This window comes from Triticum dicoccoides, chromosome 3B (genome assembly GCF_002162155.2).
Source record: "Triticum dicoccoides isolate Atlit2015 ecotype Zavitan chromosome 3B, WEW_v2.0, whole genome shotgun sequence".
Classification (NCBI taxonomy): Eukaryota; Viridiplantae; Streptophyta; class Magnoliopsida; order Poales; family Poaceae; genus Triticum; species Triticum dicoccoides.
Genome location: NC_041385.1, coordinates 589323681 through 589467859, shown reverse-complemented (window position 1 = coordinate 589467859; position 144179 = coordinate 589323681). Strand labels below are relative to the sequence as shown.

At 46.1% G+C, this 144179-nt stretch overlaps 1 pseudogene; it reads right to left on the bottom strand.

Moving 5' to 3' along the window:
- Positions 1-78517: 78517 nt before the first annotated feature.
- On the bottom strand, positions 78518-139030 carry LOC119281615 (annotated as a pseudogene).
- Positions 139031-144179: the final 5149 nt, after the last annotated feature.

Here is a 144179-nt window from a genome sequence, read left to right as displayed (position 1 = left end):
CAACACATAGAGAGGAAACTTGATATTATTGCAATTCCTACAAGCATATATTCCTCCCTCATAATAATTTTCAGTAGCATCATGAATGAATTCAACAATATAACCATCACATAAAGCATTATTTTCATGATGCACAAGCATATAAATTTTATTACTCTCCACATAAGCAAATTTCTTCTTATTCAGAATAGTGGGAGTATCATAAGAAACTCGAATACTATAAATCGTTTCCACATTAAAAGAGTAATGTTCAGAAAAAGGGTAATCATAATCATGACAAGTTTTATAAATATAATCATCACTACCTTTTATAGCATAAGTATCATCACAATAATCATCATAAGTAGCAACTTTGTTCTCATCATAATCAATTGAAACCTCTTCCAAAATGGTGGATTCATCAATAAATAAAGTCATGACCTCTCCAAATCCACTTTCATAATTATCACAATAAGATTCAACACCCTCCAAAATAGTGGGATCACTAATTCCTAAAGTTGACACTCTTCCAAACCCACTTTCATCAACATAATCATCATAGGTAGGAGGCATGCTATCATCATAATAAATTTGCATATCAAAACTTGGGAGACTAAAAATATCATCTTCATTAAACATAGCATCCCCAAGCTTGGGACGAACATTAATTGCAGCAAATAAATTCTCAAACATGTCATTCTCATAAAACATAGCATCCCCAAGCTTGGGCCTTTGCATATCATAAGCATAATCACTCTCATCATCAATAGTATGGATAGCACCAATACTATAGCAATTATCATCATCACAATGAGTAAAAGGAGCAACATCATATGGGAGGGATACCTTTTTACCTTTGCTTCTCCGTCTTTTCTTTTTCTTCTTCACATCATGTGTGGGTTTAATCCTCTTTCTGGAGCTCCTTATTAATGAGATTGGTTGGATAGAAAGCTCTTTCTCATTACCTGATTCATCATAAGAGAGAATAGGAGGATATTGGGAAATCTCTTCCCTTTCATTAGAATTCTCTTCATCTTCTATTTGTTTTCTTGTCTTTATGTAATTGGCAATACAAGGATTTTCAATGCAATTCACCGCACAATACATATAAATTTCCTCTAGATCAATATCAAGGAATTTCTCAAGCTTGTATTCTTGAATATCCTTAGTTATACGTTTCATTTCTCCACAACCCAAAAGCAAACTAAGTTCATTATGATGTGCAAGGGAAATCAAGTCATCACAATTTTTTGACACGATTTGATCATGACACAATTTGCATTGGGGATTTAAATGGCCACGTTCAATGCAAAGTTCACAAGTATGCCAAAGAAATTTTAAATTTTCAGCACAAACAGCTAGCCTCTCTTGCAGCCATTTAGTTTCTAAATACTTATGCCTCTTGCAAAATCTATCTTCCCTATTTGGTGTGTGTTTGCAAGCTCTATGCACTCCACAAAAATTGACATGCTTATAAGAGACATTTTTATCATTACTAGTGCAATCATCATTAGTACTATGGATATTCAAAGAGTTCATACTAACAACATTGCAATCATGCTCATCATGCAAAGATTTTATGCCAAACATTTTATTGCATTCTTCCTCAGCAATTGAGCACAATTATCAGAATCCTTATTTTCACGAAAGACATTAAAAAGATGAAGCATATGAGGCACCCTCAATTCCATTTTTTGTATTTTTCTTTTATATACTAAACTAGTAATAAAAAAAGAAACTAAAAGACTCGATTACAAGATCTTAAGATATACCTTCAAGCACTCACCTCCCCGGCAACGGCACCAGAACTTAGCTTGATGTCTACTACGCAACCTTCTTCTTGTAGACGTTGTTGGGCCTCCAGGTGCAAAGGTTTGTAGGACAGTAGTAAATTCCCCTCAAGTGGATGACCTAAGGTTTATCAATCCGTGGGAGGCGTAGGATGAAGATGGTCTCTCTCAAGCAACCCTGCAACCAAATAACAAAGAGTCTCTTGTGTCCCCAACACACCCAATACAATGGTAAATTGTATACGTGCACTAGTTCGGCAAAGAGATGGTGATACAAGTGCAATATGGATGGTAGATATAGGTTTTTGTAATCTGAAAATATAAAAACAGCAAGGTAGCAAGTGGTGAAATTGAGCGTAAACGGCATTGCAATTCTAGGAAACAAGGCCTAAGATTCATACTTTCACCAGTGCAAGTTCTCTCAGCAACAATAACATAACTGGATCATATAACAATCCATCAACATGCAACAAAGAGTCACTCCGAAGTCACTAATAGCGGAGAACAAACGAAGAGATTATTGTAGGGTACGAAACCACCTCAAAGTTATCCTTTCTGATCGATCTATTCAAGAGTCCGTAGTAAAATAACACGAAGCTATTCTTTCCGTTCGATCTATCCTAGAGTTCTTACTAGAATAACACCTTAAGACACAAATCAACCAAACTCCTAATGTCCCCTAGATACTCCAATGTCACCGCAAGTATCGTGGGTATGATTATACGATATGTATCACACAATCTCAGATTCATCTATTCAACCAACACAAGGAACTTGAAAGAGTGCCCCAAAGTTTCTACCGGAGAGTCAAGACGAAAACGTGTGCCAACCCCTATGCATAAGTTCACAAGGTCACTGAACCCGCAAGTTGATCACCAAAACATACATCAAGTAGATCGCGTGAATATCCCATTGTCACCACAGATAAGCACATGCAAGACATACATCAAGTGTTCTCAAATCCTTAAAGACTCAATCCGATAAGATAACTTCAAAGGGAAAACTCAATCCACTACAAGAGAGTAGAGGGGGAGAAACATCATAAGATCCAACTATAATAGCAAAGCTCGCGATACATCAAGATCGTGCCAAATCAAGAACACGAGAGAGAGAGAGAGAGAGAGATAAAACACATAGCTACTGGTACATACCCTCAGCCCCGAGGGTGAACTACTACCTCCTCGTCATGGAGAGCGTCGGGGTGATGAAGATGGCTGCCGGTGAGGGATCCCCGCTCCGGCAGGGTGCCGGAACAGGGTCCCGATTGGTTTTTGGTGGCTACAGAGGTTTGTGGCGGCGCAACTCTTGCTGTAGGTTATTTTCTGGAGGTTTCTGTATTTATAAGAATTTTTGGCGTAGGTCTCACGTCAGGGGGGGTCTCCAAGCAGTCCATGAGATAGGGGGGCGTGCCCAGGTGGGCACGCCCCCCACCCCCGTGGGCAGCCCGGGACTCTTCTGGCCCAACTCTTTTACTCTGGGGGCTTCTTTTGGTCCATAAAAAAACATCAAAAATTCACACGTTAATTGGACTCCGTTTGGTATTCCTTTTCTGTAAAACTCAAAAACAAGGAAAAAACATAAACTCGCACTGGGCTCTAGGTTAATATGTTAGTCCCAAAAATCATATAAAATAGCATATAAATGCATATAAAACATCCTAGATGGATAATATAATACTATGGAACAATAAAAAATTATAGATACGTTGGAGACGTATCATACCTCTCCGATGCACGGAGTGACAAATCCTAATCTCGATCCATGCCAACTCAACAGACACCTTCAGAGATACCCGTAGAGTATCTTTATGATCACCCAGTTACATTGTGACGTTTGATAGCACACAAGGTATTCCTCTGGTATCTGGGAGCTGCATGATCTCATAGTCGAAAGAATATGTATCTGACATTAAGAAAGCAATAGCAATAAACTGAACGATCATATGCTAAGCTAACGGATGGGTCTTGTCCATCACATCATTCTCCTAATGCTATGATCCCGTTATCAAATGACAACACATGTCCATGGTTAGGAAACCTTAACCATCTTTATGTATTCACACATGTATTTTAGTTTCCAATCAATACAATTCTAGCATGAATAATAAACCTTTACCATGAATAAGGAAATATAAAATAACAACTTTATTATTTCCTCTAGGGCATATTTCCTTCAGGGGACGACCCACATAGGAATCTCCTACGTGTAACCTCCGGCCCAAGCCTTCAGGCCATGGGCCTTCGCTCCGCTCATCTGAAGTTAGCTTTTATATACACCATGGATCATAACATAACACGTGAGATATGTCATGAGAACAACATAAAAAATGAATAACAAATACACATAGAATTAATACAAAACACCCTAAATATGGATGTGAAAACTTACAACAATCATATGAGCATGCATGCCGCTCTACCATGCTCGTCGTTGCCAAGCCACCCAAAACGAACTCCCTGTGTGGCCAAAGCCAACGTTCGAGAGTACGTTCATGAGCTCATGGGGGCATCATGCACATGTTGCAAAGGAGAAATTTCCCAATAAAAATTAAGACAAATACCCGGGCAGCGACCGTATTGGCGAGAAGGTAACCCAAAAAGTTACAAAGACCAGCCTCGCACCATATCGCATATGGTAAACCGATATTCGCGAGAAGGTAACCGATATTTTTGTTTCTACTTTTCATTCGCTCAATTTTGACGTATGTTTCCATAATTTAACCCTATCTCCACTTGTTTGGGAATAAATGGAATGTTTGCTCTATTTTCATCCCTACCACTTACGATAGCAAATCCCTAAGTTGTGCAAAGGATTCTCTTGACCACCAGTAAGCAACACTCTTTTAGGAGTGGCTTGAAATCTTACACAAATATACACACCTAGCATGATATGGTGCCTAGAAGCACAAAGATGAACCGAAGATCCAATCATAGAGTGGTATCGTGGCTTTACCTTCTCTGTCAAGGTTGAAGTGCCCATTGGTAGGCATGGGAGTCTTGATCCAAATCAGCAATATCTCAAACTTCCTACTCGATCGATCATTAAATTCTTTGTTAAAAGTTTTGTAGTAGTACTAAATATGATATCATCAACATAGGTTTGGCATACAAGCAAATCACCTTAAACACTTTTGATGAAAATAGTGATATTGACTTTCCCAACCACAAACGCATTGGTAACTAGAAAACCTCTAAGGCACTCAAACCATGTTCTTTGTGCTTGTTTAAATCCATATAGTGCCTTATTGGTTTTATAGACACGACGAAGGTATTTAGAATCCTAAAACCCAACAGTTGTGCAATGTGCAATGTATGTCAGTTTAGTAGCCGGTCCATTAGGAAGTGCACTTCCACATCCATTTGATACAATGATTAGCAAATGCAACAACATGTGAATGTCCTCTCTATGGACAATGAAATTTTAGCTTTCACTAAACTCCATTCATTCAACTAGTCGTGAAGTCTTGTGCTACCAACCTTGCCTTAATTATAGTGACTTGTCCATGCTCGTCTCGATTGATCTTGAAATTCGACTTTGTACCCATGACATTATAGTGCATACCATCATGTCTCTCTACACGTGACCAACCCCTTGGTGTGGGTGAAGTTGTTGAACTCTCTGTGCATTACATCCACCAATTAGGTATCTTCCAAAGCCTCATATGCCTTAAGAGATCCAACAAAAGAAACAAAGCGTGATGCTCCCAAAAATTTACTAGTCTTGAGTGAGTATACTCCATTTGATAAGCTTCCGATGGTGTTTTTTAAGGTGACATTCCTTGGTTTTGCACATAAACTGATGAGGAGATTGACAATCCTCATTACTTGACACTTGAGATCCACATTGAGCTTGTCAGTGATCTTGATTATGAACTTGTCTTAATATTGGGGCGCGGTGGAGTGCATGACTTCACTTGCCTTGAACTTGATGCATATACTTTCTCCCCCATAGGATTACTTGATATAAGGATATCCCCAAATGACTCGCCCTTGACGCCCTGAGAATGATTATTGTCAATTAGATCATTTAGATGAACTGTCTCTACCTAGGAGCCATTAGATGCATCAAACTTCACATTGCTAGACTCCACAATGGATATGTTGGATTTGTTGTAGAATATATATGAGTGTGAGTTTGTACCATACTCAACTACTAAGTTGTCAATAGTCTGTGAACCAACCTTTGGTTGGATGGTTAGGTGGACTCTTGTATCACCAGCCAACCAGGGTTCAAATCGTGGTGCTCGCATTTATCCTGGATTTATTTCAGGATTTCCAGCGATACACGTTCAGTGGGAGAAGATGTTCCCATCGACTATGAGGCGCCTATGGTGACTTCGTAAAATCTCAAGATGATATGTCGGTTCAGTCTCTCGGAGGTGATCGTAGGGGTAGGGTGTGCATGTGTACGTTCACGGGTGAGTGTATGCGTGTATATATGAGTGCTTCCGTCTGTACTGTGTTCAAAAGTTGTCAATAGTCTCAGGAGAAAACTTGATAGGCTTGCGACCAAAGACCACTACAAGGGAAACAAGCAAGTTTACGTTCATAATGGAAGATGTGTGTGTATCTTGTTCATTGCTTGTATGTCTATTTCTGGTTCATCTAGACCTCTGAAAAAAATAAAACATTCTCCTCATTTTAATTATTCACAAAATTCATATTTTAGTTTGCAAACTTGGTACTGATAATGATGTTCTTGAGTTTCACATGCATGGTTTATTTGTTAAGGACCAAGCCACAAAAACAACCGGCACCAATGACCGTGTAAGGGTGGTGTCGTGGAATTGTCACGCCAGATGTCCTAGTGTGAGGACTTAGTCGTGGAGCCATCGCAACGAGATTAGCTTAAAGGGGTTAAGCCGAACATAGGACACGGGGAGTTTATACTGGTTCGGCCCCTTGCGGTGAAGGTAAAAGCCTACGATCCAGTTGTGGTGGAATTGATGGGGTTTCGATGACCAGGGAGCGAATCCGCTTTGCCTGGCTCTCGAATTGTTGTTTCTTGTCCTCGAACCGCCGCCGGGTCGTCCCTTTATATACACAGGTTGACGCCCGACGGTTTACAGAATCCCGGCCGGCTCAAACACATGTCCGGCTCGGTTTCTACCCTTACCTACCTTACAACACAAGTTACACAGTATATGGCGGTTTATGTCTACGGGCCCAAACCCGCCCTAGGCCCTGGGCCTTTAAGTCTCTATAGTAAACCGCCATACTCCTTGTCTTCATGGGCTCAAATATGGATAACTCATTACGGTTATAACCCGGCCCCACCTAGGCAGTTTATACTCAGCAGTTATATCCCCAACATTAGGCCCCAGATTGATTTGAACCTGTTCATGTCAATCTTCAACACTTAGGAAAATTCCTTCTTCAACACCTTCGCATAGACCTTGTAATCCGCCATGACGTCATCTTCCAAGATTATAGTAAATCGCCATGACATCACCTGCTTATTAAAAAACCATACATACCTCCCCTTTGTTAATGAGCCTCCGAAAATCGAGGCGACAGCTCTGTCACATATCGTTTTTTGGGCTCCTCGATTCTCGTGCATGTCGCTTATCCCTTCGTCTTATAAATAAAGTCAAGGGTCATTTTTACCTTTCCCCCTCGTGCCTCTTTACTTCTTCTTCCTCCTCGCATCGACCTAGCGTTCAAGCTCAGCCGCCGCCGCCAATTCTTCGTCCTCGAGCTGAACTCCGGCCACTGCATCACCCTGAGCTTACTAGAGAATCGTGGTGCCTCTCCGCCGCTCCCGTGACACCGGTAAGTCTTCTTTCCTTCCACCCTAGATCTGTCATTAGGGTTTCTGTATCCATCCGTGTTCATCAGTGTTCATCATTATTCGTTTCTGCGCTACAGTTCTTGATTTAGACCTTGATATTTATCTTGTATAAAGATAGCCATGATTCTTCCTTTCCATTAGTGCATCTCATTTAAGTAGAAAAACCCCATCTAGATCCTTCAACTGTTCCGATGTCAGAACATTTAACCCTGAATATTTTTCCATTTTCTAACACATGGTAGATCCAGATTTGTAATGTCAATTTGTGAACCCTATTTTTTCATCACTTAGTTATTTCAGATCTATACCTCCATACCAATGTAGGCGGTTCAACTTTTAGAAAACTATAACCTGCCAGGTACCATTAGCCCTCTCTTAAGCCGTCGATTCGTCATTTCTATAAGCCTGCCAATGTCAGAATCCGGTTTAATATGTATATATGCCTCAACATCTTCTCCCTATGACCTTGCAACGCATTATACTTGTCAGTCATGAATCTTAAACCAGCATTGATCTTTTTCCAGCTTTTCATTCAAATGGACAAACAATTTTATGCTTGCAACTGGGTTCCTTCCCGGGTTACGGAAGAGCAGCTAAACGGATGTGTTTCAACCGGTGCTTTAGCGAGTAAGGAAATCATCCACTGGAGGGTCCCCGGTCTAGAAAATCCTCCTGAACCCAAGGATGGAGAAGTGATTGTATTTACTGATCATCTGGGTCGAGGGTTTAGCCCTCCCGGATCAAAATTCTTCCGTGACGTGCTTCCTAGCTACCAAATCCGCCCTCAAGATATTGGACTGAACTCCATGTCCAATATTTGCAATTTTCAAGTGTTTTGCGAGGATTATCTGCAAGAAGAACCTACCGTTGAGTTATTCAGAGACTTCTTCTACTTAAATCGTCATACTGAATTTACGAATGGGCCCAATACTGAACTTGGCGTAGTTTCAATTTAGAAAAGGAAAGATGTCAGTTTCCCTCATGCCAAGCATCATAGCCACCCCAAAGACTGGAATCAAACTTGGTTTTATTGTCAAAACACAACTCCAGCTGACGAAAATCCTCTACCGGGTTACCGTGCTCACTGGCTTACCAATACACACCCATTTCCCCAATGACTCACTGCAAAGGAACGAGCTAAGTATGCACCACATCTTTGAAAGCTCCGAGCCTTTATGGCGAATGGTTTAACTGGCATCGACTTTGTTCGTTGTTGGGTCTCTTGGAGTATCTTGCCCTTAAGCCGTCGCCTCGGTTTAATGTGCGGGTACATAGGGGATGTCAAAGACCCTCAACGGCACATTGATATTCAGCTAACTGACGACGAGATTACTAAATCTATCAAGAAGATGTTGGATGAACCGGTATCTGAATGCAGCAAGACAGGGCTTAGTCCCTTCTGTGTTTCCAATAAACCGCCAGTTGTAAGAATTGCATCATTCTTATCTTAATCCACCCCCTTTTACATATTTACTTATAACTTTTTGTCCATATTTGCAGGGTGATGATCCGTTCTGGAAGAAGAAGCCGTAGGATAAACTGCGAAACAACAGGACAAACTGGTGAAAGCGCCTTGCCTTAAGAATAAAGCTACAAAGAAACCTGCGAAGAAGAAAACTGTCAAATCCCCTGACCCGACCAATGATGAAGACCTTGATAATCCGGAGTCAGAGGTAGAACTTGATTCTCTTGGTTCTTTTTTCATACACCTCATTGACAATGATCATTATCAGGATGATGCGGAGGCTAGCCGTGCTAGTGATGAAGAGGTAATTATTCTTTCTTCCGACTCAGGTCCTCTACCAACACCGAAAACCCGTCAAGTAGTCCGGAAAGTAAGATTTTCACACCCTCTAGATTATTTGGATCCGCACTTTCTTTTGAAGACATAGCAGCATGAAGCTCGCCGCACAACTCGGCATAGCGGCCAAGTGGTTACTTCCTCCGGTTTACCGAACACTCCGGTTCGTAAACGCCGCCAAGAGGTCTCTTGTACTTCTGATACACCTTGTCCCAGGGCGGGTTATTTCCGATATCCTCTTAATCCGTCTGACTCGAATTACCAGGGAACCTCCCATTCATCTTCTGGTGAATCAACAGGGACGAAGCTTCTAGACCTTAAAACGGTTCCTGCGTGAGCAGATTTTGCTAATCCGTCATACCTTTATACTTTTGATCCTTGCACTGTTCTGATGCATACTTATTACTTTCCAGGGCCAAAGCCAGAGCCAGCAAGAAGGCCAAGCTGAACAAACTGGCTGAAGACCCCAATCGGGATGAAATGGAAAAAACTCCTGAACCGTCACATCCAGATGTTGACAATATTCCTGATGGCCCGTCGTTGCCGGATCAAGCAACTGAAGCTGTGCACATGGATATTGATCCATAGGCTAATGCTGATGGTCCGGCAAGCCCGGCTAAAGGTGTTGATGATGATGTTGTCATTACTGGTATTGGTTACACCTCCCCTTGCAATCCTATCGCTTTATCAAAGCATAGTGCCAAGGAAGAACTTTCTGCTACAGATAAGTGCAAGTGGAAAACAGATTTATCAAGCTATGCCCACCTCAACGCCCAAGACATTCATTCTGGATTCTTAAACTGCCTGTACACATGCCGCGACTATGAAGCCGGTTTAGTGGGCCTGATGAAGGAGCGGTATGAGGTAAATATCACTCACTCTGCATAACTTGTCTTTCGTTATCACCGGCTTAGACTATCAATTCCAGTAGCCCCCAAGGGTCGGTTCATAATATTAATGTGAACCGGGACTTGTAGTATAACAATATTTAATTTTGCTTGCGTAGCCCCTAGGGACCAGTTTATACCTTTAGGATGAACCGGTACCTTTCTGTCATGAAGCATCCAAAATTCTTGATAATCATCTTTGTAATCTGATTGAGGAGGAAAAAACCATAACCTTGACTTGAGCAAATATGCATTAGCCCCCAAGTGCCAAGTGTATAACTTGTTATGTGCTTGGGACTTAACATGACAGTTGATAAGAAGCAATATGCATTAGCCACCAAGTGCCAAGTGTATAACTTGCTATGTGCTTGGGACTTCAAATATGCACTACCAACTTATTAAATATCTCTTCCAGGCTGATCTGAGCAAAAAGGAATCTCAAATCGCCTACCTTCAAGAAAATATCAAATCCCAGCAAGCAGAAACTTCCAAGGCTAAAGAAGAGCTGACTAGCGCTTTAACAGCCATGGAACAATTGAAGGACAACTTTAAAAGCAAACGGCCTCAGGATGGGATGCTGAAAAAACAACCCTGCTAAAGCGGGCGGAGGACGCTGAGGCAGCCCTTAATCCGGTAGTAGAAGAACTGACTGGCTTTAAATGGCAAATCAATGCTATGACCAATGCTGTCTTCGGTAAATATCCTCTTCATAAGCTTTAAATAAGCAACATCCATGAAACTACCGGTTTACTAATATTTTAACCATTGCAGGAAGCCGCGTTACTCATCTTCGCTTAGATATGCGCAAAAAACTGAAGGCTGCTTATACACTGATAGAGCAATTATATACCGGAGTTCAATGGGTCATCTGCACAGCTTCACATAATAAAACGCCCCCAACTTTAATCAAGGAAACATTGGAAAAATTATCTATGATGCCTGCCGGGCTTGAGGAATTGAAGAAATCAGCTGCTAGGGCCGGTGCTCTTACTGCATTGACTCGGGCCAAGGCATGGATATCTGACCTTGATATGGAAGATATTGGAAACGGCTATCCAGAGCAAAAAGAGGACGGGTCAGATTTTGATAATGACGACCTCAGGGCCCGGACAAGGCAAATGCGTCCACTGGCAAGCAAACTGGCTGAAGACACTGATTTGTCATTTACCAGACGATTTATGATGCCAACAACAAACGGGTTAACGCACCGACTTATGATGTGCGAAACCTTATCATGCCAATCTGTAAGCATACCTACGCCCCTGATGTTGAACCGTCCACCCTTATAAGTGATGAAGTTGTCTTCCAAGCCTTAACTGGGATTGACTGGGCAACCATTGACTTCCAGCCACTTGGTGGAGAGGAGGTGGATGAACCCACGCAGGATGATCCACAGCCTTCAAGTCATCCTGGTGAAGAATCATGATCCGGAGGCCGGTTTAGCTTCTACACACTACAATCCGTGTGATAAACAATTATCCTTTTGGGGCATCAAAGCGCCTTGTAATAGGCTAGTTTAAACACTTGGTCTGCTATGCCATCCATGCATATTCACTTTGCATAATAATGTTAATCCGTCATGATTATGCTATGTCTGCTTATTATCCTTAGCAGCTTTATTCAATCCTGTTTCTGCATGCAACAAGTTTAAAGTGTCCTGGTGGTTTATCGCCGGACGGGTCATAACACCCAACATGAAACCAGGGTATATAACCAAGGTTGTACTTTTAAGAAAATATGAAATATATCATACCTGTGACAATGAATCACATCGTTTGTTTACCAATTTATTGTAGTAAGGGTGATAACCCAAATTTTGAGTACTGATAACTCCCCCCATGTTTGCCGGTTTATAATGAAACCGTGTCGGGTTGTAATAAACACCAGATTATCCGTATATCATCATGGCGACTTGTAGTCGAAGCCACACCGGGTCAGCAAACACCGGATTATAACTGATCGTGCCCTTATAGTTGAAAGTCAAGCCGGGTCAATTGACACCGGTCATCTTGTAATTTTGTACTTGGCAACTCAAAAACCAGACCGGGTCAGTAAACACCAGTTTGAACATAAACCTTATCAAAATACACTGCTAAAAGAAAGATTTGAGAAGAAAACATGCAAAAAGGTGAGGCTTTTCATGGGCTGCCAGGCCACTGAGTTAAACCATTTTACAAAGCCTTATAAGATGGACCTCCATTAACCAATCGTCATTTTAACTATGACAAGTTCAGGGTCTTTATAAGATTGACTTGTCAAACGTTCGACGGGTCTTACCAGGATTACCTGGGAGGAGTGACTTACTTAAAAAGGCAGGATAACCCGGGGTTTTAGGTGAATACACCTGGCTTCCAAGCCTGGCTTTTATAGCCTATTACAAGGTTATAGACTCTTTGTTCTTGTAGAAGCAAAGAGCCCCCGAGCAATATTTTAAGCTGTGCTCAGTGGGCGCCTATGTTTGGGTTGTGCTTTGCAACAAACTCGCTTTGGCTCCTTATGATTTTGGGTATGAAGCCCCCAAGCTTTTTTGTGGTTTATAAGCCGGATTAATAGACAATCAGAACTCTGCTTTATAAACAGAAGCCCCCATGTAACCAAAAAACTTTTAAGGAAGAACGGCAGAGGCCCCGCTTTAGCAGGGATGCCGGTTTATTATATTGATCATAAAATAGACATTGTCAAGAATATGTACATAATATGAGCCTATGGATCAGGTGTAGTAAGGCCAAAGATGAGCAATATTCCACGGTCGGCGGGTCTCCTCCTCCGATTTGTGTGAGTCTTTGTGCTCTCGAACATCGATAAGGTAGTATGACCCATTGTTCAGATTCTTGCTGACCACAAAGGGTCCTTCCCAAGGTGGGGATAACTTGTGCATATCGGTCTGATCCTGGATAAGCCGAAGCACTAAGTCGCCTTCTTGAAAAGCTCTGGTTTTAACCCTGTGGATGTGATAACGCCGCAGATCTTGCTGATAAATCGCCGAACAAGCTGCCGCTATGTCCTGTTTTTCATCTAACGGGTCCAATGTGTCTTGGCGTGCTTGTTCATTGTCCTCTTCAACATAAGCTGCCACCCGAGGCGAGTCATGGCGAATGTCACTGGGGAGAGCTGCTTCTGCTCCGTAAACCATGAAGAAAGGTGTATAACCCGTAGATCTATTGGGGTGGTATTAATGCTCCACAATATGAAAGGCAACTCTTCCACCCAACAACCCGACGTCCTATGCAAAGGAACCATAAGATGGGGCTTGATGCCTTTCAGAATTTCTTGATTAGCTCTCTCAGCTTAACCATTAGACTGGGGGTGAACCACTGATGACACATCAAGCCGGATGTGCTCACATTGACAAAAGTATTCCATAGCACCCTTGGAGAGGTTCGTGCCATTATCTGTTATGATGCTGTGTAGAAAACCAAAACAGAAAATCACCTTCTTCATGAATTGAACTGTCATGGCTGCATCACACTTGCTGACTGGCTCCGCCTCTACCCACTTAGTGAACTTATAAACCGCCACCAGAAGGTGGGTCTTCTTATCCTTGGACCTCTTAAAGGGCCCAACCATATCCAGCCCCCAAGTTGCAAACGGCCAAGTGATTGGAATCATCCTCAATTCTTGAGCCGAAACATGAGCTCGGCGTGAGAACTTCTGACAGCCATCACACTCTTTCACCAAGTCTTTAGCATCAGCATGAGCCGTCAGCCAATAGAAGCCGTGACAAAAAGCTTTAGCTACCAAGGATTTTGAACCGGCGTGGTGACCACAATCTCCTTCATGGATCTCACGCAAAATCTCACGGCCTTCTTCAGGAGATACGCAACGCTGAAATGCCCCTGTTACACTACAATGATGCAATTCTCCATTGACGATGGTCATTGACTTGGATCGCCAGATTATCTGCCTGGCAAAAGTTTCATCCTCCGGTAACTCTCCCCAGTTCATATACGCCAAATATGGGACCGTACAATGTAGGATAATATGAAGAGCCGCCACCAACTGAGCCTCCGGATCAGGAACAGCCAAATCCTCCTCTGTAGGTAGCTTTACCGACGGGTTATGCAAGACATCCAAAAAACGTTGGGCGGAACCGGTTTACGTTGGGAACCCAACCGTCTTAAAGTGTCCACCGCTTTGTTCTTTCGCCAGTCCACATGGTCAACCTGATAACCCTTGAAGTGACCAGCGACAATATCTACTTCCCGATGATACGCTGCCATGAGTGGGTCCTTGGAATCCCAAGTACCAGACACTTGTTGAGCCACCAGGTCCAAGTCACCGAAATACTTAACCCGGCTTAAATTCATCTCCTTAGCCATTCAAAGACCATGGGGTAAAGCCTCATATTCAGCTGCATTGTTAGTGAAAGGGAACATTAAACGGAGAACATAACAAAACTTATCACCTCGTGGGGAAGTTAACACGACTCCAGTCCCCGAGCCCTCCAATTTCCTGGATCCATCGAAATGAATAGTCCAATAAGTATGATCCGGCTTTTCCTCCGGCGCCTGCAACTCTGTCCAGTCATTGATGAAATCCACAAGCGCTTGGGACTTGATTGCTGCTCGAGGCACATATTTTAACCCGTGAGGCCAAAGCTCAATGGCCCACTTGACAACCCGGCCAGTTGCTTCCCTGCTTTGAATTATATCTCCCAAAGGGGCAGAACTGACCACAGTGATGGGATGAACCTGAAAATACTGCTTAAGCTTTCGGCTGGCCATGAAAACTCCATACACCAGTTTCTGCCAATGTGGGTACCTCTGTTTGGACTCAATAAGCACCTCACTGATATAATAAACTGGCCGTTGAACCGGATACTCCTTCCCAGCCTCCTTGCGCTCTACCACAATGGCCACACTGACAGCCCGGGCATTGGCAGCCACATATAACAACATCGGCTCTTTATCAACCGGAGCAGCAAGGACAGGTGGCTCGGCTAACTGCTTCTTCAAATCCTCAAACGCCGCATTAGCAGCATTACTCTAGACAAAGTTGTCTGTCTTTTTCATCATCTGATATAGAGGGATAGCCTTCTCTCCCAACCGGCTGATAAACCGGCTTAGTGCTGCAATACGACCCGCCAGACGTTGAACATCATTGATACCCGCCGATTTAGCCAGAGACGTAATAGCTTTGATCTTTTCCGGATTAGCTTCAATGCCCCTGTTAGACACCAGAAAACCCAAGAGCTTGCCTGCCGGTACACCAAAAACACACTTGGCCGGATTAAGCATCATCTTATAAACCCAGAGATTATCAAAAGTTTCCTTCAAATCATCTATTAACGTCTCCTCTTTTCTGTACTTCACCATGATATCATCCACATAAGCATGAACATTGCACCCAATCTGATTATGAAGACAATTCTGCACACATCGCTGATAAGTCGCCTGGGCACTCTTGAGCCCAAAAGGCATAGATATGTAGCAGAAGGCTCCAAAGGGAGTTATAAAAGTTGTCTTCTCCTGGTCCTTAACTGCCATTTTGATCTGATGATAACCAAAATAAGCATCCAGAAATCTCAAACGCTCACAACCCGTTGTAGCATCAATAATTTGATCAATACGAGGGAGAGCAAAGGGATCAGCTGGACAAGCCTTGTTCAAATCTGTGTAATCCACACACATACGCCAAGTGACGTTCTTCTTAAGTACTAGTGCTGGGTTAGCTAACCACTCAGGGTGAAAAACCTCCACAATAAACCCTGCCGCCAAGAGCCGGGCTACCTCCTCACTGATGGCCTTGCGTCTTTCTTCATTGAAGCAGTGGAGAAACTGCTTGATCAGTTTAAACTTGGGATTGATATTAAGAGTGTGCTCAGCAAGTTCCCTCGATACACATGGCATGTGAGAAGGTTTCCATGCAAAGATGTCCCGGTTCTCATGGATGAACTCGATGAGCGCGCTTTCCTATTTTGGATCCAAGTTAGCACTGATGCTAAACTGCTTGGATGAATCGCCATGAACAAAATCAACCAGCTTAGTCTCATCAGCCGATTTAAACTTCAAGGCTGGATCATGCTCTGTAGTTGGTTTTTTCAAAGAAGTCATATCCGCCGGATCAACATTGTCCTTGTAGAACTTCAACTCCTCTGTTGCACAAACCAACTCAGCATAGGCCGCATCACCTTCTTCACATTCCAAAGCGATCTTACGACTCCCATGTACCTTGATGGTCCCCTTATGACCCGACATCTTGAGCTGCATATAAACATAACAGGGCCTTGCCATGAACTTAGCATAAACCGGTCGCCCAAACAGGGCATGGTATGGGCTCTTGATTTTCACCACCTCAAAAGCCAATGTCTCTGATCTTGAATCATGATCATCTCCAAAAGCAACCTCCAGAGCTATCTTGCCAATTGGATACGCTGATTTACCACGCACCACACCATGGAAAACGGTGTTTGACGGTTTGAGATTTTTATCTGTCTATCCCATGCGACGGAAGGTTTCATAATACAAGATGTTGATACTGCTCCCTCCATCCATGAGCACCTTGGTGAACTTATACCCTCCAACCTGAGGCGCCGCCACCAACGCCAGATGACCTGGATTATTAACCCAGGGCGGATGATCCTCTTGACTCCACACAATAGGCTATTCAGACCAGCGCAAGTAGCGGGGCACCGCCAGTTCAACGGAGTTCACTGCCCTTTTATGAAGCTTCTGATCGCGCTTGCACATGCTAGTGGTGAAGACATGATACTACCCACTATTCAACTGCTTCGGGTTGCTCTGGTAACCTGACTGTTGCTGCTGCTGACTCCCCTGATGATTATAACCACCCTGGTTGCCCTGACTACCTTGATTGCCATGTCTGCTTTGATTACCTTGAAATCCTGAGCCAGAACTGCCTCCACCATAACCCGGCCCATGAGACCCGGGTCCTAAACCGTCGGATGGTCCCTGATCATATCGGAAAAGATCCAAGTTTTTGAAATCCCGCATAATAAAGCAATCCTTCCAGAGGTGTGTAGCTGGCCTTTCTCGCATCCCGTGCCTTGGGCAAGGCTGGTTTAACAGGCGCTCAAGATTGACACCTGATCCTCCACTCCGCGGGGACGGTTTACCCTTACGACACAAACCATTATCCTGCGCGTTGGTGTTAGCCACAAAATCTAAATTATTATCCGCTTTATGCTTAACATTGTTTCCATGGCCCGCCGGGCTATGCTGCTGCCCTTTGGTGTTGCTGCTCTTCTTTCCCTTCCCCGGCTTTTCATCGTCAGACTCGGGATCCTTGGTACTATCAGAGTCGGCATACTTAACCAGAGCTGCCATAAGCGTTCCCATGTCATTGCAGTGACGCTTGAGCCGTCCCAACTTCAGCTTCAGAGGCTTGAACCGGCAATTGCCCTCCAACATCAAGACTGCTGAATCGGCATTCATGCGGTCCAATGAATGCAAGATTTCCGAAACCCAACGCACCCAATGGTTTTTCGATTCACCTTCTTCTTGGACACAGGCGGCTAGATCCACAATTGACATGGGCTTCTTGCACGTGTCCTTGAAATTCAGGATAAACCGGGCCTTTAACTCGGACCATGACCATATGGAGTTAGTTGGCAAACTTTTCAGCCAAGTGCGAGCTGTTCCTTCCAACATCATGGTGAAGTATTTAGCACATGCCGCATCATCCACATCCAGCATCTCCATCGCCATCTCTTAGCTTTCAACCCATGACTCAGGGGGTAAATCAGCAGTGTAATTGGGCACTTTACGAGGACCCTTGAAGATCTTGGGCAGCCGCACATTGCGTAGAGCCTGGGTGAGACACGGCACCCCCCCCCCCCAAGAACTGAAAGCAACACCTGGTTCCACTTAAGTTGTTGGACGAACCGGAGTAAGCTGACGGTCCACATACTGTGCTGCTAACTCGGCTTCTCGACGTGCTCTACCATGATCCACCACGTCCTGAGCATTGGCACCACCGCCCGCCGGGTTAGGCCCTCGAGGGGGGTTACGTTCCGGGCACTGCTTGACACAGCCAGTTCATCAATATGCATGTTGTAACTCCGGCTCGGGCGAGGGGTTGAATGAACCATGTCTCGACTATACGAATAAACCTGCTGCTGAACCAGAGCCGTTTGAAGGAGATCTCTGGCCCACCGCGTCTCAACCGCTGCTAGGGATTCGCCTTCAATTGGAATAGCTGCCAATCGTGACGCCGCAGCGATCATGTTATCCAAAGGGTAGAAAAGTGACCCGATGGTGTTGGCACGTATTGAGGCGGGTCATGGTTCTGTTGAGGCGGGTCCATCGTCCATGGCTGACCCGGCGCTCTTGTCACAGGCGCTTCAACCCGGTTCACCGCTACCGGGTTACTGGTTCCTACTCCTGGTGTGTTAAAGAGATTCATTGGTTCATAAACCGGTGGTAGACGAGACCGATGTCTCCTCCTCATCACGTCGTTTGAAGCGTTTTGATCCAGCATGAGCCGGTAATTTTGTGCCCGAATCTGCTGTGCCTGAGCATCCAAAGTGGCCTTCTCCTCAGCCATCCTGGTTTCCTCAGCCGCCAAGTCCTCCTTGGCCTAAGCTATCTGATCTCGCAACTTCGTGACCTCCGTGTTATGCTGATCTCGATTATCCGGGTTAACCTTTGTGGTCAACAATGTTGTCCAGGCCTCCAATAAACCGGACAGGACTTGAGCCGGGGGGCACGCAGGGCCTCCTGCCCCGGCTGCCATTGCCGCTCCCGATCCGGAAATTATTGCTGCCGCAATTCAGGAGTGTTGCGCGGGCTGCGTACCGGCCATGAAGATCGCAACCCGGTTTGTCGGCTCAAGGGGGTCTGGAATACTGTCGCCATCGCAACAACCCCCAAACTGGCCATCTTGCAGTTGGTACAGTGACTCGGTCTCACCGGTGGATGATTCGCCATCTGAATAGACAAACGTCTCACCGTCGGATACCGGTTCAGATTCCGCACCATTGATGAATCCTATGAATGCACGCTTCATGGCGGGCTGAACCCAGGCGGGGCTTGCACGCTGAGCCGTCTGGATGAGGTTGGCGCAGATGTCCAGCTCAGGGCCCGGTTCACCGATCTTGCCAATAAAGACATGAATTCCTCCGAAGAGGACCCGGTACCCATACTCGATTGAGCCAGCGTCGGGGCCCCGGCCTGCATCGTCGATGTAGAGCTTGCCGCGACGACTCTTGGTCATCTGGCCCACTGCGTATCCCTTTAGTCCTTCAAAATTGCCCTCTAAGAACTTGAAACCATCGTGCGATAGCCCCATGGTGGGCGCCAACTATCGTGGAATTGTCACGTCGGATGTCCTAGTGTGAGGACTTAGTCGTGGAGCCATCGCAATGATATTAGCTCAAAGGGGTTAACCCGGACAGAGGACACGAGGAGTTTATATTGGTTCGGCCCCTTGCGGTGAAGGTAAAAGCCTACGATCCAGTTGTGGTGGAATTGATGGGGTTTCGATGACCAGGGAGTGAATCCGCTTTGCCTGGCTCTCGAGTTGTTGTTTCTTGTCCTTGAACCGCCATCGGGTCATCCCTTTATATACACAGGTTGACGCCCGGCGGTTTACAGAATCCCGTCCGGCTCATACATGTGTCCGGCTCGGTTTCGACCCTTTCCTGCCTTACAAGACAAGTTACACAGTATATGGTGGTTTATGTCTACGGGCCCAAACCCGCCTTTGGGCCATGGGCCTTTAAATCTCTATAGTAAAGCATCATACTCCTTGTCTTCATGGGCTTCAATATGGATAACTCGTTACGGGTATGACCCGGCCCCACCTGGGAGGTTTATACTCAGCAGTTATATCCCCAACAGGTGGCCTTTTCCCCCTCTTCAATTCAACACTTATTGCTTTTCAACTTCTAGAGTTGACCAAGATCCATGGCACCGTAGGCTCGATCATCCTAGCATCTCTTAAAAATATTACTTTTAATAAAGGAAAAACATGTATTGATGCATGCCACCAAGAAGATCTCATAGATTGCCATATTAAGTGCTAGAGTTTCAACTTGACCTATGAGTAGAATAGTGGGGAATGTTGCATAGAAAATCAAAAAATTCTACGCACAAGCAAGATCTATTCATGGAGATGCATAACTACGAGAGGGGGAGATCATCTTCATACCCTTGAAGATCGCTATGCGGAAGCGTTTATCAACGCGGTTGATGTAGTCGTACACCTTCACGATTCGTCCCGAACTCCCGATCAAGTACCGAACATATGACACCTCCATGTTCAGCACACGTTCAGCTCGATGACGTCCTCGTGTTCTTGATCCAGCAAGAGTGGTGAATAGTAGATGAGTTCCGTCAGCACGATGATCTGGTGACGGTGGTGGTGAAGAACAATCTCCGCAGGGCTTCACCAAGCACAGCGAAAACTATGACAGAGGGTAAACTAGAGGGGACGGGGTTGCCAGCACACGGCCTGGTGAATCTTGATGTGTTCTGGGTGCTAGCCTTTCCCCTCTATTTATATGTTGAGCCATGGGGTCGTAACTTGGAGAAAGAGCCTCTTCGGAGTCGGTTTTACCAGCAAGGCAAGAATCCTTCTCAGACTCGAGGACCAGACGCCAGGGTCCCTAGCGTCTGGCCCTGGCCTTCGCAAAACTATCTTTTGCACCTTCCTAAAGCCTCGTGGGCTTTACCCCTTGGCCCAAATAAAGTTTTCTTGTGCCTGAACATTTCGGGATATCCGAAACTCCTTCTGGTTAATTTCGGAACCCTTCCCAAGACCAAATACTATTATCCCATATATCAACCTTTACCTTCAGACTACTTCAGAGCTCCTCGTCATGTCCGTGATCTCATCTGGGACTCCGAACAACATTCGGTCACCAACATGCATAACTCATATAATACTATATATCATCAACGAACGTTAAGCGTGGGGACCGTACAGGTTCAAGAATGATGTAGACATGACCAAGACGCTTCTATGATCAATAACCAATAGCGGCACCTGGATGTCCATATTGGTTCCTACATATTCCATGAAGATCTTTATCGGTCAAACCTTTATGACAACATACATAGATCCCTTTGTCTATCGGTATGTTACTTGGCCGAGATTTGGTCGTCGATATCTCCATACCTAGTTCAATCTCGTTACCGGAAAGTCTTTTTACTCGTTCTGTAATACATCATCCCGTAACTAACTCCTTACTCACTTTGCTTGCAAGCTTATTGTGATGTTGTATTACCGAGAGGGCCCAGAGATACCTCTATGTCATACGAGTGACAAATCCCAGTCTCGATCGATGCCAACTCAACAGACACCTACGGAGATATATGTAGAGCACCTTTATGATCACCCAGTTATGTTGTGACGTTTTATGGAACACAAGGCATTCCTCCAGAGTCCGGGAGTTGCATGATATCATGGCCCAAGGAACATGTATTTGACATTAAGAAAGCAGTAGCAATAAAATGAACGATCATATGCTATGCTAACGGTTGGGTCTTGTCCATCACATCATTGTCCTAATGATGTGATCCTACTATTAAATGACAATGCATGTCTATGGTTAGGAAACCTTAACCATCTTTTGATCAATGAGCTAGTCTAGTAGAGGCTCACTAGGGACACGGTATTTGTTTATGTATCCACACATGTATTTAAGTTTCCGATGAATATAATTCTAGCATGAATAATAAACCTTTATCATGAATAAGGAAATATAATAATAACAACTTTATTATTTCCTCTAGGGCATATTTCCATCAGTCTCCCACTTGCACTAGAGTCAATAATCTAGATTACATTGTAATGAATCTAACACCCATGGAGTCTTGGTGTTGATCATGTTTGGCTAGTGGAAGAGGATTAGTCAATGGCTCTGCTACATTCAGATCCATATGCACTTTACAAATTTCTATGTCTCCATCCTCCACATATTCACGAATGGAGTTGAAGCGTCGCTTGATGTGTTTTGTTCTCTTGTGAAACCTGGATTCTTTCGCTAAGGCAAATGCTCCAGTGTTGTCACAAAAGATTGTCATTGGACCCGATACACTAGGTATTACCCCTAGATCGGATATGAACTCCTTCATCCAGACTCCTTCATGCGTTGCTTCCAAAGTAGCTATGTACTCTGCTTCACATGTAGATCCCGCCACGATGCTCTGCTTAGAACTGTACCAACTGACAGCTCCACCATTTAATATAAACATGTATCCAGTTTGCGACTTAGAGTCATTCGGATCTGTGTCAAAGCTAGCATCGATGTAACCCTTTACGACGAGCTCTTCGCCACCTCCATAAATGAGAAACATATCCTTGGTCCTTTTCAGGTACTTTAGAATATTATTGAGCATTGTCAAGTGATCCACTACTGGATTACTATGGTACCTCCCTGCCATACTTATGGCAAGGCACACATCAGGTCCGGTACACAGCATGGCATACATTATAGAACGTACGGTTGAGGCATAGTGAATGTATTTCATTCTCTCTCTATCTTCTGCCGTGATCGAGCTTTCAGTCTTATTCAAATTCACACCTTGCAAAATAGGCAAGAACCCCTTCTTGGATAGATCCATTTTGAACTTCTTCAAAATCTTATCAAGGTATGTGCTTTGTGAAAGTCCTATTAAGCGTCTTGATCTAGCCCTATAGATCTTGATGCCCAATATATAAGCAGCTTCATCGAGGTCTTTCATTGAAAAATTCTTATTCAAGTATCCCTTTATGCTATCCAGGAATTCTATATCATTTCCAATCAACAATATGTCATCCACAAATAATATAAGAAATGCTAGAGAGCTCCCACTCACTTTCTTGTAAATGCAGGCTCACCATCAGTTTGTATAAAACCAAATGCTTTGATCACCTCATCAAAGCGTTTATTCCAACTCCGAGATGCTTGCACCAGTCCATAGATGGATCGCAGAAGCTTGCACACTTTGTTAGCACCTTTAGGATCGACAAAACCTTCCGGTTGCATCATATACAACTCTTCCATAAGAAACCCATTAAGTAATGCAGTTTTGACGTCCATTTGCCAGATTTCATAATCATAAAATGCGGCAATTGCTAACATGATTCAGACAGACTTAAGCATCGCTACGGGTGAGAAAGTCTCATCAAAGCAACTCGTTGAACTTGTCAAAAACCTTTTACAACAAGTAGAGCTTTGTAGGTAGCACTACAAAAAAAGACACATCCGTGACATTTTGGGCCGAACGAAATTTTTTTCTGTCATACATATGACACTTCTATGACGATAATTGTGACAAAACCCGGTATCATCATAGATGTGATGGGCTCCTACTTCTATGACAAAAAATCATGACAGAAAATGGGCTTTTCATCCTAGGCAGGCCAGAGACGCGGCTGCATGACATTCTTTGGGCCGTCCATGACGGAAAAAACCGTGGTAGAAGCGAGGGCAAGGAAAATTTCGGGAAGTTCCCGGTTACGGTGGGTGGTCGGGGGCCGAGCGATGCGTGTTTCTCTCGTACACGTACGCGCATGTGTGAGAGGTGTTGGCTCTAACTGAACCCGAGCGAGGCGTTGGGCTCTAACTGAACCCGAGTGATTGCAATGCAGGCTACGCGTTACTGAACCTGAGCGATCAATCGGTGGCTGTTAACTGAACCCGATCGAGCGATTCCTTCACTACTGCTGCTAACTGAAGCCGATCGATGCTGCCTCTCTGGATGAACACTGAGCATTGTGGGGGGGGTTGGATGAACAGTGAGCGGTGGGAGTGGATGAACAGGACCCGTGGCGTTGCCTCTGGATGAACAGGACCCTCATCGATCGAGCCGGTTGGGGCTGGATGAATAGGACCCCGTGGAGGGCTGGATGAACAGGACGACCCCGTGGAGGCCAGGATGAACAATAGATGGTGGAGGGGTGGATGAACAGTAGCCCGTGGAGGGGTGGTTGAACAGGAGCCCGTGGAGAGGGGTGGTTGAACAGTAGCCGATGGAGTAGCGCGCGGTGGAGGCTGGATGAACAGGAGCCCGTCGATGAACAGTCGCAGGTGGAGGCTGGAGGAGGTCGACGGTGGATGAATAGTAGCCCATGGAGACTGGAGGAGGTCGACGGTGGAGATGAACAGTATCCCGTAGAATCCCGCTTTGCAGTACGCCACACCCCTCCCGATGAACAGGACCCTCGTTTCGACCGTAGTGCTCCAACACAAGTCCATTTCGTCCGTTTTGCGGTACGCCACACCCCTCCCGATCAACAGGACCCCCGTTTCGACCGTAGGAGGTCCGTTTCGTCCGTTTTGCCATACGCCACACCCCTCTTGATCAACAGGACCCCCGTTTTGACCGTAGGAGGTCCGTTTCATCCGTTTTGCGGTACGCCAGACCCCTCCTGATGAACAGGATCCCGTTTCGAACGTGGCCGGTCGAACACAAGGCCGTTTCCTCCGTTCTACGGTACGCCAGGCCTCGTTTCCATCGCCTGTTCCGTCCATGCCCTCCCGATGAACACGACGACGCATTTCGTTCCGACCCAGCCAGTTGGCTCCCCATGAACACGACGACGACGTTGTTTCTCCATTCTGACCCAGCCATGTACACGAGCCCTGGCTGTACGTATGCACGAGTAGGCATTCGACACCCCGCCCGTATGTACACATACGTGCTCATATTTTCTTTCTTGCACCCTGGCCGTTGTACGTACGTGTACATGCTACGTGCGCGCCTCTACTACGACACGTGCGCGCCTCTACATCCACCAGTATGTACTCGCAACCAGAATGACAACGCTACGTACGCTTCGACCAGGTGGGTCCCGACTGTCAGGCACTTCCTTGCGTGCTAAGATGTAGCTGGTGGGTCCCAGCAGTCAGGGGGCGAATCGTTTTTTTTTCCTGCGTGCGAAGATGTAGCTGGTGGGTCCCAGCAGTCAGGGGGAAATGTTTTTTTCGTGAAATATGGTGTCCCGTCCGGTGGGTCCCCGCTGTCAGGTGGAGGAATAATTATTTTGCGCGTAATAAGGAGGCACTTCCTTGTTGCGGCCGTGGACCCAGTTGTCAGCCTCTCCATGTATAGTCCACGTCCGATGGAAGCCGTTCCTTGACCACGTTGACCACGCCGCGCTGAGAGCACCAGGGAAGTGGACGACAGCGAGGCCTAGGAAGGGGACGATGCGGAGCCGGGGAAGACGCGGCAGTGGACGCCCACGCATAGAGGAGTACGAGGGTTCACTGGTTCGGCTGCGGTGTGAGGCTGCCGTCGCTGCAGGGCCTGGCCAGCGGTGGGAATAGTAGGGGGCGGTGAGGCCTCCGCGGCAGCACAGCCGGCCACGGGAGGCAGGAGCATGCGGCACGACCGGCACTGCTTTGGGCGGCTGGAGCAAGAAGACTAGAGGTTGAAGAAGCACTACGGCCGTTGGATGGACATCGTACAGTCGCTGGAGCTAGAATCGTTCATATTGACTAAAGTTGACAAAGGCCCCCGTCCCAGTCAACTTAGTAGGCCCACAAGTCAGCCTCCCACCATGGTGGGTCCCAGCTAGCAGGGGGAGTATTCATTTTTTGTGCGTAATAAGGAGGCACTTCCGGTGGGTCCGAGCTGACAGCGGGGGAAACGTTTTTTTCACAAAATACGGTGGCCCGTCCGGTGGGTCCCAGCAGTCAGGGGGGAAACGTTTTTTTCACGAAATAAGGTGGCCCGCCCGGTGGGTCCCTGCTGTCAGGTGGAGGAATAATTATTTTGCGCGTAATAAGGAGGCACTTCCGCGGCCGCCTGGACCCAGCTGTCAGCCTCTCCACGTACATTACTCTTTCGATGGAAGTCGGTCGTTAACCATGTTGACCACGCCACATCGAGAGCACCAGGACGGTGGACGACGGCGAGGCCTAGGAAGGGGACGACGCGGAGCCGGGGAAGACGCAGCAGTGGAAGCCCGCGCGGAGAGGAGTATGAGGGTTCACTGGTTCGGCTGCGGTGTGAGGCTGTCGTCGTCGCAGGGCCTGGCCAGCGGTGGGAGTAGTACGGGGCGGTGAGGCCTCCGCGGCATTATAGCCGGCCACGAGAGGCAGGAGCACACGACACGACCGGCGCTGCTTTGGGCGGCTGGAGCAAGAAGACCAGAGGTTGAAGAAGCACTACGGCCGTTGGATGGACATCGTACGATCACTGCAGCTAGAATCATTTATATTGACTAAGTTGGCAAAGCCCTTGGTATGCGTCAACTTAGTAGGCCCACAGCTCGGATTTGGCAGAGAACATATAGCCCATTTGCGATTTGTAAGAATGTACAACCCAATTTTTAATTCTAATGGAATTTACTACAGCCCATTTACAGTTTGTTAAAAGTACAGCCCAACTTCTAGCTAGGACAACGATTAATAATTTCAAACAACCGCTCAAAACAGAATTCAAAAAAAATTCCCACATTTTGATGGGATCCGAAATATTTTTATCCGAAATTTCGAGTCAGGTTAAATATAATTTCAAAATAAAGTTGTATTACGTTAAAATCCAACAAAATATTGCGCGCGCAACAAGTAATGAAATTAAAATTTTCAAATTCCAAAAATAATATATTTTTTAAACTAATTACATGTTTGGTGCATAGTTACTGCCCAGTTATTATAATTACATCCCATTTATTATTTCTTAAAGTCCATTTTCTTGTTAAGACTAATGCATACCTCCTAGGAAAGTTTGTAGCCCAACGGGGCAGAGAATAACAAGTTGACCCGGATACTATGTACAATTGTCGGCCCAGTTGCATTGCTGATGTTGAAAAAAAAGGCATGTGTAGTACAGCACAACCTAACATGGTTACTCAGCCCACATTCAACGACGCCGCAAAGACCCAAACAAGGCTTCTGTACAACTTTTTGAGGTCACTAAGCTCAATTAATAACTTAAGAAAAAAGTTAGATTACAGTGGAACCTAATTAAAAGTTGTCACGAGCAAATAAATAATTCAACGGGTCCCACTTGTGTGTGTTCATGTGTGTGTGTGTGCGTGTGTGTGTGTGTGTGTGCGAGAGAGAGAGAGAGAGAGAGAGAGAGATAGAGAGAGAGAGAGACCCATTGGTCGATGCTCGTAAATACATCTTTCAGCCATATGCATTGCTGATGCTCAGTAAAAACTTATATAGTTGACACAATCATATAGAACATCATAGCACACTGAACTTGCATACAAAAATTTCACGCAGGCGGCACAATCAGGATGGAAGCAGTGGATCGCTACGGGAAGGGCTATGTTGAAACCAACGAAGTCGTACATAACGGTTCATCGTCTTTATCAATGACGGGGAAATATCTTGAATGTTGTGCAAAGAAAACAGATAGACAACACAATAAGTTCTGCTAGCACATTAAGTTAACGTACAGCCCTTTCTAAAAAAAGTTCAGGTACAAAATTAGAACAGGTCACAATCAAATGTACTGGCATATAAGTGCTTCACACCCATAGCTCGGATTTAACTAGTATCTGACAAGATTCAGTTGTTACCTCAAATTAGAGCACATCCAGGCAGCAGTGGCCTCCGCCACGCGATGGAGTAGGCCCTGTGCCATCCATCGTTCCGAGCAACATGGGGAAAGTCTGACGTTGACTCCTGTAATGGACGCCATCGACGGACCCTGGCACCAGTGGCGGCGGCAGGACTTTGATTGATGGATTGACCACTTCTTTGACATGCACGAACACTCGATACAGGTACATCCCTAATGTGGTCCGCGGCAGCCTTGGTGGCAACGAATAGTACAACCCCGGTTCCTCCATCGGTATCTCAACACCAATCACCTTTGGTATGGTGGACGGCTTCTTCATCCATGCCATAACCGTCAGAGCCCAGCTGTCTGGAGGAACAAACATACTTACGAGCTCACCTCCAAGGTCGTTGATAAGCTCGTTCATGGACTCGCTGTTCCAGGAACGTCGAGGCATGTCGTGGAAGGTAAGCTTTGTTAAAAACTCAAGCTCCGAGGGCACCGTGCCCCATCCTGGGTGCCACCGATCAAAGCTCACCAGCGCGCCATCGCAGAACAAACGCCGGGAAGATTCGAACACACGACTGCAGTCGAAAGTTGTCCGGAACCTGATGAAGAAATCAGCCGGTGGCGGACAGACTTCGACGAGCAAGTCACTTATTTGGATGTCATGCGTAATGCCAAGAGCTTTGACAAGGTCATCCGGCGAGACGGGAGGCCGGTCGCCGTTGATGGTTACCATTAGCACTTTGTCGACAAACTGGTCGTCAAACGCCGCCATGCCACTGTTGAGCGACAACACGCAGCGACCGAAAGCAGGACGGACCTCAGGATTTCCAGCTCAGAGATCCGCGTTGACCGGCGACATGATAGTGCGCTTGAGTACAGGGAGTACAGGAGGGGGATTTGGGGGAACCGGAGCAGGAATCTAGATTCCAGAGGTGGGGGAGGGGCAGGAGACTGGGGATGAAAAGGTAGTATGAATTTCGAGCACGCACCAATATGCTCTCGGCGTGCAAGCACATGAAAACACCGGTGGCGCCCACATGTCGGCTTAAGAGTCCTTATTCTTTATTTTTTGGAGAGCCTGGCCTTTTTTTCAGGATCCTTTGAGAGCCCAGCCTGAGAGTCATAATTGACCTGTTTGGCATTGCGTTACTACTCGGCCCATATTCAACGACACCTCACTGGCTCAAACAAGTGTACATCATTGAAAAGACACTGAGCTCAAATTATATAACTTGCAAAAGGAGATATACTCTGAACACTGGAGAATGGTGATGCCCTCATTTAGCCCACCAGTAGTTTGAGACAATAAACAGTTCGAAACAACGATATATACAACATTCAAACACTGACTAGTGACTACTACTGACATAAACAACAAGACATGATAGTTCATAAGAAGTCTTGCTACACCACCAAAACGCACCCATCTGCAGCGCTCAGACTCTCGTGATCCAGACGAGAATGACATTATAAACAGAAGCAACTATTACATAGTAAGAGTGACATAGACGAGGATGACCAAATGACAAGGAACATGCATAACAAAAGAAAGAACTACCCATCCAGAACCAGCAGCAAAGACAACAGTCATTCGAAGAGATGATCCAACACCATCATAATTTGCAGCCCCGCTTCAGTGACCAGTGATCCGGAGACACCAGTACTCCACCCTTTCGATGCAACGGCCCAATTACCTATCAACCTGAAGGCTTGAACCACATCACTGCCTGTCGTAATTGAGACATCCAAGGATCAAAGTTAATCCGGATGCATTTGTCATTCTCACCTTCTTTTGGCTGCAGGCTGTATCGTTGACAATCAGGGGAGTTTGCTCCCGAACTCCTAGGGCTCACCGTGTAGACACAGTTTTCCATAGCAAACAGAGCATATCTTCCATCAAGGTCCTTGACAACGGTGATCTCCTGGTTAATCGGATAATTGAGTCCGAGAAACAGAGAGTGTGAACCAAGGTTGTTTACCCGCCTCCAACTAAAAAATCCTAAAGGCCCCAACAAGTTGGTATCCTGCTCATAGACGTAACAGCCACTGTCCGGATACTCACGTATTACAAGGTGCTTGTATACAGTGGGGTTTTTGCAATATAACTTTTTCGGCTCATGTGTCCGAATGATCATCAGTCTTTTGTCGTCGTCTGATCGAGCGAGGAACCAGTTGTGCTTCCCTGTTTTTGGCAAAGGTGGTGTGATTACAAAGGGCAGTAATTGTAGGGACACTACATCATATCAAAAATGACAGGCATTGTTAATGTAAGATCAGCATTGTTCAGAGTATGAGTAGGACAATGCAAGAAACAGCATTGATATGTCCCTGTTGGAACTGGGAGGAAAATACAGGGAAATGTATACTAGGTTTGAAAATATAGAAGTGCCATGCATGGTGATACTCATGTTATCTCGCAATCGATTCTTCACACGAAACTACCATGTCATGCATGTTATGTAATCATGTTCTGTCCTCACAAACAGATTCTTCAAGGTAACTAACAGACCATGCATTGTTATATACTCGTGTTCTGTGGGCAAAAAATTTGTGAGGATATTATTCTAGCCATTGATTGCTAAAGGGCGAATATAGGTATGTACACATGGTAAACATTGCAGGATTTCACTACTTCCAAATATAGAGTTCTCCATATGCACATTTACTTCCCTAATGTATGGTTAGTTGAAACCAACAGTGTGGTGCATGTTTCTACATCATGAAAATGAGGAAACTAACATGGCCATTGATACACACTCATATTTAGTAGTAGTATATAGATTACTGTAAAATAAGGATAATATCTATATATTGCTAACCGTTTGATTATTCAGGGTACAAATTGGCTGTAATGACATGGTCACAATTGCATGAATAAACTCATTCCAAATATAGCTGATTTACGGCGTCTCTAATACATTGTCGTAGTTCTACTCCAACTCTGCTCAAACAGGAATATGCCAATCATCACAAAAAGTTCAAACAGTGTCATGGCGTCATCATTAACATGAGATGGAAACAACTTACATGCACCGTCCCAGCAATACGTGGTGCCATCTTCTTTGTCAATCGCGTAGATGATGCCACTGTGTTCAATAGCATCACAGAAGTGTGTATCAGCTTTGACGATGATCCACTGCGAGCTGGGTTCTCTCCAGCTAAAGAAGGCACCGACGTAAAGATAGGCGAGTGCACGGTCGAACAAGGCAATTAGCTTGAAGTCTGCATAATTTGCATGTCGTGTGGGCACTTGGCAGATTACAACCTTCTGCAAAACAAGGTCCATCCAACTGACGTGGTAATCTAGATGACTTGGACCGCGATGGTAATACTCTATATAATCCAACGGAGGAAGGATAATCTCATGGGAGGTCTGGAAGTTCACGAGCACCAACTTTTTACTGTCTTCTCTGAAGGCAGCCATCCAGTGGGAGTTCATGCCGACCCAGTACATACCTGCCAAGAAGTTTCGGGCGATGGTGATCGGATCGATGCCGAGGGAAATGATGTACGGCGACCCACTACATACCTACAAAGAAGTTTCGGCTAATGGAGATCGGATTGAAGTCGAGGGGCATCATGTACGCCTCTGTATCAAGGTGAGCCAATCTCGCAAGACCAGATAGCAGCAAGCAGGGTGTCTTGAAAAGCTTAGGCCTCGCTTCGACGATGGCCGTGTGCATGTCCCTCGAGCATGCAGCCAGCCGCAGGGCGCTCAAGATATCCATACACGAACAACAGAGGTCGAGGATGTCACTGGGGACATTGCTCCAATCACGGCTCATATGGATGCTACGCGGTTCGCGTTCGGCCATGGTGGAGTTTGGAAGGTGGGGGTTTTGGGGGGCTTGATTTACGGGGGAGAAGGATGTCGGTGCTGGAGCGGCTAGCGAGGGAATAGTGGTACTGGGGGAGGCGAGTGAGGCGACAGTGCACGGGGGCACAGTGAGATGGAGACGGAGACAGAGAAGGAGATGGAGATGGAGTGGTGCTATGGGAGCAGAGAGGGAGACGAGGCGAGGCGCTAATGTGCTGTACAGCGGCGGTGATAGACTGCATAGTGCATAGGGTGAGGCTGGCTTTGGTAACCCGAACACGCCGCCTGGACTAGTGTCAGGCGCAAGGTGTTGTCACTTCACTGTGAGGACCGGATGAATAGTATTTTGACCATCAAGTGTACCACAGTTGTACTACTACTACTAGTAGTAGGAACATGAGTACTCCAGTATTGTATAGCGGAAATAGGTCTCCCATGCTAGCATGCATGTTCAGTTCATCGTTCAGGTATCATCCATATTGCGAGCAGAACCAAATTCTCGTGCATGCCCAATCAACGCCATGCCGTGATACATGTAGTGGTCGTTTTGGTGCATCAAGGATGGCATGCAGATCATTCCACACTTGAGAAGAGGAAAAATGGAAAGGTAGAACGTGGCAGCAGAGGAAGAGAACGCTGGCTAACGAGGCTGGGAGGGGATCGAGCAGGAAGTTAATGCTCCACGCCTAAAGGTTTTGGGAAAGCCTGATTTTCATAAGGTGACTTATACTCACCTAAACGGAGGGAGTATTCCTTAACCAGAGAATGTTGTGTCTCCCACTCACGCGCTCAAAAAAAAGAAGCTACGACACATTTTCTTATCTGTTTGCATAGGCCCACCTATCAGGAAGGATGGGCACATACACGAACAGGTACGACTCATCAGTCTACCCGCATAGCCTTTTCGTTTAGTCTACCTAGTCGTCTAATCAACTGCCTGCATGCCACTTCTCCCATTTACTTCTCCATCGGGAACCGATTCTCCTCGGCTTCTTCACCTCCCCTTCGTCTTCATTTGCATCGAAACCCCACTGCATTCACATTGTTTTAACCTCTTTAAATAATCATCTACTACTTTAGTTAGACTAGCCATCTAATCCTAATTCTCCAAACCATAGCCCTCCGTTCTAGCGGTTCCAAATGGCGAAAGAGATCGAGATGCAGGTTTTTAGCGTCCAACATGTCCTTGTCGAAGGCTCGATGCGCATAGTTGCCACCGTCACCATCCACCCAAGGGTTGTTCGGCAGTGGATCAACAATGTATCCAACTCCCTTGAAAAGGTAGAGACGAGTGTCATCGTTCTCGACGCAGAGTACACAGAGCGTGCCCCTGGGAAGATCCAGCGCACCGCCGTCCTTCAGTTGTGCCTCGAAGATGATGTTTTGGTGTACCACATCATACACTCGCCCTCCATACCAGGTGAGCTTCATGATTTCTTATCTTGGGTGGACGTATACTTTTGTGGGGCATCCATCGAAGGGGACAAACAGAAGCTGGAGCCGTACAACCTTGATTTGAAAAGCATTGCTGACCTACAAACCAGAATCAAAATTCCTGTAGAAGATTGTGATAAACAGACACCATCCCTATTCGACGTAGCAAAATTTGTGCTCGGTACAAATATTTAGAAGGGTGACGAGACGGGGGCATTAAGGTCGTCTAGATGGGAGAATTATCCCTTGACGTACGAGCGGATAAAATACGCTGCCCTTGATGCCCATGTGAGTTTCGAGATAGCTGCAAGGTCCAAAGAGCTTGTTGCGAAGCCGTCTCCCACGGAGAATGAGAAGAAGAAGAAGAAGAAGAAGAAGAAGAAGAAGAAGAAGAAGAAGAAGAAGAAGAAGAAGAAGAAGAAGAAGAAGAAGAAGAAGAAGAAGAAGAAGAAGAAGAAGAAGAAAAGGCTGCACCAGCAGGAGGGCATTATGGATGGATGAACTATTTCCTCTCTTGTAAAAAAAATTATTCCCTCTCGGTGTATATTGATATAGATGGACTATTTCGATGGTGTCCATGTCTTTGGAATAGAGTAGTAGCATGGGTCCACTTGACTATAAGGAACTATTTATCCGCATATATAGCTTTCTCTGCTACTCCTTAGTGATCAGTATGCAGTGCATGTGTCCGTAGACATGACAGCTTGTCCATGGAAGTTCAACTATGGCGACCATCACGTTTCATCTCGCGATTCCCATGACGCCTCTCCAACCCACGACACCACGCCCCCCGACGTGCGCCTCACCCCTCTCGGCCACACCGCCTCTCTGCCTTTGTGTGCATGACATGTGGGCCACCTAAAATGCGGCGAGCATCAAGTTTCTACCACAGCCACACGTGATTCCCACGACGCCGCTCGAACCCATGACACCACACGTCCCCAGACCTGCGGCTCACCCCTCTTGGCCCCACTGCCCCTCTTCCTCCGGGAGCATTACATGTGGACCAGTCACCTATCGGGTCCACATGTTATTGACTCAAAGGCGTTGAAGCTCAGTCCCGACGGCCCTGAGAGGGAAATGTAACTCCTGCGCCAGGGCTTGTGGTGCTCCCGCAGCACGAACTCGTGCCAAACTCGAGATTTGTTTCTTTACTATACATGCACGCAACGATTTAATGGACATTGTAATCTCAACATGTGATGGGGAGCTCTAAATTTGAATTTGAAACTTATAAAACGAAAAGATTCAAAACAAATAAACTAGGAGAGAGGGAATATGTCGTAGGATGTGTCCCATGCAAAATAAGTCCCCTGGTTTGTCACCGTGAAGATGCGGTTAGAAAGGAGCACAGGGTCTTCCTACTCGTACGGCAACAAATCGGCCGCAGACAGCATGATCTGCCTTTGACCGCCATGTGCAAGGTTTGTGCTATCTTATTCAATCTCACAGTGGTTCCATCGTACCAATTCATGCGGTGGCCCGTTGCATGGCTGATCCCAATGCTGGACAAAGGTTCTACGGGAATGGTGTAACCGTTGTAAATGTTGTGCAAATTGATGTTGGTACCCTCCCGTACATATGCAAGCCAATCTCCACTTGCACCGAGCCTAACCTGTGAAACAGTGGGCAGGGGGCGAATTTGGAAATGGACACAGAAGTAGTCTTTAGAATGCATTTACTACATGATCAAACGCATCTTACCTGCTCATCGGAGGAAATCCGAGTGCCCCTCAACGTCGGCATCTCAAGGGGCGTCAACTTGCAACTACGGCCACGCCACGCTGGAGAGACCCCCAAGGAAACATCCTCGTGCGTTCCATGGAATATCAAGATGCATTTGTATGAGTAGTTTATCTTGTGAGAGAAAAGGATGAATGAGGGAAGGCCTCTAGAGATAGAGATGGACACTACTACTACCAATGTGCTGGCCCGTGCGTTGCTATGGATCCAAAGTAGTAGAATGATACTTGTTCACGTGCTTGAAATATAAACACTCTAGTTTTGATATACATGTGTCAGCAGACATGACAGCTTGTCCATGGAAGTTGAACCATGGGGACCATCACGCTGGAGTACTTATGTACTACAGGTAGTACCCACCGGTGTGGCCATCTACGCCTCGTAACGCCCCAACACCTAGCTGTGGCACCCTCGCCACGGCCATGCCACCACCGGCTGGTTCATCTCGAACAAGTGAGTCGCGAACCACGCCACCACCATGAGAATGACATGTGGGCCAGCCGCATTTAAGGTCCGCATGTCATTGACTCATAGGTCGGGCACTAAGCCACTGAAGTTCGGTCCCGTGGGCCCCGAGAGGGTAATGTAACTCCTGCGGCAGGCCTTGTGGTGCTCCTGCAGTATGAGCTCGTGCCAAAACTGGAATTTGTTTCTTACTACTACCAACTAGTACTAGTAAGGTACACGTGCATTGCACGCATGAGATTCTGGTGGTTTGTGCATTATGCTTCTACATGTGGAGTTTTTTGGATTCTAACATGTGGCAAAATCTGGTGGAATGTAAGGTTAGGCAAGTTTGATTAACTTAGGTGAGTGTTTGATTCAGGACACACCTTAGGCAAGCCACACTAAGGCCCCACATGACATACACACACAAAATGTGGCAAGATTCCCTTAGGCTTGCCAACTTGTGGCTCTCATTTTGAAGAACTAATAACTTTGCCTAAGCTTAGTTGTGGCAAAGTTAGTCATGAATTAAGGGACTATTTGGTACCTAGCCACACCTTGCCACACTTTGCCACACCTAACCTTAGGCAAGTTTGACCAAGTTAGGTAGGTGTTTGGTTCTAGCCACACCTAAGGCAAGGATTTTTTTTATGAGCAGTGAGCCCCACATGTCATAGACATAAAAAGTGTGGCAAGATTCCCTTAGGCAAGCCAAAGTGTGGCTAACAATTTGAGCAACTCAACTAAGGCAAGTGTGGCAATATATGGCAAAGATAGTCACAATCCAAACAACCCCTAAGTTCAACCATGGAGTCTTCTAGATTATACATGTGGCAGAATCTGGTGGATGATATCCAACGGCCAGTAGTGCTCGGATTTTCCATCTTTGTACCATCGGATTGGCTTCATCCAACGACCAACTTTCAAAGTTTTCCACACACTATATAGGGGGTATAAACATAGATGTGCCGATCCGTTGCAATGGATCCAAAGTATATCTATTTAGTGGAGTGCACTCTAAACACATTACCTATTTATTTTTCTCTAACCTTTTGTAGCCATGCAACCAAGCCACATAAGCTTCATGGGTTCCCCCCCCCCCACATCATATTATTCATACTACGTTGATTGAAAAAAGATAAATCACCCAAAACAAGATCTTCCCATTTTTTGTTCCTACGATGTTGTGTCGTGCACGTACCTACTAGTTGTAGAGTGGTAGTACTAGTAATACAGTTAGGAGTACAAACTTGGTACTAGTAGGAGTAGTACTAGTACGGAATGCTCCTACTCTATCAACGAGCCCCCTCTGACACCAAATTTCTTGGCTTCCGTGCTACAGCTAGATCTTCCCCTCGTTTCTGTTTTCCAACCCTGTGGCGGGCGGGGTGTCGGTTTGCTCAACGGCAGTCCCACATGCAAGTGAAAATGCTAGGCAACACGCCTTCCCTAAGCTATGTGTCGTGCCGGACGGGCCGTGGAGTACTCCCGATTCCCGGGGGTGTGGGAGTGCGACGCGAACGCGGTAGGCCTTTTCCTTTTACTAGCAATGTGCCCGTGCGTTGCGACGGATCCAAAGTAGTAGAATAGTAGTATTTGTTCACAAACTTTAAAGAAATCACTATTGTTTTGATATACTCCTAATATATTACTCCCTTTGTGCCTAAATATTTGTCTTTTTTGAGATTTCAAATGGACTATCACATACGGATTATATAGACATATTCTAGTGTTTCTAGCAAGATGCCCGCGCGTTGCACGAAGTTTATGGAAAAGGTAAGCACAACTTATAAATTAACGGATGGAGTACTAGTTACAGTGATGCATATAATTAAGCAAAGGGATCGCACATGTCGGTATTGACTAGAACGAGAATGCAACAGCACAATAAGAATTAAGGCCACGATGATGCGATCGCAGTGGTGGTTACAGAAGGCAAGAAGAAAGATGGATCCATGAACGTACGACCTACTCCTCCTCAAATTAGTGCGTCGGGCCACCGACCGGCGGCTAAGGAGCGGCGGCTTTTGTGGCGAGGTCGAGGTGCTTCTCAGCAAAGGCATCCAAGGCTTCCAGCCAGTTGAGGAAGGCCAACGTCATAGCGTCCTCACTGGCCTTGTAGATACCTATGTACACGATTTGCTCGTACACGTGGATGTGTAGGTCGATGAATTCTTGCAGGGCAAGGTGCCTCGCGGCGAGTGTGACCTCCAGGTGGACATTCTTCGTGGCGTCGGCGGGCAGTCGCAGGGCCACCAGTGCTTGAAAGAGGTTCTGTCCATGGAGGCTGGTTAGGGTGGTAGGCAATGAGGAGCCTGGGCGCGTGGGCTGGAGGAGTACGGCGATGTCGTCCGCGAGCTTCTTGAGGACGGTGAACTTGTTGCTGGTGGCAACGATCATCTGGTCCAACTGAGAGTCATAGTTGGCGTCGACGGCGGCCATCCACCAGCCGGTCTCCAACACCGTCTGGAGACGATCCTCGGCGCCATGCCGCAGGCCTGCGTTGTGGACCATCTGGCCTCTCACGCGCATCGCCGCCATGGGTCTGGAGTGAGCTCTTTTGCGCTTAGTGTAGGTGCCTAGGCAAATGTTGAGGTGCGTACGATGTGGTAGATGCATTGGAATGGAGGGGCGCCTTTATATGAGGGCAATGAGGGCAAACTGCATTGCATTCACATCGTGCAGCCTCTTTTCCCGGACCTTCTCCCATTACTTCCCTCATGCATTAATTGAAGGAGGATGCATTGGCCGTTCAACATATCGGGAACCGCTACTCCCTCCCTCGTCTGCATTAAAGTCGTATCGAGAACTGCGTCGCCCACTGTCAAATCGAATACTCCCTCCGTCTAGGTGAGTATTAAGTCATCTTACAAAAACCAAATAGTAAACACATAGGCGTGGTGCATTAACTCTCATGTTGTTTCTTATTTTTTGACATAAATAGAGGAATCAACCAATAAGAGATGTGGGGCTTGTATGCTTTTAATGACTTGAGACTATCAAACATGACATGCAGTGGTCAGTTCGTTGCACAAGAACAAATACAACCCACGTCAACACACACGCATCTTATAGCATCACATCCAATGGCTATAAAAGATTAATGAGACCAAATTGTATCTCATCTAGATGAGTTCTAGCAAAACTGTATTAATAATACTTAGTACTCCTGCGCCATGTATCATATATTAGTATCATGTAGTACTTTATTTATTGCCATGTATGACACATAGTACTCAACTCTCTCTCTTTCTTCATTTAATTCTATGACACCTCATCAAAATTGCTAAGGCTAGTACCATTAGAACCAGCCTTAGCAAATACTCCCTAAACATTAAGTTCTCTCATTTTCCTCTCCACCTTGGTTACCTAGACGGAGGGAGTATACTGCGCGGGCTTTTCCTGCGCGGTAGGCGGGGCAGTTCCACCTAGTCGGTTCGACAAAGACGCGAGAAGACGAGGGAGTAGGCTGCTGCAAACGTAGGGCTGTGTGATTTGACATCGAGTTACTGCTGGATAGGTTGGGCCCCGTGATTTGACTTGCCATTATCATTTTAACTGTGGCACTACGACCGGCGTGAGTCTCCTGATTCCTGACCACCTCCATACAGGTGCCTCTCCCAATGCTCCACCATGTAGTAGAGGCTGGCTCTTGCATGAGAGCCCACTTCTCAACTTTTTCCTTGCCTCTCTTTCCTCCACATATGCAAAAATGCCATGTAAAGTGCACTATTGTACTTAGGTTGGTCGTAATGGAGAGTATCATATACTAGTATCATGCATATGATACTTTTGTAAGATACTACATCCGTAATGCATAGTATCATGTGTTGGTATCATAGGATAGTTTATTTATTGTCATGCATGACACATAGTAGCACATCATTTAATATGATACTACAGTATCATATTATGATACTCAACTCTCTCTTTTTTTCATTTAATTCGACGTCACCTCATCAAGATTGCATAGTTGGCATGCATGATACTACTCCCATTACAAGCAGCCTTACTTGCTCCTACGGGTGCTAAGCCTGCCACATAGGCATAAAGTCGGATGTGGCAAGTTAATCAAGAAGAGAGAGACTAGTTTGGTGACCCAAGGAAGAAATGGTGACAAGCGCGTGTACCTAGGTGAAAAGACAATTTTGAGTCTATAGCTAATTAAATGAAGCAAACTTAGCAACACCATTTCATTGGAAGAGGTCACTCCTTGGCAAATGCAATAAATACTAGTACTCCCTTTGTCGCATAATATAAGAATGTTTTTGGCACTACACTAGTGTCAAAAACGTTCTTATATTATGGGACGGAGGGAGTACGAAGAAAGAGATAGAGAGGAGTAAAAAAATACACTTATAGCCAACCTTATAGCTAACCTTGTTGTAGTATGAGTGACTAAGTGATGACTATGTATGACATGCCAACATCGGATATCCTAACGCACCTTGTTAAATCTCCAAGGGCGTGATCGTGCGAGCGACGCGACGGTCATGGTAGGCGCGGCCATGATACGGGCTGCTGGCAGCCCTTGAATCTGAGATCAAACAGTCGCATGCTAAGTTGCTGAAAATTTGCAGAATAACCCTCTAGGATAGGATATTCACCCATAGGTCTAGAATCACGCCATGCAACCGTTCGATCTCAGATCCAAGGGCTCTCGGAATCCCGTATCATGGGAGAATGGAAAGCCACTACCCTGCCGTTCGCATGCTGGTAGTTCGCTCCTAGTCATCCCCGCACGTCCTTCAATACTACGGCGGTTTGCTCCTAATCGTCCCGTCCATTCACATTACAGCAGTTCCACTAATCCTAACCCTCCTCCCAAATCCATGGCGTCCCAAATCTCCACGATGGGCGGTGAGTACAAGGTTAGAACCATCACCGGCGATGAGTTCGACGTCATCTACACCCGTTCTTCTGCGACGGTGAAAGGATGCCTTTCTCGCTCAGACGCATGTTCGAAGACTCAGATGATGAGCGGGTCGCTGGGCTAGATGTTGAGTACACCACAGTCCTGGGACGAGAGAAGGATCTAAAGGACAAAGAGAGGAAGAAGCCCATCGTGATCCAGGTTTGCGTGCATGACTTATGCTTGGTCTACCACATATGCCATGCCGACGTTGAATGCCTGGATTTTAAGGACTTCCTCAAGAGCAACCTAGTCAAATTCGTTACTGTAGACTTTGGTAACGACAAAGAAGTCTTGGGTCGGATAGGCCTCGTTGTAGGCAACACCTTCGACCTCCAGAAGAATCGGCTGGTGTCCTCTCGTCAGCCTTCAATGTTGACCCTGGCAGGAGCCATGGTTCATCCTTCGTACGGTAAACTGGAGAAACCTCCATACACGTTTCATCGTTATGCATGACAGCGGAATGTACTAGATATAGACCACATCGACTATGCTACAATGGATGGCTACCTTTGTTTCAATATCTACAAGGGTTGGATGAAGAGCAAGAGCCAAGTGTGCGGTTCAAGCAAAGAAGTATCGGCCAAGAGGAAGAGGGACGTGGATGAGGACTCCGAGTAAGGTGGCAGTGTCATTGCTCATGGTGGTTCTAATGCAGTGTCTCCGGAATAGTTGCAAAGTTTAATTTCAGGTGTGCTTAATTTAATTTGAGGGGTGTGTTGTGCTGAGCCCCCAGCAGAACTATATTATGTTTCTTCTCGTTACTTTAACTCTTCAGTACGTACATACTAGTATTTCTTACATTTTATCTTTTAGTTGGTATAGTACTACCACTCATTTCTTCATATTATATACGTACAATATATATGGCCAACATCATATAGCCAGCAGTTTAGTTGTCAAAGAATTTCAGGGTGCTTAGTTTTGTGAAAGAATTCCAGGATGCTTAGTTTTATTTGAGGGGTGGGTTGTGCTGGACACCATTATTGTGACTAGCCTTTTTAATAGTACTATATGCATAATTTGGCGACGAGCGCTCTCTATATGTACCACCTTTTTTTTAATTTCAAGTTTTGCTCAATGGCGCAATCCATCGATACTACTGTTGTACAAAAGTATACATTTTCTAAAAGGCTAGAGGGCGGGGCAGTCTAGCTCGGTCGGTTTCATCAGAGGCGAGGGCCTTTGTGATTTGACGGCTCATTACTGCTGTCAACTCAAATAGTATTGCGCCCGCTGCACGCCCGGCGCCTCCATTAGACCCCTCCGTTAAACCCGCATGCAAACCTAGAATCCTACTTCGGCCACACGTCCGTTCATGAGCGGGCCGGAATTAAACGCAACACTGTCCGAGCTCCTCCCGTCCGCCCTCAGTTTAAACGAGGCCAGACGCTGGCCAAGCTCCTACCGTCCGCCCTCTATTTACACGAGGCCAGACAAACAGCGGGCAAGAATCACACCCCTCCGCCGCTCCCCTATCTCCTCCTTCACCATTTTCTTCACTCTTTCGATGGCTTCCGATGAGCCGTTCTCCGGCATATTACCTGGCTGGGTGGCCCGCCGAGCCCTCCAGATACGGGCGAGGCCGCTCGGTGCTTCACCAACCTCGCTTGGCCTGACGGAGCCAGTTGCCATCCAAAGCAGGCGCGTGGTTCAGCAACTCTCCGCTCTAGTTCAGCTCGATGAGGAGTGGCGAGTTGCTCCACACCGGCACGGCGGCGAGCATGCCGATACGGGCGCCGTCGCTGCCGCGTCGTACTGCGCCACCAGTGTCTGCGGTGGACACTTCCCGTGTCTCTGGGCGCGCCTCCCGTGCCTGCGGCAGCGCCATGCAGGCAGAGACAGAAGCCGGGTGCGTGGAGAGCGACGAGTCGGTGGCCAACTTCTTCGTGTCCGCCGCCATCATCGAGGAGAAGTAGAACATGGGAGGCCGCCGCCACTTGGGACCCATGAAGGCCACCGCTGAGGGGACGACCGCGGGTTCAGGTGGTTTCTTTGCTGCTTCGTCTCTTCCGAGGACCTTTGTCGATCCCGCAAGTGTCTGACGGACATGAGGAAGACAAAGGGATCCGCGAGCGGCCATTTAGAACTAAAATAAGTCTAGATACATCCATTTCTAGGACAAGTATTTCCGGACGGAGGGAGTATTAATTATACAAGAGAGCCGGATTGGCGCCTCTTAGTTCATGTAAATGTAATAAAATCCATCATGTTTATCTGAAGATCCAGCTTTTTATACGAAATCCTTCATGCTTATATGAAATCAGTCCGTGTTTGCACGAATTTCATCTGGTTGGTTAGAGTTGTAAAAATGTATGCCGTTGGCGTTTGATGCCGTCCTCCGCGGAAGGAAGTGGGAGCAAATTTGCCGGCTGCCGTTGGAGATGCTCTTTATGCTGGAAATAATAGAGTGACATCCAATCCATTTGAGTTAATTGCTTGTATGATTGTCCCTCTATAAAAAGTTAATTTCATGTACAGTGTACACGTGACTTGCAGGGTGGCTACACCTTCGTACAGAAAGTTAAAAAGAAACAAGTCCATCCTTAATCTTGTATTCTAAGTACTCTGTGGGTTCCACTGTCAGTACAGTAGTGAAAGAAGTATATATTAAATAAGTAGAGTAATATATAATATAAAAATCTGAAGTTAAAAGATAGAATTCGAACTCATGTCATCGCGTTGCGAGCATACAGCGCTAACCAGCCCAGCACATTTTTGTTGTAGACCATGCTGGAGATATATCTCCATGTCTACTCTTATATATACTCCATTCGTTCCTAAATATTTGTCTTTTTCAGATTTCAAATGGACTGCCACATACGGATATGTATGTAGACATATTTTAGAGTGTAGATTCACTCATTTTGCTCCGTATGTCTTTTCAGGAAGGGGTCAGATTTGTCCTTGATTTATTTATGAGGTACCCAGATGGCACCGCACCGCCAAGAAAAGAGGGTAACATCAAAATTATGGACTACTTTTTTGAGTATGTTGGTAAGGTCCGGTCATAGTCACTTGTTGAAATCTCTAAAAAGACAAATACTCCCTCCATCCGGAAATACTTGTCATCAAAATGGATAAAAGGAAATGTATCTAGACTTATTTTAGTTTTAGATACATCTCTTCTTATCCATTTTGATGACAAGTATTTTCGGACGGAGAGAGTAGAAAACAGAGTTGGTGATGATGGTGTGCGTGCCATCCTGCAATATAGGCTGTCGGATTTATATCTAACGGATAGGAAAGAAACTATGGCAATTTTGCAAAAATATACCCACACGTCTCTCCACGTTCGCAAATAAGGCCTTCCCTCGTTCAGCCTTTTCTCTCACAAGATAAACTACTCATACAAATGCATCTTGATGTTCCGTGCAACGCACGGGCAGCTAGCTAATTTCTTTTAAAATAGTTGCTGCAATAATTGGGTTGAAGTGATATATTTTATGTCTACCCTGAATGATTTCAGATTCACTAGTAGTAACAAAGAAAAGGTTGCCTTGTTAATTAACAGAAAATAGGGTGAAAACTATCACATGAGGCCGATAAAAACAAGGCACACTGGGTTCAGCGTCATCGTCACTACAGCTGTGCACGCGCGAGAAGTATACATATCGAGGGGGATGCCGAGCGAGGCACCGAGACACAATGTTTGAGAGAGAAACCAATTGATAGATTATGATCAGATCGAGTTGTCACCCTTCTGCTATCATTGTTGGGGGGAGAAAGACGTATCGAGAGTGTGCATGGTAGGCACAGAGGCACAACTAGCGCGTGTGTGTGTGTGTGTGCATGTGTGTGTGTGTGTGTGTTTGAAAGAGGAGTAGATAGATTATTATCAAGATCGATGTGCCACCCTACTCCTTCGGTGCCGGGTAGTGTGTGTGTGTGTGTGTATGTTTGATAGAGAAGCTAGTCGATAGATTAGTATCAAGATCGAGGTGTCACCCTACTCCTTCGATGTTGGGAAGTGTGGGTGTGTGGGTGTGTGGGGGGGGGGCAGTGACACTCACAAATCTCTACTCTTATAAAAAAAAGTTGGTGATGATGGTGTTCCTGCCATCCTGCAATATAGGCCATCCGATTTATATCCAACGGATAGGAAGGAAACTCAAAAAGATACCCACACCCCTCTCCGCATTTGCAAATAAGGCATTCCGTCGTTCATCCTTTTGTCCCACAAGATAAACTTCTCATACAAATGCATCTTGATGTTCCGTGCAACGCATGGGCATCTTGCTAGTACGGACAAGGAGTTTGTGTGACACATATCTAGGGATAGGTAGATAGCATATGTGTGAGAGACATTATTATACTTTGAGACATTAGTGGTTGTGGGTGGGCGGAATTAAAGGGGTGGGCATGTTAGACATAGAGAGCGTGTGTGTTTCTGTGTGAGAGACTTGTAGGACGGGGTAGAAAGACGAATTTAACCCTGACGGAGGGAGAGAAATACACGAAGTGCGCGTGTGTGATTTTGATGCCCACGGGGAAATGAGATATGTATGCGTGTGAGAGAGATTGCACAATTCATTCACGTATCACTATCTAGCGATCGTGGACATGCATCGCTTGAACATTAGTTAATATCTACTTCGTATCGTGGCCAAAGGTACAATATCGATTCAACGCTATAAAGATTGGACACTCACATATCACATCTTTTTTTTATTTAAATAAACCTTTTCAGTTGTGCATGCCAAAGTTACAGTGATGTTTCTTCAAACAACCAATGTAGCTATCATGTACATGCACCATTGTTACTCTTGGATTCAAATTCATTAGTCTTGGATGATTTAGGTTTCTATTTTGAAGTAATTTATGTAATATTCATATATGAATTCAACGGGTACGCAATTTATGAAATGGAGGCTATGTAATAACATGAGGTAACACTTTTAAGTAGCTAACTACAATATCCATTTCTTTTTGTGCGCCTCTACACTAACACGTAAATGCATTATGTTTAAAGTAAATAACCAATGGCACTAAATTATCTATTTACACGAGAAATACATAGGCTGAGCGTTTGATCCCTTTTTTGTGAACGCGTCACTACACCCGTACGATTGGCTGCGCCCGTGTGAATGTCCAACTTATCGGCACATCATCCCGAGTTATTGTCTTTTTTTCTGGTGTGGACTTCACACCAGTTATTAACTGCTGACGCGTGCCCCGTGTACACAGTCTAGCATGACCTTCCCGCTAGCACGGTCCAAAATTAGTTGAAACCGGATACGAACGATCCCGCAGGCGGCAAAATCTCCCGCCTCCTTCTAAAATTTCCGCCACCTTAGTCTTTAGCATGCGAAATCCCCCTTTTGTCCTTGGTGCACGGAGACCAACAATTACAATACCACCCTCATCTACATGATAGGTCGGGGCTGCTTTGGTAACTTCCGGTTCCCCCCACTACACGGCACCCCCATTTCCTCTCCCCCTCCTGTAAAAACGACTAACTCCACAGCACCAGAGCATCTTACATCACGTCGTCCGTACTTCATCGCCCTTTCTCCCCTCCCCTCTCGAAACCCTAGACTGCTCATCCACCGTCGAACCATAGCCCATTCACTACCAGCGGCGTCCACCTCGCCGGATCTGCTTTTGCGGCCGCATCTACCCCTCCCACCTCCCCTAGAAACAAGTAAACTGCTCATCCAGCACTGTACCACAGCCCATTCAGTGTTGGCCTCGTCCACGGTGCCGGATCAGCTTCGCCGATACTCTCTTCAACCGTCGCGCATCTGCAGCGGCTCATTCGTACTCCCCATCGGAGACGCTTCGTCCACACCCCCCGGAGCCGCCCCATCGACGCCCCTGTCGACGGCCTCCGATCCTCTTTGCCGACACCTTCCTCAACCCTACCGGAGCCGCTTCGCCGACACCTTCCTCAACCCTACCGGAGCCGCTTCGCCGACACCATCGTCAACCCTACCGGAGTAGCTTCGCCTATACCATTCTCAACCCTATCGGGGATGCTTTGCCTACTCACAAGTCCACGGCCTCACACCGCTTCCTCGCACCCTCATCCAACCTACCGGAGCAGCTTCTGACGCCACGTCCACGGCCGCGGATCTGCATCGTCGACACCACCCTTAACCCAACCACCGGAGCAACTTCTGACGCCCCGTCCATGGCCACAGATCCGTATCGTCGACACCGTCCTTAACCCAACCACCGGAGTAGCTTCTGACGCCCCATCCACGACCACAGATCCGCGTCGTCGACACCATCCTTAATCCAACCACCGGAGCAGCTTCACCTACGCCCTCGTCCACGGCCATAGATCTGCTTTGCCCACACTGTAGTCCACCCTACCGGAGTCGCTCCACAAACACCCTACTCGGCGGTTCTAGATCTCCTTACCGGACCCTAACAGCCAGCGCAGCATCGTCACCCTTCACGTTTCTAACCTAATTCCCACCGTCTGGAGAGATGCCAAGCACCCGCCACGGCCTAGGTACTTGTCACCTTTAAACCCGTCCAGCATCACCTGCCGATGTACTTCAGATATACTAACCGGTCGCTGTTACCTATTATGCAGCTGGCAAAAACTACAAGGACGATGTTTCTTCTAGATCTAACAACTTGGCCAACCAAGATCCTGGACTAAGGCATTGCTATGATCTTGTAAGCGCGTCTCTCTCTCTCTTGTATTGTTCTGTGCCTGCCAGCGTGCTTTGATAGGATTTTCAACCAGTAATCCCTTTGGGCAAACAATGATTTCTACTACTAGCTGCTAAATTAGATATGTAGATGTCCTACATGATACTACCTCGTACCTCCGTTCCTAAATATAAGTCTTTCTAGAGATTCCACTATAGGCTACATACGGAGCAAAATGAGTGAATCTACACTCGAAAATGCATCTATATACATCTGTATGTGGTCCATACTGGAATCTCTACAAAGACATATATTTAGGAACAGGGGCAGTACATTAAACAAAATCGTAGGTGGCATGCAGGAATTCCAGTGCACTACATTAGGCTCCCTTAGAGTGCCTGCTAGTCCAGCATACAGAGTCATGGCTAGTTTATGGTACGCACACAATCGTTAATTGGTGGTTTAAATATGCGCAAGGGATATGCAATGTAGTATCATGTAGAGATGTCTGAAATTAACCGTGTCAACTTGCAGATAGGGTTACACAATGAAAAAGTACAAGATGTATGTGGCAATTTCATGGAACATCGCAAAAAAAGGAGAGGCAGCGGTGAGCCTATACAGTGTGCTATGGTACGTCACTCCTCCATTGCAATCATCGTGACATGTTATTTGTATGCCAGTTCTATTAGCCAAGTTTCTTAGGGACAGTTATTACGAGTTATCCTAAGAAAATAAGCACCTGTGAATATAAGCTCCATGTAATAAGCCAACCAGTTCTTTTCATTGCGTTTTCAGCTTATCTTTGGTATGATCAGTGGAAAGTCTAGATTGCATTATATATTTTTCATTTAGCTGCCCATATGGAAATTAATTTGACTTGCAAACATCACAAATTGAACCCAATGCAGTAATTAATATGATGGGAAAACAGACCATCACTATTTGCTCAAAATGCAAATACAAAGATACCATCTACTTGGCACAATCTACTTTGGTCAATGTTTTCCATAGAGATCCCATTGTCTAATTTAAACGAAGAACACATGACCCACATTTAAATGAAGAACAATTATTTATTGAAATTCGATGGTCCAAGTGGTTGGTTATTATCATATAGCAGCAGCACCTGGAAGCATCATATAGCAGCAGCAGCAGCTCATAGCAACTCATCATACACCAGCAGCAGTCTGCAATTCATCATATACCAGCGGCAGCTCATAGCAATTCATCATATAGCAGCAGCAGGAGCAGCTCATAGCAATTCATCATATAGCAGCAGCAGGAGCAGATCATAGCAATTCATCATATAGCAGCAGCAGAAGCAGCTCATAACAATTCATCATATAGCAGCAGCAGGAGTAGCTTATAGCAACTCATCATATAGCAGCAGCAGCTCATAGCAATTCATCATATAGCAACAACAGCAGCTCATAGCAACTCATCATACAGCACCAGCAGCTCATAGCAATTCATCATATAGCAGCAGCAGGAGCAGCTCATAGCAATGCATCATATAGCAGCAGCAGAAACAGCTCATAGCAATTCATCGTATAATGGATCAGAATGAAAATTTGGCAAAAAATCAGAGGAGATCCTCACCTTGTTGGATGAGCTCATCCTTCAACAGCACCTCAAGGCCATGGCCTGGGAGGAGGGGAGGGGGAATAAGGTGCCTTCTGCCGCAGTGTGGCATCAACTATAGTTGTGCAGTGCCCACCGGAGTAGTGTGTTGGACGAACCAAAGTGGAGCAGCTGCTGGAGACCATGAGAATGAGGGGCGGTGCCAGAGGGAGGAGCATCCAGGGAGATTTGCCCCTACCCGCCGGCCATGTAGCCTAGCTGGACATCGCATCATCAAGGACCAGGCCAGATGGGACCAGTGGCGATGGCTTGCTGGAGGAACCCTAGTGCTGCAGACAGGGGATCAAGGTAGAGGGAAAGGGGAGAGCAGATGCAAGCGGGCAGGCAATGAATGCTTGCGTGTTTGTTTTTACTTGAGGGTCAGGTGTGACACGAGCGTCGACAGTTGCATTTTGAGTGTAATATAGGCAGACAACAGAGTCATTTCACTATTCCCCTTCCCTTCAATTTTTAGTGAGGTTCTACCTGAAACACCCCTCTCCAAAGCGAAATTAGTTAAGCCCAAGCCCATAACTCAAAAATGACTTCTTTACATCTTTTATGGCTTATTTTGATAATATGCCCTGAAAAGGCGAAATCAAACTGGCCCTTAACCTGCAATTCAATTGTGCGTGCAATGATGAATCACTCTTGCCTGCTATCTGCACATTTAGGCATCATCATACATGGCATAACCTAATACATGTGCATTCCATTGTAGAATTTGGAATATGCAATGTTTATGTTAGTTCATACATTTCACATGATGTTTAAATGCCCCTTAAATCTGGTCAGTCAAGTGATGGTCTTTAATCCTACTTCTTTGCTTGTTTTCTTGATATGTAAGATTTGCTCACACATCTGTTCAATTGCTTGTTTGCATCAGCCAGCCATACTAGGACTGTTTGCTTTGATTACTTGTTGTTCTTGACCTAACACTCTAACAGAGCTTGTCAATGATTTAAACACTAAGGGCTGCTGTAGTGGGGCCTTGTCTAACTCATAGGTGACATAAAGGTTTGGTTGTACACTACAGTAGGCTCTCCAAGAGTACCTGGAGATCCAGTTCGAAGGTATGCCTAGTTTTTACATAGTGCAGACATAGTAAATGCTCATTTCATTGTGTGCAAGTGCAAGAGATGTGGCATGTTTCATTATGTGGTGTTGTTTTGTTATAATATCATCCTTTTGTGTTCACAGACTGGAAAGTATGCATATTTATCTTCCAAGGAGACGAGTAACTAGTTTGTGTCACCTTGCAGAGGGGGTGCAATGAAGATAAGATTGAGGATTTCCAAGTACAAGATGTTAGGAAGGAGCCTTGCAAGAGAAGTAGGAGCTGTGTTGAGCCTCTTCAACCTGCTAAGCTAAGTCACTGTATGCAACTCAACAGTTCAATTCCTTGTTTGTTTCAGGCATAGTTAATTTGCTCTTTTCAATTGCTTTATTTGTCCTCAGTTAATGAGATGCCAAAATAATCATGCCTAATGTTCGGTACTTGTATAACTATCAGTTGACATAATTAAAGGCCTTACCATTTAATTACTCTGCCAAAGTGTGCCTGAAGCTTTGAAGTCTATTAACCAACTATTATTGCATGAGGCTCACAATCTAGTTTATACTACGCTAATGATTGCATAGTTTTGCCTGCTGTAGTATGTTTGTATGAAACCCTCTGCTGTTCATTATGCTCCCTAAGACTTTAATTGAGATACAGAATGGCCAACTGCTTGCTTATACGCAACGTGTTGCCTAAATTTGTAACTTGTCTGTGTTTTCGATTGGGCCCCAACATCATGCTCCTCTGGTGAACTAAAAGGGATTTCTGTATCCAGGCTGCACAGACTATCTTTTTTATAATTTTTAAAATATCACCCACTTATGCTTCATGACGTGTAACATTTTTTTAAAGTGACGTGTAACATTATTGTTAGTCCTATTTTGCCATGTAGTACAAAATAGTGGCTTGCTCGCTTCACTGTTGTAATTATATTTTTGCCCTGGTCATGTGTACTTACAGAAACATTTCAGGATGAAGTGACATCAACACAAAGATCTGCGAGCAGTGCGGCATTGCCGTTACCGAATGATTATGGATCGGAATTGGAATGTGCTGATGTTCTTGAGCATCAACTAGAGGTGGCAAGACAACGTGTACATGATTGTCAACATTTAATCAACAAGTTGAGACTGGACATGCAGGTATTAGATGCAAGAGTCGAAAAATGAAACAAGACACTGAGGTAACCATGAAGGAATTGGAGATTTTGCAGACTGAAATTTGTGCTACCTGAATCCGGCCAATCGATTATAGTTCAAATGGAGTTAAGTTGATGCGCGTCCATGATGTATGAGCTGTATTTGCCCAGTGTATGTAATTTGCTGTTTGTGTATGCTTTATTAACACCTGTGCCGAACCATAATGCCCAGTGGGTATAATCGGCTGTAATTTCTTTATTGTATAGTGTAGCATTATTCTACCTTTCTATGCCTTGATCTCTTTGTTTTATAGTGTATGCTTTTTAGAGGTGATAGTATTGAGTAGGATAATTCTTTGAATATGCTATATCGTTCAAACAGGGGCCAACTTGCCTGACCATGGACCTTCATGGGCCGTATGATCCATGGGTCATGTACGGGCCATCTGATCCATGGGCCTTCATTGGGCCGTCGGATCCATGTGCCTTCATTGGGCCATCGGATCCATGTGCCTTCAATGGGCCGTCGGATCCATGGGCCTTCAATGGGCCGTCAGATCCATGGGCCTTCAATGGGCCGTCGGATCCATGGGACTTCTATGTCTCGTAGGATCCATGGGCCTTCTATGTCTCGTAGGATCCATGGGCCTTGTTAGGGCCGACTCATTTATGGGTATTGTATGGGCCTTTAATGGGCCGTAGATGGGCCTTTAATGGAAATTGTACGTTTTATGGGCTGACCATAACGGGCCGTTAATAGGCCGTATTTGGTGATGCTATGAAAATGGCCCAACAGATTAACGGGCCACAAACGGGTCGACTATAACAACGGGCTGAATATGGCCCACAAGCAGAAGATGACAGTAACGGGCCGTAAGTACCCGAATGCTGGAAATGAGCCCAAGAAGATATGGGCCCTGAGAAGGCCGAAAGATAACATGGGCTGGAAACGGCCCAATGGAATAATGGGTCGTTAATGGGTATAAAGTGATACATTGTTCATTACGGGCCAGTTTCACCACGGGCCCTTTATGGGTGCAAAGTGATACACTATTCATTACAGGCCAGTTTCACCACGGGCCGTTAATGGGCCAATAGTTACAAAGGGCCTCAAATGGGCCGAAAGACGTCATGGGCCATACATGGGCCAGAAGTGAAAATGGGCTGGAATCATATTGGATGGCCCAGATGACGCTACTGGGCCTAATTCGGATAGGGCGTAACGGGCCTTGGGTTAGCCGGCTGTAAATGGGCTATATGTGAACAGGCCATTAACAGGCTTTCCATGGGCCGGCCCGCCACCTTTTGACCAAATCAAACGGGCCGGCCTTTTCACAGGAATGGGCCACTATTGGGCCATGCCACGTGTCGATGTATCATAGGCGCCTTCTATCCAATGAGTGGATCACATCTGTCCCAACGATGAGCCGACACATGTTTCCTCCAGCCAATGATGATTTTACATGTGGAAAATCCCCATTGGTCGGGGCTGTTAACGGGTTATCGGATCCAAAACCTGACCCGATAGCTTAACGGCGTTCCGTTACGGTGGATGCCACGTGTCGGTCACCCTTGACGAAAGCACTTCTGTGACGCGTGATTTATCGTCATTGAAGTGGACACTTCCGTGATGATAATTTTAGTAATGTCATGGAACACTTCTACGACAACACAGGTATGACTATCTTGATTCTATCATAAAATCGTCATGGATGTACATGCATGACAAAAAACGCGACCTACTCTAACAAACACGTATCATCACGGAAGTGTATTTTTTTGTAGAGTAGTGATATTACCATCAGCGTCCGTCTTCTTCTTAAAGATCCATTTATTCTTAATGGCTTGTCGATCATCGGGCAAATCCACCAAAGTCCACACTTTGTTCTCATACATGGATCCTATGTCAGATCTCATGGCCTCAAACCATTTTCCAGAATCTGGGTTCATCATGGCTTCTTCATAGTTCGTAGGTTCATCGTTGTCGAACAACATGACTTCCAGGACAGGATTGTCGTACCACTCTGATGCGGAATGTGCTATGGTCGACCTACGAGGTCCAGTAGTAACTTGATCTGAAGTTTCATGATCATCATCATTTGCTTCCTCTCTGGTAGGTGTAGGCATCATGGGAATGGTTTTCTCTGATGTACTACTTTCCAATTCAAGAGCAGGTACGACTACCTCATCAAGTTCTAATTTCCTTCCACTCACTTCTTTTGAGAGAAACTCCTTATCTAGAAATAACCCATTCATAATAACAAAAATTTTGCCTTCGGATCTGTGGTAGAAGGTATACCCAATACTTTCTTTCGGGTATCCTATGAAGATGCACTTCTCCGGTTTGGGTTCGAGCTTACCAGCCTGAAGCCTTTTGATATAAGCGTCGCATCCCCAATCTTTAAGAAACGACAGCTTAGGTTTCTTGCAAAACAATAGTTCATACGGTATCGTCTCAACGGATTTAGACGGTGCCCTATTTAACGTGAATACGGTTGTCTCTAATGCATAATCCCAAAATGATAGTGGTAAATCGGTAAGAGACATCTAGAATGCACCATATCTAATAAAGTACGGTTACCACGTTCGGACACACCATTGCACTGTGGTGTTCCAGGTGGCATGAGTTGTGAAACTATTCCACATTGTTTTCAATGAAGACCAAACTCTTAGGTCAAATATTCGCCTCCGTGATCAGATCGTTGAAACTTTATTTTCTTTTTATGATGATTCTCCATTTCATTCAGAAATTCTTTGAACTTTTCAAATGTTTCAGACTTATGTTTCATCAAGTAGATATACCCATACCTACTCAAATCATCTGTGAAGGTTAGAAAATAACGATACCTGTTGCGTGCTTCAACACTCATAAGACCGCATACATCGATACATATTATTTCCAATAAGTCATTAGCTTGCTCCATTATTCCAAAGAATGAAGTTTTAGTCATCTTGCACATGAGGCATGGTTCACAAGTATCAAATGATCATAATCAAGTGATTAAAAAAGTCCATCCCATGGAGTTTCTTCATGCACTTTACACCAATATGATCTAAACGGCATTGCCACAAGTATGTTGCACTATCATTATCAACTTTGCATCTTTTGGCATCAATATTATGAATATGTGTATCACTACAATCAAGATTCAACAAGAATAGACCATTCACTTAAGGGTGCATGACCATAAAATATGTTACTCATATAAATAGAACAACCATTATTCTTTGACTTAAATGGATAACCGTCTCGCAATAAAAAAGATCCGGATATAATGTTTATGCTCAACGCTGGCACCAAATAACAATTATTGAGGGATAATACTAATCCCGAAGGTAGACATAGAGGTAGCATGCCGACAATCACATAAACCTTGGAACCATTTCCGACACGCATCATCACCTCATCCTTAGCCAATCTTTGTTTATTCCACAGATCCTGTTTCGAGTTACAAATATGAGCAGCCAAACCAGTATCAAATACCCAGGTGCTACTATGAGCATTAGCAAGGAACACATCAATAACATGTATATCAAATATACCTTTGTTCACTTTGCCATCCTTCTTATCCGCCAAATATTTGGGGCAGTTCCACTTCCAGTGGCCATTACCCTTGCAGTAGAAGCACTCAGTCGCAGGTTTGGGTCCAGCTTTGGGCTTCTTCATGGGAGCAGCAACTTCCTTGTCGTTCTTCTTGAAGTTCCCTTTCTTTCCCTTGCCATTTTTCTTGAAACCGGTGGTCTTATTAACCATCAACACTTGATGCTCTTTCTTGATTTCTACCTCCGCCTATTTTAGCATCGCGAAGAGCTCGGAAATCGTTTTCGTCATTCCTTGCATATTATAGTTCATCACCAAGCCTTTGTAGCTTAGTTGCAGTGATTGAATAATTCTATCAATAACACACTCATCTGGGATCTCAATTCCTAGTTGAGCAAGTGGCTGTGATACCCAGACATTCTGAGTATGTGTTTACTGACAGAACTATTCTCCTCCATTTTACAGTTGAAGAACTTGTTCGAGACTTCATATCTCTCAACCCGGGCATTAGCTTGAAATATCAATTTCATCTCTTGGAGCATCTGATATGCTCCATGGTGCTCAAAACGCTTTTGGAGCCCCAGTTCTAAGCCGTAAAGCATGGCACACTGAACTATAGAGTAGTCATTAGTCCGCGTTTGCCATGCGTTCACAACGTCTAGATTTGCGGGAGCGGGTGGGTCACCTAGCGGTGCATGAAGGACATAGTTCTTCTATGCAACAATGAGGATAATCCTCAAGTTACGGACTCGGTCCGTGTAGTTTCTACCATCATCTTTCAACTTGGCTTTCTCTAGGAACGCATTAAAATTCAACGGCACTATAGCACGGGCCATTCATCTACAACGTAGATTTGCAAAGACTATTAGGACTAAGTTCATGATAAATTAAGTTTAATTAACCAAATTACTAATGAATCACCACTTAAATTAACATCTCTCAAGTTATCTAAGTGATACATGAACCAAATCAACTAACGCATGACCGATCATCACGTGAGATGGGGTAGTCAACAATGGTGAACATCTCTATGTTGATCATATCTACTATATGACTCATGTTCGACCTTTCGGTTTCCAGTGTTTCGTGACCATGTCTGTACATACTAGGCTCGTCAAGTTTAACCCAAGTATTCTGCTTGTGCAAAACTGGCTTACACGCATTGTATGTGAACGTAGAATTTATCACACCCGATCATCACGAGGTGCTTAGAAACGATGAACTTTAGCAACGGTGCATACTCGGGGAGAACACTTTTATCTTGAAATTAAGTGAAGGGGTCATCTTATGATGCTACCGTCGTTCTAAGCAAAATAAGATGCATAAATGATAAACATCACATGCAATCAAAATATGTGACACGATATGGCCATTATCATCTTGTGCTTTCGATCTCCATCTCCAAAGCAACCACATGATCTCCATCGTCACCGACGCATCACCTTGATCCCCATTGTTGGGTCGGGGTCGTCTTGCCAACTATTACTTCTATGGCTATTGCTAATGCATAACGATAAAGTAAAGCAATTACATGGTGCTTAATGATTGACACGCAGGTCATACAATAATTTAAAAACAAACCTAAGGCTCCTGCTGGTCGTCGATATTACAAAACATGATCACCTCATACATCAACATATATCACATCACGTCTTGACCATATCACATCACAACATAGCCTGCAAAAACAAGTTAGATGTCTTCTATTTTGTTGTTGCAAGTTTTACGTGGCTGTTATGGGTAACTAGCAAGAACCATTCTTACCTACATAAAACCACAATGGTGATTATCAAGTTTGTTGTTTTAACCTTCTGCAAGGACCAGCCTTAGTCAAACTCGATTCAACTAAAGTGAGAAAAACAGACACCTGCCAGACACCTTATGCAAAAGAAGTTGCATCAGTCGGTGGAACTGGTCTCATGTACATGGACATGTAAGGTTGGTCCGGACCGCTTCATCCCACAATACCGCCAAATCAAAATAAAACATTGGTGGAGTGATAACCCACAAGTATATGGGATCACAACAGTTTTCGAGGGTAGAGTATTCAACCCAAATTTATAGATTCGACACAAGGGGAGCCAAAGAATATTTGCAAGTATTAGAAGCTGAATTGTCAATTCAACCACACCTGGAGATTAATTATCTGCAGCAAAGTGGTGAGTAGCAAAGTAGTATGATAGTTTTGATAATAGTAGCAACAGCAATAGTAATGGTAACAGTGACAGCAATGGTTTTGTAGTAGCAACAATAGCAGTAGCAGCAGTGGTAACTTAGCAAGATCAATATGTAGGAAAATCATAGGCATTGGATTGGTGATTTTTTGGATGATATTCATCATGAGACAGTCATAACCTAGGGCGATACAGCACTAGCTCTAGTTCATAAATATAATGTAGGCATGTATTCTGTAAACAGTCATACATGCTTATGGAAAGAACTTGCATGACATCTTTTGTCGTACCCTCCTGTGGCAGCGGGGTCCTACTGGAAACTAAGGGATATTAAGGCCTCCTTTTAATAGAGAACCCACACGATGAATACATAAACTCCTCAAACTACGGTCATCATCGGGAGTGGTCCCGACTATTGTCACTCCAGGGTTGCCGATCATAACACGTAGCAGGTGACTATAAATTGCAACATCAGATCTAGAACATGAATATAATGGTGATAGCATAAACTGTTCAGATTTGAAATCATGGCACCCGGGCCCAAAGTGACAAGCATTAAGCATGGCAAAGTCATAGAAACATCAATCTCAGAACCTCATGGATACTAGGGATCAAGCCCTAACAAAACTAACCAATTACATGATCAATCTCATCCAACTCCTCACCGACCAGCGAGCCTACGAAGGAATTACTCACTCCCGGTGGGGAGCATCATGGAATTGGCAATGGAGAAGGATTGGTGATGACGAAGATCGAATATCCCCCTCTCCGGAGCCCCAAACGGACTCCAGATCTGGCCTCCCGATGAAGAACAGGAGACGACGGCAACTCCATCTCATGAAACGTGATAATTCTTTCTCCCTGATTTTTTCTGGAAAAGTAAGATTTTATAGCGTCGGTTTCAAGGTGTCTGGGGCCACCAGGTGGGGACAACCCACCTGGGCGCACCTGGAGTGGGTGGCGCATCCTAGTGGATTGTGCCCACCCAGGTGCCCCTCTCCAGTGGTTCTTGGCTCCAGAAATTCTCTTTTATTGTATAAAAAATCCTCGCAAAGTTTCGTTCCATTCCGAGAACTTTTATTTCTGCACAAAAACAACACCATGGTAGTTCTGCTGAAAACAACGTCAGACCAGGTTAGTTCCATTCAAATCATGCAAATTAGAGTCCAAAACAAGAGGAAAAGCGTTAGGAAAAGTAGATACGACAGAGACATATCAACTCCCCCAAGCTTAAACCTTTGCTTGTCCTCAAGCAATTCAGTTGATAAACCATTTCCCTCTGCAATGACCAGTTCATCAAATATAGTCATTATTGCCTTTCACTTGCACGACCGAACGATTTGAAAATAATAATAGTGCAAGAGTGTTGTGGACTAAGTTGGAATCTACAAACATTTTATTCAAAAGGAGAAGAGAAGGTAATATGGGCTCTTCATTAGATCAACAATAATGCAAATGAGAGCCACTCAACATTTTCATTGTGGTCTTCTCCTCTGTATGACTCAATAAAAAGAAAAGAAATTCAGAGAAACACATAGAAATATTTTTGGAGTTTTTGGTTTTTCGTAAACAAGCAAATAAAAAGGGAAAAGCAAAAACGAGAAAAACTATTTACACGGGAAAGCTCCCAACAAGTAAAAGAAGAACAAGGAAATCTTTTTGGCTTTTCTTTTTAGTGCTACAACAATTTAAACTAGGAAGAAAAATAAAAAGAAGCAAGAAATATGTTTTTGGACTTTCTCAAAGTTTTTCAAACACACAAGAAAGCGAGAAAATAAATTTAACATGGATAATAGAATGAAAAAGTGTGAACACCGACAACTGGAATGAAATGTGTGAACATGAATGTAATGTCAGTGGAAATACGTACTCCCCCAAGATTAGGCTTTTGTCCTAACTTGGTAATCACGAGTCGTAGAAGTCATGAGGTCCTATGTTGAAGTGTTGGGGAGCGGGCACCTGAGGGTCCCACTGCTGAGCCTCCTCCTGTGCTGCAGCCGGGTTGTTCTGGTAAGCGGCAATGTCCTTAGGCATAATCCTGTATCCGCCCCTGTCAATATGATCAAACAAAGCAGGTGTAGGCAGTGGAATAATATCATGAGTTTTCTCACTATAAACTAAGTTATAAGGAATATGAATATCGAGGTAATCGGCAGCAATAAACTGGTGGTCTTCCATAGCCGCTCGATCTAGGTAAACCTTGGGCAAAGGATGATCATGTTGGCGTATATGAACGTTAAAGTGAGTCACTAAGCGAGTAGCATAAATGCCCCCATGTATTTTACCCTTGGATCTGTTAATGTGAAGGCGGCGTGCCACAATAGCTCCCAAGCTATAAGTGTTGTTGCAATAAAGTGCGTGACGTAAAGCAGCAAAATCTGGAGCACTAAGTGCACCTACCTTCGCTTTAGCAAGTAAGCACTTTGCAATGAATAGAGCAAAATAATGTACAGCAAGAAAAATGCAAGCTAGTAGCGGTGACACCCGATGCCCCTCTCTCATCTCCCACTGTCAAAGTACGGTAAAAACCGTCAAACTCCGCGGGCCTAGGCTCTACCAAACCACCATCAGAAGGAAGCATGCATATGTCACAAAATTCAGTAAGTGGTATCTGATGGTTTTCAGCACATAAACTAAACTACACCTCAGGGGGATTATTCCTAGAATGGAAATGAAAAATTTTGCACAAAGGAATTTGTGAGGAGATGATACTATTCGCATTCAGTTGCGATGAAGTCGGTGAGGCCAGCATTAGCAGCGTATTGTGCAAACTTTTGAAGAATTCCGGCCCCTTCCATGAACAGATTATGCAGCCATTCGCACGGACGTAACTCCGCCAACTCCGAGTGTGGAGATCACTGTCAGATGACTCCCCAATGACTCCCTTGGAGTTCTTCTTGGAAGCAAATTTCCTAAAGAAACTTATGTTTTTCCTATGAACAAAATTCTGAAATTTTTAGCCCACATAAATTTTCTCAACAAAACTTTACAAAAATGATAATAACTACTCATAGGGATGTATAGAGGCCATAGCAAGCATTCAAACTACTTAGAACTCTAAGAATTCAACATGCAAGCTCATGTACAGCAGCACCAAGAGTAGCTAATTATTTAAAATATAAACCACTAAAGCAAAAACTAATTGGACACATGGTGGAGTCACATACCAAGCAACAATTCCCCGAAACAATTTTGTGAAAAGGAGCTTCCAGCAAAGAGATCGGAAATTGCAGTTTTGGGAGCAAGAACATGAGAGAGAGAGAGAGAGAAAGCAATGGTGATTTTTTTTCTAGAGGAATGTGGTGATGTGGGAAGAAGAGATAAGTGAGGGGCCCCATGTGGGGACCACAACCCACCAGGGCGCGCCTGGGGGTCCTGGCGCACCCAGGTGGGTTGTGCCCACCTGGTGCGCCTCCCTGTGATATTATTTGCACCAGAAATTCTTAAATAATCAGAAAAAATCGTATTAAATTTTGAGAGCATTCTAAGAACTTTTATTTTTGGTCATTTTTTTATTGCACGGAAAACTCAGAAAACAGATAAAGCATGGCATTTTATTTTATTTAACTAATGAGAACAGAAAACAAAAGGTAGGGGCAAAAAGTAGTGCTCACTAAATCCATCAACTTCATACCTCTAAGAAATGATCCATTAATAAGGTTGATCAAGTCTTATTAACAACCACTTTCGATTAGCATGAAACCGAAGAACTTTCATAAATCACTAAGTTACCTGAACGGGGATATGAATGTCCCCAACAATAAGCATTTCATATTTCTTTTTAACATTAGGTAGAGGTAGCTGAAAACTTCCAATAGTGATTGTCGGAGATTTTTCAATAACATTAATACCATTCACTTGGAATTGTTTCTTCGGAAAGTGCACCGTATGCTCATTACCATTGATACGAAAAGTGACCTTACTTTTATTGCAACCAATAACAGCCCCTACAGTATTCAAGAAGGGTATGCCAAGGATAAGCGACATGTTGTCGTCCTTGGGCATCTCAAGTATAACAAATTCGGTTAAGATAGTAACATTAGCAACAACAACGGGCACATCCTCACAAATACCGATAGGTATGGCAGTTGATTTGTAAGCCATTTGCAAAGATATTTCAGTAGGTGTGAGTTTATTCAAATCAAGTCTTTTATATAAAGAGAAAGGCATAACACTAACACCAGCTCCCAAATCACATAAAGCAGTTTTCACATAGTTTATTTTAATGGAGCAAGGTATAGTTGGTATTCCCGGATCTCTAAGTTTTTTAGGTACTCCATCTTTAAAAGTATAGTTAGCAAGCATAGTGGAGATTTTAGCTTCCGGTATTTTTCTCTTATTGGTGACGATGTCTTTCATGTACTTTGCATAAGGAGGCATTTTTAAGATATCAGTCAAGCGAGTACGTAAAAAGACTGGCCTCAACATTTCAGCAAAGCGTTCAAACTCTTCATCATCTTTCTTTTTAGTTCACTTAGGTGGAAAGGGCATAGGTTTTTGAACCCATGGCTCTCTTTCCTTTCCATGTTTTCTAGCAACAAAGTCTCTTTTATCATATCTTTTATTCTTGGGTTGTGGGTTATCAAGATCAACATCTGGTTCTATCTCAACATCATTGTCTGGTTCTTTGTTATGCATTTGAGTTTCTTCATGAACCTCATCATTATCTTTTTCATTATAAGAAGGTGAGTGTTCACTACCTGATTGAGTTTCAACATCCGAGATAGGAACTTCCTTATCATTATTAGGAGGTTTTTCTACTTCAGGTTCACTAGAGGCAGGCAAAGTCCTATTGTTTTTCTTCTTCTTTTTCTTTTTAGAAGGACTAGATGCATCAGTGTTAATTCTTTGAGAGTCTTGCTCAATTTTCTTTGGGTGTCCCTCAGGATAAAGTGGTTCCTGAGTCATTTTACCTCCTCTAGTTGCTCCTCTAACAACAAAATCACTTACATCATTGTTCATTTCATCAAGCAACTCTCTTTGAGATTTAGCAACTTGTTCTAATTGAGTTTGAACCATAGAGGCATGCTTTCCTACACCTCTAACATCATTTGAAATTCTAAATAGCAAGTCACTTAAGCGAGCAATCATATCAGAGTTGTATTTCAATTGTTTCATAACATTTGCATTGAAGTGATCTTGCTTTCTAATGTAATTATCAAATTCATAAAGGCATTGACTAGGATGTTTATTATGAGTATTATCACTATCATTGAATTTCATTAAATAATTTACATCTACCACCTTAGTTGGTGGTGGTGTATCAAGCCCACGAATTTCTTCAATAGGAGGTAAATTTTAACATCCTCTGCTTTAATACCTTTTTCCTTCATAGATTTCTTTGCCTCTTGCATATCTTTAGGACTGAGATATAAAATACCCCTCTTCTTCGGAGTGGGTTTAGGCGGTGTTTCGGGAGGAGTCCAATCATCATAATTTTCAATATGTTATTCAATAATCCTTCAGCTTGCTCAATAGTCCGTTCCCTGAAAACACAACCAGCACAACTATCTAGGAAATCCCTAGAAGCATCAGTTAGTCCATTATAGAAGATATCAAGTATTTCATTTTTCTTAAGAGGATGATCAGGCAAAGCATTAAGCAATTGGAGAAGCCTCGCCCAAGCTTGTGGGAGACTCTCTTCTTCAATTTGCACAAAGTTAAATATTTCCTACAAGGCAGCTTGTTTCTTATGAGCAGGGAAATATTTGTCAGAGAAGTAATAAATCATATCCAGGGGACTACGCACACAACCAGAAGCGACATAATTGTACCAAGCTTTAGCATCACCCTTTAATGAGAACGGAAATAATTTGAGGATATAGTAATAGTGAATCTTCTCATCATGACCAAAAATGGTGGCTATGTCATGCAACTTAGTAAGATCTGCCACAACAGTTTCAGTTTTATAACCATGGAAAGGATCAGATTCAACCAAAGTATTTAACTCTGGGTCGACAGAGAATTCATAATCCTTATCATCAATAAAGATAGGTGAAGTAGCGAATTTATGATCGCATTTCATTCTAGCATTCAAAGATCTTTCTTTATACTTGCATAATAATTTTTCTAGATCATCTCTATCCTTATAAGCAAGAATATCCCTAGTTACCTCTTCACTCATAGCATAACCTTCCGTTACCTTTGGCAATTCATATCTAGGAGGGCTAGTTCTAATAGGTGTATCAAGATTTTCAGTTTCAGGCTCATCATCAATTTCAACAATATCATGATGTCATACTCTAGCAATTTGTTCATCAAGAAATTCACCTAGTGGCACATCATGATCAAGCAAGGTACTAGCATCATCATGAGTAACATTCATAGCAGAAGTAGCATCATTAATAACTTACGACATGTCAGAATTAATAGCATGTGATGGTGTTGCAAGTTTACTTATAACAGAAGGTGAATCTAAAGCGGAGCTGGATGGCAGTTCCTTACCTCCCCTCGTCTTAGAGGAAAAAATCTTAGTGTTAGCATCCTTCAGATTCTTCATAGCGATAATATGATAATAATTCCAAGTGACTCAAAAAATATAGCTATGCTCCCCGACAACGGCGCCAGAAAAAGGTTTTGTTAACCCACAAGTATATGTGATCGCAACAATTTTTGATGGTAGAGTATTCAACCCAAACTTATAGATTCGACACAAAGGGAGTCACAGAATATTTGCAAGTACTAGCAGATGAGTTGTCAATTCAACCACACCTGGAGATTAATTATATGCAGAAAAGTGATCAGTAGCAAAGTAGTATGATAGTTTTGATAATAGTAGCAATAGCAATAGTAACGTTAACAGTGATAGCAATGGTTTTGTAGCAGTAACAATAGCAGTAGCAGCAGTAGTAACTTAGCAAGATCAATATGTAGGAAAATCATAGGCATTGGATCGGTGATTCGTTGGATGATATTCATATGAGACAGTCATAACCTAGGGCGATACGGCACTAGCTCCAGTTCATAAATATAATGTAGGCATGTATTCCGTAAATAGTCATACGTGCTTATGGAAGACCTTGCATGACATATTTTGTCCTGCCCTCCCGTGGCAGCGGGGTCCTATTGGAAACTAAGGGATATTAAGACCTCCTTTTAATAGAGAACCGGAACAAAGCATTAACAAATAATGAATACATGAACTCCTCAAACTGCGGTTATCACTGGGAGTGGTCCCAACTATTGTCACTCCGGGGTTGCCGATCATAACACGTAGTAGGTGACTATAACTTACAAGATCGGATCTAAAACATGAATATAATGGTGATAACATAAACTGTTCAGATTTGAAATCATGGCACCGAAGCCCAAAGTGACAAGCATTAAACATGGCAAAGTCACATCAACTTCAATCACAGAACATAATGGATAGTAGGGATCAGACCCTAACAAAACTAACTCAATTACATGATGAATCTCATCCAACTCCTCACCGACCAACGAGCCTACGAAGGAACTACTCACTCCTGGGGGGAGCATCATGAAATTGGCGATGGAGAATGATTGATGATGACGAAAATCGAAGATCCCCCTCTCTGAAGCCCCAAACGGACTCCAGATCTGGCCTCCCGATGAAGAACAGAAGACGGCGGCGGCTCCATCTTGTGAAACGTGATAATTTTTTTCCTGACTTTTTCTGAAAAAATAGGATTTTATAGCATCGATTTCAAGATCTGCAGGGCCACTAGATGGGGACAACCCACCTGAGCGCGCCTGGAGGGGGTGACGCGCTCTGGTTGTTAACGTAGCGAGATGACACAGCATCCAATTCGTCTCTATCAGAAAATCCAGTCGCCGAATTCGTCGGTCCACTTGCAGCCTACTACTGAATTTAATAATAAAGAAAGAAAAAAAATACTTGCAGCCTACACTGCCGCACGAGCGCACGGCATGGTACGACGCTGCGTTCGTGGAGCAAATTGGTGCGGGCACTGCAGCCAGGATGCGCCCCACTTTGGAGACGCAATTATTGAGGAAGGAATTCATGGCGCCGAGGTGGAGCAGGACCGGTGGTGGGCCGCGCCTCCCCTCGAGTCCCGACGCACTAGGCCCGCCCAGACGTGACGCCAATTAAACCGTCACGCAGCACTTGCTCAAACCCACAGCCTTCGCATACGGCGCCGCGCCCATAAATAAACGGAATTAATTAATGCACCTGAGGCAGGCCCGCCGCTCAGCCGCACAGCCGGCCGACGCGTTGGAACGTGCGTCGACGCCGTGGAAAAAGAAGGCGCCGCTGGAGAGGCGGCAGGGGAGGAAAAAAGAAGCCCACGACGGCGACCCGCCGAAAAAGAAAAGGAGGGCCGACGGGGACCGGCTGCGTCTTCTACGTGCCGCCTCTCCAAATCGGTCGTCGGGTGGTGCGTGGTCCCCTCGCAGGCGAACGGCGCCGCGCCAGGTGGAGGCGGGAGGCGTGGACGGGGATTGCCCGGCGACGCCGGCACGTATCCGTCTGTCTGCCTGTCTGCTTGCCTTTTCTTTTCTTGCTTTTGGGATGGTGGTGGTGTGCTGTGGTAGACGGCGGGCGGTGCGGTGCGGAGCGGAGCGCGCGGCGCGGAGTGGAGCCGCGTGATCGGGACAAAGTCGACGGGACGTCGCGCGCTGCCGGGTCCAAGTCGTGCGCCCCGCTCCCCACTTGGTCTCCCCACCCGCTGCTGCCGCGTAGTAAGCGGTAAGCGTGAACGCGGCCTGGCGTGCGTGCCGGTCTCGCCGTATTTTCGTTCGGGGTTTGACGTGGACGGCGGAGCAGTTGAGTCGAGGGTCTTCCAGGCACGCCGCTTTTTACTGAGCTGCGTAGGAGTGCAGTGCTGTGGGCATGTGAAGTTTGTATCCGTTTCATCATCATAGGTAAAAAGTTTGTATTCCCATAAAAAAAACTTTTCAAAAAAAATCCCCTGAAACCTTCGCATACTACTGAATTTGTATCGGTTCATGGGTAAATACTTGACGTGACACCCTATTTAACCAGGAAAGAAACGGAAATCTCTTTTGGAGCTCGGCCTCCAACGAGGACTCCGAATTCAAAATTCAAATTTTATCAAAATTCATATTTTTACGTTTCAAAAAAAATCTAAAAAAACACAGATATATATGAAGGCATAACACACATGTGCGTAAATTTTCAGGACAAAAAGCGTTGAAATAAAGACTGTGCAAAAGAAACAAATCTGGGGTTGTTTAACACATATACTATTCATCCTCTCAGACCATAAATTTATCTTTTTTGTACAAGTCGCAACTCAAGGTATGTCATCATGAATTTTTATACACATGTGTGCTACATCATTATGAACATGCATTTTTTCAGAATTTTTTTAACCATAAAAGTTTGAATTTGATTTTTTCAAAAGAAAAGGCCTTCATGGAGCTCGGCCTCCAAAACATCTCTCTCGGAAAGAAAGAGCGACTATGGAAGAGGATTTGGAGCACTCGAGTGCTCCGCCCTCTTATATGATTATTAAATTTAGAAAAACATGAAAACTTTTAAAAATCCTGGAAGTTTGAGATATCAAACCTAGGTGGCCAACCTAAATCCTGTGTGAAGTTTTGTGAACAAAATACAGGAAGTGTATTGTCAATCATAAGACAAAAAAATGATCTTATGTATAGAAAAAATATTGTTTGCATGAATTATTGTTCGGACTGTATTTTCTTCACACGGATATAGTTCCTGATATTTTTCATGAAACTTCACACGTGAGTAGATTGGGCACCCAGATTTGATATCCTGATATTCCTAAATTTTTTTCTCCCTATTGTTTTTTATTTAATATTTATATAGGGGTGTGGAGCACCCAGGAGCTCTTGTGTATTTCCCAAGCAACCATATCTTAATTCGACGGTGGGGATCTGGTGCCTTGATCAACTTTGAAGCATGCATGGATTTATGACGATGCTTTGAATATGGAAGAAAAAGGTTGCATGCAATTCCTAAGAAGGGGCAATATGTATAAGCAGCATATGGCTGGCCAATTTGGAGTAACGTAGAGGGGCTAGCTTGATCAGTAAAGTATAGATGGACCCAAAAGGGAAGTGATCCTAGTCGGTCATGCAAATGTAGATACGAGATGTAGAGGTGCTATGTATTAAAAAATAATAAGACTCGGCTACCTATGAGCCTCCTCCATAGTGATTCGGTGTGCTCAGCCGTTTAACCACACCTACAAACGGGCCACATCTCCCCATGGTCCCGATGCTCGTGCCTGGTGATTTTTCAAATTGGCTACCAATGAGCCTCTAGAACAAATTGGCGCACTCAACCGACTGATAATACCTACGAATGGTCCAAATCTCCACATGATCCCAACAAGCACGCTTCGTGATTTTTCAACGTGTTACTCGCGTGACCCGTTCGGCCCACCGTAGCTGGGCAGCTGTTCCACCCATGGGCACTGCTTTCTCCCGCCTGCAAACTATCGGACCTAGTCTCCCACAATACGCCTGCCGTGTCGATGCTTATTGGATTGACTCAAATAGCTTATTCTCTACTACATTAGTTCATTTTTTTCCTTTTCCTTTTGCTTAAATTTTGGAAATAATACCAATACATATATCAAATTTTAATTTACTTACATTTTAAAAATGTCCACCGTGAATTTAATTTTTTTAATGCAGTCTAAATAATTTTAATGCAACTTTAAATTTTTTAAAAAAAATTAAAAAATGTATGTGATACATTTTAAAATATATAAAATGTAAAAAATGTTTGTATAGTTCTTAAAAATATATTTTCTACCATTAAAAAAAGTATATGACAGTTTAAAAATATTGGCATGTACCAAGAATGTACAACGTGTGTTAAAAAATGTAGACATGTGTTGAACGGAAAGAAAAACAGATAAATAAAGAAAATAAAATTGAAGAAAATCAAAGGACACTGGTTAAGAAACGCAGAAAAGCTGAATATCCGAGAAAACCAACAAAATAAACTGTAAACAAAAAACAGGCAACTGGAAGAAAACCGAAAAAGAAACTGTACTAAGAAAAGAACACAAAATCAATCAACCAGGTCGGCCCACTAGGAAATTCTATGAAGCTATGCTATGCTACAGGTCGCAATAAGCGAGGCACTCCTATTTGGCGGGTAGGTCGCCAAATTGCGAGCTGGCGTGTATCCCCTACAGCATCAGCGTCAGAACTGATTTTTTCGTTTTTCTTTGTCTTCCCTTCCAGTATTTTTCTTTCCTTTTTTTCCATTTTTTTCTTTTACCTTCCTTTCTCTATTTTTTATTTCCTTTCTTGTTGTTATTTCTTGTTTTTTCAATATGCGAAAATCTTTTAAATTAGTGAATATTTTTTTAAATCGTGAATTGTTTCAAAACGTGAATATATTTGAAATTGATTGACATATTTTTTGAAATCATGAGCTTTGCTTTAACAATTCGTGAACACTATCTTAAATTGTGAACATTTTCTGAAAACCTGAACATTTTTCCAATGCAAGGCAATTTTTAAATTCTTGAACAGTCAATTAAACCGTGAACTTTTTTGAATTTCTGAACATTTTCTGAAATCTTGAACATTTGTTTGAAATAAATTTTTGAAATTTAGAACTTTTTGATACCATGAATTACTGAAAAAAAATGAAAAAAAAGGAAAAACAGGGGCGTCCGGGCCCGCACATGGGCCGGCCAAGAATGGCGCGAAGGGGCGCGCGCGGAGGTCCCGTAAGCAAAGTAGAGACGAAGTCGAACCCACGATCTAATAATTAATAGCCGCATTACCATCCCTCAAATTGAAGCGTTGCCAGTAACTGGATATGTTAAATAGCAGCGCTTTAGTTAAAACACTATGTACACCACCAGATCTGGGTTTTTTAAAAATCAACCATTGTTGGAAATTTTGAACAATTTTTTTAGGAAAAAATGAATAGAAAATCATGAACAAATTTCAAAATTTGAAAAACTTTCAAAACATTAACAACTAATGAAAACATGATTATTTTTAAAAAACAGACGATGATATTTTTTAAAATATAAATTGAATATGTTTTTAATATACGCTGCACAATTTTTAAATACCCACTAAACATTTTTCTGATATATGCTGACATAATATTTAAATACATGTTGAATAGTTTTTGATATACCATGAACCATATCTAAATACACACTGAACATTTTTTTGATATATGTGTTAAACGATTTTAAAATACACAAGGACTAGTTTTAAAAATAAGTTGAACATTCTCTTAATATATGGTGAACGTTTCCATAAATATACTATGAACATTTTTATATATAAACATTTAGTGAACTTTGTATAATACATGATAGAAACAAGACAAAAACAGAATAGAAAAGAAAATAAATAGATATATAAATTTAAAAAGACAAAAAATAAAATAGAAAAAACAGCAGAGCGACGTGGTCCAGCACAAGTTGGGCGTCGGGAGGCAAGGCTTCAGCGAAGCCATAACGTTTTGATGGTGTTGAGAGTCAAATAGGATCTGCGTTCGCTTGCCGTGACCCTGAAGGTGTCATCGCCTGCAAAGCCATTGTAAATAGGTCAGGCTTTTGTTGTTGAAATCATATCCATCTTTTCTTATGATTCAACCCATTTTACATTACTTAATAAGAGAGGGATGAGCTCGCTAGGAGGCTAAAAAACCTATTACAAGATGGGCCCTTAGCCAAATTTGCTAATTCTTGAGCAACAACACTAGCCTCCCTAGGAAAGTGCACAAATGAGGTATAAGGGAAGCTGGACGTGCTATGATAGCAATCATCAAATATTGTAGCCGCTGGACCTGTAGATCGCTCTCCTTCATTCAACGGATTATTTGTTCTAGGCAAAGACCATATCTCAACACTTTAGCTTTAGCACATAGCACATCGCAACAGAATTCAATTTTCTAGTTCCCTACATTTATGAATATGCTACTATCATCAAATAATTGCACTCCTCTTAATAAGGTCGTGATCAAACGAAGGGTCCACATTGAGCTTCACATGTCCATTTGGAGGTACCATTCATCCTCCTGATTTTCTCTTAGCTCTTGGATGCGTTGCAGAAGTGTAGTTTGACGTCAAGACTCAGACCGAGGCAGCAATTTGTTGGGCATTTTGAATTTCTTGCCATGGCGGAGCATCCTTCTCTCCCATCATAGATACCAACAAGTGATAGTTATTATTTCATGGGCGTAGTTATTATTTCATGCATGTTCCTTTGCCGTAGCACAAATGTCTCCTTTTCTAGCAACTCCAGGAGATATCTCAGCACACATTCTCCCGCTATATCAATTAGATATGCATTACTAACAATTTTATCCAACCCAAGTTTCTTTCGTCAAATAGGACAGGCTTAGTTCGTTACGTGAGCACACGTTTGCCACACATGCGCACAGTTTTGTTTTTGTATCGATTTTTCTTGCAGGTTTTTTCTTTCCTCTCCAGTTTTTTTTCGCCTGGTTTTTCCTGCCATTTTTTTATTTTTTCATTCTCTTTTTCTAAAAGAATTCATTACATATTTAAAAAATTTGTAGGAATGTAAAAAATCATGTTAAACATGTATGGAGAAATATTTCTGATGTATGAAAAAATATACAACGTGTATGAAAGACTAAACATCAAAAACATATATTTGAAAAAAAATGTATTTAGAAAACTGTTAAACATGTATAAAATGTTCCTAATCTATACAAAAAACATACAATGTGTATGCAAAATAGAAATTAAAACATATGTTAGAAAAAAATTGTTAATTATAAAAAATGTCCTGATGCATATGAAAAAAGTAGACATCAAAAGATATACTTTGTGAAAATGTTAATCATTGATTGAAAAAATGTTAAATGTGTATGAAAGTTTTTCTTCTTGTAAACAGAAATACTATGTGTATGAAAAAGGTAGATATCAAAAATGAAATAACAAAAAATAGCCATGTCTTTGAAAATTTAAACGAGTAAAAAATGTTTTTGATGTATAATAAAATGTATAGTGTGTATGAGAAAAAGAAGACAGGTGTTAGAAAAAGAAAGAAACAAAACTTGTGAAAATAAGGCAACAAACAAAGGAAACCAAAAAAGAATTAAAAAAGAAAACAAAAAACCGATTAAAAACCAAAGGATAAGGTGAACAAATGAAAAACAAAATGGAAAACACAAATAGCACCGATGTAAAAAAAAAATGTAGAAGGACAGGAAAACTAAAGAAAACCGATGTAATAAAATGTATTGCCCTAACTTGAAAGCAACTGTTGGGCCAGCTCACTTAAAAAGCCTCTTGAGTCGGAAGTAGGAATCAGTACAGACTACGCACAACTCGTGATTGTTAGAATAAGTCCGAGGCATACCGTCGATCATCTGAGGACCAAGCAATCACACGAGCACGACACCGAGATTTATTAACGAGGTTCATCGATATGGCTACATCCCCAGGGCCTGACTACGGGCGCTCCTCCCCGTGACACTGTCACAATACCGCACCAGGTCGCCCTGGACACCGGCACAAGCCGCCGGCTTCCCCTGCGTTCCAGTGCTATTGTGTTGGCATAGGTTACATCGTGTGTCTACCCCCGCTATATATGAGAGGCCTAGGATACAGGTGTCCTACTAGGACACGACTCCACATCTTATGTTAACACAATACAACTACAAGTCCAACTGTAACCCACCTTGTACACAATATTCGACACAACTCCAACAAACTCCACCTTGGCGAATATTCTTTACCATCCTGAATTTATCCATGCGTCAAACTTCCATGTACATTGGACTTGAGCTTATCCCATGAGTACCGCTGCTACTCCAAAGACTCCATATGACTCCACCTGCAACTTGTAGTCCCTTATTTTCGTGACCAAAGTCAACACTCGAGCAAAATTAAGTTCCTTGTTACTCTAGTTTGCGCTCCCAACTTTCAGAGTATCAGTCCAACGCCAGCACACATTGATCACTGACCTGCGTGAAAGTGAACAACTCACATATTGGGTGTCACACATAAGAGTTACCTGAACTCAATACCACCGCTCCTTTCTCGACCGCCTGTCTGAAACTTGAAGGAATTTCACCATTGCTTATAGTCACCCTGAGTCAAATTCATAGTTGTCTCACCATATGTATGACCACCAGAGCCCTGGCCTGTCTCCATGTCCCGTGCATACCGCACGCCTCGCCGCTATTACCGCATCGAGCCTCCGCTGTCCTAGTCGAGTCTCAAGGGTCGCCAACCCACACCACTCAACCCCCACTGCAGAGTACCATCGATCATCACCGACCGATGACGAGTTTCATGCTTCCATCAGACCATTGGGCTCCAGTCCGAACTGCATGTCACTCGCTTTTTCCCAGCTGAAATAGACTCCGATTCTCAGGATCCTTACACCGTAGCCCCTCAATCCAGCTCCACCTTCAACATGACTCCATGGTAGATGATCAGTCCACCCTTGCGCCCCATCGACTCCAAGCTCTTATGTGCACCGTCTTGAATCAACCACGCACCGTAGTCTTGTCGAAGTCACACAAGCCCTCGGGGCCTGCGCCACGTGTTTCCACGCCCAGAAGTCGATCACCATCGGCATCACGCTCCTATGCCGTCGTCGCCGATCCCACCACCGTCTTCTGTACCAACCGACCTGCGTTGATCCGTCAAACTGTCCAAGTCTGACCTCAGCCGAACTTCCCCGACTGCACGACACGTTCCAGACTCCTCAAGCCGTCACCGTGACCATCACCATCCGTACACATATGTGTACCAACAAAGAAAACCAGGCAAAGTCCACATAGCCTTCTCGTGTCAACATACATGAAACCCGATTCATCACACGTCTGTAGCTGGGCTTTACTTTTCTTTTCTTTTTTCCATGATAGCATCACGATCTGACTAAGTCCTTGTGCCGTATTTTTTCCCCAAACAAATCACTTGTCCTTGCTTTTGCAGCTCTGCAGCTTCCTGCATGCACTCGTCCATGCTTCCACGCACAACATGCCGCACATGTTGGCCTCACCGGGCTTCGGCCCAGCCGCCCGTGCCATGGCCTCGTCCATTGCTCACCTTGCAGCCTGCATAGCTGCACCTGCCCCTAACTTGGGCCGCCTGAACCACACACCTATAGGCCCCTCCTGGGCCTTAGCGCGCCTTGCACAAGCCAGCCCTGCCTGGGTTCTCTTGGCAACCTTGCCGATGGCACACGCTGCCGCGGGATTCCTGCCGCTGCACGACTGATCTGTCATTGACGTCTGCGTGTGCCACGCGCCAACCAATTCGATCTCGCCAAGTCCTGCGGAACATGCCACCGCCGCTTTAGATTGATGTGCAGCACGCCAACACGCGTTGTCTATCGCCAGCTTCTCGACGAGATGTTTGTCTACGCGCCTGTCGCCGCTTGCACGCCCTTTGCTGCACGCACCACTACTTTCCGATTGCTTATTAACAGAACTCCTGCCGTCCATCGATCTTTTCCGGTCGCAGGTTTCGACCAGACCAATTCGACGAATTCCGCTCCAATCTCTAGATCAACAACCATGGCCTCAAATCGAACCTTCCTCATGATACCACTTGTTAGAATAAGTCCGAGGCATACCGTCGATCATCTGAGGACCAAGCAATCACATGAGCACGACACCGAGATTTGTTAACGAGGTTCACCGATATGGCTACATCCCCGGGGCCTGACTACGGGCGCTCCTCCCCGTGGCACCGTCACAATACCGCACCCGGTCGCCCTGGACACCGGCACAAGCCGCCGGCTTCCCCTGCGTTCCGGTGCTATTATGTTGGCATAGGTTACATCGTGTGTCTACCCCCGCTATATATGAGAGGCCTAGGATACAAGTGTCCTACTAGGACACGACTCCTCATCCTATGTAAACACAATACAATTACAAGTCCAACTATAACTCACCTTGTACACAATATTCGACACAACTCCAACAGTGATTATAGCAACGCCCAGGGATCAATCCTAGTACCGCCAGGGAGAAGTTCGACGCTCCTAGCCACTCCACCTGATTCACGTTCGATGTTAGTAGTAGGGGGAGTTCTTCTTGAGGCAATTCGAGCAAGTTTTCTCAGGGTTTTTTTCTTCTCTTTTTTTAAAAAAATCATTTTCTGCATTCATTTTTCCGTTTTATTTTATTTTTCCTTTGTTTTGTCTTTTGGTTTTATTATTTTTGTTTTCATTCTACATTTTTGTATATGTCAACATTTTTAGAATGAAAACAAAGAAATAACTTAGTGTGACGAGGATTTTCACAAATGCTTCATTAACATTTTTATATACATGATGAATTTTCTATCATTTTTTAATACATGATCAACAATATTTTTTGTACACATTCAACATTTTTTGAATGCTTAATTAACATTTTTGTAATACTTGTTCATTTTTTAAAATACTTATTCAACATTTTTCAATTGTTTTTTGTAGAGTGCAATATATATATATATATATATATATATATATATATATATAATATTTAAAGTATAAACGAAAGTACAAAAATAAAGCACAAAATGAAAACAGAAAACGTAAAAACAAACAGAAAAAGAGGCTGTGGCCTCCCCGGCGCGTGGGCCGGGCCATCTCACTCGCCCCTTCAACTAGTCCGGAGCTGGATACGCTAAAGGGTATGGGGGCGCACGGGCCTCATCAAACCCTAAACTAACTCGTCCCATCCATACACGCTTGAACGTTTCTAGTTTGTCTAAAATAAACCTTTTTGTCGGCATGTCTAAATTTTTTTTGAGGGTTAAAAAAAAATATTTCTGTCCGGTTTTGTGAAGCCGAAGCTTTTGATTTTTTTTAATTTCTCGTTTTTTCTTCTTATTTTATCATTTGTAATTTTAGACAAACTTTTCAAATGCGAACAATATCTAATTTCATGAATATTTTTAAATCATCATTTTTCAAATTTGTGGTTTTTGATTCATGAAAATTTTAGAATTCATGACCATTTTCCAAGTTCATAAACCGTTTTCAAATCCGTGAGCATTTTTTTGAATTCATGAGCTTTTTTCAAATTCACGAACTATTTTTTGGTCATGATTTTCCAAATTTGTGTACTTTTTTGAATTGATGATTTAAAAAAAACATGGATTTTCTTTATATTATGAACATTCATATAAAGTATGAAATTATTGATTGATATAAAGCCAGGAAGTCGGTTTTTCTCCTAAAACAAGTAGTAATGGTTTTTCTTGAACCAATAACTATTGTTTTTACCCTTTTTTTAGAGAGAAATCTTTGTTTTTGGCTGAATGAGGAGTGGGTGAATCGATCGGGCAAGCGAGCAGGACAGAGTTCTAATGGCTTGGCCTAATTGGGACACGATGATCGCTAGAGCTATAGTCAGCGCCTATATCGCCAGTTAGGTGTACTCATATAGCTCATGCGAGCGACGTATAATTGTTAGAATTATGTCCTAGAGGCAATAATAAATGTTATTATTTATTTCCAAATTTGTAATAAATGTTCATATTATGTGCTATAGATGCAATAGTTCTCGAGTCTGTATATCCAAGAGGCCTAGAGAAAAATTTATATGGATGTTTGGAATTATAAATGACAAAAGAGATTCCCAATCTCGCCTCTAAGACTAGCTCTAGTGTTGCATGATGGTTTTGTTTTCTCGATCATGGGCATAAGTTAGTATGGTGAGGATGCCGAAGAACACTTGTGTTAAACACACCCAGTTGATTGTTAAACCATGACATCCTTCTATCACCAGTTAATAGTTTATTACACATGACTTTAACGTTTTACATAATTCCTTATACCATGAGAATATCAAGTTCCTTCATACTGGATGATGCACTTTGAGGTTCATCAAACATCAACCATAATAGGCAGATCATCGTGGCAACTTACAGGTGCATCAAAAGACCATGACAAGAAACTTGATAACATAGCTCGAGAGTGGGATTTACTCCTTCAACGATGGAGAGATATTCTTAGGGCCCTCTCGGTATGACGATATCCATTATCGTCTAGTCATACATAACAATCGCGGGGATGTTGGAACATGAAAACCAAGAAAAGAGAACATAACTGGTAATGAGGAAACTAGCATAGTGATCAAGTTGTTGTCCACAGGGATGCTGAGAAATCTCACCTCGGGTTTGTAAAGTACCACAAAGCAAAAATTAATATCACACGGTAACTATAGGTTCACTCGATAATCATTCATGTGCATATAGGGGTCAATATGGATGTTCTCAGTTCCGCTATTGATCATTGAATGGAAGGAGTTTCGGTCATGTCTACATTCCATCGAACCTGCGGGATCACATGCTTAAGGTTCATCGATCAGTTGAGTATTAGTTGGGTTAAGAGCATGAGAGAAAATCACTAGAAAAGTTTCGGAAATAATGAAATTGTTTTAGAGAAAGAACAGGAACTGTTTAGAGGAATCAGAAAAGTTTCAGATAATCCGAGATAAAATAGGGAAGCCGAAATAGCTCCATAGAACCCTAGAATGCATTCAGAAGTAATGGGGAGGTTTAGGAATTTTTCGGAACCTCCTGGAATTTTCCAGAGGGCGTCGGGGGTTGCCACTTTTCTAGTCCCAAGTGGGGCAATCCACCTTGGGCCTTTAATCCCAATAGTGGGTTCGCCCCCTTTGCTTGGGGGCAATCCCCCTTTGGTACAACTAGGGTTGGAGGGGGGCAACTAGACCTAGATGGGGCGCACCCCTAGGGGGCTGCCCCGTCTCCCAAGGTGCCACCCCTCCCACTATTAATAGTGGAGGGGACAACCCCTCCTTTTGCACGATTCGAGGCATAGGGCTGCCATCTCTCTCGTTTCTCCACCAAAATGTTTTGTCTCATTGTAAGGCTGCTCCACCTCTAGTTCTCTGACGACACCAAGTTCTGGACGGCGAAGCGCTGTCGGATCACTGACTTCCCATGCGTGCAATCCGGCTGAGAGATTCTGCTTTTGATCTTTGTTTGACGGAGAAAATTCTTGCAGTTGGGAAGTTGTAAATCCTTGTTCCAGGAATTTGCACCAACGATCTATACCAACTCTTCTTCCGCCACAATCCAAGTTGGTAAAGATCCAACCTAATCTCAAATGCATCTTCATAGTGTCCCTGGGTTTGATTCGTAGGAGGATATTTTTATTTTCTAATGCGTTTCTCAACGATTAGAACATATGAGATGCGTGAGTATTGCATAAAGCATTTTGTAGTAGATGAGGTCTATTGCTTCATGAAAAAATTAGTAGATGAGATGGTATTGCTTAATAAAATCGTGCAAGTAGTAGAGAAGATCTAGTGATAGTAGATGTAATCTATTACTTATTGTTCTTGTTGCTCCACTTGAATGTGTGTTTTTTCCGATCTTGATGACAAAGTGGAATTCTTTTACAAAATTCTGGTTATATCCACAGTCCTTCTATGCCGCACTTAGTATGCTGGTTGACAGATCAAAGATATTCTACCTCAGTTCTTTGGCTTTCATCTTAGTTGAGACAAACAATTTTTTGCAACTAAAAGCCTTGCAGATGTGATCTACATCGGGGTCATGTGTTGAACGAAGTTTAGTATGGGGTTCGAGATTTTTTCAATTAAGCCTCGTCTTTCATACACCCCGCATGTTAATCTACGAGCAAGAATAATCATATTTGATGGTGAGCGTAAGTAGCAACGGTTTGTTATGAAACCCTAGCAACCACATAAACTGAAATTTTTGCATAAACCGATTACACACATCTATCTTGGTTTTGCAGGATATGTACGTAATGTGGTATAGTCTTCGTCATATTAATGAGATTATGGGTGAGATGTCTATATGTTGTGATTATTAACATAGCCTACGTGTCATGGTACGACATGATGGTCGGAGCAATATGATTGTCACTTTAATAATCTGCATGCCAACTTTCATGTATTGCAGTTTTTATTAGTTATAGAGATAGCAGTAATATTGCATACATATGGTGGTTACAAGTTTATTGAGGATGGACCCCGACGCAAGAGCCGTACATGAAGACGAAGGAGAAAAAGCTTAAAGAACGGGCTATGGCAGAAAAGTTCTGCAAGGGCAGCTTTTTCTGCTGGCACGACAACAATTTTTGAAACTGCTGCTATGACAAGTAGTTTTTGGCAGAAATCTGTTTTTGCTCGGATGGAAGCTATGGGTGAGGTATGACATGTACTCTCTCTGTTCCTAAATATTCGTCTTTCTAGAGATTTCAGCAAATGACTACATATGGAGCAAAATGAGTGAATCTACACTCTAAAATATGCCTATATACATCCGTATATGATAGTTCATTTGAAATCTCTAAAAAGATAAATATTTAGGAACGGCGGGAGTAGGAGCTAAGAGAACAGCCAGGTTAAATTTTTTGATGACCACATGCACACAATCACTTAGGATCAGATTGAACATAGGGCCAAAATGTTACCTTGAGAGGCTTTTGAGCATGCAACTATACGATGAGTTCATGCCATGAGGTGCATCTGGTTTATATGATGACATGATGATCAGCAAATTTGATGTGCATTTGACATGATGATCAACAAATTTATTACAGCCCAAAACAGTAGGTTAGCAAGATGGGTCATTACATCTAGTAGTAAGCGGTCCTCTCAAAGTGATAGGCGAAACTCAGTACCCGTCTCATAGTAGTAAGCCACAAGATGGTTTTGGTCTGCCATTTTCTAAAGTAAGCACCCGTAAACATGCTCAGTTTGAGAGGAACAACAAAGTCATCCAACAACAAAAAAAATGCATAAACACCTTTTCTGTTATTAAACATTCTTCAAATAAACCTAATATAGTTTAGCAACAAATTAAAAATAAGTGTGCTAGCAGAAAAATCACATAGCATATATAAATAAAAAACACGTGCCAACACCAATATAATCAGGACATCTGAGTTGATTGAAAGTCTGGCGCAACAATATTGTCTGCCATGGTGGTGGAGTTCATTGATACTCTCTCAGTTCTAAAATAGAGCGCGTCCACGCTTTTCGAGGTTCAACTTTAATCATAAATGTAACCAACAAGACCGACTGCGATGGAAGCGAAAATTATAACAGTGAATTCGTACTCAAAAGAAGTTTTCAATTATATAATTTTTGCTCTCACCGCAGTCGGTCTCGTTAGTTAAATTTGTGGTCAAAGTTGAAGCGCGAAAACCGAAGACGCGCTATATTTTGGAATGGAGAGAGTACGTAGCAGTGCATTGCCAAGCAATTTTTTAACATTCCAAGGTACCGCTTACTACTAGCTAGAGCTTGAATTTGAACTGTATTCGTGGTGAGGCGAGGCGAGTGAGTAAGCATGGACGTTGCTGCTCTATCGTCTCACACTACAAGCTCATGTTAGCGTTTCTTCTCTTTTCACTAGTCATACGGAATTAAATTTATTACTTGGACGAGCCTCGTAAAATATACAACAAAACCAACATGAACATCAAAGGACAACATAGGGAGCCCTCACACGGTACTTGCCGCTCGCTTCGGTCCACACCAAGGCCCCATGGGCGGGCTCGTCGTCGGTGGTAGGCGCAGTGAGCTTGATTTCTACCTGGAATGAGGCCGCCTGCCCTGCACCCCCGAACTCTAGCATCATCGGCGTCACGGCCACATCGATGTTGCTGGGCGAAACCCACGAGGCGTGGTACGTTGCCGGACCCTCTCCGACGCTGGTCACAGTCCTGTCGAAGTGCATCTCCCCAGTAGTAGCATTGGCCCCGAAGACCGCCACGAACGACGGATAGTTCACGTCGTTGGACGAAGAGGAGCAGTTGTACGCCGTCGAAGACCTCGTGATCGCTGCAATCTGGGTGTCGGTGTAGTTTGCGGCGCAGAGCAGCGCCACGAAGTCCTTGGGCCCGGCGTCGTACACCAGCCCGGGTCCATGGCTGAGTTGGGGCTGACTTGCCCAGAGCCCATGGCCAGCGGGCTCACCGCGGTAGCGTTGGCGCCGGCGTCCGTGATCGGGCGGTATGTGTTGTCCTTGGTGGTCGCGGTGGTCATAATCGCCGATTTGACCATGGCCGGGCTCCAGTACGCCAGTCCGGGTGCACCGCGTGTAGCAACGCCGCCATGCCGCTGGCGGGCGGGCACGCCATCGACGTCCCGGCCGCGGGACGTGGAGTTTTAAAGCTCAGGTTTGTGGACACCCCTTATTCTTATCCTTCAACATTGCTTTGAGATCTGTGCTAGACAACTAACTTTGTATATCAGATTTTTTTTGTTTCTTCAAAATAAAACAACGTATGAACTTCAAACTTTGCAAGACACTAGAACGTTCCAATTAGAATGTGAGAAGAAACTTTCAGATTTTTTTGTCAAACATAAATATACGAAATTAGATTTTTTTGTATTAAAAAATCTACTTTTTAGTATTTATATTGCACGAAAATTTTTGAAAGTTTTTCCCACATTCTAGTAAGAATGTTTTGTTGAGCTGCCAAGTTTAAAGTTCATATGTTGTTCTATATGAGAGAAACAAAAAAGACAAATGTACTCACACGAATTACGATGCAAAAATGAGTGGCTAGATAAGGGGGTGTCCCAAAGCCTGTGCTCTACAAAATGTTTACCCCCGGACGCGACCAGGAAGTCGTTGGCCAGCGCGGTTTGGCCTATCAGTCGCTGTGGATCCACAGGTGCCCACGACGTGAGTATGTTCTCCCCAGGAGCCAGTATGTCCGGCTTGAGCACGCCGGTATAACTAGGCGACGACCCCCGAGAGGAGTACACGGCAACCACTGGCACTGGCCGCGTGTCGAGGATCATCTGTTGGAACTGCACTGTCGCCGTTGGGAGCATGGTGGAGTTGATGTAGCTCAGCAGAGCCGGTGCATCTTTCGGGCGGATGAAAATGGCTGGGAGCGGAATGGTCTCCTCAAAGGACACGGCGTCCGTGATGAAGATGGCAGCGGCGACACCGGCGTCGTTCGCCGTGTACAGCTGATCGATGACACACCTAGTGTCACAACACACTACTATGCTCGTCGTTAGGTTTGCCATTGTCGACGATGAGTTGCGCGCTGAGATGGTCTCGTCGTACACCAACTTCATGTCCACCACCCAAGCGTAGGCGGGGTACGCCGTGAAGCCCGTTATGGTGCCTTGCGTCGTGCTGCCGTATGACACGGTGCCGGAGAACATTGTCCGGTCTACCGATCCAGCGGCGACGGTGAGTAGCCATGGGATGTCGTTGTGCATCAGGCCGGGGCTTGGGCCGGCGTTTCCTGCTGAAGCCTACACGAGGATACCGCTTTCCATGGTGGCTAAAGCGGCTATCGCAACCGGGTCCTCATACAGCGGCACAAAGTCAAAGCCCATGGAGATGGAGATGACGTCGACGCCCGTCCGCGATCGCCGCGTCCATGCCAGCCAGCACGTTAGATGTGTACGGGCCCTTGTCCCAGATGACCTTGTACATGACAACATGAGCACTGTTGGAATTTTGCTAGTAGGCCTTTGGCCCAAAGCCCAACTAAAATTCTGAAATTCTCTTAGCCCATTCATGCACACATGTGAGTGGAGTGAGTGAGGCTAAAGTTTAGTCCCACCATGGAAGTTGAGAGGGAGTTGCACCTTTTTATAAGGTAAGCTCTTCTACCACTTGTATGAGCATGAGAAGAGGAGACCTACACGCGTGCTCCTCCTCCTCGGTCGCCTCGCCACGCCACGCCTCGTCACGACGCATCGCGGGTTGCGGGATTGAGCCAAGACGAGGACAGAGCTATGCACATTGTCTATATTTTTGCTGCTCGGGAAAATTAATAAGTCATTAATTAATAATTAATGGACGCGTTAATTACTGAACCGTTTCCAATTCTTTTGTATCGCGACTCACATGGGGTTTACTCCCACGACCTATCCGGCCCCACTATATAGTCAGGCAGACACCTACCCTAGCCACCCCCAGTTCGTATGGTTTCGCACCACCGTTTCAGATCATTGCGCCGCCACACAAGTCTTCTCCACCCTCCTTCCAGCGTGCACCGCGAGAAGGGACATCAGGCCTCCGGAACCCCGCCACTCGTGATCCTGTACGGGAGAGGGGCGATCAGGTTTTTGGGGAGCGCACTCGCGCGACTGCTGGCAGCGACGACTTCGCCAACAATGATTTCTTCCCCGACCTCGGCAACCTCATCCTCAACAACATGGCCGAAAACATCAACGCTGGCGGTGCTGCTGTCGCTGCACCGTATGTGATTCTATCCTTCTTGTTCGAGATCATGGTAGAATTCATGTTTCTAGTATGTGCCCTAGATGTGATCTGTTCATCTACTTTGCTAGTTCTCATGATTAGTTTAATCTCTGCTAGTGTTGTCATGATTTGTCTTCTGTTTATTCGGATTAAAATTCGTAGTAATTTGCTCGTATATTCAACAATCCAAAAACCTAATCATAGGAAATTTACTCCGACTGGTTTTGCTGCGCATTTGAAGGCGCTTGCCTTTAAGGGGGTGCAATATAAGAGGTGGCGCATGAGAGTAGTCTACTGGTTTCAGACCATGTGTTGCTATGACGCCACTAAGGACAGGCCTGAGGGTGATCTTAATCCAGCACAGTTGGAAGCTTTTGAGAAGATAGATACCCTCTTTAAAGGCGCCCTTCTGAGTGTTCTTGAGGATTTCATTGTGGATTCGTATATGTCGACAACGGCAAGGACATGTGGGCTGCGCTCAAGGCCAAGTTTGGGGCCTCGGACGCAGGCAACGAGTTGTACATCATGGAGCAATTCTATGACTACAAGATGACTGATGAGCGCTCTGTTGTCTAGCAAGCTCATGAGATAGAATCACTCGCAAAGGAACTCGAGTACTTCAAGTGTGTGTTGTCGGACAATTTTTTTGCCGGAGGCATCATTGCCAAGCTTCCACCTTCGTGGAACAATTTTGCTACTTCCCTGACACACAAGAGACAGGAGTTTTCCGTTGCGGATCTCATTGGTACTCTTGATGTTGAAGAGAAGGCGAGAGCAAAAGACACACATGCTCGAGTTGCCGAGGGGGCTTCTAGTGCCCACATGGTATAAAAGAAGAACTTCTAGCCCAACAAGTTCAAAAATAACAAGAACAAAACTCAGGGCAAAGGAAAGTTTGATGCAAAGAACAAGCCGTCACATTCTACCAACTTCAAGAAGAATTCTCACAAGAAGGGGAAGGGACTTTGCCATATCTGCGGTGATCCTAATCACTGGGCTCCGAAGTGTCCTAACCGCTTTGAGGAGCGCGAACATGATAAGAGGGGCAAGTCCGCTAATGTTGTCATCGGTTAAAAGATCGAGGTTGTCGCCTAGAGGGGGGGTAAATAGGCGCTTTAAAATAATTATGGTTTATGCTTGAACAAATGCGGAATAAACCTAGGGGTTAATTTTTCAAGCACAAAACCTAAAACAACTAGGCTCACCTATGTGCACCAACAACTTATGCTAAGCAACATAAGCAACTATGTGATAGCAAGATATATGACAAAGAACAATATGGCTATCACAAAGTAAAGTGCATAAGTAAAGGGCTTGGGTAAGAGATAACCGAGGCACACAGAGACGACGATGTATCCCGAAGTTCACACCCTTGCGGATGCTAATCTCCGTTTGGATCAGTGTGGAGGCACAATGCTCCCCAAGAAGCCACTAGGGCCACCGTAATCTCCTCACGCCCTTGCACAATGCAAGATGCCGTGATTCCACTAAGGGACCCTTGAGGGCGGTCACCGAACCCGTACAAATGGCGACCCTTGGGGGTGGTCACCGAATCCGTACACTTTGGCAACCCTTGGGGGCGGTCACCGGTACCCGTCAAATTGCTCGGGGCGATCTCCATAACCTAATTGTAGACCCCGACACTTGCCCGGAGCTTTACACCACAATGATTGAGCTCCGAACAACACCAACCGTCTAGGGCGCCAAGGCACACAAGAGGAACAAGCTCTAGGGTGTCCAAAACACCCAAGAGTAACAAGCTCAAGGGTACCAAGCACCCAAGAGTAATAAGCTTCTCAACTTGTAACTTCCACGTATCACGTGGAGAACTCAAACCGATGCACCAAATGCAATGGCAAGGGCACACGGAGTGCCCAAGTCCTTCTCTCTCAAATCCCACCGAAGCAACTAATGCTAGGGAGGAAGATGAGAGGAAGAACAAGAAGGAGAACACCAAGAACTCCAAGATCTAGATCCAAGGGGTTCCCCTCACATAGAGAAGAAAATGATTGGTGGAAATGTGGATCTAGATCTCCTCTCTCTTTTCCCTCAATAACTAGCAAGAATCCACGGAGGGATTAAGAGTTAGCAAGCTCGAAGAAGGTCAACAATGGGGGAAGAACACGAGCTCAAAGGATAAGGTTCATTCGGGAAGAAGACCCCCTTTTATAGGTGGGAAAAAATCCAACCGTTATGCTCACAGAGCGGTACTACCGCTAGGGCGGTAGTACCCCTTTGAAACACAACAACGAGGAGGCAAAAAGGCCAGAAGAACCGTCAGAGCGGTAGTACCGCTTGACCTCATGGTACTACCGCTAGGGGTAGCGGTACTACTGCTAAGGGTAGCGGTACTACTGCTTGCGAGCGGTACTAAAAAATTACATCCGGGCCTACCACCACAGGACTTGGGACGAGTTTTTGGTCCGGAGCGGTACTACCGCTGTAGGAGCCGCGGTAGTACCGCTCTAGAGCGGTAGTAAAAAATTATATCCGCTCCAATTCGGGGTAGTACCGCTGCAGCCTTTTCAGAACACCAAAACGGCCACAACTTTTGCAAACAGACTCTGAATTCGTTGAAACCAAGTTTGTTGGAAAGCTAGTGACAAGGGCTAACACAATCTTTAAAGAAATATCAATAAGAAGCAAATTAGAAAAGGCCCATAAGAAAATGGTGAGAACCCTTTCTCGGATAAGACCGGTAAAACCTCCAACACCGAAAACATCATAGAAGACGCATGCGAACTCCGTTTTCGATGAACTCAAGCTTGTCATCAAGATGACTATAAGCTCTAAGACTCACAAATAGATCCAAACAAGAACCAAGAAACATGATGCAAGGATGCAATGGTTTGATCTCTCTACTAATGATACAATCAAGCTACCAACTTGAGAGCCCCCTTGATAGTACGGCAAACGATCCTATAACCCGGTCTCCCAACTACCACCATGAGACCGGTAAAATAGAAAACCTATCAAGGGAAAACCTTTGCCTTGCACATGGTCCACTTGAGCTAGATGATGACGATCTCGACTCCCTCAAGTTGGACCACCTTTCTTGATTGCGTTGGCTCGATGAAGACTAGATGATTGCGCCCCCATAGTGCACTATGGGTGAGCCACTCTTCGGCTCATGTTCACAAGTCCATCGTCACCACAATGGGCGGCAAGCTTCAAGCACTTGATCTCTTCGTGATGCATCACTTAAACTCGCACACCGCATCCTAACCCCACAAAGAACTCTCACAAAGACCACGGGTTAGTACACAGAGCGTAATTGACAATGCTTACCATACCATGGGATCACTTGATCCCTCTCGGTACATCTTCTACGCTTTGTGAGTTGATCAACTTGATTCAATCTTGACTTAGTCTTGATCAACCTTAAATCTTTCCAACTCTATTCATTTGGATGATGTCTTGAAGGTAAACATGAATGATCACACAATCTTCTTCTTCAAGACATGCTTGCAATAAGCTCAACACTCACATGTCCAATCTTTGGATAATTCCTTAATAGCACCTTGGTCAACTCATAAACTCCTTGAAACCAACACATGGACTTCAAGAAAAGCCTATGGACAAAACCTTCAAATATAACTCAAGGCAACCATTAGTCCATATAGATTGTCATCAATTACCAAAACCAAACATGGGGGCATCGCATGTTCTTTCAATCTCCCCCATTTTGGTAATTGATGACAATCACTTTCAAGAGAGTTTATACAAGGAGTTATGCATCACCATGCAATGCAACAACCAATGATGCATGAGAATGGGATGCAAATGCTTAGGAACCAAAACCAAAGCAAGGAGAAAACTCTGAAGACTTCTCCAGAAAACTCTCTAAAACTCCTCCCCCATTGGCATTGATTGCCAAAATGGGTGAAAAGATTAGAAGGCCAATATAAAGAGTGTTCCTCCATAAATTGTGTGTCTCTAAAAAAGAGAGTGGAATGCAATACACATATCCAATGGTAAATACTTGGAGGAAGACAAACTATATTGAGGCCCAAAGATTGCAAAAGAATGATATGCCACAAAGACATAACAAAGAGAGAAACAAGAAATCGAGCACTCAAAATATACCAATAAAAGCAAGCAATCAAAGGATATCAATTGAACCAACTAGACCAAAGATCCTATGAGACACATGAATGAAGGATATTATGATATGAGAAAAGGAGAGTTCTAAATAAGCTAGTGAAGCTCCCCATGATTTGTGCACACATAATAATTTTTGTATTTGGATACAAAGTGCACAAAATAGGATCATAGCTCCCCCAAAATCAATAGAAACAAACAACAAGTGCAAGTGAGCATAAAGGAAACTAAGCCTAGGACTTGCAATAAACACATGGTTGAGCAACATGTAAAAGAGGCAACTTAAGAATAGGCTCAACCAAAATGATGTGTGTGAGTCATGGAAAAGCACATGAGAGGACTAATATACGGATGATCATAAGCATCAACATAGTCTCGAATGAATGAGATACACGGTGCAAAGCCTTTCATTCTCACACACAACTAAGCAAATGGGTTCACAAGAACACTAAATATGCAAAATGAATAACCAACACTTGTGACAACCCAAGGTGAAGATAGAAAGCATAAGCATCATCAAGACAGGGGATACCAATTAAGATGACAAAAGCCTCGTCAAGACAAGCATGAGGAAAATAATCTTCACCACACAAGAGTGCATCAAGATGCAACGAGATAAGACACACAATCAAGGTAAAAGCTTTCACAGAGCCACCAAAGAAATAACATAAGAAAGACAAGGTGGACGTGAAAGAAAGGATATCATCTAGAGATGTAATTTCTCTCAAGTGTATAAGGGTCTAGGTAGACGAAATCATGACGATATATATATCTACAAAGAAGGATGTACACCCGAAATAGTTACAACACGAAGGAACAAGATATCCAAAAGGAAGTCATACATATACCAATAAGATATGTGCTTGGAAGCATAGCCCAAGGCTAGATATGGTCTTATTGTATATAAATGAATTCCTACCACACAACCATCAAAGACATCACAACTAGCAACAAGAGATCATTGTTGGGATGCTTTGAGAAAGGAAACAAGTATCACAAGAAAGAAAGAATAACATGCCATGATACAGTCTACACACGATTGATGCAATAATGTGTGCATGTAGTAGATGATGATACTTGTTATTGAGATAGCATTGTAAGGATGTAGTAGATACCAATTGAAGGTAGAAAGTAGTTCATTGATCATCCTAGCTTGACTCCAATAAGCACATGATGACAACACCTTCCTTTTGAATGAGCCGAGTATCCAATGCATCTCCAATTGTTCCTAAAACAACAACACAAACAAAATGGTACCCAAACTCATTGGGACCAAAGAGTTAGAGAACCAACAATACATAGGACAAACTCCACATAGATGTGTGCATATAGATATGAAAATGAATCTCATGCACATCTCATCCAATTTGAGACTTGGTGGAGTTTCCCCTATATATTGGGTCAAAGAAAGAAAACATGCCAAAGGAACTACATGAAGTTAAAATGCATGCTCAACACTTTCAAGAACCGATACCAAAATATAAGGAAAAAACCAAGTGAAAAGGATACCAAATGGAGAAATCATCACTTGGAAGATATCATTAAAAGATACATCAAGGAATGAGATATCCATTGGAACACACAAAAAAAGATGGCAAACTTCCAAAGGAGAGGATGGTTCCAAACAAGCCAAGCTCTCTACAAAGTTTCATGCTGGCACAAAGTACCAAAAGAAATGACTTGCCATCCACCAACACACACTTAATATGGATCACAAGATGAGTGTTTTATAGAAAATAGGATAGCTCCCCCAAGACTAGTGCATTATAGAGAATTTACATTTGAATACAAAATGCACAAGGTGGGATCACCACTTTCACTATATCTAGGAAACACTAAACAAGATCAAGAAAATGACAAGATACACAAGTGGTATGGAAAACAATGGGAGTTGACACAATCCTAGGCACGAGATAAGGCAAATAAAAGCAAAGGCCAATGTAAAGATGATCAATAATTTCTACCACACATAAGTGAGTACCAATTGTCATAAGACAAGAAGTATTTGGAAATAATTCCCGTTGGTAGATAGCAAGGATATCCAACATCATCTTCACACCAAACACAAGCAAATTGCAACTTGTAGAGCTAACATGCCACCTAGGAACAAGATAATCTACAATATCAACACTAGGTGACAAAATCTCAAATGTACACATTTCTAGGCTAGTAATATACATAGCATATTACTCCCCCATAATGTGATACCAATGAAGAAAACTTAACAAGAGGCAATAAGAGGATCCAACAAGAGATAATTAATGGACAATTTAGAATTTGAATTTCTCATGAGAAGACATACCACATAGCAACTAGATAATCTTGAAATATCAATACTAGATGGTATTACTCATGTACACACATTTATAGGATTGTGAGGGGCACAAAGCACATCACTCCCCCATAATGGGATATTCCATTAATCTCTCACAAGAGCCAACTAAGAAATAAACAAGATGCAAAAGGCTCAATGCATGACACACACATACATGATGTGCAAACCAACACAGACATACTTGATTGCTCAAGATAATCAAGTTGGAAGCACAACATATACAAACACATGCAAGGAACAAAACCAAAACATGCAAGTGGGCAAGTAACTTTCAATGTAAACAATTTAAGTATAAGTTACCGCAAGGAGGCACATTGGATATAAGATATAAGCTTGATGATTCAATTGACTTGGCTTGAGGCAATAAGAGAGATGAAGTCCCCTTAATTCTTCATAATGTAGCCAAGTGTCCAATGCCCTCCAACAACACCTATTGATCAAGTTTGAGCTAGTTGGTCCCCAACCAAGTTGGGTCCTAAGAGGTTAGTCACAATAGGCTTGGCTACCCAAATGGTTCTTTGCTTCAAACCACTTTGAGTACCAACAAACTTGGCAAACACATTGCCAACCTTATCCTTCCCAAGATAATAGACATCATCAATGATAATTGGGTTGGATGAGGTACCATTTGTGCATGAAGAAGCGACATGACCTTTTTCACGACATAGGTAGCAACGTCTACTCTTTACTTTCTTCTCACTTGATTTCTCAACTTGAGATTGAGAATGAGAGTGAACTTGTGGCTGCTTCCCTTGTTGCTTGTCACTAATGGCCTTCTTATTCAAAGGGCAAGATCTAACATGATGCCCTTCAATTTTGCACTGAAGCAAATGATCTTGGCTGAATTCTTGACTTGTTTTTGGCCCTTCTTCTTGTTGCTCTTGGACTTCTTCTTCCTATTGGAGTTGAATCCAAGTCCACCTTTGTCATTGGGGGATTTTTGCACACTCAAGATATTGTTGAGTGTGGCCTTCCCTTCATGACACTTTTCCAAGTCTTTCTTCAAAGAAGTGACTTGGGCCTTGAGCTCTTTGATTTCCTCTACATGGTTAGTCTCAACACAAGTACTAGAGAAAGTATAAGCTTCATCATTAGAGCAACAAGGCAAGGAAAGCAATTCATCACAAGATGTACCAACATTGTGAGTAGATGAATTACAAGGACTAGCACATGGCAATATAACACTTTGACTAGATGTAGTGCTAGTATCCACATGAGGCTCACTAGATGTTACCTTAGCAAGCATGGACTCATGAGCTATCTTTAGCACATTATGGGATACTATAAGATCATCATGAGAGTTTGAGAGCTTTTCATGACTTTCTTCCAATTTCCCATATTTGCTAGATAGCAACTCACGTTGAGCCCGTAGCTCAACATTCTCCTTCAATATGGATGCTTCACAAGAGATAGAGTTAGTAGCACAAGCATGATCATTAGCAACAAGAGGAGAAGACAACTTGGCAAGCTCTTTTGAATATGAAGCTTTAAGTTGAGCATGAGACTCGATGAGTTTGATGAGCTTACTCTTAATGACCCTTGAGCCATTTTTGAGGTGCTCAAAGTCCTCAAGGAGTTTAGCATGCGCAACTTCAAGCTCCTCATTTTTAGTTTCAAAATCATTGGCCACCTCAAGAGCTCTATCACGAGATTCCCTTACTCTATATAATTCTAGAGCAAAAGTCTCCTCAAGAGATTCCTTGGTGATTTGTTCAAGTTCAAGAGCTTGAGAGAGGTCTGCAATCTCATTAGCGTAATAACGCTCATGACCTTCCATTTTCTCAATGGTGACCTCATGCTCCTCGAGATGAGATTCCAACTCCTCAATATATTTCTTGCCCTCAATGGCAATGGACATAATTTCCATGAAGTTGGAACGAGCAATTTTATTTTTATGAAGAGCTTTAAAAACCATTTCCCCCTTAATTTTTAAGGAGGCAACATTATCATTCTCTTCATCATAATCAACATCATCATCATTCTTGCCATCATCAATATCATCACAAGATATATTGGGATTCAAAGTGGGAGATACCTTTGAGGCCTTAGCCATAAGGCAAAATGCAATAGAGATGATGTAGGATCCCTTGAAGCACCATTCAAGACCACATATTGTTCCATGGAGTGTTGAGTTTCCTCTACATTGTTAGCATAACAACTCGAGGAAATAAATACATTTTTATCATGGCAACAAGACATAGCAAGCATATCATCATGAGATTTGAGCAAGCAATTTCTACATGATATGCAAGGACTACCAACACGAGCAAGTGAAACATGTAAGGTGCTCGAAGTGTTGAAGTCCAAAGAAGGACCATTACAATAATATAGTGATGAAGAATCACCAAGAACAAGCACACTATCATCATTGCAATGACCACCACTACTCACCCTAGCATTACCTTGTGGCAATCCACATGTAGGTGAAGTAGAAGAAGTTGAGAAGGTAACACGGCCGGAGGAGGAGGGAGAACAATCATCCCCTCAAATCTTGGACACACCATATTTATCTTGAAGCTTTGTCCATAACTCATGAGCATCTCGGAACGACATGAGTTGAAATATAACTACATTGCTCAAAGCATCAAAAAGCACATTAGAAGCTTGAGCATTGAGATAAGAGTTTTTATCATCCTCTAAAGATAATCTTTGGGGATCCTTTGGAGGATAAAAACCCATATCTACAATTCGCTCTAAATTTGGGTCCATGACCCTAAAGAGGTTAAGCATTCGAATTACCCAAACATCAAAATTTGTGCCATCGAAACTAAGAGTGTGAGAGAATCCTAATCCCCTAGTTGACATCTTTACTCTCTATGCGGTTAAGCCTAATAAAGAGAGACGAGGCTCTAATACCAATTGAAAGATCGAGGATGTCGCCTAGAGGGGGGGGGGGGTGAATAGGCGCTTTAAAATAATTACAGTTTAGGCTTGAACAAATGCGGAATAAACCTAGCGGTTAATTTGTCAAGCACAAAACCTAAAACAACTAAGCTCACCTATGTGCACCAACAACTTATGCTAAGCAAGATAAGCAACTATGTGATAGCAAGATATATGACAAAGAACAATATGGCTATCACGAAGTAAAGTGCATAAGTAAAGGGCTCGGGTAAGAGATAACCGAGGCACGCGGAGACGACGATGTATCCCGAAGTTCACACCCTTGCGGATGCTAATATCCATTTGGAGCGGTGTGAAGGCACAATGCTCCCCAAGAATCCACTAGGGCCACCGTAATCTCCTCACGCCCTCGCACAATGCAAGATGTTGTGATTCCACTAAGGGACCCTTGAGGGCGGTCACCGAACCCGTACAAATGGCGACCCTTTGGGAGGTCACCGAACCCGTACACTTTGTCAACCCTTGGGGGCGGTCACCGGTACCCGTCAAATTGCTCGGAGCGATCTCCACAACCTAATTGGAGACCCCGACGCTTGCCCGGAGCTTTACACCACAATGATTGAGCTCCGAACAACACCAACCGTCTAGGGCGCCAAGGCACCCAAGAGGAACAAGCTCTAGGGTGTCCAAAACACCCAAGAGTAACAAGCTCAAGGGTACCAAGCACCTAAGAGTAATAAGCTCCTCAACTTGTAACTTCCACGTATCACGTGGAGAACTCAAACCGATGCACCAAATGCAATGGAAAGGGCACACGGAGTGTCCAAGTCCTTCTCTCTCAAATCCCACCGAAGCAACTAATGCTAGGGAGGAAGATGAGAGGAAGAACAAGAAGGAGAACACCAAGAACTCCAAGATCTAGATCCAAGGGGTTCCCCTCACATAGAGGAGAAAGTGATTGGTGGAAATGTGGATCTAGATCTCCTCTCTCTTTTCCCTCAAAAACTAGAAAGAATCCATGGAGGAATTGAGAATTAGTAAGCTCAAAGAAGGTCAACAATGGGGGAAGAACATGAGCTCAAAGGATAAGGTTCATTGGGGAAGAAGATCCCCTTTTATAGGTGGGAAAAAATCCAACTGTTATGCTCACAGCCCGCACAGAGCGGTACTACTGCTCCAAGGAGCGGTACTACCGCTAGGGCGGTAGTACCCCTTTGAAACAATACAGCGAGGAGGCAAAAAGGCCAGAAGAACCGTTGGAGCGGTAGTACCGCTTGACCTCACGGTACTACCGCTAGGGGTAGCGGTACTACTGCTAAGGGTAGCGGTACTACTGCTTGCGAGCGGTACTAAAAAATTACATTCGGGCCTACCACCGCAGGACTTGGGACGAGTTTTTGGTCCGGAGCGGTACTACCGCTGTAGGAGCCGCGGTAGTACCGCTCTGGAGCGGTAGTAAAAAATTACATCCGCTCCAATTCGTGGTAGTACCGCTGCAGCCTTTTCAGAACACCAGAACTGCCACAACTTTTGCAAACGGACTCGGAATTCGATGAAACCAAGTTTGTTGGAAAGCTAGTGACAAGGGCTAACACAATCTTTAAAGAAATATAAATAAGAAGCAAATTAGAAAAGGCCCATAAGAAAATGGTGAGAACCCTTCCTCGGATAAGACCGGTAAGACCTCCAACACCGAAAACATCATAAAAGACGCATGCGAACTCCGTTTTCGATGAACTCAAGCTTGTCATCAAGATGACCATAAGCTCTAAGACTCACAAAGATATCCAAACAAGAACCAAGAAACATGATGCAAGGATGCAATGGTTTGAGCTCTCTACTAACGATACGATCAAGCTACCAACTTGAGAGTCACCCTTGATAGTACGACAAATGATCCTATAACCCGGTCTCCCAACTACCACCATGAGACCGGTAAAATAGAAAACCTATCAAGGGAAAACCTTTGCCTTGCACATGGTCCACTTGAGCTATATGATCTTGACTCCCTCAAGTTGGACCACCTTTCTTGATTGCGTTGGCTCAATGAAGACTAGATGATTGCTCCCCCATAGTCCACTATGGGTGAGCCACTCATCGGCTCATCTTCACAAGTCCATTGTCACCACAATGGGCGGCAAGCTTCAAGCACTTGATCTCTTCGTGATGCATCACTTGAACTCGCACACCGCATCCTAACCCCACAAAGAACTCTCACGAAGACCATGGGTTAGTACACAGAGCGTAATTGACAATGCTTACCATACCATGGGATCACTTGATCCCTCTCGGTACATCTTCTAGGCTTTGTGAGTTGATCAACTTGATTCACTCTTGACTTAGTCTTGATCAACCTTGAATCTTTCCAACTCTCTTCATTTGGATGATGTCTTGAAGGTAAACATGAATGATCACACAATCTTCTTCTTCAAGACATGCTTTCAATAAGCTCAACACTCACATGACCAATCTTTGGATAATTCCTTAATAGCACCTTGGTCAACTCATAAACTCCCTGAAACCAACACATGGACTTCAAGAAAAGCCTATGGACAAAACCTTCAAATATAACTCAAGGCAACCATTAGTCTATAGAGATTGTCATCAATTACCAAAACCAAACATGGGGGCACCGCATGTTCTTTCATCGGTTATACTAATATGAAGGAATCCGGGTACAGTATTCTTCCTACCATCCTTTCAGTATTTCAATCTCCTGATTGGTTAATTGATACCAGTGCCAATGTACATGTTTGTGCTGACGCCTCTATGTTTTCTTCTTACCAGGTCACAGGGACTTCTCCCGTGCTGATGGGGAATGGGTCATATGCTATCGTTTGAGGTGTCAGTACGGTCGATCTGAAGTTTACTTCGAGGAAGACCATGCGTTTGAAGAACGTTCATCATGTGTCGTCCATCAATAAAAATCTCATTAGCAGTTCCCGTTTATGTCGAAATGGTTGTTGGTTTTCGAGTCCAATAAAGTTGTAATTTCTAAGTATGGACAATTTGTTGGAAAAGGCTGTGAGAGAGGAGGCTTGTTCCGCCTGTCTGTGTCAGATATTTGCACTAAAGTTATTAAGAATGTTTGCCACAATAATGAGTCTGATATTTGGCATTCAGAACTTTGTCATATTAACCTTGGTTGCATGACGCGACTAGCCAATTTGAATTTAATTCCAAAAATCTCTACTGTCAAAGGCTCCAAGTGCCAAGTATGTGTGCAAGCTAAGCAACATCGTAAGTCCCGTAAGATTGCAGAGGCAAGAGACTTGGCGCCACTAGAGCTTATACATTCTGATCTTTGTGAGATGAATGGCGTGTTGATAAAAGGTGGAAAGAGATATTTCATGACATTGATTGATGACTCTACTAGATATTGTTATGTGTATCTTCTGAAATCAAAAGATGAGGCTTTAACTTTCTTCAAAAACTATAAAGCTGAAGCGGAGAACCAACTTGACCGGAAAATTAAATGACCAAGGTCCGATCGTGGTGGAGAGTATTTTTCCAATGAATTTGATTTGTTTTGTGCGGAACATGGTATAATCCATAAGAGGACGCCTCCCTACTCAACTCAGTCTAATGGGGTGGCCGAAAGAAAGAACCGAACTCTAACTGATTTGGTTAATGCCACGTTAGACACATCGGGTCTTTCCAAGGAATGGTGGGGGGGAGGCGCTGATGACTGCATGTCATGTCCTAAACCGAGTTCCCATAAAGCATAAGACCGTTACTCCATTTGCGGAATGGGAAAGGAAAAGGTTGAAACTCTCTTACCTACATTCTTGGGGTTGTTTGGCGAAAGTCAATATACCAATTCCCAAGAAGCGCAAGCTTGGACCAAAAACCGTGGATTGTGTTCTTCTGGGCTATGCTTTTCATAGCTGATAATAAATCTGAGGTATCCGATATGCATGTTGGTACAATTATGGAGTCTAATGATGCAACTTTCCTTGAGGACATATTTCCTATGAAGGATATGTCGAGTTTATCAAATCAGGAGATACCTACTCCATCTAGTGATGAATTCGCTGTAATTCCTGAACCCACCATTGCGATGGAACACATTGAGAATCCTGTTGAGGGTGACAATGGAACTCCTGTGAGGAGTACGAGATAGAGGACTACAAAATCCTTTGGTGATGATTTCATTGTGTACCTTGTGGATGACACACCCATGACTATTTCAGAAGCCTATGCATCTCCTGATGCTGGCTACTGGAAGGAAGCTGTTCGTAGCGAGATGGATTCCATCTTAGCTAACGAAACCTGGGAGATCACTGGCCGTCCTTATGGGTGTAAACCTATAGGATGTAAGTGGGTGTTCAAGAAGAAGCTTAGACCTGATGGTATGATTGAAAAGTACAAGGCACGACTTGTGTCTACGGGTTATACCCAGAAAGAAGGTGAAGACTTCTTTGATACTTACTCACCGATGGCTAGACTGACCACAATTCGGGTGCTACTATCACTGGTTGCCTCACATGGTCTTATCATTCATCAAATGGACGTTAAGACGGCTTTCCTCAATGGAGAGTTGAAGGAGAAAATTTACATGGATCAGCCAGATGGTTTTGTAGTACCTGGTCAGGAAGGAAAGGCGTGCAAGTTATTAAAGTCTTTGTATGGCCTTAAACAAGCTCCTAAGGAGTGGCATGAGAAGTTCAAAAGAACATTAACTATTGCCGCCTTTGTAGTAAACGATGGTGACAAGTGCGTGTACTATTGCCATGGTGGGGTGATACATCTCCAATGTATCTATAATTTTTGATTGTTCCATGCTATTATATTACCCGTTTTGGATGTTTATGGGCTCTACTTTACACTTTTATATCATTTTTGGGGCTAACCTAGTAACCGGAGGCCCAGCCCGAATTGCTGTTTTTTTGCCTACTTCAGTGTTTCAAAGAAAAGGAATATCAAACGGAGTCCAAACGGAATGAAACCTTCGGGAGCGATCATTTTGGAACAAACGCAATCCGGGAGACTTGGAGTGGACGTTAAGAAGTAACCGAGGCAGCCAGGAGGGTGCCCGGCGCCCTATGGGGGTGTGCGCGCCCCCACCCTCCTCGGCCCCTGACCTACCTCCTTCGCCTATATATATCCACGTACCCTGAAAACATCCAGGAGCACCACGAAAACCTAATTCCACCGCCGCAAGCTTCTGTATCCACGAGATCCCATCTTGGAGCTTTCACTGGCGCTCCGCCGGAGGGGGAATCGACCATGGAGGGCTTCTACATCAACACCATAGCCCCTTCGATGAGTTGTGAGTAGTTTACCACAGACCTTCGGGTCCATAGTTATTAGCTAGATGGCTTCTTCTCTCTTTTTGGATCTCAATACCATGTTCTCCCCCTCTCTTGTGGAGATCTATTTGATGTAACTCTTTTTGCGGTGTGTTTGTCGAGATCCGATGAATTGTGGGTTTATGATCAAGTTTATCTATGAGAAATATTTGAATCTCCTCTGAATTCTTTTATGTATGATTGAGTTATCTTTGCAAGTCTCTTCGAATTATTAGTTTGGTTTGGCCTACTAGATTGATCTTTCTTGCCATGGGAGAAATGCTTAGCTTTGGGTTCAATCTTGCGGTGTCCTTTCCCAGTGACAGCAGGGGCAGCAAGGCACGTATTGTATTGTTGCCATCGAGGATAAAAAGATGGGGTTTATATCATATTGCATGAGTTTATCCCTCTACATAATGTCATCTTGTTTAATGCGTTACTCTGTTCTTATGAACTTAATACTCTAGATGCAGGCAGGAGTCGGTCGATGTGTGGAGTAATAGTAGTAGATGCAGAATTGTTTCGATCTACTTGTTGTGGACGTGATGCCTATATACATGATCATGCCTAGATAATCTCATAACTATGCACTTTTCTATCAATTGCTCAACAGTAATTTGTTCACCCACCGTAATACTTATGCTATCTTGAGAGAAGCCACTAGTGAAACCTATGGCCCCCGGGTCTATATTTTATTATATAAGCTTTCCATCTACTTTTATTTGCATCTTTTACTTTCCAATCTATATCATAAAAATACCAAAAATATTTATCTTATCTTATTATCTCTATCAGATCTCACTTTCGCAAGTTACTGTGAAGGGATTGACAACCCCTTTATCGCGTTGGTTACGAGGTTCTTGTTTGTTTGTGTAGGTACGAGGGACTTTTGAGGAGCCTCCTACTAGATTGATACCTTGGTTCTCAAAAACTGAGGGAAATACTTATGCTACTTTGCTGCATCACCCTTTCCTCTTTAAGGAAAAACCAACGCAGTGCTCAAGAGATAGCAAGAAGGATTTCTGGCGCCGTTGCCGGGGAGGTCTTCGCTCAAGTCAAGACATACCAAGTACCCATCACAAACTCATCTCCCTCGCATTACATTATTTGACATTTGCCTCTCGTTTTCCTCTCCCCCACTTCACCCTTGCCATTTTATTCGCCCTCTCTTTCCCGTTCTCCTCTCTCTTTCGCTTTCCTTCTTGTGTGCTTGTGTGTTGGATTGCTTGTCGCGATGGCACAAGATAATACCAAATTGTGTGACTTTTCCAATACCAATAATAATGATTTCCTTAGCACTCGATTGCTCCTATTAATGATGATGAATCTTGTGATATCAATGCTGCTTTGTTGAATCTTGTTATGAAAGATCAATTCTCCGGCCTTCCTAGTGAAGATGCCGCTACTCATCTAAACAACTTTGTTGATTTGTGTGATATGCAAAAGAAGAAATATACGGATAATGATATTGTTAAATTGAAGTTATTTCTGTTTTCACTTAGAGATCATGCTAAAACTTGGTTTTCGTCTTTGCCTAAAAATAGTATTGATTCATGGAATAAGTGCATAGATGCTTTTATCTCTAAGTATTTTCCTCCCGCTAAGATCATCTCTCTTAGAAATGATATTATGAATTTTAAACAACTTGATCATGAGCATGTTGCCCAATCTTGGGAAAGAATGAAATTAATGATTCACAATTGTCCTACTCATGGTTTGAATTTATGGATGATCATACAAAATTTCTATGTCGGATTGAATTTTGCTTCTAGAAATATTTTAGATTCGGCCGCGGGAGGCACTTTTATGGAAATCACTTTAGGAGAAGCTACTAAACTCCTTGATAATATTATGGTTAAATATTCTCAATGGCACACCGAAAGATCTACTAGTAAAAAAAGTGCATGCTATAGAAGAGATTAATGTTTTGAGTGGAAAGATGGATGAACTTATGAAATTATTTGCTACTAAGAGTGCTCCTATTGATCCCAATGATATGCCTTTGTATACTTTGATTGAGAATAATAATGAATCTATGGATGTGAATTTTGTTGGTAGGAATAATTTTGGTAACAATGCGTATAGAGGAAACTTTAATCCTAGGCCGTTTCCTAGTAATTCCTCTAATAATTATGGTAATTCCTACAACAACTCTTATGGAAATTTTAATAAGATGCCCTCTGATTTTGAGAATAGTGTTAAAGAATTTATGATCTCTCAAAAGAATTTCAATGCTTTGCTTGAAGAAAAATTGCTTAAAGTTGATGAATTGGCTAGGAACGTTGATAGACTTTCGCTTTATGTTGATTCTTTGAAACTTAGATCTATTCCACCTAAGCATAATATCAATGAGTCTCTCAAAGCCATGAGAATTTCCATTGATGAGTGCAAAGAAAGAACCGCTAGGATGCGTGCTAAGAAAGATTGCTTTGTAAAAGCGTGTTCTTCTAGTTTCCATGAAAATAATGATGAAGATCTAAAAGTTATTGATGTGTCCCCTATTAAATACTTGTTTTGCAATATGAATCTTGATAATGATGGTACTGGAGATGAGTCAACTTTAGTTAAAATGCGTCCCAATGATTGAGAGTTTTTAGATCTTGATGCTAAAAGTGGGATTGGAGAGGTCAAAACTTTACATAGCATTGAACCCACTATTATGGATTTCAAGGAATTTAATTATGATAATTGTTCTTTAATATATTGTATTTCCTTGTTGCAATCCATGTTGAATTCTCCACATGCTTATAGTCAAAATAAAGCTTTTACCAAACATATTGTTGATGCTTTGATGCAATCTTACGAGGAAAAACTTGAATTGGAAGTTTCTATACCAAGAAAACTTTATGATGAGTGGGAACCTACTATAAAAATTAAAATTAAAGATCATGAATGCTATGCTTTGTGTGAATTGGGTGCTAGTGTTTCCACGATTCCGAAAACTTTATGTGATGTGCTAGGTTTCCATGATTTCGATGATTGCTCTTTAAACTTGCACCTTGCGGATTCCACCATTAAGAAACCTATGGGAAGGATCAATGATGTTCTTATTGTTACAAATAAGAATTATGTGCCTGTAGATTTTATCGTTCTTGATATAGATTGCAATCTTTCATGTCCTATTATTCTTGGTAGACCTTTCCTTAGAACGATTGGTGCAATTATTGATATGAAGGAAGGGAATATTAGATTCCAATTTCCATTAAGGAAAGGCATGGAACACTTTTCAAGAAAGAAAGTCAAATTACCTTATGAATCTATCATGCGAGCTACTTATGAATTTAATGCCAAAGATGGCAATACTTAGATCTATTCTCGCTTTTATGCCTAGCTAGGGGTGTTAAACAATAGCGCTTGTTGGGAGGCAACCCAATTTTATTTTTGTTTCTTACTTTTTTGCTTCTGTTTAGTAATAAATTATTCATGGCTAGCTTCCTCCTTCCTATATGATCTGGTCTAGTGCTAAAGAAGCGATCCCCCTTGCATGGGTGCCCCGGGGGGCTTATATAGGCCCGCCCCCAGGGATACAATGGTAATCCGGCTAGGTGTGGGTCCCAGCTTATCAGTGTGGCCATTCCCCGTCTTGTCTGGTTAATGGCGAGTGGGGCCCGTGGGAGGGGCTGGCCGACTCCCGGGGGCCAACTCCCAATGGGCCCGTCTTGTGGCGCTCTTGCCGTCTTCTGTACCCCCACTGACGGGTGGGACTCGCCGTCTCTGGGCCGTACAGGCAGGCCGTCGTGGGCATAGTGCGCCGCCCACGGGGGCTGAGGTCAGGGCAGGCATGGCAACAGTGCCGTGCCGGATGGAGATCTCCATCGATACGGCGCACTGTAGCCATGCCAGCCCTACGTAAGCGGGAGGGGGATGGGCCACGCGGTGACCGTACCCCGTCCCGTCCATCGTGGCGAAGGCAGGAGGTGGTCGGAGTCGTGGGCCGACTCCCCATTGCCAGCTTCTCTGGAAGTCGCCAATAGGAGTCAGCTTATCTCTAAGTCGTCCCTGGGACTCGGCCGTGAGGGGCAGTGGGCGGCTTTACCGCCAACTCCCAGAAGGCGGCTCCTTATCGCGGGGTCTTGAGGGGCAGTCGGCGGCCTTGCCGCCAACTCTCGTGCCGTATGCTGGGGCTCTTGAGTCGGATCCGACTTCTTCGGGGGGAGCCAGCACAAAGATGGAGTCTGATTCTGGTGAAGGCTTGACAGATGGCTTGAGGAGGCGCCGAAGGGCGACGCCAGATGGTATTGCTTGGTGGGTGGAGCCGATTCGTGTCAGGGCATCTGCTTGGTCGCTGTCATTTCTTGGCACGTGAAGGAACTCACACCCCTCAAAATATCTGCTGAGTTGCTGTACAAGGAAGCGGTAGCTCTCCATGTTTGCATCCTTGGCGTCCCAATCGCCAGAGGACTGTTGGACCACTAAGTCGGAGTCGCCATAACACAGGATCCGGCGAATGCCAAGTTCTTTGGCAAGCCGGAGCTCGTGAATGAGCGCCTCGTATTCAGCAACGTTATTGGAGGCGGCAAATGGATCTGCAGCGCATATCTGAGCTTGTCGCCTTTGGGGGAAGTGAGGACAACGCCAGCTCCCAAGCCGGTGCGCATCTTGGAGCTGTCGAAATGCATCCGCCAATGGGTGGAGTCGGGCGCTGGTGGCAGGTACTGGGTGTCGGCCCAGTCGACGAGGAAGTCGGCCAGTGCTTGCGACTTGATGGCGGTGCGGGGCTGGTAGTAGATGGTGTAGGGAGCCAGCTCAATGGCCCATTTGGCCACTCGGCCAGAAGCATCTCGGCTTCCGGTGATCTCGGCTAGTGGGGCTGTGCAAACCACAGTGATTGGATGCTCTTGAAAGTAAGGCTTCAGCTTCTTGGCGGCAAAGTGCACGCTGTAGCACATCTTCTGGTAGTGGGGGTAGTTCTACTTGGAGGTCGACAGTACTTCGCTCAGGTAATATACCGGTCTCTGGACAGGTAGCGCCTTGCCTTCCTCCTTGCGTTCAACTACAATGACTGTGCTGACTACCCGACTGGTGGCGGCAATGTACAAGAGCATGGGCTCTTTGGGAGTCGGGGCCGCTAGCACAGGGGGAGTAGTCAACATTTTCTTCAATTGGAGAAAGGCTTCGTCCGCCTTGGGGCTCCACTCAAAAAAGGTCGTCTTCTTCATGAGCTGGTATAAAGGGAGAGCCTTCTCGCCCAACCGACTAATGAATCGGCTGATGGACGCCAAGCAGCCGGTGAACTTTTGCACATCTAGCAGTCGGTTGGGTACCTCCATCCTCTCGATGGCCTTGATCTTTACAGGGTTGCACTCTATGCCGCGTTCAGAGACCAGGAAGCCAAGGAGTTGGCCGGCTGGTACTCCGAAGACGCACTTCTCAGGGTTGAGCTTGATCTGGAATCGGCGCAGGTTCTCAAAGGTTTCCTTGAGGTCTTCCAGCAATGTTCCACGCTATTCCGTCTTCACCACCACATCATCCACATAGACATGGGCGTTTCTGCCGAGTTGCTTGAGGAGGCACTTCTGCATGCAACGCTGAAAGGTGGCGCCGGCATTCCTCAAGCCGAACATCATGGTCAGGTAGCAGAAGGCTCCAAATGGCGTGATGAAGGCGGTCTTCAGTCTATCAGCCGGGTTCAGCTTGATCTGGTGATATCCTGAATATGCATCTAAGAAGCTCAACAACTCGCATCCGGCTATGGAATCTATCACCTGATCAATTCTCGGCAGGGCGAATGGGTCCTTGGGGCAAGCTTTGTTGAGGCTTGTGTAGTCAATACACATCCACCACTGTTTGTTCTTCTTCAGCACCAGGACCGGGTTTGCTAGCCACTCTGGGAAAAACACTTCCATAATGAAGCCGGCTGCCAGGAGCCGGGCTATCTCTTCTCCAACAACTCTTCTCTTCTCTTCTGACAAGCGGCACAAGGGCTGCCTGACGGGCTTCACATCAGATCGGACATGTAACTTGTGCTCGGCGAATTCCGTCGGTACACCTAGCATGTCTTTAGGGGACCATGCGAAGATGTCTCGATTCTCACGGAGGAAATCGACGAGCTCGCCTTCCTATTTGCTGTCAAGGTTTGCACCTACGACAGCGTACCTCTCTGGGTGCTCCGGGTCCAAGGGTATCTTCTTCGTTTCTTTGGCCGGCTTGAAAGAACCTTCAGCTTCTGACTCCTTGGGGTCGGGCGATATCTTAGGCTGCTTGCCGGCCATTGCCACAACCCGGTCAAGAAGCCGCCTCTCGGCTGCGATCACCAGGGACTCGGCTAGCCGACTGCTTTCGGTCGCGCAAGCAAACGACTTTCTGTAGTCGCCGGCTATGGTCAGAATCCCCTTGGAACTCGGCATCTTCATCTTGAGGTAGGCATAGTGGGGGACCGCCATGAACTTGGCCAAAGCAGGTCGGCCAAGCAACGCATGGTACGGGCTTTCGAGGTCCACCACTTCAAACCAAACTGGCTCTCGGCAGAAATGATCTTTGTCTCCAAAGAGGACGTCTATCAGGATCTTGCCGATTGGCGAGCAGGAAAGGCCAGGAACAATGCCGTGGAACACAGTCCGACTGTTCTGAAGCTATCTTTGCTTGATTCCTAACTTCTCCATGGTATCCTTGTACAGAATGTTGATGCTGCTGCCTCCGTCTATCAGCACTCGCGAGAAGCGAGCGGCCTGCCTATCTATGGCAAAGGTGGCACCTAAGACCAGGGCGTAGGAGCCCGGACTCGGCATCACCTCTGCTCCAACTGATAGGCTTCTCGGGCCAGTGCATGAACTCTGGAGTACTTGATGCTACTGCATTCACCTCTTGCTGATGCAACCGCCTGCTGCGTCGATCGTCAGCCACACTGGTGAACACCATATAGGCTCCGTGCTCTTCTGGGTACTCGTCTTGTACTGTGCCGACTGGCCTGACAGCCGGCTGCTAGGGCGGCGGTGGAGGCGACGATCCAGCAGGCAGGGGAGGCAGGAGGCCGTCTCCCTTGGCGATTCTGGTGAGCCAGTGGCATTTCCGGGTGGTGTGGTTCGACGGCTTCGCGCCGCTGTGGAACTTGCAGGGGCCATCTAGAGTCTGCTCGTAGGAGAAAGCCGGCTGCCAAGCTGGCCTGCCGCCCTTCTGCTTCTTCGGAGCTGGCTGTCCCTCAGGCTGCTCTTCTTCGATCGTGGCCACCTGCCGGCTGCTGGAGGCCGGCTGAGGGGCTTTGCGCTTGTGATTGTTTTGATACGGGCGCCGGCTTGATTCTCTAGCCGGCGTCTTGGGAGCCGGCGTCAGCACTTTTCCGGAGGCGTCTACCCGGAGCTCGGTCTTCATTGAGGAATCGGCCGTGGCATACTTGTCCGCGATGACCAGTAGCTCATCAAGGGTTACCGGATCGTCGCAGAGGAGTCGGTGCTTGAGGAGAGTGCCTTCGCGGCACCCGGCGGTGAAGTACTCTATGGCCTGGACCTCGTGCACTCCTTCGCAGGAGTTGCGGAGCTCGGCCCAACGCATGAGGTAGTCGCGGGTCGATTCGCTGGGCCCTTGTACGCACAAGGAGAGCTGTCGGGGCTTGGGAGCCCGCTTGTATGTGCTGATGAAGTTGCGTATGAAGGCTTCGATGAAGTCTAGCCAGCTGTTGATGCTGTAAGGCTTGAGGCTGTTGAGCCAGGTGCGCTCCGTGCCTTGGAGCATCAGGGGGACATATTTCACGGCAATGCGTCGATTGCCATTCGCTATGCGAACGGCGGTGGAGTAGTCGATCAACCAGTCTTTCGGCTTCACGGAGCCATTGTACTTGGGTGTGTCTCTTGGGAGCGAGAACCCTTTGGGAAAGGGCTCGTCGCGGATGCGGGGGCCGAAACACGGCGGGCCGACATCATCTTCTTCTTCCAGGGCCAGGGATCGCGCTAGGCGGTCGATCCGATGGCGGGCATCATTCTCGCCGACTCCTTCGCGGCGACCAAGTCGGCCGCTGAGAGTCGGATGCTCAACAGGTGGCGGGGTAGGATATCTTTCCCCGTGAGGCGGAGGAGGCGACAGGTCGCCTCGTCGCTCCACTCCTCGGGGGCGGCCTTCTGCGTCGCGCTCGATGGTAATACGAGTCCGGCTGCGGCTAGCAGCCGGCTCCTTCTCTTGTCTTGTACGGGCGCCACCCGCAGTCGGCGTGCACGACGTTGCGCCGTGCTCTCGGCGAGTGGGGCTTCCAGCTCGGATGTCGGCTTCATGCCGGGTTGCGGCCGCATCGATCAGCTGCTGGATGCGTCTGGTCATGTAGGGGAGCTCGTCGGCCCCCAGTCCATTTAGCTCATCAACGATCATCTGGGCGGTGCGTGTGTTCTCGAGGGGCGTGGCGTAGACCGGACGGTCCGCTCCCAGCATGCTGGCGATGGCCGCGCCGCGTTTCTTGACGACGCCGACTCGGCTTGGCCCTTCTGGAGGCGGTGTGCCGAAGGCGGCGCAGTCGACCTCGCGCTGGTGGGCCTCCGTGAGGCGTCTCATGGTGGCAATCTTCTGGCCCTCCGCAAGGAGGGCAAGGCGGCGTGCCTCCAGCGCCTCAACGTCAGCGTCCGCCGGGATGGGGGCGGACAGATCGTGCAAAGTGGCTTGTAGGGCGTCGCGGGCGTTCTCGTCGGAGGCGGCGCCGTGGCTGATGATGAACACTTCGGTGATGGTGCTGCCGCCACTGTCGGCTCGTGGGAGAGGATCGTCGAAGACGATCACGTCGGAGGGGAAGGCGTCGAGCGACACTGTGTCGGAATCGACAAGCATCGGGTCGGTGGAGCCGACCGACTCCAAGTCCGCGGTAGGCTCGCCGGAGACGTGGAGTTACTCGAGGAGGCTGAAGAGGCGGCTCTCGGGGAAGCCTGTGCCCGCATCGGATGCGGGCTCGTCGGAGATGCGAGCCTCACAAAGAAGATCGGCAAGGCAGCTCGCTGCACAGGCATCGTCGACGCTTTGCAACGCGTCGGGGCAAGCGCTATCGGGCGTGCCAGGCTGGCTACGCTCGCTGGGGAGGAAGAGGGTTCCCGTCCAGAGCGGGTCTCCGGATGACGGTGCACCAGGCCCCACGGTGGGCGCCAAATGTCGGGTGGTTGGTGCGACATATGCCAAGGGATGGCTTATCATGGTGGGGGCGAGTAGAACGTCGCCGGTGCCTGGAAACGGGATGAGGCGAAGGCATGCACGCCGGCGAATCTTACCCAGCTTCAGGGCTCTCCTTGGAGATAACACCCCTACTGCTGCTCTGCGGGGTCTCCGCATGATCACTATGGCAAAGTGAGTACAAGGTTGCTCCTTGAGCTGTTTCCTGGAGGTAGGAGAAGGCAAGGCTAGCTTCCTCCTTCCTATATGATCTGGTCTAGTGCTAAAGAAGCGATCCCCCTTGCATGGGTGCCCCAGGGGCTTATATAGGCCCGCCCCCAGGGGTACAATGGTAATCCGGCTGGGTGTGGGTCCCAGCCGTTTATCTCTCAGGCCGTCGTCTTCTCCGCCGACAGCTGGGGCCCGCCGACAGGCCTGGTACTGTAGCCGTGCTTCTAATGACGCTGGCTTGGTCATGGGGTCGTGGCAACAGTGCCGCCGCCTGACGGACGATCAGTGTGGCCATTCCCCGTCTTGTCTGGTTAATGGCGAGTGGGGCCCGTGGGAGGGGCTGGCCGACTCCCGGGGGCCGACTCCCAATGGGTCCGTCTTGTGGCGCTCTTGCCGTCTTCTGTACCCCCACTGACGGGTGGGACCCGCTGTCTCTGGTCCGTACAGGCAGGTCGTCATGGGCACAGTGCGCCGCCCACGGGGGCTGAGGTCAGGGCAGGCATGGCAACAGTCCCGCGCCGGATGGAGATCTCCATCGATACGGCGCACTGTAGCCATGCCAGCCCTTCGTAAGCGGGAGGGTGATGGGCCACGCGGTGACCGTACCCCGTCCCATCCATTGTGGCGAAGGCAGGAGGTGGTCGGAGTCGCGAGCCGACTCCCCATTGCCGGCTTCTCTGGAAGTCGCCAATAGGAGTCGGCTTATCTCAAAGTCATCCCTGGGACTCGGCCGTGAGGGGCAGTCGGCGGCCTTGCTGCTGACTCCCAGAAGGCGGCTCCTTATCGCGGGGTCTTGAGGGGCGTAGTCCGCCCCGATGTTTTGAAAGGTTCAGGGGCTCGGGTTAGCCTACCCGTGGCACATTACTCCGACAATTCCCGTAGCATGCACGTATGGTGAACTGCTTTGTGATGAAGTTTGAGCATAATTTATTTATTGATTGTCTTCCTTATGAGTGGCGGTCGGGGACGAACGATGGTTTTTTCCTACCAATCTATCCTCCTAGGAGCATGCGCATAGTACTTTGTTTTCAATGTACTTGTAGATTTTTCCAATAAGTATATGAGTTCTTTATGACTAATGTTGAGTCCATGGATTATACGCACTTGTCGGATATCGGGTTTCGGCAAAACCCTTAAGGTTCGAACTCTGGGGTGCACGCGAAGATCTACTCCCTACCGATCCGCGTCCCAATGCCTCGCCATGAATCTAAGCTACACGATGAACAACACAAGGGACACAAGGTTTATACTGGTTCGTGCCACCGTTGTGGTGTAATACCCTAATCCAGTGTGTGTGTTGTGGTGGATTGCCTCTGGGGCTGATGATGAACAGTACAGGGAGAGAGCAGCCTCGCGAGGGATGTTCTTGAGTTGGTGCGGTGTTATCCTTGGGCAGGATTCGATCACCTCCTCCTATGGTGGCTATCTCTATTTATAGAGGCCTTGGTCCTCATCCCAAATAATGAGTGGGAAGGGAGCCAACAACAGCCATTTTGAAAGGGGTCATCATGGCTTGCGTCATGAGCACCTCACAAGCCTGCCTGGTGAGGCCGCCCCTGAGGAAGCCTTGCGTCGTCTGCCCCGCGAGGCTTGGCCCCTCGCGAGGGTCTTGAGCTTGGGTTGATGAAGACGAGTCGTAATGGGCCACCCCTTGAGCCATGCCGCAGGTTGCAGGCAGGCAAGTTTGGGGACCCCCGTTCCCAGAATGCCGACAGTAGCCCCCGGGCTCAAGGCGCGCTCGGGCTTGGCTTAGCAGCGAAGCGAAAGGGCAAGTGTGGAGCGCCGCGGGCCCCAACAGCCTGTGGCCTTGGATGCCGCGTGGCGGTTGATTTGGCATGGGAGTCTCCGCTTCCCCACGCTACCTCGGCAGCTGCCCGATTTGACGAGTCCCTGCTGCATGCAAAAAGAGTCATGATTACCTGCGATCATGGAGGCCGACGGTTGGCTTCCCTTGGGCTATAAGTACGGAGAGGCACGAGCCCCCTCAGTCCATATCTTCTCGCTTCACTCGCTTCTTCTTCCTCACTCCTCCTCCATCTTGCTGCCTATGGCACCGATCCGCCGGTTCTCGGCTAACGAGAAAGGAAAGGCCCCCCGGGAGGGACCCGACTCGCTCCCGCCGAAGAAACGGCCGGTCCCCGGCCGCCACGACGAGGTTGCACGGCCGGAGATGTTGAGGCCTTGGTACGAGCAGCCTCCTCCTGGGTTTCCGCTCCCTTTGTACACCCGGGCTGAGGCCCTGGAAAAGAAGATGCCGAGCAACGCCGCCCGCGCCGTCGGCGACGACGAGTCACGGCGGCGCACGTCGTCACTCCTGGAGTTCATGCCGCGGACTCCTCTCGCAAGCTCGTTATCCATGCCGCCATGCCTCCAAGCTCCTGGATCCGCCTTCCTTATTTCTTCGCCTTTGATATGCCACCGAGGGGGCCTCTCGAGCTCTGGCTACATCACGCTGACTGCGGTACCCCGGCGACCGGTGCGGAGGTTGAGGTTGTCGCTCCGGGCAAGGTCTACATGACCCGGGGCTGGGGCAAGATCGCCCGGGTCTGCCGAACATGAGGTGCCCTCGTGGTTCATTTCGAATATGATGGCGCCTCCCTGATGCTCTTCAAGGTCTTCGATGCGGAAGGCCGCCGGCTGGAGTGCTACACCAGAGGAGGCAGACATGACGTCGATGTGGCAAGGGCTAGGCCTGCCACCCGCTTCCCCAACGACTCCTCCAACAGCAGCGAAGATGCTTGGGAGTCCAGCGGCTCTCCCGAGCTCTTCACGACTCCGGAGACGAGCGATGACAACTACGTGCCCCCGAGCTCACGTCGCGCTTGGGGCAGAGCGGCTGCATCAGGCCGCCAGCGCGGCTGATCTAGATGGGGTTGGCACCGGCCCCCGTGGCCCACTGTTGATGATGGCATCAGCCATGAGGGCGCATGTAGTTAGGGCTCCTTAGGATTCACACCTTTTGTTCCCTGCGAGGAATTGAGAAGGTACCCCGCGGGGGCATGTAAGGTGTCCGCAATGTCTTTTGCTGTTATTATCCTGATTATGAAGTGTTGCGAGTGCTTATCCTGTCCCGGTTTAGTTCCCCCTTTCTAGCCTCGCGACGACTTGGTGCTCTACGCTGATAGGTCCCAGTCCCCAGGCAGGCTTCAGCCGTTGCTGGTATGCCAGGTCGCGATGTCGTGGTCAAGGCCAGGAGGTGAGCGGCCCGAGGTCCAGTAAGAGCCCCTGAGGCGCGATACTCAGGAGGTCCCCTGTAGAGCTCATGCAGCCGCCGGGAGGCGAGAAAGGAAGGCAAGGTTGCTGCCACAGAGCCGCATTAAGTGGGGGTTTCATGTCGCATCGATTAGCTATTCCAGGGGCGAGACTTATCTCGAAAGCATGGAGCCGTTACTTCGCGAGGTTCCAGTCTTGCGCGTCAGTAGCTAAGATGTTCCTGGGTCAGGCCTTCATGAGCTTCTCCTCCCTTCCCCGCACTCTCCTTCGTGCTCTACATCCTCAGGTCCCGGCCCTCGAGCGAGATCAGCCGCCGCTGGTATGCCAGGTCACGATGCCGTGGACAAGGCCAGGGGGTGAGGGCTGGAGACCCAGTAAGAGATCCTGAATCGCGATGCTCAAGAGTCCCTGTCGGTGTCAAAACCGGCGGATCTCGGGTAGGGGGTCCCGAACTATGCGTCTAGGCGGATGGTAACAGGAGACAAGGGACACGATGTTTTACCCAGGTTCGGGCCCTCTTGATGGAGGTAAAACCCTACGTCCTGCTTGATTGATATTGATATTGTGGATGTTTACAAGAGTGGATCTACCACGAGATCAAGGAGGCTAAACCCTAGAAGCTAGCCTATGGTATGATTGTAATGGTTGTTGTTGTGTCCTACGGACTAGAGCCATCCGGTTTATATAGACACCGGAGAGGGCTAGGGTTACATAGAGTCGGTTACAATAGTAGGAGATCTACGTATCCGTATCACCAAGCTTGCCTTCCACGCTAAGGAAAGTCCCATCCGGACACGGGACGAAGTCTTCAATCTTGTATCTTCATAGTCTTGGAGTCCGGTCGATGATGATGATAGTCCGGCCGATGGTAGTTCGGCCGACGATGGTAGTCCGGCTATCCGGACACCCCCTAATCCGGGACTCCCTCAGTAGCCCCTAAACCAGGCTTCAATGACGATAAGTCCGGCGCGTATATTGCTTGGCATTGCAAGGCGGGTTCCTCCTCCGAATGATAGAAGATTGTGAACACCAGGATAGTGTCCGGCTCTGCAAAATAAATTCCACATTCCACCATAGAGAGAATAATATATACACAAGTTCAATCTGCTGACGTTTTTTGCGGCATGACGTCACGCCACTACCAAGCCATTACTTGAATCGTTTTTTACTCTACCACCTCAGCGCATTTAGCGAAGCGGTTTCCTTGGCACGTCTTGTCGAAGCAGAGATCGTGTTCCCCCTTAATCCGGGATTCTCATCAATACGGACGTGGGTAACCCAATCGCGCCATTGATGGTGACGCTTGGGGGATAAGCGAGTTTTACCAGGCCGGTGGGGGACGCGTAGACCTCGCCCGCCCATATAAGGGATAAGGATTCACCTTTTCACCTATGCCTTCTTCCTCCTTTGCTTATCCATCTCCGGGCACTCGAGCTCCAGCGCCCAAGCCCGCACATCTCATCTCAACCTTCCCCAGTCATGTCTGGAGCGGGAGGCAAGTGGATGACCTCCTCCGTTACGGAGGAGCACATCGAAAGACTGCGCAGCGCCGGCTACCTGTCCGGCGACATTGCGCACCGGCTGCCCGACGAGGGGCAGCTCATCCCCACCCCCAGGCCCCATGAGAGGGTCGTTTTTCTTCCCCACTTCCTCCGCAGACTGGGCTTTCCACTTCACCCCTTTGTCCGGGGGCTCATGTTCTACTACGGCCTGGATTTCCATGATCTGGCGCCGAACTTCATCCTCAACATCTCGGCGTTTATCGTCGTGTGCGAGGCCTTCCTCTGCATCCAGCCCCACTTCGGCTTGTGGCTCAAGACCTTCAATGTCAAGCCGAAGGTAGTGAAGGGCACTCAAGCGGAGTGCGGAGGCGCCATGTTGGGCAAGATGCCCAACGTCCTTTGGTTCGAAGGGGCCTTCGTGGAATCCGTCAAGGGGTGGCAATCGGGGTGGTTCTATATCACCGAGCCGCGCGACCCTACGTGGGCGGCGGCCCCCGAGTTCAGATCTGGTATCCCCACGCAGCTTACCTCCTGGAAAGAGAAGGGCTTGTTGTGGGGTAGTTCGGAGGAGGTGACGGGACTCCAAGCCTGTATCCAGAAGCTGGTGAAGAAGCTCAGGCTGGTTAACGTGGTCCATGTCATGCTCGTCCGCCGGATTCTCCCATGCCAGGAGCGGGCATTCAATCTGTGGGAGTTCAATCCGAAACAGCACCAGGCGCTGAGCGGGCTCTTCGACACGACGTACGAAGGCGCCTGGAGGGTGCTATTTAAGGGCGTCGAAGCCCCCGCATCCGCGACTGAAGATCGCGGATTTCACTCGCAGCATCAAGCCGACGAGGTAAGTGATACTACCCCTTTACGGGACACTTGCTTTTCATAGTTTGACTCTATGCAGGTTTTAATTTCCCCTTTTCCTTTGACAGGACTGGATGAGGAAGGCGGAGCAGATTATCTGCCCGGCTCCTATGCCAGAAAACCCAGTAGACGCCCATCTAACGAGGCTGCTGGTTCCGGCACCGCACATGGTGCCGGAGAAGAAGGCCAAGAAGGAGGCCACGGGTGCTCGAAAGAGTTCCCGTTTTCAGGTGTCCGACGACTCCAGGGCGGACTCCTCCCCCGAAAACGAGGAGGAGAAAGAGGACTCTCTCCCAGAGGAGGGAGAGAGGAAGAGGAAGGCTTCCCCAACAAGGGAGGCCGAAGGGTCCAAGAGGGGAAGGACTATTCCCCCGGACAGCTCCGCCAACATCAACGTTGGTGAGGAAGAATGGCATTCAAGGGCTAGGCCTCCGGCGAGGTCATAAGTATCCGGATTCCCGAATGATTTATAATTTCTTTTTCTGCGTCACATAGTGTTATTCTGATGCCGCATGCTGCCTGTAGTCCGGCCAATGATGATCTCCCCGCTTCATCGAGCGGGTCGTTGGCTCCGTCGGATGTAGACTCCATCCCGACCGCCTCCACCCCTCGCGACACCGAGGACGCCGAGGTGGGATCCCAAGAAGGGACCCATCAGGGGGAGGCTCCGGAGGCACCACAAGACGGCCTCCCAGACTTTGCGCCGGACTCCATATCAGAACCCGCAGTGGTTCCGGAGTCCGGCCGGCGGCCCCTTCACGCGAAGGGCAAGACCGTGACGCCGGCAGCTTCCGTCCAACCAGAGGCGCCGGACAATTTGTTGGAGGCGCTGCAGAGCGCTTCCATCGAGGAAGAACACCACACTATTATGAGTGCGGTGATTCAGAAGGTACAGCTTGCCAAGAGCGGGCTGACCGAAGCCTGCAATAGCCTTCTATCAGGCTTTGAGGTAAGAAGTTAAAAATATGCAATGTAATACCGCATAGACAGTAGCCCCTGATGCTCGGTTCGGTGTTCGGAAAGAAAAGCCGGACTGAGGATCTGAAAAAAAAGAAGATATACACAGGGTTGCTAAAAAAATTATGTCAATATGGGTTGCAGGTTGCGCTGCTAACCTCTGCCGCACTGACTGCGGAGGTCGGTGCTTTGAAGCAGGAGCTCGAGCGGTCCGAGCAAGAGCTCGGCCGCGCCAAGAAGCAGCTCCAGGACAAAGAAGGTGAGTAACACCTCTTTGAACTCGTACCTTACAGAAAAGGATTTAGGTTGCCGCAAAAAAATAACAAGGATAACATGGGTACTGCAGGGGCCATGAACGAGGTGGCGACCCTGGAGGAGGCCGTGTCCGCGGCCGAACGCAATGCGACCGCGGAACGGGCAGAGCGAGAAAAGCAGGAGGCGTGGGTGGCGGTGGTTTGGCAAGAGCTCCAGGCTCTCATGGAAAAGCATGAGATTTTGGAGCGTGACTCAAAGACTCGAGAGTCCGAGCTTGCCTCGGCTCTCGAAAGTGCCAAAACTGCCAAGGCCGATGCCCATAAATCCCTTCAGGAGATTGAGTTGGTGAGGAAGATAGCGGCGGGTAAGGCATTTTTCATGCAGAGCAAGCATGTGAATGTAAATTACGTGTTACTTACCCGAATTCGGAGCTCTCCGGGGGCGTTTGCAGATCTGCCTCACAGCGTGTCTGATGCCGCCGCATTCTACCGAGCCGAGGAGGGGAGCTCAACGGAGAAGATCTTCTGGTCTCAGTATGCTGAGGCCGGCCATCCGGTGCCCCCTAGCGACCAGCTGAAGCAGCTGGTCGAGCTCCACAAGGTGGCCGAGCAGGCCATGAAGGGCCTCATAGTCCGGCTGTGGCCTGGAGACGCCATGCCTGGGAGCTACTTTGGCCTCGTGCGACGGTTGGTGGATGCGTGCCCCTGGGTGGAGGTTATCAAGCGCTCCGCCTGTATTGAAGGTGCTCCTTGGGCCCTTGCCCGCGCAAAGGTGCATTGGGGCAAGCTGGATGCGGAGAAGCTAATCACTAACGCGCCACCAGCAGGCAAGGAATATCGTACGCCCGAGATGTACTATAAGACTGTCCTGAAGGGTGCCCGCAAGATTGCGGATGAGTGCCCCAGGGATGTAATTATTGAGTAAATTCGCAATGTGTTATCCTGTGCGCTGAAAACTTTGTTCATATGCACTAAGCAACGCTTGTTAATTTAAAATATTACCTTCTGTGCGGCCGTTTATTAAATCTGAGAGATGGCAAGTCGTCGGCTTTAGCCCCCATGCCACGAGTGCTGGGGTGTTCGGGATAAACTTGAGCACTCTTGTTCCCATTTTTGGGTCCATCTAGGGAGGCGCTCAACACAACGAACAAGGCAACCGGACTTATAGTGCTTGAACACTCTCACTTAGCCATAGAATTCTATAATTTTAAATTTCGGCGAAGCCCCTAGTATTCGGAAGACCGAATTTGGGGCGCTATCCACGCCTTCATCGGACATTATCCGGTACTTCGCTCGAAGCGGCGTAGGTCTTTAAGGACCCGAAAAGACCTCTCGGAACAGCGACCAGTCTCTCGCCTTATCATGACGGTCAGTTTTAGCTTTCTCCACTGAGGCGTTAACCCAGCTCAACCAGGGCGCGATCGCAGTGGTTCTCCCAGTGCTACCTTAGCCGATAGAACGGAATGTAAGGTGCCAAACATGGGAGCCGGGAAAACCCAACTATTGACCCAAGACATGATTTGGAGCCGATTCATATAATGATATAAGTTCGGGGTGCCGCACTTGTGAAAGTGTGCGGACTTTATCACACCATAATGCGGGGAACATAAGCCCCTGGTGTATTTGGCCGTACCAAAATGTACGGATGCAACATGTCGTAAATGAACATATATATAAGGTAATGCAATTATGGGCAAAAAGTGCTGCATTTTATTCGAGAAGATTTGCTATGAGCGCGGAATGATACAAATAGTGCGGAAAGCAAGGGATTGGATGAATTAAAGGCGTCTCCCTCCAGGGGTAGGCCGCGGAATGGTGTATTTAACAAATTTAATGCTCGTAATGGAGACCACCTGAGTGTTCGTCGCAGCCTTTGTCCCTCCCTAGCTGTTGTATCATGAGTTCAGCAGGCTCGCCGCCGGACAGGGTTCTGTATTAAAAAAAAGAGAGAAATAAAAGATAAAAAGAGCGACACACTTGGGAGCCCCTGGTGTGGTCGAACCGCACTCTGGGTCTGTTGTGGTTGTGCCTCTCCCCCTATGCCCATGGTATCTCCAGGGCGTAATTATGTACGCGGAGAGTTTGTCTTACAATTGTGCGAGGGCTGGGGTTGAGGCCGCATTGCTACGTGTGCTCGGAACGTGCCAGGTGGTCTTGGTTGATGTTGCTCCGGGCGCGTTTGGCCGTGTCCGTACGTTTAACGGCCGGACTCGAAAATTGCCTTAAAAGGCTGCTCTGTACTTCTGCCGCGAGAGCCGCTGTATGTTCCTCCGTTCGGAGGGAGCGTTCCGTGTTTCCATTGACCGTGATGACTCCACGAGGGCCTGGCATCTTGAGCTTAAGGTATGCATAATGCGGCACCGCGTTGAATTTTGCAAACGCGGTTCGTCCGAGCAGAGCGTGATAGCCACTGCGGAATGGGACTATGTCGAAAATTAACTCCTCGCTTCGGAAATTATCCGGGGATCCGAAGACCACTTCCAGTGTAACTGAGCCTGTACAACTGGCCTCGACACCTGGTATGACGCCTTTGAAGGTTGTCTTTGTAGGTTTAATCCTTGAAGGGCCTATGCCCATCTTTCGCACTGTATCCTGATAAAGCAGGTTCAGGCTACTGCCGCCGTCCATCAAGACTCTCGTGAGGTGAAATCCATCGACGATTGGGTCTAAAACCAATGCGGCAAATCCGCCATGGCGGATACTGGTCGGATGGTCTCTTCAATCGAAAGTGATCGGGCAGGAGGATCATGGGTTGAATTTTGGGGCGACTGGCTCCATCGCGTATACGTCCCTTAGTGCACGCTTCCGCTCCCTCTTGGGTATATGCGTTGCGTATATCATGTTTACCGTCCGAACTTGAGGGGGAATCCCTTTTGTCCTCTGTTGTTCGGCGGCCGGGTCTCTTCCTCGTCATCGCTGTGTAGCCCCTTGTCATTGTTTTCAGCGATTAATTTGCCTGCCTACTTGAATTTGTTGGGGAACGTTGCAGAAAATTAAAAATTTTCCTACGGTTTCACCAAGATCCATCTATGAGTTCATCTAAGCAACGAGTCAAGGGAGAGAGTTTGCATCTACATACCACTTGTAGATCACGAGCGGAAGCTAGCCAAGGGGATGGTGATGATGGAGTCGTACTCGAACGTGATTCGGATCACCGATGTCCAAGTGCTGAACGGACAGCACCTCCGCGTTCAACACACGTACGGGACGGGAGACGTCTCCTCCTTCTTGATCCAGCAAGGGGGAAGGAGAGGTTGAGGAAGATTGCTCCAACGGCAGCACGACGGCGTGGTGTAGTTGGTGCAGCAGTACTCCGACAGGGCTTCGCCAAGCATATACGGAGGAGGAGAGGTGTTGGGGAGGGGAGGGGCTTCGCCTTGGCTTGTGTTTTAAGCTCCCATGCGCCTCCCCACTATATATAGGGGTGGAGGGGCTGGTTTCTTGCCCTCCAAGTCCATTGGGGCGTTGTCCAAGGTGGGAGGAAAGAAATCCCATCATTTCCTTCCCCACCGATTGTTATCCCCCCTTTTTAGGGATCTTGATCTTATCCCTTCGGGATATGATCTTATTCCTTCTAAGGGGGGATCTTGGTGCGCCTTGACCAGGGGTGTGGGGCCTTTCCCTCACTACTCACGTTCATGTGGGTCCCCCCCATGCAGGTGGGCCCCACTCCGGAACCTTCTAGAACCTTCCCGGTACAATACCGAAAAATCCCGAACATTTTTCGGTGGCCAAAATAGGACTTCCCATATATAAATCTTTACCTCCGGACCATTCCGGAACTCCTCGTGACGTCCGGGATCTCATCCGGGACTCCGAACAACATTCGGTAACCACATACAAACTTCCTTTATAACCCTAGCGTCATCGAACCTTAAGTGTGTAGACCCTACGGGTTCGGGAGACATGTAGACATGACCGAGACGTTCTCCGGTCAATAACCAACAGCGGGATCTGGATACCCATGTTGGCTCCCACATGCTTCTCGATGTTGTCATCGGATGAACCACGATGTCGAGGATTCGATCAAACCCTGTATACAATTCCCTTTGTCAATCGGTACGTTACTTGCTCGAGACTCGATCGTCGGTATCCCAATACCTTGTTCAGTCTCGTTACCGGCAAGTCACTTTACTCGTACCGTAATGCATGATCTCGTGGCCAACACTTTGGTCACCTTGAGCTCATTATGATGATGCATTACCGAGTGGGCCCAGAGATACCTCTCCGTCATACGGAGTGACAAATCCCAGTCTCGATCCGTGTCAACCCAACAGCTACTTTCGGAGATACCTGTAATGCACCTTTATAGTCACCCAGTTACGTTGTGATGTTTGATACACCCAAGGCACTCCTACGGTATCCGGGAGTTACACGATCTCATGGTCTAAGGAAGAGATACTTGACATTGGCAAAGCTCTAGCAAACGAACTAAACGACCTTTGTGCTATGCTTAGGATTGGGTCTTGTCCATCACATCATTCTCCTAATGATGTGATCCCGTTATCAACGACATCCAATGTCCATAGCCAGGAAATCATGACTATCTATTGATCACAACGAGCTAGTCAACTAGAGGCTCACTAGGGACATATTGAGGTCTATGTATTCACACGTGTATTACGATTTCCGGATAATACAGTTATAGCATGAATAAAAGACAATTATCATGAACAATGAAATATAATAATACTTTTATTATTGCCTCTAGGGCATATTTCCAACAGTCTCCCACTTGCACTAGAGTCACCAATCTAGTTACATTGTGATGAATCGAACACCCATAGAGTTCTGGTGTTGATCATGTTTAGCTCGCGAGAGAGGTTTAGTCAACGGATCTGCGACATTTAGATCCGTATGTACTTTGCAAATTTCTATGTCTCCATCTTGAACATTTTCACGGATGGAGTTGAAACGACGCTTGATGTGCCTGGTCTTCTTGTGAAACCTGGGCTCCTTGGCAAGGGCAATAGCTCCAGTGTTGTCACAGAAGAGTTTGATTGGCCCCGACGCATTGGGTATGACTCCTAGGTCGGTGATGAACTCCTTCACCCAAATCGCTTCATGCGCTACCTCCGAGGCTGCCATGTACTCCGCTTCACACGTAGATCCCGCCACGACGCTCTGCTTGCAGCTGCACCAGCTTACTGCTCCACCATTCAACATATACACGTATCCGGTTTGTGACTTAGAGTCATCCGGATCTGAGTCGAAGCTAGCGTCGACGTAACCCTTTACGACAAGCTCTTCGTCTCCTCCATAAACGAGAAACATGTCCTTTGTCCTTTTCAGGTACTTCAGGATATTCTTGACTGCTGTCCAGTGTTCCTTGCCGGGATTACTTTGGTATCTAGCTACCAAACTCACGGCAAGGTTTACATCAGGTCTGGTACACAGCATGGCATACATAATAGATCCTATGGCTGAAGCATAGGGGATGACACTCATCTCTTCTTTATCTTTTGCCGTGGTCGGTGACTGAGCCGAGCTCAATCTCACACCTTGTAACATAGGCAGAACCCCTTCTTGGACTGATCCATTTTGAACCTCTTCAAAATCTTATCAAGGTATGTGCTTTGTGAAAGACCTATGAGGCGTCTCGATCTATCTCTATATATCTTGATGCCTAATATGTAAGCAGCTTCTCCAAGGTCCTTCATTGAAAAACACTTATTCAAGTAGGCCTTAATGCTGTCCAGAAATTCTATATTATTTCCCATCAAGAGTATGTCATCTACATATAATATGATAAATGCTACAGAGCTCCCACTCACTTTCTTGTAAACGCAGGCTTCTCCATAAGTCTGCATAAACCCAAACGCTTTGATCATCTCATCAAAGCGAATATTCCAACTCCGAGATGCTTGCACCAGCCCATAAATGGATCGCTGGAGCTTGCATACTTTGTTAGCGTTCTTAGGATCGACAAAACCTTCCGGCTGCATCATATACAGTTCTTCCTTAAGATGCCCGTTAAGGAATGCTGTTTTGACGTCCATCTGCCATATCTCATAATCATAGTATGCGGCAATTGCTAACATGATTCGGACGGACTTTAGCTTCGCTACGGGAGAGAATGTCTCGTCGTAGTCAATCCCTTGAACCTGTCGATAACCCTTAGCGACAAGTCGAGCTTTATAGATGGTGACATTACCATCCGCGTCTGTCTTCTTCTTAAAGATCCATTTGTTTTCTATCGCTCGCCGATCATCGGGCAAGTCTGTCAAAGTCCATACTTTGTTTTCATACATGGATTCTATCTCGGATTTCATGGCTTCAAGCCATTTGTTGGAATCTGGGCCCGCCATCGCTTCTTCATAGTTCGAAGGTTCACCGTTGTCTAACAACATGATTTCCAGGACGGGGTTGCCGTACCACTCTGGTGCGGAACGTGTCCTTGTGGACCTACGAAGTTCAGTAGCAACTTGATCCGAAGTACCTTGATCATCATCATTGGTTTCCTCTTCAGTTGGTGTGGGCATCACAGGAACATTTTCCTGAGCTGCACCACTTTCCCGTTCGAGAGGTAGTACTTAATCGAGTTCTACTTTCCTCCCACTTACTTCTTTCGAGAGAAACTCTTTTTCCAGAAAGCATCCGTTCTTGGCAACAAAGATTTTGCCCTCGGATCTTAAGTAGAAGGTATACCCGACAGTTTCCTTAGGGTATCCTATGAAGACGCATTTTTCCGACTTGGGTTCGAGCTTTTCAGGTTGAAGTTTCTTGACATAAGCATCGCATCCCCAAACTTTTAGAAACGACAGCTTAGGTTTCTCCCCAAACCATAATTCATACGGTGTCGTCTCAACGGATTTAGACGGTGCCCTATTTAAAGTGAATGTAGCTGTCTCTAGAGCGTATCCCCAAAATGATAGCGGTAAATCAGTAAGAGACATCATAGACCGCACCATATCCAATAGAGTGCGATTACGACGTTCGGACACACCGTTTCGCTGAGGTGTTCCAGGCGGCGTGAGTTGTGAAACGATTCCACATTTCCTTAAGTGTGTGCCAAATTCGTGACTTAAATATTCTCCTCCACGATCTGATCGTAGGCACTTTATCTTTCGGTCACGTTGATTCTCCACCTCATTCTGAAATTCCTTGAACTTTTCAAAGGTCTCAGACTTGTGTTTCATTAAGTAGACATACCCATATCTACTTAAGTCATCAGTGAGAGTGAGAACATAACGATATCCTCCGCGAGCCTCAACGCTCATTGGACCGCACACATCGGTATGTATGATTTCCAATAAGTTGGTTGCTCGCTCCATTGTTCCGGAGAACGGAGTCTTGGTCATCTTGCCCATGAGGCATGGTTCGCATGTGTCAAACGATTCATAATCAAGAGACTCTAAAAGTCCATCGGCATGGAGCTTCTTCATGCGCTTGACACCAATGTGACCAAGGCGGCAGTGCCACAAGTATGTGGGACTATCGTTATCAACTTTACATCTTTTGGTATCTACACTATGAACATGTGTAATATTACGCTCGAGATTCATTAAGAATAAACCATTGACCATCGGAGCATGACCATAAAACATATCTCTCATATAAATCGAACAACCATTATTCTCAGACTTAAATGAGTAGCCATCTCGTATTAAACGAGATCCAGATACAATGTTCATGCTCAAACTTGGCACTAAATAACAATTATTAAGGTTCAAAACTAATCCCGTAGGTAAATGTAGAGGCAGCGTGCCGACGGCGATCACATCGACTCTGGAACCATTCCCGACGCGCATCGTCACCTCGTCCTTCGCCAGTCTCCGTTTATTCCGCAGCTCCTGCTGTGAGTTACAAATATGAGCAACGGCACCGGTATCAAATACCCAGGAGTTACTACGAGTACTGGTAAGGTACACATCAATTACATGTATATCAAATATACCTTTGGTTTTGCCGGCCTTCTTATCTGCTAAGTATTTGGGGCAGTTCTGCTTCCAATGACCCTTCCCCTTGCAATAAAAGCACTCAGTCTCAGGCTTGGGTCCATTCTTTGACTTCTTCCCGGCAACAGGCTTACCGGGCGCGACAACATCTTTGCCGTCCTTCTTGAAGTTCTTCTTACCCTTGCCCTTCTTGAACTTAGTGGTCTTATTGACCATCAACACTTGATGTTCTTTCTTGATTTCAGCCTCTGCTGACTTCAGCATCGAGAACACTTCAGGAATGGTCTTTTCCATCCCCTGCATGTTGTAGTTCATCACAAAGCTCTTGTAGCTTGGTGGGAGCGACTGGAGGATTCTGTCAATGACCGCCTCATCTGGGAGGTTAATGTTCAGCTGGGTCATACGGTTGTGCAACCCAGACATCTTCAGGATGTGCTCACTGACAGAACTGTTTTCCTCCATCTTACAACTGTAGAACTTGTCGGAGACATCATATCTCTCGACCCGGGCATGAGCTTGGAAAACTAGTTTCAGCTCTTCGAACATCTCATATGCTCCGTGATGCTCAAAACGCTTTTGGAGCCCCGGTTCTAAGCTGTAAAGCATGCCGCACTGAATGAGGGAGTAATCATCAACGCGAGTTTGCCAAGCATTCATAATGTCTTGGTTCTCTGGGACGGGAGCGTCACCTAGCGGTCCTTCTAGGACATATTGTTTCCTGGCAGCTATGAGGATGATCCTCAGGTTCCGGACCCAGTCCCTATAGTTGCTGCCATCATCTTTCAGCTTGGTTTTCTCTAGGAACGCGTTGAAGTTCATGTTGACATGAGCGTTGGCCATTTGATCTACAAGACATATTTGCAAAGGTTTTAGACTAAGTTCATGATAATTAAGTTCTAATCAAATTATGAACTCCCACTTAGATTAGACATCCCTTTAGTCATCTAAGTGTTACATGATCCGAGTCGACTAGGCCGTGTCCGATCATCACGTGAGACGGACTAGTCATCGTCGGTGAACATTCTCATGTTGATCGTATCTTCCATACGACTCGTGTTCGACCTTTCGGTCTCCGTGTTCCGAGGCCATGTCTGCACATGCTAGGCTCGTCAAGTTAACCCTAAGTGTTTTCGCTGTGTAAAACTGTCTTACACTCGTTGTATGTGAACGTAAGAATCCATCACACCCGATCATCACGTGGTGCTTAGAAGCGACGAACTGTAGCAACGGTGCACAGTTAGGGGAGAACACTTCTTGAAATTTTTGTAAGGGATCATCTTATTTACTACCGTCGTCCTAAGTAAACAAGATGCATAAACATAATAAACATCACATGCAATTATATAGTTGTGACATGATATGGCCAATATCATATAGCTCCATTGATCTTCATATTCGGGGCTCCATGATCATCTTGTCACCGGCTTGACACCATGATCTCCATCATCATGATCTCCATCATCGTGTCTTCATGAAGTTGTCACGCCAACGACTACTTCTACTTCTATGGCTAACGCGTTTAGCAATAAAGTAAAGTGAGTTACATGGCGTTCTTCAATGACACGCAGGTCATACAAAAAATAAAGACAACTCCTATGGCTCCTGCCGGTTGTCATACTCATCGACATGCAAGTCGTGAATCCTATTACAAAGAACATGATCTCATACATCACAATTCATCATTCATCACAACTTCTGGCCATATCACATCACATGATCAATCGCTGCAAAAACAAGTTAGACATCCTCTAATTGTTGTTGCATCTTTTACGTGGCTGCAATTGGGTTCTAGCAAGAACGTTTTCTTACCTACGAATCACCACAACGTGATTTTGTCAACTTCTATTTACCCTTCATAAGGGCCCTGTTCATCGATTCCGCTCCAACTAAAGTGGGAGAGACAGACACCCGCCAGCCACCTTATGCAACTAGTGCATGTCAGTCGGTGGAACCGGTCTCACGTAAGCGTACGTGTAAGGTTGGTCCGGGCCGCTTCATCCCACAATACCGCCGAAGCAAGAAAAGACTAGTAGAGGCAAGTAAGATGACAAAATCCACGCCCACAACAAAATTGTGTTCTACTCGTGCAAAGAGAACTACGCATAGACCTAGCTCTGATACCACTGTTGGGGAACGTTGCAGAAAATTAAAATTTTTCCTACGGTTTCACCAAGATCCATCTATGAGTTCATCTAAGCAACGAGTCAAGGGAGAGAGTTTGCATCTACATACCACTTGTAGATCACGAGCGGAAGCTAGCCAAGGGGATGGTGATGATGGAGTCGTACTCGAACGTGATTCGGATCACCGATGTCCAAGTGCTGAACGGACAGCACCTCCGCGTTCAACACACGTACGGGACGGGAGACGTCTCCTCCTTCTTGATCCATCAAGGGGGAAGGAGAGGTTGAGGAAGATTGCTCCAACGGCAGCACGACGGCGTGGTGTAGTTGGTGCAGCAGTACTCCGACAGGGCTTCGCCAAGCATATACGGAGGAGGAGAGGTGTTGGGGAGGGGAGGGGCTGCGCCTTGGCTTGTGTTAAGCTCCCATGCGCCTCCCCACTATATATAGGGGTGGAGGGGCTGGTTTCTTGCCCTCCAAGTCCATTGGAGCGTTGGCCAAGGTGGGAGGAAAGAAATCCCATCATTTCCTTCCCCACCGATTGTTATCCCCCCTTTTTAGGGATCTTGATCTTATCCCTTCGGGATATGATCTTATTCCTTCTAAGGGGGGATCTTGGTGCGCCTTGACCAGCGGTGTGGGGCCTTTCCCCCACTACTCACGTTCATGTGGGTCCCCCATGCAGGTGGGCCCCACTCCGGAACCTTCTAGAACCTTCCCGGTACAATACCGAAAAATCCCGAACATTTTCCGGTGGCCAAAATAGGACTTCCCATATATAAATCTTTACCTCCGGACCATTCCGGAACTCCTCGTGACATCCGGGATCTCATCCGGGACTCCAAACAACATTCGGTAACCACATACAAACTTCCTTTATAACCCTAGCGTCATCGAACCTTAAGTGTGTAGACCCTACGGGTTCGGGAGACATGTAGACATGACCGAGACGTTCTCCGGTCAATAACCAACAGCGGGATCTGGATACCCATGTTGGCTCCCACATGCTTCTCGATGTTGTCATCGGATGAACCATGATGTCGAGGATTCGATCAAACTCTGTATACAATTCCCTTTGTCAATCGGTACGTTACTTGCCCGAGACTCGATCGTCGGTATCCCAATACCTTGTTCAGTCTCGTTACCGGCAAGTCACTTTACTCGTACCGTAATGCATGATCTCGTGGCCAACACTTTGGTCACCTTGAGCTCATTATGATGATGCATTACCGAGTGGGCCCAGAGATACCTCTCCGTCATACGGAGTGACAAATCCCAGTCTCGATCCGTGTCAACCCAACAGCTACTTTCGGAGATACCTGTAATGCACCTTTATAGTCACCCAGTTACGTTGTGACGTTTGATACACCCAAGGCACTCCTACGGTATCCGGGAGTTACACGATCTCATGGTCTAAGGAAGAGATACTTGACATTGGCAAAGCTCTAGCAAACGAACTAAACGACCTTTGTGCTATGCTTAGGATTGGGTCTTGTCCATCACATCATTCTCCTAATGATGTGATCCCGTTATCAACGACATCCAATGTCCATAGCCAGGAAATCATGACTATCTGTTGATCACAACGAGCTAGTCAACTAGAGGCTCACTAGGGACATATTGAGGTCTATGTATTCACACGTGTATTACGATTTCCGGATAATACAGTTATAGCATGAATAAAAGACAATTATCATGAACAATGAAATATAATAATACTTTTATTATTGCCTCTAGGGCATATTTCCAACAGAATTCCCAACAATCTCTGTTGGTGTGGTTAGCTGGCTTTTCGGGGGTTCCATGTATTTGACAGGAGCGGTCGAGTATTTAGTCCAAATTGGACGGGCCCGGAGTAGTTCTTTTGAATGGCTTCTTCTGTTGACCGGGCTTGGAGCCTCGGAATCCGGCGTTGACTGCCGTATCCTCATTGCTGTCGCCGTTAATGCGGCGTTTGTTTTTGCTTCGACGCGACCTGCCATTGCGGTCCTTGGTATCCGGACTGCCAGCGTTTTTGCTGAGGTTGTTGCTGCGAGCTAGCCGGCTATCCTCTCCTGCACAGAAGCAAGTCATGAGTGATGTGAGGGCTGCCATGGATTTCGGCTTTTCCTGTCCTAGGTGCCGGGCCAGCCACTCGTCGCGGATGTTATGTTTGAAGGCAGCGAGGGCCTCTGCATCCGGACAGTCGACGATTTGATTTTTCTTTGTTAAGAACCGTGTCCAGAATTGCCTGGACGATTCGTCTGGCTGCTGGATTATGTGTCTTAGGTCATCTGCGTCCGGTGGTTGCACATACGTGCCCTGGAAGTTGTCGAGAAATGCGGCTTCCAGGTCTTCCCAGCATCCAATTGACTCTGCGGGCAGGCTGTTAAGCCAATGTCGAGCTGGTCCTTTAAGCTTGAGCGGGAGATATTTGATGGCATGAAGATCGTCGCCGCGGGCCATATGTATATGGAGGAGATAATTCTCAATCCAAACCGCGGGGTCTGTTGTGCCATCGTAGGATTCGATATTAACGGTTTAAACCCTTCAGGGATTTGATGATCCATTACTTCGTCAGTGAAGCATAGTGGGTGCGCGGCGCCTCTGTATTGAGCAATATCGCGACGTAGCTCGAGAGAGCGTTGTCTGCTGTGTTCGGCCCAGCCGGAGTAGTTGTATCCGGCGCGACGGTATTCATCGTGGGTCTTGGGGCGCCCACGTGATCCATAGATAGATCTGGATTGTCTTGCCTTGTCCTCCAATATATCCCGCAAGTCCCGCGCGTTCCCCCGTGGCTTCATGCTTTTTGAGCGGTGCCGGGGTACGGTTTTGGTGGAGGGCTTGCACGCCTCTCTGTCGCGGCCACGAGGTGGTTGGTCTGCCGTATTGTGCGCTGGTGATGCAGGTTTGTATGCTTCCTCCTCTAGTCGGGGGAGCAACTTGCGTTTTGGGTAACTTTTGGAGGGGCGTTCGAGTTCATACTCTTCGGCCGCGAGGACCTCGGTCCATCTGTCGGCCAGTAGGTCTTGATCAGCTTGAAGCTGTTGCTGCTTTTTCTGTAGGCTGTTTGTCGTGGCCATTAGCCTGTGTCGGAAACACTCTTGTTCGACGGGATCCTCAGGCACGACGAATTCGTCATCGTCGAGGCTTGCCTCGTCTTCGGAGGGAGGTAAGTAATTATCATCCTCGACCTCTTCGTCTGCCACCCTCTCATGAGGGCTTGCTTCTGCCTCCTCCTGCGCTGGATCGTGCTGGAGGGGGTTGTCTTCGGCACTTTCTGGGGTGTTATTGTCTCCTGTGCCAGAATCTCTATTCTTGCTGTGGCGGGATTTAGAGCGGCGCCGCTGATGTCGGCGCTTGGGCTGTTTCTTTAAGGAATCGGCCTCCGTTGCTTCTTTGCCGTCCCCATCTTTTGGGGTGTCCACCATATATATGTCGTATGACGATGTGGTCTTCCAGTGTCCTGTAGGCACTGGTTCTTGATGGTCTCCGGTGTCGTCGTCCATACCGTCGATGTCTTCAGAGTCGTAGTCGAGTACGTCGGTTAGATCATCGACGGTGGCTACGAAGTGGGTGGTGGGTAGGCTCTGAATTTCTTCATCGTCCGCGTCCCAACCATCCTGGCCGTAGTTCGGTCAGGGCTCTCCGGATAGCGAGAGATGCTTCAGCGAATTTAAGATATCGCCGAAGGGTGAGTGCTGAAAGATGTCCGCAGCAGTGAATTCCATGATCGGCGCCCAGTCGGATTCGACTGGCAGGGGCGCAGGAGGTTCGGAGTCCGGCAGAGAGTCCAACACCTCGGAGTCATGAGCTTTATGCGGGAAAAGGTAAGTGTTCGGCTCCATCGCCGTAGAAGTTGCAGCTCCCGAGGCGGTGTCCAGCCATCCGTCCTCGATCTGAGCGATCAGCTCCGGATTATGGGTCGGAGCGGGTTGGTGTGCAGCCTCCAAGGTGCTGTCCGGCGGCAGAGTTGGGTCGTGCCCATCGTGACAGCGCGACACGCTCGGCTGTGGCTCAGATCCATCGAAGATCAAGTCCCCGTGGATATCGGCCATGAAGTTTAGGCTTCCAAACCTGACCTGACGGCCAGGGGCGTAGCTTTCGATCTGCTCCAGATGGCCAAGTGAGTTGGCCCGCAGTGCGAAGTCGCCGAATACGAAGGTCTGTCCGTGGAGAAAAGTCTCACCCAGGACTGCGTCGTTGCTGATTGAAGAGGCCATCAAGCCTATCGGTGACAACACAGAGGAACTCTCAATGAAAGCACCAATGTCGGTGTCAAAACCGGCGGATCTCGGGTAGGGGGTCCCGAACTGTGCGTCTAGGCGGATGGTAACAGGAGACAAGGGACACGATGTTTTACCCAGGTTCGGGCCCTCTTGATGGAGGTAAAACCCTACGTCCTGCTTGATTAATATTGATATTGTGGATGTTTACAAGAGTGGATCTACCACGAGATCAAGGAGGCTAAACCCTAGAAGTTAGCCTATGGTATGATTGTAATGGTTGTTGTTGTGTCCTACGGACTAGAGCCATCCGGTTTATATAGACACCGGAGAGGGCTAGGGTTACATAGAGTCGGTTACAATAGTAGGAGATCTACGTATCCGTATCGCCAAGCTTGCCTTCCACGCCAAGGAAAGTCCCATCCGGACACGGGACGAAGTCTTCAATCTTGTATCTTCATAGTCTTGGAGTCCGGTCGATGATGATGATAGTCTGGCCGATGATGGTAGTCCGGCTATCCGGACACCCCCTAATCCGGGACTCCCTCAGTCCCCCTTTTAACGCGCAAGCGGATCGCACGGGTAAGAGAAGGAAAGAGCCCACGATGCCTCCCGTTTGAGGCCTCAGGTGATCCCTGTAAACCAACACGAGAAGAGCAAGGGTTGCCATTACGATTGCCAACCGGCCATCGGTTGCTCCGAGAGAGTGGTGAGGGCACTAAGGGCCTAGTGAGGTGACGCTTGCGGGGCTGCTGTGGGCCAGAGCTCGACCACTCAGGTTTGTAGACATTGCAGGGATGGACCCATGCACAAGAGCCGTGCTAGAGCGAGTGGCTCCAAAGGTAGGTGTCAATCGAGTAGGCAATTATCACAAGCGGGTTAAGCATGAAGGGCAAATCAGCTTACATAGACGCATGAAAGGTACATGCCACTGGGTCAGGCCCAAGCGGCCTAGGGATGATGTAGCCCGAGGGGTGCCCCCAGCAAGGTAAACTGAAGACATAAGCAAAAGGGGTACATGTCGCAGGGACAGACCCACGTGACCTGGGAATAATGCAGCCCTGAGGGTGCTCCCAGCTGAAATGAAACTCGAAAGATGTCAACTGATGCCATTGTAGAGCTGGTGTTGAAGTAGCTGGCGATGCGCGGTGAAGAAGCCGATCCTCACGAGCCACCAGAGCCCTGAGCCTCGGGAGGCTCTGGGGGTCCGGGCGGCTCCTCGAGGACCATCTCCATCTCTGCCAGGACCGCGTGGTGCCTGGCCTCCTGAGCTGCCAGAATGCTCTGCATAAGACGCTGGTGAGCAGCAGCCGCGTTCGGCAGGCGGAAAGGCATGCGAACGTAGCTGTGCGGCGGACCTTCGCAACGTCCTACGCGTGAAGGCCAATGGCGCTCCTGAGACGTGACTCGGCCGAGTCCTGTGTAGTCGATGCAGACGCGCAGCCCGCCATCCTCACCTAGATGAGGAGCTACGCCGGACAGGCGGTGATTGCCGCGCATGACTCGTGATTCTTGAAGCTCGAGTGACCTTGGTGATGAACTCCTGGGGGTTGGGCCTTCCTTGCCCCGTGCCTTCCTGAGGAAAACGTGCCTCGAAGCACGTCTCCAAGTGGTGCCCGAGTGCCTCCCTCGTGATCATGGCAAAGTCTGAGGCCCTCCAGGAGAGAGCCCCCGAGCCTTGCCCGAGGAGGGCGCCGGGCACGCCTTCCTATGTGATGGAGGGAGGTGCCCCTTGCACGGGCGCAGATCCTGGCGCGGCGCCTCCGGAGATGCCTGCCTCCTGAGGCCTTGAGCTGGGCGATGTCTTCTTCTTCTTGGGAATTGCCTCGGGAGGGTTCTCACTCTTGCTATCTGGGTCTTCGACTGGCGCAGCTTGGAAGGCACGCTCGAGGGAGCACACCGCATCCTTCTCTTCGTAGGGGACTATGATGATTCCGCCGCTTCCCGGCATCTTGAGGACATTGTAGCCATGGTGAGTCACCGCCATGAACTTGGCCAGGGCTGGATACCCGAGGATGGCATTGTATGGCAGGCGAATGTGGGCAACATCAAAGTCGATGAGCTCGGTATGGTAGTTCTTGCACTGTGCAAAAGTGACAGGGAGCAGAACATACCCTATCAGAGTGGTGGAACCGTCAGTGACTCCTGAGAAAGGCTTGGTTGGCTGAAGTTGATCATAAGGCACTTGGAGGTTATTGAACGTCTCGACGGACAGAACATTGAGCCATGCGCCGCCATCGATGAGGGTCCTGGTAACTTGCACATTGTTGATGACTAGGGAACAAAGCATTAGGAGGACGCCAGCTGTAGCCGCACACTTGAGCTGATCTGCTGAGTTGAACGTGATGGCGCACGTGGACCACCTGAGAGGGCACGTGGCCTCGAGTTTGGGGAGGACTGCGTTCACCTTGCGAGCAAACTACTTGAAGATGCGCTGAGAGGCTGGGGCTTGGGCACCACCCAAGATGCAAGCGATAGCACGTGGCTCCTGGAAGCCCCCAGCCCCCTCGTCCTGGTGGTGGTCATCATTCCTTCTTGGCGGTGGTGGTAGAGGAGGAAGGTCTGCGTTGCCTTGAGGGCGGTCCTCACGAGGCTGATCCCTCCAAGCCCCCTTGCGAGGCTGGTCCTGCCAGCGATCCTCGCGAGGCCGGTCACGCCACTCCTAGCGAGGGCCTCGGTCGTCCCATCATCCCCCACCTCTTCCTCCTCCCTGGTTGTAGCCCCGGTCGTTGCGCTCGGGGCGTCGACCGATGCGTCCTTCTCGAACGGCCCTGAGCTCCTGGCATTCGTTGGTGTTGTGGGTGTAGGGGTGTGGTAGGCGCAGAATCGGTGGCCCTTGGACGACTCCGACTGGTCTCTGCCGCGCTTCATGTCTAGTTCTGCTACGAGCACGACTGCTCCTTTGCGCTTCACGTCCTTGGCCTTGACTTTCTTCTCTTCTGGGTCAGCAGCTGGAAGCTCGAGGAGGGAGATGCGCCCTTCCTCGGTTCTTGCGCACTTGGTCGCTAGGTTGAACAGCTCCAGGGATGTGCACAGATCCTCGTGGATGGCGAGCTCCTCCTTCATCTTGACGTCGCAGACGGCGAGCAGAGAATGCTGAGATGATGGCCTCCTCGGTCAGCTTGGGAATCTTGAGGCGAGCATTGTTGAAGTGTTGGATGTACTTCTGCAAGGTCTATCCAGGCTGCTGCTCAATGCGGCGCGGGTCACTCACGACTGGAGGACAGTCGCGAGTGCCCTGGAAGTTGGCGATGAAGCGGGTGCACATCTCGTCCCAAGAGGAAATCGAGACGGGAGGCAGGTTCAGGAGCCAGGTGCGGGCACCATCCTTGAGCGCCATGGGAAACCAGTTCGCCATGACCTTTTCGTCCCCGTTGGCCGCCTTGATGCCCAGCTCCCGAGGCTTGCAGACGCGGGGCTTGCTCTTGGAGATTCCCGCGCGCTGCCGCCAGGGGCAGCATAGGGTCTTGACGTGTTGGCGCAGGGATGCGATCTTGACATGCTGGAGCGGGGAGTACGCCAGCGCCTTCTTGAGGACGAGGGATTTCTTGGCAGCTCCTTTCTGGTCGCGCGGGTGCTGGACGCGGCGGGTCTCGTCCAGGGGCCGCGCGCCTTGGAGCCAGGGCGCCTTCTTGGGGGCGGAGGCACCTCCTGAGCTGCATCACCCACGCAGGATGGAGGGCGAGGCAGTGAGAGGGACGCGTAGGAGAGCCCCCTGCGGCGCTGACGAGCTCGGTGATGCGAGCGAGTCACTCCTCATAGAGGTCATCGACGGGGCAGTAGTGCAGAAGCTCACATGCTAGGAGCAACGCGGCCTGCGTGTCCGTGGGAGCACAACGAGCGTGAGACGATGAACCAGCTGGGGTCAGTGACGGAGTGGCGGTGCGGCCATCCCGCCGCACCGAGGGATGCAGCAACGATGCTTGCTGCTCATTCCACGCTGGGCCGGTGGCAGCGTTGGCGGCAGGCAACGGAGAACGATGGGGGGGGGGCCCACCGACGGGAGCCGTCTAGGCGACGCGGGCGGTGAGAGCAGCCCGACGCTCGGTGCGAGCTCGGCGAGCGTCGGCCATGGATGCAACAAACGATGGAACACGTGATAGCGGAAGAAAGATTCTGGTGCACCCTTACCTGGCGCGCCAAATGTCGGATATTGGGTTCCGGCAAAACCCTTAAGGTTCAAACTCTGGGGTGCACGCGAAGATCCACTCCCTATCGATCCACGTCCCAACACCTCGCCATGAATCTAAGCTACACGATGAACAACACAAGGGACACAAGGTTTATACTGGTTCGTGCCACCATTGTGGTGTAATACCCTAATCCAGTGTGTGTGGTGTGGTGGATTGCCTCTGGGGCTGATGATGAACAGTACAGGGAGAGAGCAGCCTCGCGAGGGGTGTTCTTGAGTTGGTGCCGTGTTCTCCTTGGGCAGGATTCGATCCCCTCCTCCTGTGGTGGCTATCTCTATTTATAGAGGCCTTGGTCCTCATCCCAAATAATGAGCGAGAAGGGAGCCAACAACGGCCATTTTGAAAGGGGACAGCTAGTACAAGTTATCCTGACTAAAGTTGGTCTTCGACTACCAAAGGCACTGGTGATGACGCAGTCTTGGGCTCCACGGTGACCTCCGTCCTGCCGCTCTGCTGGTCTTGGTCTTGTTGCACCGATATGGTAACCTTTGCTTGATGCCTCGGTACTCCGCGCCTGCTCTTGCCCCCTTTGCACCAAAGAGGAAATGAGGACACTGCGCAGGCTGGTGCCCACCTGGCGCCTGCCTGGTATCGATCGTCATGGCTTACGTCATGACCACCTCATGAGGTACCCCTGCCTTGATTTTTCCGCCTCCTCGCGAGCCTGCCTAGTGAGACCACCCCTGAGGAAGCCTTGCGTCATCCGCCCATCAGGCTTGGCCCCTCGCGAGGGTCTTGAGCTTGGGTTGATGAAGACGGGTTGTACTGGGCCACCCCTTGAGCCATGCCGCAGGCCGCAGGCAGGCAAGTCTGGGGACCCCTGTTCCTAGAACGCCAACAACACTCTCACCCTTCCACCATTGCTAGCCTCTCTTGTGCCGCACAACTTTCGCCGGTACCATACACCCACCATATACCTTCCTCAAAATAGCCATAGACACCATACCTTATTATGGCATTTCCATAGCCATTCCGAGATATATTGCCATGCAACTTTCCACCGTTCCGTTTATTATGACACGCATCATCATTGTCATATTGCTCTTTGCATGATCATGTAGTTGACATCGTATTTGTGGCAAAGCCACCTTCATAATTCTTCCATACATGTCACTCTTGATTCATTGCATATCCCGGTACACCGCCGGAGGCATTCATATAGAGTCATATTTTGTTCTAAGTATCGAGTTGTAATCTTGAGTTGTAAATAAATAAAAGTGTGATGATCTTCATTATTAGAGCATTCTCCCAAGTGAGGAAAGGATGATGGAGACTATGATTCCCCCATAAGTCGGGATGAGACTTCGGACTTTATAAAAAAAAGAAAAGAAAAAAGAAAGGCCAAATAAAAAAAATAAGAAAGGCCAAATAAAGAAAAAAAAGAATAAAAGGAGAGAAAAAGAGAGAAGGGACAATGTTACTATCCTTTTACCACACTTGTGCTTCAAAGTAGCACCATGATCTTCATGATAGAGTCTCATGTGTTGTCACTTTCATATACTAGTGGGAATTTTTCATTATAGAACTTGACTTGTATATTCCAATGATGGGCTTCCTCAAAATGCCTTAGGTCTTCGTGAGAAAGCAAGTTGGATGCACACCCACTTAGTTTCTTTTGTTGAGCTTTCATACATTTATAGCTCTAGTGCATCTGTTGCATGGCAATCCCTACTCACTCACATTGATATCTATTAATGGGCATCTCCATAGCCCGTTGATATGCCTAGTTGATGCAAGACTATCTTCTCCCTTTTTTCTTCTCCACAACCAGCATTCTATTCCACATATAGTGCTATGTCCATGGCTCACGCTCATGTATTGCGTGAAAGTTGAAAAAGTTTGAGAATACTAAAGTATGAAACAATTGCTTGGCTTGTCATCGGGGTTGTGCATGATTAAATACTCTGTGTGATGAAGATAGAGCATAGCCAGACTATATAATTTTGTAGGGACAGCTTTCTTTAGCCATGTTATTTTGAGAAGACATGATTGCTTTGTTAGTATGCTTGAAGTATTATTGTTTTTATGTCAATATGAACTTTTATTTTGAATCATTTGGATCTGAACATTCATGCCACAATAAAGAAAGTTACATTGAGAATTATGCTAGGTAGCATTTCACATAAAAATTTTGTTTTTATCATTTACCTACTCAAGGACGAGTAGGAATTAAGCTTGGGGATGCTTGATACGTCTCCAACGTATCTATAATTTTTTATTGTTCCATGCTACTATATTACCCGTTTTGGATGTTTTTGGGCTTTACTTTACACTTTTATATCATTTTTGGGACTAACCTACTAACCGGAGGCCCAACCCAAATTGATGTTTTTTTGCCTATTTCAGTGTTTCGAAGAAAAGGAATATCAAACGGAGTGCAAACGGAATGAAACTTTTGGGGCCATCTTTTTGGAACAAATGCAATCCAAGAGACTTGGAGTGGACGTCAAGAAGTAACCGAGGCGGCCACAAGGGTGCCCGGCGCGCCCTATGGGGGTGGGCGCGCCCCCACCCTCCTGGGCCCCTCGTGGCTCCCCTGACCTACCTCCTTCACCTATATATATATATATCCACGTACCCCGAAAACATCCAGGAGCACGACGAAAACCTAATTCCACCACCGCAACCTTCTGTATCCGCGAGATCCCATCTTGGAGCCTTCGTAGGCGCTCCGCCGGAGGGGGAATCGACCATGGAGGGCCTCTACATCATCTCCAAGGCCTCTCCGATGAGTTGTGAGTAGTTTACCACAGACCTTCGGGTCTAGAGTTATTAGCTAGATGGCTTCTTCTCTCTCTTTGAATCTCAATACCAAGTTCTCCTCGATCTTCTTGGAGATCTATTCGATGTAACTCTTTTTGTGGTGTGTTTGTCGAGATCCGATGAATTGTGGGTTTATGATCAAGTTTATATATGAGAAATAATTGAATCTTCTCTGAATTATTTTATGTGTGATTGGTTATCTTTGCAAGTCTCTTCAAATTATCAGTTTGGTTTGACCTACTAGATTGATCTTTCTTGCAATGGGAGAAGTGCTTAGCTTTGGGTTCAATCTTGCGGTGTCCTTTCCCAGGGACAGCAGGGGCAGCAAGGCACGTATTGTATTGTTGCCATCGAGGATAAAAGATGGGGTTTATATCATATTGCATGAGTTTATCCCTCTACATCATGTCATCTTGCTTAATGCACTACTCTGTTCTTATGAACTTAATAAACTAGATGCAGGCAGGAGTCGGTCGATGTGTGGAGTAACAGTAGTAGATGCAGAATCGTTTCGATCTACTTGTTGTGGACGTGATGCCTATATACATGATCATGCCTAGATAATCCCATAACTATGCACTTTTCTATCAATTGCTCGACAGTAATTTGTGCACCCACCGTAATACTTATGCTATCTTGAGAGAAGCCACTAGTGAAACCTATGCCCCCCCGGGTCTATCTTTTATTATATAAGTTTTCCATCTACTTTTATTTGCATCTATTACTTTCCAATCTATATCATAAAAATACCAAAAATAATTATCTTATCTTATTATCTCTATCAGATCTCACTTTCGCAAGTTACCGTGAAGGGATTGACAACCCCTTTATCACGTTGGTTGCGAGGTTCTTGTTTGTTTGTGTAGGTACGAGGGACTTTTGAGGAGCCTCCTACTGGATTGATACCTTGGTTCTCAAAAACTGAGGGAAATACTTATGCTACTTTGCTGCATCACCCTTTCCTATTCAAGGGAAAACCAACGCAGTGCTCAAGAGGTAGCATGGGGGCGAAGGAGTTATTCTTTGTCTGTATGTCGATGACATACTGATGTTTGTAACCAAACTTGATCTAATCAAGAAGGTTAAGGACTTCTTACCTCGCTGTTTTGAGATGAAGGATCTAGGAGTAGCTGATGTTATCTTGAACATCAAGCAGTTGAGAGATGGAAATCGTGGGATGACACTGCTTCAGTCTCATTATGTGGAAAAGATCTTGAGTCGTTTTGGGTACAATGACTGCACGCCTTCTCCAACTCCATATGATGCTAGTGTGTTGCTTTGAAAGAATCGACGGATTGCTAGAGATCAACTGAGGTATTCTCAGATTATTGGCTTGCTTATGTATTTGGCGAGTGCCATGAGGAATGATGATACATATCCAACGTATCTATAATTTATGAAGCATTCATGCTATTTTATTATATGTTTTGAATGATTATGGGCTTTATTATACACTTTTATATTACTTTTGGGACTAACCTACTAACCGGAGGCCCAACCCATATTGCTGTTTTATTGCCTGTTTCGGTATTTCGAAGGAAAGGAATATCAAACGGAGTCCAAACGGAATGAAACCTTTGGGAGCATGATTTTTAGGAAGAATATGATCCGAGAGACTTGGAGTTCACGTCAGAAGATCCTTGAGGAGGCCACTAGATAGGGGGCGCGCCCACCCCCTGGGCACACCCTACCCTCTCGTGGGCCCCTCGAGGCTCCCCCGACCGACTTCTTTCGCCTATATAAGCCTACATACCCTAAAAACATCAAAACAGAAGATAGATCGGGAGTTCCGCCGCCGCAAGCCTCTGTAGCCACCAAAAACCTCTCAGGAGCCCGTTCCGGTGCCCTGCCAGAGGGGGAACCCATCACCGGTGGCCATCTTCATCATCCCGATGCTATCCATGACGAGGAGGAAGTAGTTCACCCTCGAGGCTGAGGGTATGTACCAGTAGCTATGTGTTTGATCTCTCTCTCTCTCTCTCGTGTTCTCTCTATGGCACGATCTTGATGTATTGCGAGCTTTGCTATTATAGTTGGATCTTATGATGTTTCTCCCCCTCTACTCTCTTGTGATGAACTGAGTTTTCCTCTTGAAGTTATCTTATCGGATTGAGTCTTTAATGATTTGAGAACACTTGATGTATGTCTTGCCGTATTTATCTGTGGTGACAATGGGATATCATGTGCCACTTGATGTATGTTTTGGTGATCAACTTGCGGGTTCCACCCACGAACCTATGCATAGGGGTTCCGCCCAAAAACTCTCCGGTAGAAACTTTGGGGCACTCTTTGAAGTACTTTGTGTTGGTTGAATAGATGAATCTGAGATTGTGTGATGCATATCGTATAATCATGCCCACGGATACTTGAGGTGACAATGGAGTATCTAGGTGACATTAGGGTTTTGGTTGATTTGTGTCTTAAGGTGTTATTCTAGTATGAACTCTATGATAGATTGAGCGGAAAGAATAGCTTCATGTTATTTTACTACGAACTCTTGAATAGATAGAACAGAAAGGATAACTTTGAGGTGGTTTCGTACCCTACCATAATCTCTTCGTTCATTCTCCGCTATTAGTGGCTTTGGAGTGACTCTTTGTTGCATGTCGAGGGATTGTTATATGATCTATCTATGTTATTATTGTTGAGAGAACTTGCACTAGTGAAAGTATGAACCCTATGCCTTGTTTCCTATCATTGCAATACCGTTTACGCTCACTTTTACCATTAGTTACCTTGCTGTTTTTATAATTTCAGATTACAAATACCTTTATCTACTATCTATATTGCACTTGTATCACCATCTCTTCGCCGAACTAGTGCACCTATATAATTTACCATTGTATTGGGTGTGTTGGGGACACAAGAGACTCTTTGCTATTTGGTTGCAGGGTTGTTTGAGAGAGACCATCTTCATCCTACGCCTCCTACGGATTGATAAACCTTAGGTCATCCACTTGAGGGAAATTTGCTACTGTCCTACAAACCTGTGCACTTGCAGGCCCAACAACGTCTACAAGAAGAAGGTTGTGTAGTAGACATCACCTAACATCTCTTTTGTTGTGAGCAAGCTAAGTCGGTTTGTGTCAAAACCAGGAGATCATCATTGGTGTGCGCTTGAGAGAGTTATGCGCTACTTGAAAGGCACTGTGAGCTATGGGATTCACTACTCTAGGTATCCAAGGGTACTGGAGGGTTATAGTGACTTGAATTGGATATCTGATGCTGATGCGATTAAGGCCACAAGTGGTTATGTTTTTACACTTGGAGGTGGCTTTATTTTCTGGAAGTCTTGCAAGCATACCATCTTAATGAGGTCAACTATGGAAGCAGAACTTACAGCATTAGACACTGTCACTGTTGAAGCAGAGTGGCTTCGTGAGCTTTTGATGGACTTACCTATGGTTGAAAAACCAATACCCCCTATCCTGATGAATTGTGAGAATCAAATTGTGATCGTCAAGATAAACAGTTCTAAGGACAATATGAAGTCCTCAAGAAATGTGAAGAGGAGACTAAAATCTGTCAGAAAACTGAGGAACTCCGGAGTTATTACATTGGATTATATCCAAACGTCGAAAAACTTGGCAGATCCCTTCACAAAGGGTTTATCATGTAATGTGATAGATAATGCATCGATGGAGATGGGTTTGAGACCCACTGCATGAGTTGTCCATAGTGATAACCCACTCTATGTGATCGGAGATCCCGTGAAGTAGAAGTGGGAGACAAGCTATTGGTCAACTGAGAGGAGAGCTTCCCTATTTTAATTATCCCACTCCGTGAAGATGCAATACTCTCCTGATCTGCATGGCAGGTTGATATTTATCTTAATGTGTTCCAAGTGGCTTATTTGAGTAAGCAGAGATGTTGTCCTATAGAGCATCTCTTGAGGAACACACCTATATGAATTTGACTGTTAACGTCGCGGTCTGTGAGAATTGGGTGTTCTCTAATAAATTCATGAAAGGCCCTGGAGTATGACGCATACGCTCCACCCGCAAGGAAGCCTTGCGGCAGCCTAGTATCGGTTAAGAATTTGTGTGAAACTAGTCTCGCAGAAACTTGTAGTTCAAGGCATACTCCACTATTCAAGTTGTGATCTAGTGTAGCATAAATCTCTGAGTGGAAGTTCAACTTTACAGTCTCCACTGAACATCGGTATATAAACAATGTTTTGGATTTAAATGATGAGATGTGCCAATGAGAGTTTGTGGGGGATTGTTGGAATTTTTCTGGTAGGCCTTTTGCCCAAAGCCCAACTAAAATTCTAAAATTCTCTTGGCCCAGTCATGCACACATGTGAGTGGAGTGAGTGAGACTAAAGTTTAGCCCCACCATAGAAGTTGAGAGGGAATTGCACCTATGTATAAGGCGAGCTCTTCTACCACTTGTATGAGCATGAGAATTGGAGACCTACACGCGCGCTCCTCCTCCTCGCTCGCCTCGCTACGCCATGCCTCATCACGACGCGTCGTGGGTTACGGGATTGAGCCGAGCCGAGGATAGAGCTATGCACGTTGTATGTATTTTTGCTGCTCGGAAAAATTAATAAGTCATTAATTAATAATTAATGGACACGTTAATTACTGAACCGTTTCCGATTCTTTTGGATCGCGGCTCGGACATGGGGTTTATTCCCATGACCTACTCGGTCCGCACTATATAGTTAGGCAGACGTCTACCCTAGTTGCCGCCAGTTCATATGGTTTTGCACCACCGTTCCAGATCATTGCGCCACCGCGCAAGTCTTCTCCATCCCTCCTTCCGGCGTGCACCGCGAGAAGGGACAGCAGGCCTACAGAACCCCGCCACTCGTGATCCTGTACAGGAGAGGGGCGATCAGGTTTTTGGGGAGCGCACTCGCGCGACTGCTAGCAACGACGACTTTGCCAACGACGATTTTTCCCCAACCTCGGCAACCTCATCCTCAATGACATGGCCGAAAACATCAACGCCGGCGGTGCTGCCCCCGCAGCACTGTATGTGATTCTATCCTTCTTGTTCGAGATAATGGTAGAATTCATGTTTCTAATATGTGCCCTAGATGTGATCTGTTCATCTACTTTACTAGTTCGCACGATTAGTTTAATCTCTGCTAGTGCTGTCATGATTTATCTTCTGTTTATTCGGATTAAAATTCATAGTAATTTGCTCCTATATTCAACAAGCACGAGGGGCAATTCCACAGGCCATGCCGAGCCCGTACCCGAAGAAGGACGCGCAAGGCATGGGGTTTCCCCCGGCAGTCGACGACGTGTGTGGGCCGTGTCCTATGATGTCGCGCATGGAGTTCATGCCGATGACGATGCCAGGCTTCATGGTGACCAAACCTTTGTTGAAGTAACGCGCTCCGATAAGCTTTCGATTTCACAAGGAAGCCTCAAACGCCACGCCCGACTCGCACTTGCCGCGCCACCAATACGGCACGGGGGCTATGATGACGTCGTCGGAGCTCGAGGTCTCCGGCCACACTCCGGTGTCAATTATGCCGATGATGACGCCCTCACCGAGCTTGGCTGCCGGACACAACCCAACCAACGAGCTGAGGTGGAGGAACTCCGGGGAGTGGGTGGTGTCGTGAGGGATGTCGGCTCGGCGGTTCGGGTAAGCCGAGACGAAGCCCGGAGCGCGGCTCAGCGCGGCAAGCTCGGGGGCTGAGAGAGTGGCTGCGAAGCCATGGAGTGCCTCGTCGTAGGTATAGAAAAGCCGCGGCTGCTTGCCACGGACACCGCCGTGTGAGTCGGCTGCTACTGCTGCTAGAGACGCTAGCAGGACGGAGTACCACTCATGGTGGTTGGAGTGCGCTGGCGGCATGGCGGACCTGTCCATGTGGACAATGTATGACGTTCGCTGATCGGCGGCCACTAGAGTAGGGAAGAGAGAGCAGATGAGGAGCCATGAACTGTTGACTAGGAGTGTAAGTGACAACATGTTGACAATCGAATTGTTCTAACTTCTAGGCATGGCCATCGATTATATATACGCCGGTGGTGGTGGCGGTATTGCATTCATCGGAATAGACGTACACGCGAAGGACAGGTCTGTGTTTTTTCCATTGTTTTCTGCGAGGGGTGCCCATCGTCCTGAAACCATCGAGGGCAACGGTAGTCACTGTGTCGCAGGAAAAACCGAGGAGCTCAAACAAAATATGAATTGGACGAGGGTACAGCGCGACTGCAGGCCAAAGTAGAAAGGCTCATGTTTCGCTCGATGCAAAAACAAAAAAATGATTGACCCAACTACCTAGTTCCACGAACCAACTGGTTGAATCACCTCAAAAAACACATGGGTAAATGGGTAGAATGACTATGGTATCCCCAACCCACTATGGTTCAAATCCTGGTGATGCGCATTCAGTGGGAGGAGACGTTTCCGTTGATGACGAGGTGCCTACGGTGACTTCATAAATTTCAAGATAATATGTCGGCTCAGTCTTTTGAAGATGCTCATAAGGACAGGGTGTGCGTGTATGCGTTTATAGGGGTGAGTGTATGCGTGTGTATATGAGCGCTTGCGTAAAAAAAAACTACCCAGTTCCTATTCGGCACTTATGGTGCCAGTCACCCTTGTATCCTAAATTTATTTTGATTTAACAAAAAGTGGTGATACCCCTAAAAAAACTGCTCGTCCGATGATTCTAGAAAAGCATGCTCGCGGACGACAGTGCACTAGTAGAAAAAGGGCCAATTGTCCCAGTTCGTAAGGGCCTTTTGTCCCGGTTTTGGAACCGGGACTAAAAGGTCGTTACTAATGCCCTTGACCTTTAGTCCCGGTTCTTACACAAACCAGGACAGATGGGCCTCCACGTGGCCAGTGCGGCGAGCCCAGGCAGGAGGCCCTTTGGTCCCGGTTGGTGGCACCAACCGGGACCAATAGGCATCCACGCATCAGCATTTCAGGTGCTGGGGTTTTTGTTTTTTTAAGGGGGGGGGGGGTTAATTTAGGTGTTTCATATATTGTGTTAGCTAGCTAATTAATATAGAGAAGTGTCCTCTCTTATCTCCGTGCTTGGTCGATGCTATGTACTATACATATAGAGAGGACTAGACACGCTAGCTAGTAAGCAAATGAAGGAAACAAAAGATCGTCATGAACATATGCATACATAGAGAAGTGATATCGACCACCTCTTCTTCTCTGAGAGATTGGTCGAACAACAAGTTCTTGTATATCTATCCGACGCTACTGGCTACATATATACAATATAATTATCTCTTACAATATAATCTCCTAATTCCAAATGAACTCAGGGTCCACATGGTATTCTTCGTCTTTAGCGATCACGTGGTCAAGAAAGAATGCCGCCAATTCCTCTTGAATTCCTCGCATACGATCTGGTGGTAGGAGTTCATCCCGCATCCGAAATATCTTATTTGAAGAAGGGGGTCAATACATATATATAAATAAATGAAACTGAATACAAATGATGGTAATAAAATAAAATTGTGAATATTATTATTTATGCACTTCATATTGTTTGTCGGAGTAGCCCCGCTCACAGGTTGTGTGGCGGATGGACTCGCAAATGTAGTATCCATAGTAATTATTTCCTTGTTCCTGCCACAACCACTTTACAAGAAATAGAGGTCAATCAAACTGATAATTAGCAAGCATGCTAAATGGTATTGATGAAACTAGCGCTTGAATCACTAGGAGATGCGTGGAACATGCTACTATAGTACTTACTTTCGGGTATCTAAATTGCAGCTTCTTCGGCACTCCCAGAATTTTTGAGGTGAATTTATTCCAAACCCTGCCAGACAAAGAAAACAATTACTTGATATCAGGAAATGAACAAATTGAAGTTGCTGATATGGTGCGATAATGATCGATTTAACTTACTTCTCTAGAATTGCAGTCATGTCCGCATACTCCTTGGGATCTTTTCATCTGGAGTCTAAGACGGTTACTAGTCCCTGCTCAAGCTTAATCTCTAGGAGAATATAGTGGAAGCTGCGCACGCATGCATAACTCATCAATTACATTACTATAACCTCGACTAATAAGGGAAACCGAATATGCACAAGACAGTAACACTCACTGGAATTCGTAAGGGAAGAGTATTATAGCTTTGTTTTGATTTAATACAAACAATTGTAGCAGTTTGGCCTCGGTATCTTTGGCCTGAAATTTAACCATATATGCATCTATGAGATTTGTGTTAATGAACCCAATATCACCGATTTGTCTTTTCTTCAATTCGGCGATCTTCAATCTGCATAATATAGTGAGGATAATTAAAAATACATGCAATGAAAGAGCTGACCTATATATAGAGACTTAATGAAAAAAAGTAGTACTACTTACAGGCAGTAGCAAGTGATCATTAACTTACTGAGGGCCTTTAGATTGAAAACTCGAAGAACTCCTCAAATGGAACATTCAACAGTTCAATTCCAACGACAAAATATTCCTCCCCTCAGACTCTCTGCAGGTTTTCATATACCAATCATGGAATCTTCGCATCATCGTTGTTAGAGATCTTTCATCTTTGACGAGAGGCTTCCCGTACTCGTATTTGTGTTCGTCCACCTCCATTATATCAAAATGTGCATCGTCGGGCAGGTAATCTCCAAGATCGTTATAACCGGGCACCATTGTCCCGCCCGGATGATTAGCGACGATGCTAGACACCTGGAGCGGGGGGAACGATTGGTTCGCTTGTTCGCCGAGCTGGGCAACTTTTTTCCCAGCTCGTCGTTCTGCTAACTTTTGACCACTGACAGTACTTATCGACCGCTCCGCTTCGATAAATGACTTTGTAAGAATGCGCTCATAGTTTCCTTTCACCGGAGACTTTGGTGGTTTCTTCAGGGCAGCCAGAGTACGCTTCACTTTTACCGGATCTATCTTCTCCTCCGGAGGTGGATTTTTCTTTGCTTTCACCCCTTCAAAGAAGTTGGTCACTTCGGCTTGCACGATCTTCGTGTTTTCCTCTTGGCTCCTCTCGTATGGTAACTTCTCTGGAGTCTTCAGAGGAGGACCATATCTGTATTGCCTGCCTCTGGCTGTACTGCTAGACGCCAGAGCAGACGGAGCGGCTGCGGCTGTCTTTCCTTTCTTACGAGGCGGAGGAGAAGGACGACGCGCCGGAGCAGCCGGAGCGGCAGCAGGTCTCTTCTGCCCTTGTTGACAAGGCAGAGAAGGAGGAGGTTGGCTGCTCAGGTGCGCCGACGCAGGTGGAGTGCCACCACGCGCCGGAGAAGGAGGCTGAGTGCCCTGATCACTCACCGGAGGAGAAGGCGGAGGAGGAGGTGGAGTGATCTATGATCTTCTCATACTTTCCGGTGAATTCTGGTGTCAGTTCTTCATCGACAAACTCTATTTTTCACCTCATTCTTCCACCTCCTGAATAGTTCTGCCATCTTATTAAGAGCATGAGACTTTATCAATTGCTTTTTAACTGGCTTCTCCGGATCCTCCTCTGGCTGTAGGGTGAAATTTTCCTTAAGCGTTGTCCAAAGATCTTCTTTCTGCATATCGGAGACATAAGACACCTCAGGGTCTTCTTTCTTAGGCTTTAACCATTGGTGGATACTGATCGGGATTTGCTATGTCTTGAGCTTGCGTTGGTTTTCCTTGAAGAGGAAAGGGTGATGCAGCAATAGTAGCGTAAGTATTTCCCTCGGTTTTTGAGAACCAAGGTATCAATCCAGTAGGAGGATCCTCAAAAGTCCCACCACCTACAAAACAAACAAAGAACTCACAACCAATGCGATAAAGGGGTTGTCAATCGCTTCACGGCCACTTGCGTAAGTGAGATCTGATAGAGATAGTATGATAAGATAAATATATTTTTGGTATTTTATGATATAGATTGGAAAAGTAAAGATGCAAATAAAAGTAGATTGAAAGCTTATATGATAAAAGATAGACCCGGGGGCCATAGGTTTCACTAGTGGCTTCTCTTAAGATAGCATAAGTATTATGGTGGGTGAACAAATTGTTGGGGAACGTAGCAGAAATTCAAAATTTTCCTACGTGTCACAAAGATCTATCTATGGAGAAACCAGCTACGAGTAGAAGGAGAGTGCATCTACATACCCTTGTAGATCACTAAGCGGAAGCGTTCAAGTGAACGGGGTTGATGGAGTCGTACTCGTCCTGATTCAAATCACCGATGATCTAGTGCCGAACAGACAGCACCTCCGCGTTCAACACACGTACAGCTCGACGATGTCTCCCACGCCTTGATCCAGCAAGGAGAGAGGGAGAGGTTGAGGAAGACTCCATCCAGCAGCAGCACAACGGCGTGGTGGTGATGGAGGAGCGTGGCAATCCTGCAGGGCTTCGCCAAGCACCTACGGGAGAGGAGGAGGTGTCACGGGAGGGAGGGAGGCGCCAAGGGCTCAGGTGTGGATGCCCTCCCTCCCCTCCACTATATATGGGGGCAAGGGAGAGGGGGGAGGCGCATCCTTGCCCCTTCCTCCAAGAAAGGGGTGCGGCCAAGAGGGGGGGGAGGAGTCCATCCTCCCCAAGGCACCTCGGAGGTGCCTTCCCCCTTGAGGACTCTTCCCTCTAGGGTTCCCTAGGCGCATGGGCCTCTTGGGGCTGGTGCCCTTGGCCCATGTAGGCCAAGGCGCAACCCCTACAGCCCATGTGGCCCCCCGGGGCAGGTGGCCCCACCCGGTGGGCCCCCGGGACCCTTCCGGTGGTCCCGGTACAATACCGATGACCCCGAAACTTGTCCCGATGGCCGAAACAGGACTTCTTATATATAAATCTTTACCTCCGGACCATTCTGGAACTCCTCGTGACGTCCGGGATCTCATCCGGGACTCCGAACAACATTCGGTAACCACATACAAGCTTCCTTTATAACCCTAGCGTCATCGAACCTTAAGTGTGTAGACCCTACGGGTTCGGGAGACATGCAGACATGACCGAGACGTTCTCCGGTCAATAACCAACAGCGGGATCTGGATACCCATGTTGGCTCCCACATGTTCCACGATGATCTCATCGGATGAACCACGATGTCAATGACTCAATCGATCCCGTATACAATTCCCTTTGTCTAGCGGTATTTTACTTGCCCGAGATTCGATCGTCGGTATACCGATACCTTGTTCAATCTCGT